Source organism: Diabrotica virgifera, chromosome 5 (assembly GCF_917563875.1).
Source record: "Diabrotica virgifera virgifera chromosome 5, PGI_DIABVI_V3a".
NCBI classification, from domain to species: domain Eukaryota; kingdom Metazoa; phylum Arthropoda; class Insecta; order Coleoptera; family Chrysomelidae; genus Diabrotica; species Diabrotica virgifera.
This window is the reverse complement of record NC_065447.1, coordinates 19247263-19366043: the sequence shown is the minus strand read 5'-3', so window position 1 is coordinate 19366043 and position 118781 is coordinate 19247263. Positions and strand designations below refer to the sequence as shown.

Genomic DNA, 118781 nt, shown 5'->3' with positions numbered 1-118781 from the left:
AATATGTACTTATAAATTAATCTTGGCGCCATCTACATGATAATTGTGAAAGTCCGAAGTAAGAAATTAATATTTCATTAATAGAACGTCAAAATGATTAGCAAAATCTTAAAAAAATCTATTACAATTTAATTACTTTTTAGCGTTGTAAATATTAAACGATAACAATTAAATAATAAATTTAAAAATTACCGGTGAAAGTTGAATTAGTAACCGCTAGGAGAGACACCAGCGAAGCTCAGAGCGTATAGGGCTTTTCATCGATTGTCATTTGTTTCGAGCTTCTGTCAAATGTCGTATAATCCTTGTATAATATTAATATACACGGATTATACAACATATGACAGAAGCTCGAAACAAATGACTGTGAATGAAAAGCCCTATTCTTTCATTTTTCCGACTGTTTGTAAAATGGATAGGTATTACCTATCATTGATAGGATAGGATAGGCTATCAAATTAAATTTGGATCACAATTCAATCCCGAAAAAGTTTTTTGTTTATATTAAAGTGGAAATACACTCCATCTAATTTACAGTTGAGTCCGCGAGTCTTTACCCGTGCGTCATTAATACCTAGCGAGATAAAACACATACTTTTTATTTAGCATCATTCTCTTCCACGCATGAAATTAATGACAAACCAGCTGCCGCCTGTTATTAAGTAAAGACACATGTTATTTTTATGAACGATTTAGACTCAGTGCATTGAAAAGAGATAGGTACAAAGAAAGACGATTGGAGATGTCTTCACATATTTTAAGTACAATTTCTGACGTTTTGGTTTGTTTACTTTTGTGGCTGTCAGTTTGTTGAATTTTTTGCTGTTATTTGCTGTTGAATTTTTGCATTTTGAAGTTTTTTTATAGTATACAAACTAATTTTATATTGGAGTTAAAAATTTTGTAATAAGTTTATGTTATTTTACGATAAATTTTGACAACGTACAAAACTAACCTTATTGTTGACACAGTTGCATGCTTGTGTTTAAGGTTCCGCCAAAGTGAATAAAATAACAAAAAGAAAATATGCTATCGAATTTTTTTATAGATTGTTTATTTATTTATTAATCAATGATAATAAAATAATTTATTAAGCTACTTCAAATGTAGCTGTAATTATGCACCAAAATTTTAAATCAAAACTTACAATTTGACATTCTATTTATTTGATAACGTCAAATTTTATACTATAACCCGTGATCGGAATAATATCCACTTGCCGTTGCGTTTAGTAAATTTCCGACTTATTTCGTATGCTTTAAATGATGACGCACGGGTAGACTCGCGGACTCAACTGTACTTACCGTTGCACGTCATCCGCGTCATAGCCTGTGACGTCACATGATACCAACACGAAATATTTAAGCGGTAGGTCTGTTCTTTTTTAAAATCACTTTGCCGAGTACATTGGCATTACAGCCACTAGATATACATATTTTATTATAAACGCGTAGAAATAATATTTAAAGATTTCTAATAATGTTAACTGAAAGAAATACACAATAATATGTTTCATTTAATTTGTATAAATGGATTATACAGCGTTTTTATGAAGCACCGTTGTTCGGAATACACTGTAACTATAATCGAATGAAGGTGATATTTTACTTTAAGCCTTTGCTTAAGCTTAGTTGCCTGTATTTCCACTTCAATTTGAGGCTTAAGCCTAGGCTTAAACCAAATAATTTTAAGCTCGCGCGGGAGTTGGTTTAAGCCTTTGCTTAAAATTTGTTTTCTGTTTTTTGAGGTTATTTCTATAGATTATTAATTAGAAAATTATTTTGAAAACCAACTTTTGAGTAATGTAACAACGTTATTATGAGATTATTAAATAATAATCTATTAATCTATTAATTTATTAATCGTAATAACGATTAGGTATTAAAATTCTTACTACTTTTGGAAGGTGTAGGCACATGAAAATTATTTATTTCTACAATAGGTATATTTATTTTACAAAAATAAACTTACATTCGAATTTGACATTTTAAGGAATATATCCAATAAACAAAATTACAAAGACGGATCTATTGCTTATGCAAAATAACAATAAAAATATAACCAGAGAAACTATAGACAATAAACTAACAACACATGTACCACGTACACAAAATTAGGTGAAGTAATTGACATTGATAGATGACAATATAAAATTAAACGTCAACAGTAGTGGTTTTCACCTCAGAACAATTAGTTCTGGCATTTTGACGTATTCAGAGGTACCAAACCAATTAATTTTACAGTTGAGCATCAGTTTAGTTATGGAAATGATGGAAATACGGCACCCGGCTTAAGCTTCTCCTTAACTTTTGACACGGGCTTAGCTAAGCAAAAGCTTAAGTAGCTATTGAAATACCGGCCCTAAGTATTTGTTTCATTATATTGACTGTTTTTATTATGTACTTTAACGTAAGATTATAACTTAATTCTTGTTTTCTATTTCTAAAGTTTTTATTTATTTACATTTAATATTAATTTGTTTTGCTGTATAAATTGCACTTCCGTAAAAATTGTGTGATGTATTTGATTAAAATGAATTCAAGAATTTTTTGTAATTGGGCAACAATTGTCAACTTGGATCTCTAACGTAGATAATGACGTGCAACGGTAAGTAAATTAGACGGACGTACATACATATATAATCTGAATTTTTGATGATATCCATCTCCGCCTGTGTAGGTATATTTTTGAAGTACATATTAATTTGTAAAAATTTTCTAAGCCAGTTTTTTTTCATGTGATGTATCGTGTTCTGCCATCTATCGGCTAACAGGCGAAGTAAAATCAGACATAGAGTTTCCTTCTTTTATTTATTGAACTCTGAATTTTTCTAATTTTCAATTTAAAAGTAAATAATTAAATTACTTAATTTGTAAATTTGAAATAAGTTAACAAAAAACTACTGTTTTTATACATTTGACAATAAATACATGGTCTTCTTAATCAAATACTATTTTCTCTTATCTTTTTTTAAATTTCAGTACGTCAGTGTTACATCCTGTACTAACTAGTATCAACGCTAGCATGTTTTGTTAGATTGTATCTACGTTTCTTTTTACAAACGAAAACGTTTTTTGAACAGATTTTGATAAAAAACCGAGGAAAAGGAAAAAATATACATATAAATCTTCTTTATTGTCTTCTATCGTTTTTAGCGTATTTCTTATTTCGTCATCAGGTATATATCCGCAACTTGTGTTTGTCTGTCCTTTATTTCGTAAGTTGGGGGAGTATATAGATATCTATTTTCTTGTAATAACACTGAGTAATATTATACCCTTTCGTCTATTTGCATTGGTTCTATCTTAACCTACCCTTTCATGGGTATTCTGTCAGAAGTGCCTCAAAGTTTTCTATGTCTCCATTGGTTTTCAGCTTCCCAAGCTATCTATATATTTACATTTTTCCCAAAATTAATTTTTTTTGCTCATTAGGTATTTCTTTTTTGTTTCATAAGTCTGCCTAATTTACTTTTTTCTGTCTTCTTGATCTCCTGTGGTCAGCCAAGTCAAGAAAGTATTTAATATGGTTATTTTTGTCTCTACTGTATATCAGTTTTCTATTTTGCGTCTTTTATACGTTTGTTTATATTGGCGTTTCTGTACCTACTCTGTATCTTTCCGTGCTTGCCGATTCTAAATATTAGAGTTTTCGAGTTTCCTCAGTAATGTAATGTTTTTTTCTGTTTGGATTTGTTTAGGATATGAGGGTAAATTAAATAAACTGAATACTACAAAAGAATATATTCAAAAGTAAAAATTTAACGTAATAAAGATATCAAAACAAAAACCTTAAAATTAACTTCTCATTGCCTTATCGGCTTTTGGCAACGACTCGAAATATCCCAGCCTTCTAAGACGCAGTCTGCTCCAGACAATATAGTTAGTCATGGCGATGTTAGTGGCTGCACAAAGAGCTGCAGTTTCTGGGTAGATGACTGTACTACATCCCAAACCTGAAGGTACATTAACACTAGACCAAATATCCCTCGACAAATCATCTCTTGATCCAGGTGGGCAGTTAATAACGGGATAATCTGTGTTTCCAGAGATCACTGGACCCAAACCGTTTGATCGTCCAGCTACAGCGATGAAAATAAGAGGAATGTTCATACCTTCATAATAACTCACTAGTTCAAGAGCAAAATCAGTAGTTTTGTGAGCTGAAGCTACTCTTATTTCTACATTAAGACCTAGATCTTCGCACTGCTGCTTGATTTTGTTGCAATGATCTTTATCTGCAGGGCTGCCCATGATAATGACCACCAGATGGTTGTTGGGAGGGATTAGATGGTCCAACTGATCAGCGATCCATTCGAAGTTCCTTTTTACTGTGTCGAGATCCTTGTCTGTTACTGTTGTTAGATTTCTGTAGACCTGTTTGTCTACCATCAGACGTTTGTCTCCAGAAGGCCAAAGACGCCAGGAATCAGAGTCTATAACGTCAGCTACTAGTAAGTTTCCTATAAAAGAAATATTCCATTTGAAACTAACCAAAATAAAGAATTTGGCATGTGATGGGCTTGAGGAATGGTTCAGGAAATTTGGATGTGTACAGACCTCCGGAAAGCTGATCAATATGGTTGTTGGAATGAAATTTAAATGGTTTGATTGTTGTTTCTTTTTATAATGTGTATGCTCTATTTGATGTTAGATAAGACCCAACTTTCTATGCAATATTAGCGATGTTAAGTCACAATGACGACCTCTCGCGGATTTCGGTGGAACTAAAATTGAGGGCGTTTTTCTTTTTATTGGCCTGCTATAATGGGGGTTATAATGTCAAATTGTTGTTAAAATCGTTGTCAGCATTTTCTAAAATCAATAGAATTAATAAATTTTAATACAAAAGATTTAATTAAAAGCTTAGAAACCTTTTATCAAAAGTGTTCTTATGTGTGTGCGTTGTGTTGCAGGATATTTGGCGTAAATTTAGGACGCACACGTTCTTTTGATTCTACTGATGCTGATAGATTAATCGATGGGACTACTAAATTTTTCACTTTATTGATTTTCGAAAATACTGACAACGATTTTAACAACAATTTGACATTAAAAATCCCCATTATAGCAGGCCAATAAAAAGAAAAACGCCCTCAATTTTAGTTCCGCCGAAATCCACGAGAGGTCGTCATTGTGACTTAACATCGCCAATCAGAGTTTTTGTAGGTTAATTTCTTACAATAGTTATTAACATTTATTGAAAATTACGAATTCTTAGGTTTTTTAGTACCCTACTATACAGGGTGAGGCAGATAAAGCGCCTATTAGAAATATCTCGAGAAATAAAGGCAACAGACCCATGAAAATTGCAGAAGGGGTTTTGAAGAGTGATCTATTTAATGAAAATATTTTCATCTATTTGCTACTTCCGGTTATACCGGAAGTTGCTTATAACTTCGTTTTTTTAAATGGGACACCCTGTATATTTTTACATTTTTGGATTCTACTCGAAGTCTTATTTCTTAAAATATGAGGTTTTGTATTGTTATACAGGGTAGTTTAAAAGATAATTACGTTTTTTTATTAATTTCCTAGCAACTTTCACACCCTATAGAATTGGAGTAGTTTGACATCAAAAACTTTATTTATGTTCAAATGATTTTTAATATAGTCTACTATTGTCAGAAATTATTAGTATAGCTAATTGTTAAATTTTAGTATACACGGTTGGTCGAAACTCAGAATGAGTATTTTCTGAGTTTTCTTAAATGGAACACCCTGTATTTTAGTATTGTAATGAAATGATATTTATGTTACTTTTTTTATTTCTTAGGCATTCCCTATACCTAACTGCTTTAATTTGTGCTTAATTGTTAATCGCACCAACAACCTTAACTACGCAAGTATTTTGATAGCTCAACCAATATTGGGAATTTTAACGATCAGTCTAGATTTTAATATGTATTTATTTCCGAAAAATTATTTGTGACTGAATATTTTCAAGGCCAACCTAATAAAATTTCACGTATTTTTTGTTGCAATTAATGTTTAGCTTGAATTACCAATAACTCACAAATTAAAGCAGTTAGGTATAGGGAATACTTATAAAATAAAAAAAGTACCATAAAATATCATTTCATTACAATACTAAAATACAGGGTGTTCCATTTAAGAAAACTCAGAAAATATTCATTCCGTGTTTTGACCAATCCTGTATACTAAAATTCAATATATGGCTATACTAATAATGTTTAACAATAGTAGACTATTATGAAAATCATCTGAACGTAAATAGAGTTTTTGATGTCAAAGTACTATAATTCTACAGGGTGTGAAAGTTGCTACGAAATTAATAAAAACACGTACTTATCTTTTAAACTACCCTGTATAATAATATAAAACCTCATATATTAAGAAAGGAGACATCGAGGAAAATCCAAAAACGTAAAAATATACAGGGTGTCCCATTTAAAAAAACGAAGTTATAAGCAACTTCCGGTATAACCGGAAGTAGAAAATTGATGAAAATATTTTCATTAAATAGATCACTCTTCAAAACCCCTTCATTCCAATTTTCATGATTCTGTTGCCTTTAGTTCTCGAGATATTTCTAATAGGCCCTTTATCTGCCTCACCCTATATATTATGTAGTAGTATTAGTATCCTAATATACTAAGGCGATGATGAGTAAAGTGAAAGTTTTCGAGATGTGGCTATACAGAAGAATCCTGAGAATATCTTACGCAGACAAAGTCACGAATATAGAAGTCTTGTGAAGATTTTCAAAAGAAACAAAACTGCAAAGCGCTAGCTTCTGCAGAATATCATGACGAATGAATTGCAAATCTCAAAGACTGGATTAATTGCTCGTCTAACCAGCTTTTTAAGGCAGTACTAACTAAACAAGCTTTCAGTATGCTCAATCCTGTTGGGAGGTCGGGAGAGTATACGACAAGGACAAAGATCCGAATATTCCAGTCAAATGTCATCTCTGTTCTCTGTTGCGGATGTGAAACCTGGAAAGTGACAAACACCCAGTGACACTGCAGGTCTTTGTTATCGTATGTTTACGAAGAATCATCAGAAATGAAGATCTACTACACCTGACCGAACAACAGAGTGTAGAAAATGAAATAAAGTCCAAAAAGAGGGGTTAGATCGGTCACACACTCCGAAAAATAGTTCCAGTATTGCAAAAGACTGCCCTAGATTAGAATCCCCAAAGAAAAAGAAAAAAGGTCGCTCAGCACAAACTTGGAGAAGATCCATCGTGGGCGAGATAAGAGGTCAAGTCAAGGAAAATCCTAAGTGCAAAATAGAACCCGATGGCGTGTTTTCACTGAAGCTCTATCATTTAGGAGTTCAAATACCTCATAATAAAAACCTTTAAATTCGTTCAAAATGCTTTACTTTTTACTGGTAGACGAAAGGTCTAAAAATAGTGCAGTCATTGAATCATAAAATAGGTTTTTACCTCCGAAATTTTTTACTATGAACCGATTTACATGAGATTTGGAATTAGGCTTATCTTACCCTTAACTTCAAAAGTGATATTGACCCGAACTCTGTTTTTTATTTTTAAGGGGTGAAAACAACCCCTTAATGGAAAAATTGACATTGAGCCATTTTATCGCAAGAAAACGCGTTTAATAATAAATAGTGACATTGTGAAATGTTTTCTAACACAATAACCTCATGTTAAACTCATTTTCATCCCCTTGAAAACTGTACAACCCTTGCAAACAACCCCTCAATCGAAAAAATTTACAAAAAATTAATTTAGTATGACATAAAAAGATTTAAATATAGAGTAAATGATATTTTACATTCTCTATCCTAATTATCATATTATTAACCCCCTTTCAACCCTTAAAAACAAGCCCTAATTAGAAAAAATTTACAAAAAATTAATTTGGTTTGTCAAGAAGACTTAAATAATATGAGTAAATAATATTTTACGTTCTCTATCTTAACTATATAATTGTTAACCCCTTTCAACCCTTAAAATCAACCCCTCGATTAAAAATTGTATAAAAAATTTCATTTGATGAAGTAAAAAGGATTTAAATATCGTTCCACGTTCTCGAAAAAGCTATGCTGGAAAATCATATGCTCAAGTTCTTTAACCCTTAAAACTACCCCTAAATTAAAACATTGAATATGTATGATTATACATTTAAAAATATTTAGTTTACTAAGTAGAAAAAAATACGATTAGTTTTTGGGCCATAACTACTTCAATTTTGAAGCTATCACAACTTGTAAACAACCATTTTGAAGGTAATTAAAAGAGCTCCAAATTTTTTTATTATAATATGTATGTAGTGAAAAACCTTTTATTTTGAAACGGTGAAGGGTCAAAGGGCTCGAGAGAGACTGTGCGCGCTCTTTAATCAAGCATATCTTCGTCAATTTTTATGTGATAGGAAAAACAAACAAACCAAAATTTTTCTCAAAAAAGCCTATTTCTTATTATTACACTTTTTTACGTATTGTTCTTGAGATATTATGAAAAGTGGGTGGTTTTTAAAAGTTCGAAATTTTTTTTTCTTAAAAGCGTGATTTTTTCAAAAAATATGTGTTCCACGTATTGTATTCCAAAGTATCAAAGTACCAAAAAATATGTATTCCAAAGCAGCGAAACTGCTAGAATCCATCAAACTCTTTATATTAAAGTTGTTTCTAGACGAAATACGATTAATTTTAATTGTGGTGGAAATGCACTTATGAAATCCATTGATTAAAAAAAACCATTAGATGTTCCTCGTTTTTTCATTACAGCTCACTCATTTTACGTACAAAAGATTTTTAACAGTGCTCATTTTAAAGCTTATTTTAAGTACTATAAAATTCTTTCTCATTAGCATGGCATTGAATACATCAATTAAATTTCACACAAAATAAAAAACGGCTTTGATCTTCAATATCTTGCTTAATATTGCACTTTAAAAAACCAATTTGTTCATTTTTTTACCTGCTACAATTGTGTTCATTATATTATCGTTAAAATGCATATTTTTGGAGATATTTGCAAAAAACTGTTGAAAATCGTGAGAAAATTCAAAATTTTCAATTGACAATAACTTGAAAAGTATTGGGTTTTTGAAAAAACTTTATACGACATTTTTTGCTTATAATTAGGCCTTCTATCGATATCTGAGGTTATCTTGAAAAAAAAAATTCCACCACTGAAAAGGGGTGGCAACCACCCCCAGGGTGAAAACTGAGTTCGGGTCAATATCACTTTTGAAGTTAAGGGTAGGATAAGCCTAATTCCAAAATTTCATGTAAATCGGTTCATAGTAAAAAATTTCTGAGCTAAAAAGCTTCAATGACTGTACTAAAATGGTGCATTTTGGTCTTAAATTTTTTAGGTTCTGGTTATTACCTAACACAGAATTCTTCTTTGGAATTTTACTATAGATAGATAGATAATAATATGCGGAAAGCAATAAACAAATACGAACATACGAGTAAGAAACAACGATATGTTATCAATGTTTAAGAAAAATCAATGTATCCCCTGCTAGCAACTGGATAAAAGCAATTGATAAAGGCTTAAAAATAATTTTATGAACACAAACATATCAGCTGATATTGTAAATAAATTTTGAAATTTTGTTATTGGTGGATAATCAATTTCAAAAATAGCACATCATCGGTGTAATTTTCTGACGTAACTACGGACACTTTTAAGTTAAGACTTTACTGCAATAGTTCAATAGGTCACTGGAAGATATGTTACAATATTGTTTTCTCCCCGGGCCTCATTAGATTTAGAAAATATTTATAGGATTACACCGAATTAGACGTTATCGTTAGAGGTTTCGTAATGAATTGTTTACTATCTTTTTTCTTTTATTTAATCACGGCGCTGCTATTTTTCATTTAAAATTAATTTGGTAATTGCAGTACAATCATTTGTACTAAGGTCACATTAAAGTAAAAATGTCATTTAATTGACCTAGTAAAGGATTTTACGTACTTTACGATTTTACGACCACAAGAAAAAGCTTATGAATACGACATAGGACTATACTATATATTTGTATATGTATATGTATAATATAGACTTAAAACAAGCTTTTGATAGTGTGGAAAAAGACAAAATGCTGAAAGACCTTCGTCATCTATGTGTTTAATGTCAAACATTCAATTTTCATATTCGATATTAAACAATCTTTTTATCACTCCGTATATCACCCCCTAACGAAATTTGTTATTATATTTACACATGTGCGGGCTACTAATTTAGTTAACTAATTGCAAATCATAAATAATATTTTTGGGCAATTGCATATTAATTTGATGACTAAATAAAAACCTTTGTTTGTTAGTCGCGTGGGTTATGACCCAATTCAAATTGCCGCTAAGAGAAAGTATACATAAGATTCATTCCTTCGAGTCATTTCAATCAGTTAAGATGTGCCTTTAAATGCATTCCTTCGATTCACTTCAAACAATCAACATATAGCATCATCCTTCATCTTTTCAAGGTTCTTTTTTCAATGATTATCAGTTTAACAGTCAAACCAGTCGTGCAGTAAGGCTCCGCCAATCAGTAGAATTTTAAGGCCTCCCGGGTATAGGGGGCCGTCCATTAATCAAGTGATGTTTTTTTTGGCATTTTTAACCCCCCCCCCCCATTGGTGATACATGGTGAGGTTTAAGATTTATCAAAAATTGATTATCATCAATTTTTTTTATCAAAAAATTAAAAACTACAATAATAACGTTTAGAGGTAGACAGAAAGGTTGCAGGTCGTTTTTGACTGACAAAAATAATGAAAAAAATGCGAAAAACATTTTTGTACTATATTAGTATTAAATACAATGTATTATACATAAACATTATTTAATGTACGGTATCTTCGGATCACTAATGAACAAGACTTTCTTCAACACCAATAACTGGATAAGCATCTAGCAAGTCAGTTGTTGGTACAGTGCTTTGTTGAAGATCAACATCAGTTTCATCAAGCCATTCGGCGTCATTATTTTCGCGCACTACGCAGATAATCTCTCTCGATCTACCGTTCGATCGTCGCGTGAGGATGCAGGAAGGACGAACATTGTGCATCTCTAAGAGTGTTATTGCTCAGATTCAGTTGCTTGTGACAAGTATTCACATGCGCTTTAGCTTTTTTCTTTGTACAGAAGTCCAGTGCACACCGCTGACATGTCCTTTCAAAAGTATCTGATGATCCTTCTGCACTATTCTGCAGGCTAGGGCAATACAGGTCATAAATCAATTTGCCGAAGCATTCATACGTTGGAGTAATTTCGAGAGAACGTCGCAGAAGAAATGGAGCATGATGGATCTTGTCATCATGCTCTTGAGGTTCTGGAATATATAGGCCACCGAACGGCTGCAAAATCGGGTAAGGAGGTATAACGAATCGTTCCGAAAGAATAAATCGTATAGAACTCCGCATATTATATATTATATACCTAAATATCATATTATATACCTAAAGCAAATATTGACTTTCTCACACATGCTCGCTATACCACTGCTGGGAAGATAGATCTGGAATAAAACTTTCGACAATGTTATCTGGCTTGACATACTCTGCTACGACGCCACGGCCGTCAATAACCGTATTACTCCATACTTCTGAGAGAACTTCACCAGCCTTCTGAAAGTTCTTTTTTTCAAGGTCATGATCTTTTGTTCTCCCTTGTTTATCCAAATGGGTTCCATAAGAATCGTGCGGAAGTGTAAATAAAGCAGGCCACGCACTGAATCGGCATAGAGCGATCCGCTCGGCTAAGAGCAATCGGCAGTCGAACGTTCTTAGGCGGTGCGCGGTGGCTCATTTATTTCCATGTATAGCAAAATCTGCCGATTGCTCTTAGCCGAGCCGATCGCTCTATGCCGATTCAGTGCGCGGCCTGCTTAAGTCCACATAATTCCGGGCTGAAAGGCGCCATTCTTCTCTCAACGCGATTGAACGCGCTTATACCAAGTGCATTTGTAAAGATAAATATTGCTCTAGATCAGGGGTGGGCAAATACTTTTAAGCGCGGGCAAAAATGGAATTTTCAAAATGTCTCCCGGGCCAGAGACCTATACCGTACCCAGTATGTACACTGCGCACACGCTAGTTTTTGGTGGATGTTTTTCTCTGCCCAAGAAATTTTTTTGACAACAATATTATACGTATCATTTTAAAGAATTTGGACAAAGACATTTGACTGTTAATAATAGATAATACTAATAATAAATTGTCATAGTTGGGTGTGGGTGTACATGCGAACCACTTGTTCCCAGTAAAATTACGAAATTTTTAACGTGGTCATAGCAAGTATCCAGATAAAAAATGAAATTCAAAAATTCAAGAGCAGCCTTTATGAAGATAAGGAAATTTCTGAGTAACCAAAGATTCAATCTGCAAATCTGATATCGAATGGTAAAACGTTATGTCAAGTCAACCATCACTGACGAAATTCAAAGGAGACAACTGATCTGGTATGGTCATGCAGAAAGAATGGACGACGACAGACTGCCAAAACAAATTTTAAAATTGACGCCAAGGGAAGGAAAGGAGGGCCGAAACAATCCTAGCTCTGTGGCATTCAGAAGGTAATGTCAAAAAGAAACCTTCACCCTGGCGAATGCACCGACGGACGAACGAAGCTGTAAACTGGGAACCGGAAGGTAGAGAACCCTATAAAACACCGGGATAATAATAAAAATGGTATGTTCACTCTATTCTCGTTTATTGGATTGTTAATGCTGACTTAATGAGAAAGCTGGAAGCTTTTGAGATGTGGCTTTTTAGGAAAATTTTGAAAATACCATGGACCGATCATATTACGAACGAAATGGTGAGAAATCATTAAAAGGAGAAAGACAGCAAGGAGAAAGGTCACATACTTGGAAATGATAAGTACGTTGTAGTAAGTTGTTGCAGCAGCTGATTATGAAGGGCAAAATCGAAAGAAAAGGGTCCTGGTAGACGACAAATACCCTGGCCGAAAAATATTCGCGCCTGGACCGGGTTAAACATAGATGCTGTTAAGAAAAGCAGAAGATAGAGATTCATTTCATTGAACACTACGAACACTAATACTGTTTATTTCAACAAAATCGCATAAAAGAGATGAAGGGCGCAAAATTTCGGACAAATGCTTTTAAATGCATTCCTTTTTTTCAAATCCTGAGAAAACTAAAAAACTTTTTAAAAAATTTAAATGCAGAATGAAAGATTACATTATTACGGAGGGCCGAAAATCCCTTGGAATAAACAAACAGTTTGTTTTGAATGAGATATTTGAAATTAACCAACACATACAATTTCCTCTTTTTTTTCACCCCTGTGACTTATTAAAATAAACATAGAAGTTTTCAGGGACTTTCGGCCCTAGGCAATAATGTAATATTTCATTCAGCGTTTAAATTTTTCAAAAATACTTATTAGTTTTCTCGGATTCGAAAAAAATGAATGCATTCAAAAAGCATTGCGCCTATCCTTTTAAAAAAATTGCTTGCGGGATTTTTCAACGGACCGGATAAAGTAAGCAAAAGGGCCGGATCCGGCCCGCCGGCCGGCTTTTGCCCACCCCTGCTCTAGATCATGCTTGACTAAGTTGTGTAGGGCATGGGCAATACTTTTGAAGTATTGATATATGAGCTAAAATATTGAGTTTGTCAATAGAATAGTATAATATTTTGATCACCCTGTACAAAATTGTGTAACAATAAACATATTATGTTTGAATATATCAAATACTCTATTGTTAAGATCCAAGAAGAAATGTGCCTCCGATTCTTACATAGATTCGTAGATATTCAGTGCCAAAACAACAGAATAACTCCCACCCTTTTACCAATTTATCAGATAGTAGGTATAATACATATGTTAAAACTAAAAGCCCATGCCCATATCGAAGACAGCAGAGTCCTGACCAGTATTCCTAAGTGGAAACATCTGGTGGTACATTCAAAACAAAAGAATTCGTAAGAGTCCTTTCTTATCTAGGCACTTAAAATAATTACAATGTAAAGTATCACGTGTCGCTACAGAAATTTGGGTGGAACCAAAGAAAGTTAATGTGTTGTTGGTTTATATAATATTAAAATGAGAAATGATTTTTTTTATCAGTCACACCAATGCCACTTTCGATTTTTGTGTGCATTTGACGAAAAAATAAATACATGTAACGCCACTTTTCAGTTGAGTTTCGGGCATTTTTCTTAAAAAATAAATACACGTGATATTATTACTAGACCCCCTCCCTCCTTGTGATGTTTCGTGATTTTTTATGGAACCTTCCCCCCCTTTTGAGCCTCACATGATTAACGGACAGCCCCTAGTGTGTAGTTAGAGAAATAAAGTTTCATCTTTAATTTGGTGTTTCACTATCGGCGATCGAAGGTACAGCTGAGCCGAACTTATACATGGTCCTTCGAGCCGGATAATAGCCAAGAAATAAACAACACAGTTCTGTTAATGTAAATAATACTCAGATACCATATGCCGATACCGCAAAGTATTTGGGTATTACATTAGACGCTAGGCTACGCTGGAGGGTCCATGTTAAACAGAAAAGAGAACAGTTCAACATCACGTATAAAAAATGGCTATTGGGAAGACAATCCACCCCGTCAATCTATGACAAAATACTGTTGTACAAACAGATTCTAAAACCTATATAGACATTATGTCATCCAGCTGTGGGGTTGTGGTAGTAAGAGTAATTTCATCATACAGTGATTCCAAAACAAAGTGCAATGAAGAATTGTTAACGCTATAGGAACTGTTATCTCCATAGGCACCTAGAAATGGATACTGTTAACAAGGCCATCAAACAATTTGTCAAGAGTCACGAACAACGGCATCTTCAACACGTCAATGTTGAGTGTTGAGGCCATCCAGCTCCCCGACAACACAGATCTGGCTAAAAGAGTCAAGAGGAAGAAACCCTTCGAGTTAGTTAAGTGAAAAGCAAGTATAGTGCAAATAATGGTATAGGTTAATATTTGTGCAATAAATTAACAGAACCTAAGGGATATTACTAGACACGCAGAATATCGTGGCTGTGCAACCTGGGAGAATGGTACGGATGTACATCAAATAAACTTTTCAGAGCAGCCGTCTCTAAAGACCGAATAGCTAGGATGATTGCCGACCTTCGTCGCGGAGATGGCACTTGAAGAAGAAGAAGGGATACTAGTGAGTTTGCCCTTAGTCTCAAGTTTTTAGTAATAATTTGGGCCAGAAGAAAGTTACTCATTGATCGTATTGTTTGATCATCAGATTGTAATGCTCTTAAGCATCTTATTGGTGTTTATAAAAACAAAATATGTAAGATAAGAGACTTTTCAGTGTGGGAGAAGTCTCAAAGTAAACAAATGATTTATGGCTGTTTTTTTCTACTTATAAAATTAAGAACTCACATAAATAAGTTTAGTATGTAAAGTTAGATTTTTAACATTCTGTCTTTCGAATTATAAAAAAGTACAACTTCACACCTTTCAAAATCCAACTCTTATTTGTATTCAATTACTATGAAAAATGAAAAAGATGTTTGTGAATAAAATCGAATGATGAGGCACAATGATAATTTTTTTATAAAACTTGAATTTCTTACCTTGATCATCAACTCCAAATTCGATCTTCATGTCTATAAGTGCACAATTTCTTGTTGCCCAAACTTTTTCGAGGATTTCGAAAACTATGATTGATGTTTTAGTCATTAAATCTACTTCGTGTTTTCCTTAAAGTTAAAATAAAGATAAAATAATTACACTTTTATAAAAAAAAAGGAATTTTTATAATAGAGTCCATTTCATGAGCATTTTTCAGTGCGTCACAGTTTTTCGATTTATTTCTAACGCATTAAATTGTATGTGACAGAAAAAAGGCACGTCTGTGATTACAGACATTTATAACATTTATTCTAGTTACTCTAGTTGTCGATAGATGGCGCTATAATCGAAAAAAAAATTATTTACGAATTATATATAATATATCTACGAATATAATCTGTACAATTTATAAGACTATACAAATAAAAGAAAATACCATTTTATAAATGCAATAAACACAATGGATTTGTTTTTATGCCAAATTACAAATAAAATGTGACAACTGTCAGATTTAACTAAAATGTCATGTTAGAATAAATGTCATAAATGTGTATTATCACGGACTTACCTTTTTTTTATCATTTGTGACGCATTGAAAAATGCTCATGAAAAGGACTCTTCCACGTTTTTATTATTTATAAGACACAATATAAAAAAAATTATAAAACAATTGTTTTTCAAATCAAAATCTAAATTTTAAAAACAAAAAGAATTTCCGATGCAGGAAGTCGAATCCGAGCCTCCTGGGTGAAAGCCAGGTATCCTAGCCACTAGACCATATTGGATGTGAGGTATGAAGATAAATATTTGACATATAAGGTTAATGCAATAATACTAAATAAATTACACTTTTATAAAAAAAGTAATTTTTGTATGGATGTTGTAAGAACTTTGTAAGAATGCGGGAGTAGGCTTCTTTTCTTCTTTTAATAGGACTATGTCCTGTTTCTTCTGTAGCAGTCTCTGCTGCGATCCGGAGCTCCAGCTCTTATACCATGGTTTTTTGGGGGGTTTTCCTATGAGCCGCTTGGTGTTGGGCTTCTGTGTCTTCGCCCATTTCGTCAAACGTTCATGGTCCATCCGATCTACGTGGTCTCTCCACATGCGCGTCGTCGTGCTCTTGTCCATCCCACTGCTTCTTGAATACCTATATCTCTCTCTCTCAATGTGTCTTCGTTTTGTATCCTATCTCTGAGCTGAGTGTAATACCTCTTATGGATCTCAGGGTTTTCATCTCTGTTCTCATTATTTGTTTCGTTTTTGTTGTCTCGGCTCTTGTCACAGCTGCGTATGTCAGTACGGGTCTAACACATGTCTTATAAATGCGGACTTTGAATTCCGTGCTCATACATTTATTCCGCCAGATGATATCTCTCAGGAAGCAAGATATTCTCGCTACTTTCGTTGCCTGCTGTTTTGTTTCTTGCCACAGATTCCTGTCACTAGATTATATTTCCACACCCAGGTATCTACAATACATTACCTGTTCGATTATATGATCATCCACTACTAATTTACATCTGATTGGGTTCTTGGATATTACCATCGATTGGGTTTTCTCTGTTGATAGTTTCAGGTTATAATTTTCGGCGGTTATTTTAAATGTTTGTAGTAGTCATTGTAAGTCATCTTCGTTTTTGGCTATTAAGATAGCATCATCTACCTAGCAAAGTATTTTCATGGTTCGGTTAGCCATTCTGTATCCCTGAGGAGTAGGCTTATGGGTGGATAATTTTCGATGTTCTGTTTATCGCACTTTTTGTGCCATAAAATTGGGCATTTTGCCGGCTATCTGGCACTCTCTCACCTGTTAAACATTTATTAAGAAGAACTCTCATTGACCCTAAAGTTCAAATGTCTGTATGTCGACAATATGTATATTTATGACTTATTGACATCTAATATCGACACGAAAACTGAAATAATGGATTTTTTATGAGCAATCCATCGCAATAATTGTCATTTGGAAATACCCAACATAACAACTATCTAAACAAAAAATAGTCTCCTCCTAGCTCATTATTCCCGATAGGCCTTTGTTTACAAAAACTAAAAAATAACACATTAACAATGATCGATTTAAAAAAATAAAAGGTTCAATAAAACGAAGAAAAACGTCGAAAAATTCCACCGATAAAAGCTGACCGATGTGTTAACAATGTGTTGGTGATCTTGAACTTTGCGGAGATAAAGATTCTTTGGTACATCGAACGGTTGTTGCGTAAGACATATCTAGTGTAATTGAGAAGTGATGAAATAGTTTCGTTATTTTTGCTGTCCAAAAATAATTTCTCAAACAAGTCAACCAAACATTTTTTTTTTCAAATAAAATCCAGTGACTTGTTTTTTATTATTTTGAGTTATTTTAATTATTATAATATTTTTCAGCTACGTAATAGACGTATGTGCAGATGCTGGTCATCTGTAGGGCCGCTATTTAGTGCTAACGAAACTAAGAGCTAGAATATCCAATGCAAAATAGTCAGAGAAGTTAAAAGAGAAAAGAATTAACGTAGAAGCGTTAAAAAACTCTGTACATATGCGGATCAGCCAGGCACCTCACCACAGTGTAGGGCTCAATGGTAACCAAGTGTTGAAAAACCTTTATTTTAAAAGCTTTATAATTTGTTTCCCGTTGAATGTCAGATGACAGACTGTTGTAAAATTTAGCACACACATACAAAGGACTTCTCTCTGTTAGAGACAATCGGTGAAGTGGTAAATTCAAATTAAGGCTTCTTGTATGATATTACATATATAAGGCTTCTTATATGATGACAACTGCCGAACATTTTAAACACCTATCTCCATCTAATTTACTTACCGTTGCACGTCATCCGCGACATAGCCCGTGACGTCACGTGATACCAACACGAAATATTTAGGCGGTAGGTGTGTTCTTTTTTAGAATCACTTTGCCGAGTATACTGGCGTTACAGCCACTAGGCATATTTTATTATATACGCGTAGAAATAATATTTAAAGATTTCTTTTAATGCTAACTTAAAAAAATACACAATAATATGTTTGATTTAATTTGTATAAATGGATTATAAAGCGTTTTTATGAAGCAGATTTGTTCGGAATACACTGTAACTATAATCGAACGGTGATAATTTTGGCATAAATTGGTAACCATTGAGGTATATATTAACATAGAGTGAGCCTTCACTCCGAGCGTCCTGACGACAAGATCTCTTCGACTGGTTTGCGCTATCTCTTTCTAGCACATTGTACCGAGAAACTAAGATGACATTAAGGTGTGAGTGTAGGCACGGAAGAGGAGGACAACTGTCGCAGCTTAATATGCGTAAGAGTGAAACAGCATTAATCCAAAGAAAAAAGATGGTGTCGTCACTTCGCTTTGAATGACACTCTCTCTATGTCAATATATACCTCTATGTTGGTAACATTTATTTGACAGTTGCGGTGATGACACTTCATATTTGTTTATATTCTTTACTATAAGTATTTTATTTGTTTCATTATATTTACTGTTTTTATTATGTACTTTAACGTAAGATTATAACTTAATTCTTGTTTTCTATTTCTAAAGTTTTTATTTATTTACATTGAATATTAATTTGTTTTGCTGTATAATCCACTTCCGCAAAAATTGTGTGATGTATTTGAGTTAAAATGAATTCAAGAATTTTTTGTAATTGGGCAACAATGTCAACTTAGGTCTCTAACTTAGATAATGACGTGCAACGGTAAGTAAATTAGACGGACTGTAAGTGATAATGCTGACAGGAAATTAAGCTACCTCTTTAACATTATATGAACATGGCACCAGTGGCGGCTCGTGATTTTTACAATAGGGGAGGCTATACCTAACTGTAAAATATCTAGACAAAGGACATCGCACACATCTTATGGAAAATATAATGTCACTCAAATTCAATAAAATTTATATGAATATATTCGTTTCAATTTAACGATCAATTCTTATCATTGCGGCAACTCTTAATTTTCAATAATAAGAGCAGAAATTGATATAAATCAATCTGAAATCAAATGGGTAAGTACATAAGTTAGAGAGAGAAAAAATATTTTAAAATACCCAAATTATAGTTAGTTCATAAATCTTCTCGAGCTCTTAAGCATCTTATTATAATAGTTTCACTAATCCGCTTAGGCCCAGCGGGGTTTAAGCTGTTTTGAATAGCACCCAGAGCAATAGTGATTATAACTGACACGTTTATAGACTCCAAAAATGTGATTTCGATAAACTTTAATTGCAATTTGCGCCGTAATTAATCATAATTAAGAGTTGGCGCAATGATAAGAATTGAGAGTTAATTTAAAACGAATCTATTCGTATAAATTTTATTGAATTTGAGTGACATTATATTTTCCCATAAGATGTGTGCGATGTCCTTTGCACTAGCAAAAAAATGCGCCAAAAAATGTAATTTAAGGCCCCATCTTTTGACCATTTTTTATTTACATTTCATAATATCATCCTAATTCATAATTTCTTGATATTATCATTTTGAAAATAGTTAGTCTAATAGTAAAAGTTTAATACCAAAGTTTGTGTCGTTTATTTGTTAACAATTCCATCTATTTGTAAATAGATACCTATGCATATCAAAATAAATACAGATTTGAAGTTTTGCAGTCCATACATAATGAAGCTTCAAATTTTTTAAGATACTCAACTGAATTTTTTTAATTCTAAACGCGGCCTACTGCGAATTCAAAAACACGATAAATTACCGATATTTTGCTTTGAGTTAGAGATATCGGAAAAAGTTATTTGAGCAAGTTGTTCCAAATATTATTATAACCCCACATACCAAATTTCATAACAAAATTCGAACTTTTAGATTTTTCATTATTTTTAGTCAGGACCCTAAAATTCGTTGTCCCGAGACGCACCCAACCACCCAACGGAGCTGAGAAGCTATTCTGCCTCCCTTGGTATATCTCCGGGCAGCGTGTGATGGCGCCGTAGATGCCACTGTTAGGAGACCGGGTCTCCGTAAACGCCTGCTGCGCTGCACGGAGCATTAGCAGCGGAGAATGCTGGGCTTCTCGGCTCCGTTCGTGCATCTCGGGATAACCCAGGGTCCTGCCTACAATAATATGTAATAAAACTGAGACGCGATCATGCGTTCTAATGCTAATGCTCCGTACGTATGGATAATTAGTGATAATATGGAATTTACACGTTGTATAATAGTGAGAGTAATTGTTGTTTTCGCGATTCATGATAAACAAAACAGTATAGAGTGTGTAAAAAATTTATGGGGAGGCTGAGCCTACCTTGCCTCCTCTGACGAGCCGCCACTGCATGGCACTCTACCACATGACTGACTAACATCCACATATTAGCTCTTCCTAAAAAACAAAAAGCAAGGAAATGTGAAGACCATCGAACTGTATCCCTAATGAGTCATGCCGCTAACATTTTTATGTGAAGATAGTGTGAAGAATACCTGAGTCGTTCTCAATATGGTTTTAGAAAAGGTACAGGCACCAGAGAAGCAATTATGGGATTGACACTAATGGCAGAAAGGTATCTCGAGGTTCAAAAACAGCTGTATGTGTACTTTGTCGATTATAGAAAGGCACTCGACCGCATTAGACACGAAAAATTGTTTGAGGTGCTAAAAGAAGTAGGGCTGGACGGACACGACATAAATAAGCAATACATACTGGAACCACACAGGATGTGTTCGAACAGACAACGGAAATACCAATTATGTAAACATAGAACGAGGAGTGCGTCAAGGGTGCATTTTGTCCCCTCTACTATTTAACGCCTATGCCGAATATATCATCAGAGCTTCTCTTGAAGATCGCCCTGAAGGTGCCAGAGTCAATGGCATTATCATTAACAATGTAAGATATACCGATGACACCGTAGTATTAGCGGAAACAGAAGACCAACTAAAAATATTGATGAACATACTATCAGAAGAAAGTCACAGACTGGGCTTGGATATTAATCTTTCCAAAACCAAAATATTGGTATTCCACAAGAACCCCCATGAACAAATTACACCCAACATACAAATCAATGGTATCTATCTAATGGTATCTACAAATCAATAGATCACTAAAAAAAAAATTAGAAGACGCATTAAAATAGCAAGATCTGGCTTCATGAACATGCATAAAATGCTCTGTAACCCCAAGCTATCAGTCACAATAAGATTGAGAACACTAAAGTATTATGGGTGTCTCTATTACTATATGGCTGTGAGACCTGGACATTAAAACAGTATGACGTCAACAAACTGAATTCATTCGAAATGTGGATGTACCGCCAAATGCTAAGAATAAGCTGGACCAGCAGGATTACAAATGAAGAAGTACTGGAAATAATGAACACACGTCCTCATCTGGTCAATACAATCAAAATTAGAAAGACGTCATACCCAGGACACATAATGCGCCATAGGGAATTTGAGCAGCTCCAGGTAATATTAGAAGGCAAAATCGAAGGTAAAAGGGGTATAGGAAGAACGAAAAAAACCTGGCTCCGAAACATCAGAGATTGGACCCACGACAGGGAATGACTTAATCCATCAAGCCCAGAACAGAGAGAAGTTTGTCATATTGATCGCCAACCTCAATAGAGAAGGCACTTAGGAGGAGGTATGATATTCATGATTTGGAAGCAGGTGATAAAACAAAGTAAAGTTTTTAAAGAGGAACATAATATCATTCAAATATATAGATGGCTGAGAAAGTGAATATATTGAGTAGTTTGAATCAGCCTCTACAATATTCTCCCGTCTCTAATCCTAAGATCACCAGGACTGCCTTTTTTTGACTATAAAGACACATGAGCTATCCACCTCAGCACTCCAGAAGATTACTCCATATTATATAACAGAATAAAAGTTCGCATAATATACTGACACTAAGGTCCAGGTAGCTTTTGAGTAGCAGGCTCTATTCAGTTTTTTTGTCACTGTGAACTGTTCTCATGACTGACTGGTTCTATAGTAAACAAAAACTGTCTTATTAGTATTAAGCAACAGTCTGTTTCCACTGAACCACTGTTCAGCCTTGCTTAGAGTTTGCTCTGTTACTGTGAGGATTTCTGAGTTTCTAATGTTTTTTCCAGAACAGAGCATTTGAGTCATCAGCAAAATCTACATTTACATATTTGAACACATACTGGAATTTCCTAATAGCTAAAGCTCAAACTTATTAGGTACTTACCAATCACAACACCATTGACCTTGAATTCAGCAGAAATGATTTGTTCTTCAGACCATTGGGGATCGTGGTTGGCATCATCCTTGAAGAAAGTTTCATGTTTGACTGGAGTAAAGCGGAATCCTTCCTTAACACCTGGATGTCTGCGTAAGAATGATCCTGTAGCCAGACGTCTAGTAACCCATTCGATGGGGATCATTTCACATTTTTTGGAAAGGAAGGCATTGTCAGATACTGATTTTACATAGGCAGTTTTCATACCTTAAATAAAATTTAAGAAGTGAGTATGGTAGATAGAAAAATTCTGAGTTTTCTCTTTTTTTCTCCAATAATAATAATTTATATTAGGTATAGAGTTTTATGTATGGAAAGCCTCAATTATTTCAGAAACGACTTGCAAGATATTTATAGGTTTTAGTGAGCAAGGGTCTTGTAATGCGGCTGATAATATGATGGTGTTTACATTGTTGTCAGATCTTTCGTTTTTCTGGAAATCTAATGAACCTTCTTATTTAAAATGCAACAACCTGTATATTTTTGCGTTTTGAACTCTTAAGAAATACTGATTATTTTTCATGTATGTTCCCTATATCTAAATACCATAATTTCGGAGTTATTGCTATATTTATTTAAACAATTTTTTTAAACAAATTATAAAAATCAATTTTTTCGGCAAGGGCAAATATTATTTGAAGTTTTTTTGGATCATTAGGAACAAAAAAGGTCTCATATTTTTTCTCTAAAGTGGATCATTTTCGAGTTTTAAACAAATTACGAAAACGAAATTACAAAAACGAAAAATGATGATTTTCAATGTTCAAAAACACAAGAAAAATTGGTATTTTTGAAATTGCGATGTGCCTCAATTCAAGTTCAAACTTCCTTCTATCAGCTATCAGATCCCGATAAGAATTTTTGCCATGTTTTATTTTAAAATAGTGTTTTTTATTTGTTAATGAATCGCTTATGAGTTTATGAGAGGACGAAGCTACATTAACAACTAAGAAATAATATTTTAAAATGAAACAAGCCCAAAATACTTTTCGGGAACTGATAGAATAAAATTTGAGCTTGAATTTAGACACTTTGTAATTAAAATAACACAGCGGGTCCGGATGGTATACCAATGTATTTTATTAAAAAATGTTTATTCACTCTTGCAAAACCTATTCAGTTATTATTCAATATGTCATTAACTTCTTCTACATTTCTTGATTTTTGGAAAGTGAGTTTTTTAAAGCCCATTTTTAAATCTGGTAAAAATAATAATGTTGAAAATTACAGGGCGGTTTTATGCAGTCTGAACTACCGAAGTTGCTTGATTTTTTTGTTAACCAGATGTTAACCTACGACCGTAAAAATTTAATTGTCGGTCAACAACATGGTTTCTCTCAGAAGAAGTTTACTTATACAAATCTCATTTTAAAAACTTCATTGTTGATTCTTTGGAATCGGGTAACCAAGTTGACTCCATATATGCTGATTTTACCAAAGCATTTGACAGGGTGAATCATGAAATATTAATTGCTAAACTTCGTGGATATGGAATTGGAGATGATTTATTGGGTTGGATCAGGAGTCATTTAACAGATCGTTCACAAATAGTGAAATATGGTGATTTTGTTTCTGAAGCCATTAGTGTTACCTCGGGTGTTCCTCAAGGTTCTCACTTAGGCCCACTTCTATTTAATCTTTTTGTGAATGATATATCATCAGTAATTAATAATAGTGAATTTCTGCTGTTTGCTGATGACATAAAAATTTTTAAAGCAATTAAAAATACCTCTGATATGGATGCTCTCCAGTCTGACTTAATTTATCTCGTTGGTGTGACATCAATGCCTTGTATTTAAATCTTAAAAAGTGCTACAAAATTACGTTTTCTAGAAATACTAAACATCAGTTAGATAGAACATACATACTTAAGGACGTATCAGTTACGGAAGTTAATCAAATTAGAGACCTCGGAATTACATTTGATCAGAGACTAATGTTTGATAGGCATATTAATGATATTACGTCGCGGGCTTATAGGATGCTCGGCTTTGTTCAGAGGAACTCCCAGGAATTTTCAGTATTTACTTTCAAAATTTTGTATTGTTCTCTAGTTCGGTCCATTTTGGAATATTGTAATATTATTTGGTATCCTTATTATAATACGTACATTGATCAGTTAGAACGAGTTCAGAATAAATTCCTAAGAATTTGCAGGTATAAAATGGGTTTCAATAGAACTAACTGTGATTATAACTATATTCTTTGTCAACTTAATATGAAAACTTTGGAAAATAGAGAATCTGAGTGTGACTTGCGTTTTTTGTATAAAATTCTTAATGGTTTTGTTGATTGTCCGGAACTGCTAGAATTAATTGTTTTTAATGTAAATTCTAGAAGAACACATTCTTCTGATCTATTTAGACTGAAGTCTCACCACACTAATTATGGTAAAAATGAGACAATCACAAGGATGATGAAAACTGCCAATCATTTGCAAGATAGTGTTGAATTGTTTAATCCATCAGTGTCTGCATTCAATAATTCTTTGAAGAAATTGAGACATTAATGTTATTAATACCTACTTTTAAAATATGTAATATATGACTACAGTTTATATGTTAATTATAAGTATATATTGTAATTTCTTGTAAGGAAAAAGGGTTCGTCCCGTTAAATAAATAAATAAATAAATAAATAAATAAATAAATAAATAAAATAATATTTTTATGTGTGCTTTTGCTCCTCGAAAATCGCAATTTTTAGTTTTTTTTTTCAGTTTTAGATTGTTTATAACTCGAAAACGATAAACTTTCGTGAAAAATTATAAAGGACCTTTTTTGTTCCGAATGATTCAATCTGCCCGGAGGCCCGGAGCGAAAAAAATCATTTTTATAATTCGTTAAAAAAATGTTTAAATAAATGTAGCAATAACTCCGAAATTATGGCATTTAGGTATAGGGAACATTACATGAAGAATAATCAATATTTCTTGAGGACTTCAAAACGTAAAAAATATACAGGGTGTTCCATTTGAAATAAGAAAGTTCATTAGATTTCCAGACAAACGGAAGATCTGACAACAATGTAAATATCATCATAAAATCCGCATCACAAGACCCTTACTCACAAAACCCTATAAAAATCATGCAAGCTGTTTCCGAAATAATTGAGGCGTTCATTATACATATAAAACTCACTCTGTATATGAATTAATCTGTACTTACCAACTTTCCTCAAGATTTCGAAAACTTTTCCATTGGTTTTATTTGAGATAACAGATTTTCCAGCCAAATCATGAGCCTTGACACCATCTCCAGCGGTGATTCTGTCTTTGCTTAACAAGATACAATGTCCAGGCACAGAGGGTACATCGTAAACCTGTTTTGTTTTTCCTTCAATGATTAGGTTACCTAATTTGTATCCTCCAACTAAAAATATAAATCAAATAATATAATAAGAAATAATGAAAGACAAAAAATTTTTACCCGAAAATAATAGAAGATAAATAATAAACTAACAAAAAAAAAGTGAGAGAAGGAGTAAGGAGGTCTGTTGTCTCTGTAGAGGCTAATATTGACAGATTAGGTCACATATATCAGAAAAACATCAATGTTTGGCATGTAGTAATTCTGTCCAGAAGCAAGAAAGAATTAAAAAAGCTAGTGGAATAACTAGAAAAGGTAGGTCAAGAGAAAGGACTCTATGTAAACAAAAACTAAGTACATGGAATGGACATACAAGGAATTTGAATATGGATAATATTTAATAACAACGGATAAAGGAAAAATGTATAAATTTGAACAGGTCAAGTGATTTGAATATTTAGGGATTATATTTTCGAGTAAACCAAGTAATCCCTATTCCACGAACATACGCCTGTTTTGGATTACTTCGACAACGAATATTTTACTATGCAAAATAAGAAGAACGAAAGTAAATTGCAAATTACATTGTTGTTTATTGGAATAATTATTAGCGCCATTTACTTTCTTATGTTGCACAGTAAAATATTCTTTGTCGAAGTAATCCAAAACAGGCGTATGTTCGTGGAATGGCCCATATCTGGAACGAAATACACAAAAGACTAATGACAGGAAATAGTTGCATGTATGCACTCAATAGAATACTCAGAAGCAAAAATATATCCAAGACAGCTAAATTAAGAACATATAAAACTGTAATAAGACCAATAGTTACGTTTGCCTCAGAAACCTGGACTATGACAAAAACTGAGCAGTCAATGATACAAGTATTTTTTTTATTTTTTATGTTTGTGTTTTATACCTAGTTGTAGTTTTACATGTATCTAAATTTTATATTTTCATTATTAAGACGAAAGCTCTGCTTTATTGTCTTTTATATGTATTGGGTTTATCCCGTTAATAAATAAATAAATAAATAAGTATGGCAAAGAAAAATACTTCGAATTATATTTGGGGGGTAAATGATACACAATCAGTAGATATGAAGAACAAAAAAAAAAGAGTTAGAAGAATTATATAAGGAGCCTAATGTAATTGCAGTAGTAAGAGAACAAAGACTTATGATGATTGGGACATGTCCAAAGAATGACCCAAGTTAAAATCTTTTAAAGCGCTACACGTGGGAAAAACTAAAAAAGGAAGCCCAAGGACCAGATGAAGTCATGAAGTTAATGACAACCTGAGGTATCTCAATGTAAACAATTGGAAAGAAAAAGAGAAGAACAAACAAAAATGGAGGATGATTATAAACCAAGGTATGAGCCTGCTTGGCTCGAAGTGCTAATATATTATTATTAAAAAGTTTTTAACAGTATGAGTTTTTTAAACAAGGAATATAGGAAAAATGAAGTGGTCTGTTAATAAGTGTATATTTTAAAATGAGTAAAAAGTAAATCATAAATCATTGTTGTTTAAAACAACCTCAGCTAATACGGTTTTTCTCCTAATTTTTTCTAATAAATTTTATAGGCTTCCTCTTTGGTTGGTCTTCCATTTTTATAATTTCTTTTTGATTTTACATTATGCTTCGTTCCAGTCTCTTATTATTATTATCTTCATCTTAGCTACTGAGATGACTTATTTCACAGATTTTAGGGACCTATTTTATTAAAACGCTTTACTTTTATGTTTAACCATCTTTTTATTTCAAAATTTATCAATCTTTGTATCAGCGTATTCATCTTTTTATATACGTACTTTGAACCATTTATACAGGGTGTAAGAAAAAGATAGGTCATACATTAAATCATAATTTCTGGGACCTAAAATAGTTCCATTGAACCTAACTTACCTTAGTACAAATGTGCACATAAAAAAGTTACATCCCTTTGAAGTTATAAAATGGAAATCGATTTTTTCCCATATATAGAAAACTGTTCGAGATTTTATATTGAAATTGAACATGTGGCTTTCTTAAAAAAACAGTGAAATTTGTGCACTCCTTAAAAATTTTATGGGGATTTTGTTCTGTTAAATACCCTTAATGTTTGTGTATGTTCCAATTAAATTATTATTGTAGTACCATTAGTTAAAGTTAAACACAATGTTTTTAAAACCTTTTTGCTTCTTAATACTTTTAGATAATCCAGTTTTTATCAAGCAATTTGTAAAATCCACCACATATTTGTAAATGGTAAGAAGATTATAGAGACCTGGTAATAATATGAAAATATATTTATAATTTACATTTTGTTAGGTACTCAGAAATTTTGAAACATTAAAAAAGAAGCTGCATCTCGATAAAACTGGCTTATTGAAAAAGTATTAAGAGGCAATAAAGATTTAAAAATATTGTGTTTAACTAATGATACTACAATAATAATTTATTTTAACATACACAAACATTTGGAGGGATTTAAGGGAACAGACCCCATAAAATTTTTGTGGGGTGCACAAATTTCACTGTTATTTTTTTAAAGATGTTCCTGCCATAACAAAGCCACATGTCCATTTTCAATATAAAATCTCATTTTTCAATATATTGGAAAACATCCATTTTCATTTTGTAACTTCAAAGGGCTGTAACTTTTTTTATGTGCACACTTGTACTAAGGTAAGTTAGATTCAATCGAACTATTTTTGGTCCCAGAATATGTGATTAAATTTATAACCTACCTTTTTGTTACACCCTGTATACTTGAAAATCTTATTCTTTAACGGACCGGCATCCGGTTTCATAACCACTACCAATTTCCCTAAATTTTAGGTTAGGTTTAAAAACCGAATTTATTTGAAATATTAAAATTCCTTATACATATTGAAGATAGTCTAAAATGTTTTGCTTAATATTAAATAATTAAAAAAACAAAAACCTGGGCTATCAAGCCATAACTTTGTTATGTTAACAAGACATAACTTTTCAAAGTTCAAATAAAGAAAACTAAAGTTACTTACTTTCTTTCACTGAAGCCATTTCTACTGGATGATGAATTATTTAATAAACTAAAGAAACAACCAATACCAAATTCTACAATACTAAAAGGTATCTTAAAAGGTATTTTATTGAACGTGAACTCCAAAGAGCGGGACCTCGTTTAGCTTTTTATTAGTTGAACAATTTATCAACGCATGCGTCACAATTGTTGATTAGAAATAATTATTAATGTCGTAAGATGTTATTTGTTCTTAATTTAACCCAATATTACACAAAAAATGTTGTTACTAAGTTGTTTATTGATATTGATCAAGAATCTTGGAGCAAGAAACCGAAAACAATTTTTACAATTTATTTTCAATTTGAAATCAACAAGTGGCTGTTACTGGTCGTGGCTAGTGTGACGTAAGGAGGAGATATTAAGGTTTTTGCTTGGAAGGGGTAATGAGATAAAGCGCAAGACATGTGCTAATATAAAACTGAAAGAAAGTTGTGCTTTTCAAAAGTTGTTATAATTCCAATTGATATAGTTAGTTTTTAAATTTAAAAAAGTAAGTAAAACCATAACACTATAAATCTAACTTTTTTATTTTTCTATTTTTCTTCTCTTATCTTATATAGGTACTTTCTTGCCTATGTAGGAAGACTTATCAAGTATTTTCCCTATTTTTTTCTTCTCATATCCTTTTGCCCTTTCAGGCGTCGGACTGGGATTCTGGTTCTTCCTTTACCCATTTTTCCATGCGTTTCTATTTTTGACCACCGTCTTAATTATTCAATACTTATTTTTCGATTATTCCTTTCTATTTCTTCGATTTGATCTATTTATTTCCTTCTGGGTCTAACCCTTCTCCTTCTACTTAGCTGGTTCTACTTTGCTACTCTAATATTTGCCCTGTACCTTAGGGTGGAGCGAAAAAAATCGATTTTCAAATAATAATTTGCCTATATGCGGAAAAGTGGTCTGGTATAACCTTAACTTTTTTTAAATCTTTGCTCAATCGGATGTTATTTAGTGGTGCCCCCACCCACATTTGTGAATAGACGCTTTCTTTTGCTTAGTAAAAAAATTCTTCTATAATTTATTTAATCTGAGTCATTTATATCGGCAATTCAGACATATATTATACATTTTAAAGTAGAACACTTTAAAATGATATTGCCAATATTTATGAGTTGCGTTTCTGGGACGACTTTACTGAAAGATAGTTCATTCGATTACATGAAATCAACCCCAACTTAAGACTATCCGTCACAAAAAAAACATAGCATGTGATCTGTCTTTAAAAAGACCACCAAATGCAACGGTGACAGTAAAATTCTCGTGAATTAAAATTAAAATAATTTTTTTAGTTAAATTGTGGCTTATTTCTTATTTGGAATAGTTGATTACCGAAGAACCATAGTTACCAAGAACCAAGAATATTGTGTTAGTTTCAGAACCAACCTCTGAGTATTTTGTATATCTTACTTTACAATCTGGTTCAGCAAAAAATATTGCAGACAATTTATTCAATTTCTTAAAATCGAAATGTGACTTTTCTACTTTGGTTGTAATTGGATGCGACGGAACAGCGGTAAATACTGGAGTTCACAATGGTGCAATTCGCTAATTAGAACTCCAAATTAAGAGGAAACAGTAGCGATCAACAGGTAGCGTAAACGCGTTCCAAGATTGCGGCTGTAATTTTAAATATTTTTTCGAGATATTTGGCACACGTATTTGTAATATAATAAAAAATGGCGGTACAGAGCCCAATTTGAAAAATATATTAATACGTGGAAATTACTCTGTAATTAAATACAATATTAAAAAAACGAGCCTGTACCGCCATTAAGAAGAACAAAAAAATACTCTTTCTTCAAATAAACTTTTTTATCCGATCCCTAGATTTTGTGTCATTTTGGAACTACTAAAATTTTTTATTTCATTAGTAGTTCCAAAATGACACAAAATCTAGGCATCGGAGAAAAAAGTTTATTTGAAGAAAGTGTATTTTTTTGTTCTTCTTAATGGCGGTACAGGCTCGTTTTTTTAATATTGTATTTAATTACAGAGCAATTTCCACATATTAATATATTTTTCAAATTGGGCTCTGTACCGCCATTGTTTATTATATTACGAATACGTGTGCCAAATATCTCGAAAAAATATTCAAAATTACAGCCGCAATCTTGGAACGCGTTTTGGCTACCTGTTGATCGCTACTGTATCACCTTAAGAAACCACTACAGTGGTTCATTTGTCTTTTACATGGAAACGAGCTGTCATTACGACATTTTATGAATTATTTAGATGGAGAAACCGCAGGACCTACCGGATTTTCGGGTGAAATAAGAAAGCTTTTAGAAACTTGTGAAACCCTACCTGTTTTTGAATTTCGAAAAATTCAAAGTGAACTTCCTGAAGTAGATATTGATATATTAAGTACAGACCAAAAATATTTGTACCGTATCAGAGAGCTTAAAATATCGACAACCGGGAAAGATGGCACATTCGAGGTGGATTACAACAGCAAACAGAATACTACGACTTTATGTAGGAACTTTAAATCCGACTACCAATTTGAATATTTTGGCAACTTCTCTGCAAAATGTGTATGTTCCCACTTGGTTTTAAATCCAAGTAAAGCCGGAAGTTAAATATGGGTCAATTCATTTATTTAATATGATTCAATGCTCGCAATATTTATCACTAAAACTAAAGAAAATAGTGAACAAAATCATTCAAGGCAATGGATATTTTGCACATCCAGAGAATAATTTTTTTGTAGCCATGTTGGGTGATAAACGACCCCACATCCGAGAGCTAGGTTTGAAGCGCATATTAAAGTCTAGGAATGGCCAAGAAACCAAAGAAATTCGCCAGTTTAAAATTTCAACTATAAATTTTGGAGCCAAAGAGTATTTTGACTTAATTAATTGGCAAACTAGTGTAATATCAGAAGCACCAATAGTAATACAATTGTCAACAAATGAACTTAGAAAAATAATTGATGACACTACTTCAAATAAATTTGAAATTCCTAAATTTCCTTGTCATTCGCAAGCAGTGAAAAGATGTGTCAAACTAGAGACAGAAGCATCATTATTGGTTTGTGGAGCTGAAGCAAGAGATGGATTCATAAGAAATCGAGTTTTGTCAAGACAAGTATTACCTAAGTTTGAAACAAAATCCGATTTTTTTCAAACTTTACAGTAAATAATTAAATAAACTATATTGTAGTAAGTTCTGAGTTGTAAACAAGCAAAAACAACATTAATATTAAATAAAAAAAATTATGTTTTTTTTCAATATTTTTTTTAATTTGTAAATTTTTAAAGTCCGGGGGGACCGGAAGATATTTTTCTATAAATCCCAAATTTTTGGTAACGTTTTGCAATAATATCTAACCACTTTCCCGCATATAGGACATATCAATTTGTAAAAAAATGTCTTCTTTATTTTCGCCCCACCCTATTGTACCTACCTAATTATTTCTGGTTTCATTCTATTAATATGTCCGAACCACAACATTTGCTTATTCTTAATGTACTCAGTAATAGGTTTCTCTTTGTCATTTGTCTGATATCTTCATTTATTATCCTGTCCTATTCTGTTTTCCCGCACATTTTTCTAAAATGTTTGATTGCGTTAATTTTTTATTCATGTTTTTTATGAATTGTCTATTTTTCGCTTGTGTACGTTATTATTGGCATTATTATTCAATTTTGACTTCTCTCTTGACTTCAATTTTTACATCTTTGTGCCCTAGTAGATAGATATTGTTATTTAATTGTGTACTAAGTGTATAATCGTGTAGATTTATTTCCTCTATTTGTTATTTCCGCATCTATTTTGATATCATCGGTCACAATGCCAGATATCCGTACGTTGTTATTTCGTCTAATAGTATTCCATTGCATTTAAGATCCTTATTGGTTTGGTCTTCCTTTTGATGTAATTATCATCGTTTTTGTTTTATTTATATTCACCTCCATTTTCATTATTAGTATTTCTTCAGTCCACGAATTCACTAGCCTTTGCATTTTATTTTTATTGTTCGCTAACAATACAATATCATCTTCATAGAGTAAACTCTGTAATTTTACTGGTTGTAAATTCCTTTATCCAATTATTGTATTTAGCCTTTCTCCTTTACCTTATTCTTCTTCTTTTTGAATCATAATCGCATAGATGAGTCTTTGCCTATCTGGCTATGTTCTTTCATTCAGACCCCTCTTATGGTGCCTTCTTCTCCATTGTCTTCCATTCATAGTTTACAGATCATCTTCCACGTCATCCAACCATCTCGTTCTCGACCTTCCTTTTTTTTGTCTTCTTATCGGCTTCCAGTGTAATATTTTCTTTGTTCTTTTTTTCTTCTTTGCCTTTTCCTCTTTGATATTAAACAACCATTGCTTAATTACATACATTTTTAGTGTCAGAGGATAAAAAACCCTGCGGATTTGAACACAAGGACGAAGAAGATGATTTGGCGTGCGCATTGGAAAGTGTAGGAATGAGTAAAAGAAAGGGAAGAGGACGTGTAACTTCTGGATTAACTCACGAATGCGGAGTTTTTGGTGCCATAGGATGTGGGGAGTGGCCTACGAATCTAGAGATTTCGCAAATCATTTGCTGGGGATTGGTTGCATTACAACACAGGTAAGTGTACAAGACTCTTCTTCAAGTTCCGCCCCTATCGGAGATTGAAAATCATTCTGGCGATTATAATTTTATTGGTTCTTCTTCTTCACGTGCCATATCAGAATTATCCGACGTTTGCGATCACCATTATTGTGAAGTCTTCTCGATTTTATTGGTTACGCACCTGAATAGTTCAATTGAACTGCATCCAAAGCATTCACTCAGATTGACTAGCCACGAGATTTTTCCTCCTTCTACGTTTCTTCTGCCTTTAATTTTGCCCTGCATTAGTTATATTCTTTAATAGTTCTTATTTTTTACCTATCATAACTCTTCACGTACCCCTAGTGTTCCAACTGCCTGATTTAAAACTTCGCATTATTTTCCTAGTTTTGTTCGAGAACTTGTGAGTTTGTTTTGCGATCCATTTATGATATTTTCAGAATACGTTGGTAACAACACAGTTCGAATGTATCTAGGTTTTTAATGTTGGATTGTTTCATTGTCCAAGCCTCAACCATAGTCTAATGCAAAAAGGTGGATACAATATAACACCGAAGCATTCTTATCCGGTGCGTTATATTGATATTGCGATTAGAGAAAAGTTTTCTCATTCTTTCTGTTAAAAATTGGCAGTGAAATTTCAATGCGGCATCTTATTTCTTTGGTCTGATCCGTAAAATTGGTTATAACCTTGTGAATACCCTGTATAATAGACCATTCCAGGGTGACGTCATTTGACAGCCACTGATGGGCAAAATATTGTAAACAAACTAGTGTAGAAAACCATTGTTTAATTTAAGAATATGATTAAAATACCAGCGTTTTGTTCAGTTTGAAAGTATTCCAGTAAAGGTAAAAGAGATAAAGTAAGTTTTTTTGTAATACCAGCTGCATTTAAAGACCGAAATGTTTTAAATCACAATACACTGTAAACAGAACGACGATATGGGCCAAGAAAACTGATTTACTGATTATACCGGGTTTTTGCATCCCCTACGAGGGTGTCCTATATCCAATATTTGAAATTTTTGTAGTTAAAACCACAGATTTTTTATAATAAAACGAGAAAATAGCAAAAATAACACCAAAAACACAATTTTTGCCCCTCAGCAACGGTGTCGAAAGTCACGTGACCTGGAATGCTCATATTGACCATATTTTATATTGTTGTGCTGGGGAAGTAAAGAAGATTTATAATACATGTAAAATAAAATACAGTGTGTTCTATTAAAAAAACATACCCAAGTTTGGTTTGCCACTATGATATCGAACACCCTGTAACGTTCTAACTAATTTTGTACTATTAACCTCAAAGTTGCCTACAATTTGTATTACAAATTGTTATAGCGCATCCACTGAGCTTTATCACAATAATCAATCATCCTGTATGTGTAAATAATAAAAAAATAAACGAAATCTAAACTATTATGCAATAAAATTAACACGCCAGTGATGATTTTGACAAACACCAAAATTTTCCACGGAAAATGAAAAGAGATACAGAATATCATTATCGTACTAACACTAAAAATGACCTGAACCGTTGATTGATATATTGGGGGCCCATATTAATATTTCCATCAACGGCTGAACGGATGGCATCAATGTGGAAGATTGTCAATAATAAATTAACACATACTGATAAACTCTAGTGGGGAAGTGTTTACTTCTTACTCCAATGATGCAATTTAAAAAGTTGTAAGTCATTGCAAAAATGTTTATGTCACCAATTCGTATCTCTTTTGCGTCACGGGGGTGAGCTGATGACACTGGTTGCGTTTATTGTTAGTTCAAAACAAAACAGCTCCAATTACAATTTCAAAAATTCGTATTTCGACATATATTTAACCTTATTAAAATACATATCTATCAGTGTTGTAATGCTTATCGTTGAGTACTATTGTAGTTGCAAATATGTACGTCGAAAATATAAAATTTTAAATCACTGGACCATCTAATTATCTAATATACATAACGAACATTTTGTTGCTATATGCTATATCATATGGGGAAAAAAAGGAATCAGGCATGAACTACAGAGGAATCTCACTGACCAACACTACGTATAAACGGTATTATTAAAAAGATTACTACCATATGCCGAAGAAATATTTGGTGACTACGCAGTGTGGTTTCAGGCCTGGAAGATCGACCATTCATCAAATATTTACAATAAAACAAATGCTTGAAAAGTATTGGGAGTATAATCAGGACGTGCATCAGATCTTTATAGATTTCAAACAGGCTTATGATTAAATTAATCGTGCAACATTATGGAAGGCAATGATCGAGCTCGGCGTACCCAAGAAACTAACTGCGGTAACACAAAATTGTGTAAGTAACTCCTTTGCATAAGTTAGAATAGAGAGAAAAATATCAAATGCTTTCTGCGTAAATTCTGGACTGAGACAGGGGAGATCCGTTGACCCCTTTATTGTTTAACCTGGCCTTAGAATATGTCATGCGAAAAATTTATCCAAAATCAAACCAGACATAACTGCTCGGGGAGCAAAAATCATACTCGCGTATATTTTCTCGAGCTTTGAAGAAGCTGTATTAAACATCGGTCTAAAAATAAATGAAGACAAAACAAAATACGTGGTCGTCTCAAAACAAGAACGACGGCGAATAAGGCAAAACATTACTTTAAACGATCATAACTTCAAAGTGGTTAAAGAATTTAAATATCTAGGAGCTACAATCACAAATGAGAACAAAATAGAGCGAGAAGTTGAAACGCGAATAATGGCAGGAAACAGATTTTTCTTTGCAATGCAACATCTAATGAAGTCAAAACTTCTTTCACGAAGTGCAAAAATTCAAATATATAAGACCATAATAGGTACGACCAGCAGTCGCGTATAGAAGCGAAACATGGTCGCTAACAAAAAGAGAAATAAATAAATTGCTGGTGTGGGAACGTAAAATCCTTCGAATGATATATGGCCCTTGCAGAGACAGCGTGACAAACGAATGGAGGCGCAGATTGAAACATAAAAAGGGAATAGAACTTTGACAAGATGTTGATATGTCATATAAGGGGATGTTACACAATGAAGAACATGGCCACGGTCGCTCAAGTCTCAGAGATCTAATTGCTGTGGATTCTTAAGGGATGTTATAGTATACTCTTATTAGCTTAGAAATAAAATAAATAGAAAAATCAAAATAAGAATGTCAAAAAAAATAAAATAAAATATTGGGCGCCACTGGTTACCTAAAAGGAACCAAAAATTATACAAAAATAGAAATAAAGCAAAGAAAGATAAATCAAAATAAAACAAAAAAACATAGTCAAATAAAAAATATATAAAATACTTTAAATTTACAGTAAATATGGTGTGATGACTTACCTTGTCTACTCTATACCTACTATACTCAGCAAATTCTTTATTGTTCTTACGATTCAAGAGAGAAGGAAAAGAGAAAAAAAAATAAGATGGTAATTAGCAAATAAAACATTATTTATTAAAACAAAAAATGAATTTACGAATCTGTGATCTCATGGTGTTACAAATTGAGATCGAGATTACCAAACAAAAAAAAATGAAAGAAAAGTTCTACATAAAAAATACCTTGTAATCATTGTCCTTGAATCTTCCTGTGGTTATTGTTAAGTCCAAGACGCGATTTCACTCCACAAAAGTCACTCCATAATATTAATAGATACAGCAACAGTACATATTTGATGAAACCAATAGTTCATAAAAAAAATTTACATATATAGAAAAATTCAGCATTGTCTAAATAAATTAGCACTTAGGTACTCGAACAAAAATATTTAAAAAAGATTCTTGTTATCTAGTTCACTAAACTGGATCAAAAATAATAAAATGAAAACAACTCCGTGCTTTAAAAGAAAACTTCTACTTGCTTGTAAAGAACGATATACCAACAGTGGTACAAAATTTCGCGTTCGCTTAAAACGGCGAAAACGCGGTGGTCTGTAGATTGTTTAAGCCATGATGGGGTAAACACTAACTAAACACAGTTATTTCTGCAATACAATTGCAAAAAACTTAACTGGAACTTCACTACTAACTTTGCCGGTAACCGCATATTGGCGGCCCGAGGCACCGGCAACTTTCTCTCTGCCAGACAAAACTTAACTTGATGGCTGCCCTAATGGAACTGACTTGACAGATCTCCTCAAACTTGGGTTCCCTCTTTCAAAAAATAGAAGTTACCTCCCATTCTACCAACATCAGATCCAAAACACTCAATCAATCAAATCTCAACCAATAAGAAGTTGCTAATTACGCACCAGGGTAATCCCTTTGGCGTATACCAAAACAGCTCATCCAATCAATGAAAATACACAAAGAGACCTCAATATTTCACTTCACCCATTTTTCTCTCAAAAAAATGCTTACTTGGACGTAGTCACAGCGAAAGGCCCGTTCTCATGGAAAATGCTTAAGTCAGCAATAAGAACACTTGTTAGATTATATAAACACACTCAAAGGCTCTTATCGATATTCCAACTCTAAAATAAATAGAACCCCGACTGTCTGTCGGTAAAAACAATTTACTGAAAGATCTATGACTTTGATGCCTTTGGCGGTGAGCCTCTCGGCAAACACCGCTGATACACTCAAAAACAATTATGTCACATTCTTAGTAGAAACAGATTATACATTCGACTATTCGTGAGAATCAAAAATAAATCACGTAATACGAAAGATTTGTGAGAACTTACGATTCTTCGATAAACAAATATGAATTTAACGAATCTATTAGACAAAACGCTTATACCGGGGTCGTAATATAGTTAATTGTCTTAACACAAAAAAGTTAAAGGGTGGTCGTTAACCTTCGGACCGTTATAAGATACAATAACGAGTTAGAGTCTCTATTCGGAAAGGAACATCTAATCAGATATATAAAGGCCAATAGACTCAGATGGGCAGGGCATGTGATACGCAGTAACGACAATCGCCCTATAAACAAAGTGTTCTGGGAAACTGTGTGTACTGACCTGTTGAGAGTTCGATCTTACACTGAGATTAATGTTTACTAAATGCTACGTGTGGTCGGTGCTGCTATATGGCATAGAGGGCTGGACACTCAAAACGAGGGATATAAACAGATTAGAAGCCTTCGAAATGTGGCTTTATCGCCGTATCCTAAAGATACCATGGACGGCGAAAGTCACAAATGTAGATGTCCTTAAAAGAATCAACCAAGAACGCCAGCTTTTCGAAAACATCAAGAAACAAAAAACGGCGTATTTGGGTCACATCATGCGAAACGAAAAACAGCAGTTAATCCAGGGTAAAATTGAAGGCAAGAGAGGAATAGGACGCAAGAAAATGTCCTGGTTCTGAAACATAAGGCAATGGACAGGGATTAACGACATACAATCTCTGATACACATTGCAAGAAAGCAAGAAACAAAGAGTTAATGAAAAATGTGATCGCTAACATCCATTAGTGGATTTGCATGTGAAGAAGAAGAAGTTCTGGGAAAGGCCAGATGGAAGAAGGTCTGTAGGACGGTCTAGAAAAATATGAAAAGATGCAGTCAAAGAAGATCTGGAGAAAATGAGAGTGAGAGATCATTGATGATGATGATGATTGTAATGCCAAAACTTATCGTTTTGTACAACAATCATAATGATAATGATGATCATACGGGGTGACACAGATATCTTTCTGTTTCCATACTTAACGCGCGCACTGTATATTACTTATGGCAAGATTTACCTTGTTTCATGTAAAGCACTGATGTATTCTCCATCTTGTAGATTACATCAGATAATATATCCGTAAAACTACAACCCGGGATGGGTTTTGGCTGACTGCACAACTCGCTTCCATCTGTCGGTTGTCCATGATGAGTTAGTTTGGGTTGGTGGAGAGCCCCATTATTCCTAACTCTATCCATACGTTATTTCTCCATCGCATTCGTAGACATCCTAAGGACCTTCTTTCTGTCGGGGCTTCCTCCCAGATTAGCTTGGTAAAGCGGTCATTAGGAAGTCTATGAACATGACCTAGCCACAGACTCCCATCTTGACGTTGGGATTTTATCGCTTGGACTACGTCGCTAGCTCTATACCTACATGCTCTACTGTTTGACCTCGGCATTTGTCCTCATTCGGTATTGGTTAGTTTTCGGGTCATGGTAAGGTCCAAAGATTCTTCTGAGGATTTTTCCTTCCAAACGCCGGAGTTTTCTTTCCATTGCTTTTGTCAGCGTCCACATCTCACACCCATACACGAGCACCGGTCTAATCACTGTTTTATATACCCTGATTTTTGATGTTCGTGTTAGGCCCTTAGATTTAATAGTCTTGTGGAGGCTACACACACCTGCTTGCTACCTGAATTCTCCTTTTTATCTCTTGCGTGATATTGTTTTCTGCGGTGATTTTCACTCCGAGATATTAAAAACTTTCTACTCTTTCAAAGGTATATGTCTTCATCTGATAATGTATATGGTAATTGTATGGGTCTCTCATACATTGCTTGTCATTAACCCTATATTCTTGCTTTTAGAGGCCAAGAGTCCGCCGGTATAGTCACAAGCGAAGGGCGCTGCTCAAAATACTTCAACGTCGTCAAAGGTATGGGCATGATCAGTAACATTTTCAACGACGAAGCCATAAGAAAATTGAAGGGAAGCGTAGGCATCGGCCACACCAGATATTCGACCTCTGCAGCTTCAGAGGAAGTCAACTGCCAACCTTTTGTAGTCCATACTGCGCACGGAGCACTTGCCGTAGCACACAATGGAGAATTAGTCAACTGTGATAGTTTAAGAAGACAAGTAAGTGATTATTATTATCTAGTATAGAGTATAGTATAAGCAAGAAATATAGTAGAAACTCTTTAAGAGCGGAACCTTTAATCCCTTTCTTGTTGACACCGACCGATTGTCGGTGTAAACAACGAGATGTAAGAACGAGAAGGTGTAAAAACGATCTTTCAAGACCCTTCCATTGCAAAAATTGACTAAGACAGGATGATGGACTATCGTGTCTCTTATTTAACCTTGCTCTAGAAAAAGTAATTCGAGAGTCTCAGATTAGTACGAATGTCATTACCTTCTACAAATCTCTATAAGTGGTCAGATATACAGATGACGTCGACATCATAGTTAGGTCCATAGAGTCCTTGGCCGGAGCATTTCGGTGGTTAAAGGCTTCTAAATTTGTACCAGGTCAAGCAATCAGACACCTAGAAGAACAATAATTGACGATTTAGAACTGGAAGGTGTAGGCAACTTCATATACCTAGCCTCGCTAATGATTAAATATAACAACGTCAGCGAAGATAAGTGTTATGGTCTGAGAAGACAGATAGTCTCAAAACTACACAGAAAACTTAAAGTGAACGTCTGTAAAACATTAAGAACACAAGGGCTAACATATGGAGGAGAAACGTGGTCACATACACAGAAAGAAAGCAGGATTATTCTGAAGAACGCTTTGGCTCATAACGAGCTGTGACGCCACTGATTTTGATGACTAAAAGGACAAGGGAATGGTCTGAGTTAATGTAAACCTTCTTCTCTTTTCAAATAATTTGAACTTTCCTAATAACTACAAAGAAGTGATGAAGTGAATCAGGTCAGGATAGTACCTGGCTCATATCAGGTTTTTCAGGTTCTGATGCTTGAAGTGAAAAAATATGTACGAAACAAATATTTTGCAATTAAATTTATCTTTTTTCATAAAAAATCTCTTTTTCAGGTATTGGAACATGGTGTTGGTTTATCCACCCACTCAGACAGCGAACTGATTACGCAAGCTCTATGCTTGAACCCACCAGAGGGTGAGCCCAATGGTGAACCAGACTGGCCAGCTAGGATAAAGCATTTGATGGATTTAGCACCTTTAAGTTATTCTCTAGTAATTATGTTGAAAAATAAGATTTATGCTATCAGAGATCCGTATGGAAACAGGCCTCTGTGCTTGGGAAAGATTTTACCTTTTAATGAACGTAAGTTACCTTTGAATCTTGCTTTTTGAATGATGTTAGCTGAGAATTGTATTCTATGAATTCTTCTTTTAAAGTGCCCTCTCCTCGATGGAGGTTGGCTACTACAATTGCAAACTCTTCTCTGTCTTCAATTTGAGGTATGCGATGTCCATGAAATTTTGAGGATTCCCCGGTATATCCACATTTCATAGACCTCCAATTTATTTACAGTTGATGTTCTAAGAGTTTTTTCAAGAATCACATAGCAGTCTTTTGATTTTTTTCGAAAGATTTTATGGTCTGTTCTGTTCTGTACCGAAATGTATTTATTTAGCATTTACTGGTTTCAGCTCTTGATGGAGAATGTGATGACAGCCGAGAGGCAGAGGGATGGGTGGTATCCTCAGAATCTTGTGGATTCTTGTCCATTGGAGCACAATACGTACGTGAAGTATTCCCTGGAGAAATAATAGAAATGACCAGACACGGTATCCGCACCATCGATGTGGTTGCAAGGCCTGAAGACAAAACCCAAGCTTTCTGTATTTTCGAATATGTATATTTTGCCAGGTAATGTATAACCTTTCTTCATATACAGTATGTCCCTGTAAGTTGTATCCATATGGAAAATTTTTTTATTATTAACTTTACGAAAAAAAGTTATTCTTAATAAAAAGTTCTGCATGGTCCAAAACCCAAGACTCAACCATCAGATATCTAATTTTATGAATGTTATACGAGGTATGTCAAATAGTTTGAATTTCACTCAAGAGTAAAGTAGCTTTATTTTTCACAATATTGAAAATTGCTAGGTATTATGGAAAGTTGTTTGGAATTAAAAACTATATTCTAGTATGCAATTACATCCTTCTAATTGAAAATTTTTTTTTTGAAAAATTATGGATAACAACCTTATTTTCAGTTATTTCAATTCTGATAACTCTTTTATTAGTAATTTTACGAAAAAAAGTTATTCTTAATAAAAAGTTCTGGATGGTCTAAAACCTAAAATACAACCATCTTATATCAAATTTTATCAATTTTATACGAGGTATGTCAAAAAAGATAAATTTACATTAAAATTAAAGTACCTTTATAGTTCAGAATATTTCAATTAGAAGGATGTAATTACATACTGAGACATAGTATTTAATTCTGAATAACTTTTATTGATATTGTGAAAAATAAACGTATTTTAGTCTTGAGCGAAATTCATATTTTTTGACATACCTCGTATAAAATTGATAAAATTTGACATAATATGGTTGTATTTTGGGTTTTAGATCATGCAGAACTTTTTACTAAGAATCACTTTTTTTCGTAAAATTATTAATAAAAGAGTTATCTGAATTGAAATAACTGAACATAAACGTCATTTATCCATAATTTTTCAAAAAAAAAAAAATTTCAATTAGAAGGATGTAATTGCATACTAGAATATAGTTTTTTAATTCCAAACAACTTTTCATAATAGCAATTTTCAATATTGTGAAAAATAAAGCCACTTTACTCTTAAGTGAAATTATAATAATATCGTATGGCATTTTTGCCGGGGAGATCCTTTCGGATAGTTCCAGCGCCAATTACATCTTTAACCCTGTTTCAAGTAACTAGTGTCGATGTACACTAGCCCAGGGGGACCGACGGCTTAACGTACTCTCCGAGGCACGGTGAGACGGCTCGTGTCATTATTGGAAATGAAAATGGTTTGTCTTTGGCAGGGATCGAACCCACGTCTACTGGCGTATGAGGCCAGCGTTTATGCCGTTACCCACGGCCGCTCACTTAAGTGAAATTAAAACTTTTTGACATACCTCGTATAAAATTCAAAAAAATTGATATTTGATGGTTAAATCTCTGGTTTTAGACCATGTAGAGCTTTTTATGAAGAATAACTTTTTTTCGTAAAATTAATAATAAAAAAGTTTTCCATATGGATACAACTTACAGGAACATACTGTAATCTTTATCTGTGATCTGTGATCTTTATATAAATGAACGAGGCTCGGATAGCTCAGGCGGTAGATGTCTGACTTCCACGCAGGTAGGCCAGGAATCGAAACCCAGCGCCGCATAGACTACAGGTCGACTCAGTCTGAATAAAATGAGTACCTTGGGTAAAACCAGGGGTAACGCTGGCACTGTTACCTTCCTTATATACCGTAGGCCCTAAAGATAGCAGACTACCCTGCAATAATCCCAAAGCCGCATTAGCGATATAAAACGGGAGACTTTATAAATGAACAGCTCAAATAACTATATAAAGGTTTGAGCATTTTTTTTGAACAAACCGAACCGAATAAGATGCTAAATAATAGCCAAAGAACCAATAAGATGCAAATTGTAGTTAGACAATCAAATTATACAACAAGTAATGACTTTCAAATACCTGGGAATTAATCTATCAGCCGACAACAATATCGAAGAAGAGGTAAAAGACCAAAAAAATAAAGCCAGTAGAACGGCCGGATGCCTAAACGACACAATTTGAAAAACAAACGCATAAGAGTGGAAACAAAGGCCCGAATATATAAGTCAGTTATTAATTAGGCCAGTTATGACTTACACGGCCGAAACAAGACCAGATACAAGCAAAACACAAAGACACCTGGAGACTAACGAAATGAAGATATTAAGAAGGATTGCTGGAAAAGGACTACAGGACAGGGTAAGAAGTGAGGAAATCAGACGCATATGCGGGGTAGACAATATAAAACCTGGGCAAAGAACAGAAAAGAAGAGTGGAATCAACACAAAAGCAGGAATCAAGGATAGTAAGAATAGCCAGGGACAAGTCACCGTTATGCAGAAGAAGTATAGGACGCCCAAGAAAAAGATGGAATGACAATTTAGGGACAGAATGAAAGGCACCGTTGAAGAAAAACAGGCAGTACTGCCTACCATGGGCGCCCATACTTATGGGCAGGGGGCCGTGGCCCCCCTAGCTTTTCGGGTGCTATAAACTATATATGGTTTTTCGAAGTATACAAAATGTAATGTGCAACATCTTCACGTCTGCCCCCCCTAAAAATTTTTATATGGGCGCCCTTGCTGCCTACATAAAAGAAAAAATAAGTAGAAGAAGAAAAATAATAAATAACAGTACCTTTATTAAAGGGATATTAAAGGGAACATGGTGGCTGATAAACTAGCTAATATAGGTAGAACCTTAAATGTAGCTGCTGGTATCACTCTTCACTATTCCAACTTTCTACCAGACATCAAGCATTCCATCTGGAATCGGTGGAAGCAAGAATGACAGGGAAAAAATCGAAATAATTCATTTTACTCTAAAATTGTAGGTCAGATAGATAAACTCCCCTGGTACCACAATTTTGCATACCAAGACAGAAGACATATAACCACCATTATTAGAATGAGGACAGGTCATTGTGCTACTCCAGTTCACCTATTCAGGATAGGAGTAAAAGACAACCCATATTGTGACTGTGGCCGGGTTGGGTCCTTGAATCATCTGATTTTTGAGTGCCCTATAAATATGTCACCCAATTTTGACCTATATAAAGAATTAGCTAAAACAAATATCCCTACCCCCATTGAAATTTGCCTACTTATGTCCAACCTTAATCCACGTAGGATTAACTTGATCCTTAAATTCCTTAACTTAGCTAAACTTAACTTATAAATTAATCAATTCCCAACTTTGAATTAAAAAAATTAAGAAGATAAAGATATAAAAAGATATTAGACCTCCAAACGATAATAGTTGTAACCCTTATGTTATAATATTGCCTTTCCTGTAGGGACTGTCTGGCCCTATAAGAAGATGTTTCTACTTATATTTAAAAAAATTGAGGCTTTAGCATATATATTTGGAAATATTCGATTGCCCAGAGCAAGACAAGAGTATTTCCCTGATGTAAGCTGGGCGAATTATCCCGAGGGATATAACCCAATAAAGGAAGAAGAAGAAGAAGAACAGTACCTTTATTATTAAATCTATAACATACTGTTCTGTTTTAGAGCCGACAGTATTTTTGAAGGTCAGATGGTGTATGCCGTCAGAATGCAATGCGGTAGACAATTGGCTATAGAACACCCCGTAGAAGCAGACATTGTTAGTGCTGTTCCAGAATCTGGTAATGCAGCAGCTCATGGTTTTTCACGACAGGTAAAACCCTTTTTTAGGTTTTTATATTTTTAAATAATTTTTATTGTCTTGTATTTATTAAAGACCCACGTTTAGTTATTTCATTAGCCAAAAACAGCTATAGGTATAGGGGAGAGTCGGCTATTGGTGCGCACTTAAGGCAAATTCAGGATATTTCACAAACTTGAAACATTTCAGTTTAGAAATCTTTTGAAGATATGCCTCAAAGGCTTAGGTATATTGGTAGGGACTGCATTTAATGAATGATTGAACAGTAAAGACCGCGTCCCACCATCAAATAATTTGATCAAACTGGTTTGAGCAAACTGAAAGTGACAGTTAGTGACGTCACATCCTGAGTGTTCATTGTGGATAATAATGAAAAATTTTAATTTTAAATAAAGTACAAACAAGTTAGATAACTCAATACAAAAAATTTGATCAAACTAGACTGATAGTGAAGCACAGATTTTTAGAATTTCAAAAAAACTGCAATTGTGACGTCACTTTGACGTACTTCCTCAAGTACGTCAAGTTTGCTCAAACTGTTTGATCAAATTATTTGATGGTGAGACGCGGCCTTAAAAGAGTGAGAGGCGAAATTTCCAATTAGTGTAATGCGCACAATTGCCCGACCTATTCGGCTAATGGTGCGCATATGTCGGATAACTGTGCGTAATAATATAACTTATAAATGACCTTCGAAAATGTAGCTTATTGAACATAAATATTAATGGAACAAACAAATATACGGAAAAAGATAAGAAACCAAGTTATAGATATTTTTAAAAAAATCTAATTATTGCAGGAGTCACAAATATATCTTTCTGGACTATCCTGTCGTATACACATGGCATGAGACCATTGACAATATATCGAACACTTGCACCATATACCTCGTCTTTTTTGCTACCGTCACCACAATACACATAAGTCATTTTGATCTGACACGAGATCGTCCAGCTCATCATCATGGCACAGTTTACTTTCTGAAATAACTTCGGAGCTGTTGTGTTCAACAATTTTCCTTTTTGTACCTTTTTTCAATTTCGTGGTTTTCTCTTTGCCCCTTTCTTTACTTTGACGGTTGTTTAACGCTTGTTTGCGTTTTATGACGCAGTCACAGAATGTAAAAAATTCCGTTATATACCTTGCCGGCTAATGGTGCGCAATGCGCACCATTAGACGACGTTACACTTCACCATATAGCACAAAATTTGATAAAAACAAAAAACAATCGAGCAAAACTAACTATATCAGTGTTTAAAATGATACATAAATAAAGGATATAAGTACTATTTAAACTATATTTCTGTCAAGAAAAAAAGTTATCGCTTATTTTCTCAGATACACAAACAATATCAAACCATGCGAAAACATGTAAACGATAACTACCAACCGGTAAATTATCTCCCCACGTTCGTTTGTGTCAGATAGATATGGCAGTTGCTACTAGATGGCCTGACAATATAGTTTTTGCAATTTTATTAAATAGGAGATTAGAATCATTGATGCGCACAATTATCCGACGCGCACCATTAGCCGAATCTCCCCTAAGCTTTGTAACACCTTCTTCTTTTAAAATAAGCTCTAAAAAGATCTTCGTGACTGTATTTTAAATTCATTGTGGCTTTAAAATTGTCTTTCAACATTCAAATTTTAATTTTCGTGGTATTTTTTATCCATGTCTAATAAAATAGTAAAGACGAAGAAACGAAAATAATACAAATAATTAATGCACCACTTTACTGCAACATGACAACAAAATTTTTGATTCTTAATCACGGTTTTCCGCTTATATAAAGTCAAATTTACAATTCCAGAAAAATCTAGGCACTAATGTAGCATCTTATCTTGGCGCCATGCATAATACTCTCATTATTTTTCCTATACTACTTATATTGCCATTCTGGAAAAATCAAGTTGTTATATTTATCTCATTTTTTTTTCAGAGTGGTATAAGGTTCGCAGAAGTTTTATGCAAGAATAGATATGTAGGAAGATCTTTCATCCAGCCAAGTAATCGTCTCAGACAACTCAGTATTGCAAAGAAATTCGGTAAGTCCCTTAATTATTTAGATGTTTTTATTGTTAGGTGAAAGTGTTAAATTATTACCAAAAATGTCCAATGTGGCATAAGCTGTGACACGAAACGTTGTCCTGTTAAAAACACTTGTCGTTCTTGTCTGTATCATCGAATTTAGACCAAAAGAATTTGGTAATCATTGATCTATAGGGCTCGCGATTGACGATGATGGCTCAAATTAATATGGACCAATGATGCCGCCAGTCCAAAATCTGCACCAAGCAATGACTTTTCGGGAGTCATTGGAAGGTCTGCGAGCTTATTTGGAATCTTTCAAAAAAAAAGTCTGGAAATAGCTATTTGTATAACAAGGGAGAAAAAGGCACTTTACTCCCGTGTTATACATATGATTTTTCCACCTTCCTCAAATATCAAGTAATTTTTTCATTTTTAACTAATTTATTTATGTAACCAACTGACAAAATTTATTAGAGCACTAAAACTAACAAGTAGGTACAGTATAACTGTCAACTGTCAAATATAAGTAATAATGTAAACATTGTTAAATCAAAATAACAATTTAGTGTTTTTATAGGGCGAAGGTTTATTTTAATAGAATATTGTACAGGGCGTCAATAAGTTATTTCATCAATGACATACCATGACGTCTCTTCTACTTTTCCTTCCTAGGGTACTATCTTTGTACCCTTTGTAGTACGACTTTGCTCCCTACAATCAGGCCAGGAAACGTATACTTTCGGTAGAGGTAGGTGGAAAAAATTTTTCTAGGACTGCATTGTCTTTCTTTTTTCGATGCAGAGTCTCTGATTGAACTGCTGTTTTAGATGTTGTTCTGAAGCTATTTCCTTGTGGCATTTTTATAATCAACTATTTTTAATGGGAAATAAGCCACAATTTTACCAAAAAAATGATTTTATTAACGTTTCGAAGCCCAAATCGGATTTCGTTGTCAAAATACAAAATACTACTAAAATAAACAAAAATGTTGTTGCCAAGTAAAAAAATTCTTCTAATAATTTATTTAATCTGACTCATTTATATTAGCAATTCAGACGTATATTATACATTTTAAAGTAAAAGACTTATTAAAATGATATCGCCAATATTTATGAGTTGCGTTCCTTGGACGACTTTACTAAAAGATAGTTCATTCGAAAAATATCCGTCACAAAAAAATTGTAGCATGTGATCTGTCTTTAAAAAGACAACCAAATGCAACGATGACAGTAAAATTCTTTTAAAAATCTTTTAATAAAGTCGTCCCAGGAACGCAACTCATAAATATTGGCGATATCATTTTAAAGTCTTCTACTTTAAAATGTATAATATACGTCTGAATTGCCAATGTAAATGAGTCAGATTAAATAAATTATTAGAAGAATTTTTTTACTTAGCAAGAACATTTTTGTTTATTTCAGTAGTATTTTGTATTTTGACAACGAAACCCGATTTGGGCTTCGAAACGTTAATAAAATCATTTTTTTGGTAAAATTGTGGCTTATTTTCCATTAAAAATAGTTGCTGTTTTAGATCTTGTGTAAAGTGAATGAGCTTTGCTCTAAAAAAAATCGGGGTAGAAAATCTGGATGAGTTTCATTATTCTGGATGAGTTCCATCAATTTTTATTGATTATGTACCAAATATTCACACAAATTTTACATTTTATTTATAGGTGCCTTGGCAGGAAACGTAAAAGGAAAGAAAGTTCTCTTAATCGACGATTCCATCGTAAGAGGAAATACAATCGGTCCCATCATCAAACTATTGAAAAACGCAGGAGCCAAAGAAGTCCATATTAGAGTTGCTAGTCCACCCTTAAAATATCCCTGCTACATGGGAATCAATATTCCTACCAGAGAAGAATTGATAGCAAACAAATTAAGCGCATCAGAACTAGCAAAGAAAGTCGGTAAGTCAATGTGTTTGTTATAAATGGCATAGTTAAAGCCGTACATTTCCTGAAGATCATAATAATACTTACTTACCTACTTACTCCTCTTCACTCCATGCGGAGCATAGGGTATCAACTGTCTGCCTTCATTCTGTCATATCCTTTGCACTAATCTTTATTTATGCCCAGATTTTCCCAATACCATTAATTTCTTTCTCAATACTTTTTTCCACGTTTCTCTGGGTCTACCTGGTCTTCTCTTTCCATGTGGTGTGTATTCTAGGACTTGCCTCGCTATGTCTGTGTCAGGTCTCCTTAGTGTGTGCCCCATCCAACTCCATTTCCTTTTGCATATTGTCTTAGATATAGGTTCCTGGTTTGTTCTTGTCCATAAGTCTTCGTTTGATATGTGGTTTGGCCAGTAAATGTCAAGAATCATACTTAGGAATTTATTTATGAAAACCTGCATCTGTCCGATACATTTTCTTGACACTTTCCAAGTTTCTGCTCCATATAGTAGCACAGTCTTCACGTTGCTGTTATAATCTTATTTTGGTTTTTACTTGTCATCTGACGTGAAGACCACATTTTCCTTAGCATATTGAATGCGTTTTGAGCTATTCCTACTCTCTGTTTTACCTCCTCTTCCGTCCCTCCTTTGTTGTTCAAAATACTGCCCAAGTATTGGAGTAAGTGTAGGAGTCCCCTTCTCTCGGATTTGAGCCCCATAGTTTTGAATATGATCAAACCTAGTGCAATCCCCTAGTTGCTTAAAGTTTGATACCATTAAGATGTCACTATTCACTGAGTAATCTGTTAAACTTTTAGTTTTTGATATTTACTTGTTATAAACTGGACTCACGAAATTTTTGTTCCAGGCGCTGACAGCTTAGAGTACTTGTCTTTGGAAGGTTTGATCAAAGCTGTGAGATCAGACATAAAAACTAAAAACGCCCACTCTAAAGTAGGACACTGCACTGCATGTTTATCCGGAATTTATCCAGGAGGTGTCCCGAATACGAACTCTGACTATGACTGGTAGTGAATAAAGTGAAAACAAAAGCTCTGTAGGTTTTATGTTGAGTAATTTATGATTAGGGATGTAAATAATTAACATGAAGATACCGAATTTGGAAAGATCGAGTAATGATTTGACTTAAACAATTTTTGATTATGCGCAAGCGCTTCTGCGTAAACAATGTTGCCAAATTTCTATATAGGTATATCATATAAAATGTCATAAATTTATTAATGATTGTTATAGTTCAATACCGGTTTTTAATTATTAGATACTTTTTTGTAAAAATATACAATTTTTGGTTTCGCACGTTCTATATTATGTAGAATCTCTTTAGATATATAATGGATTAGAAAATCGGCTTTATTCGATTTGAATATATAATTAATAGACATATCTTCATTGAACTAGCACAAACGTCCTTAAAATTTATATGTATATAATAAGTTATTTTAATTTTTACAATTAGTTTAGATAAGATGTAAACAATTTATATAATGCACTTTGTCTGTTTCCTTGTAAATCTTTTGATAAAAGAACATAATTTATTTCCTGTATATTTATACGTTTTTGTATATTTATTTTTTAAATAAATATTTATATTTTTAACACTTTATTTTTCTTTATGAGAAAACTTTATTTTCTTTTGCTAAGAAGCTAAGAATTGCTCAACGTAAGATCAATGATTGGTGTGTCATTGCGGGACCATATATAACAAACGAAGGACTATGGGCCATTCCACGAACATACGCCTGTTTTGGATTACTTCGATAACAAAAATATTTTACTGTGCAACATAAGAAGTACGAAAGTAAATGGCGCTAATAATTATTCCAACAAACAACAATGGTATTTGCAATTTACTTTCGTTCTTCTTATTTTGCACAGTAAAATATTCGTTGTCAAAATAATCCAAAACAGGCGTATGTTCGTGGAATAGGGTATACGATTGAGAACAGAAGTCACAGATGTTGTATATCAGGTGGCCAAACTTAAATGGAGATGGACAAAGAGGTTGCTCGAGTGGGGACCAAGAGCCGATAAAAGAAGTAGAGGAAGACCGCTCACGTGATGGACGGATGATATAAAAATAATGACTACTAATTGGATTCTAAGCGCCTAGGACAGAAGACAGTGGACGGAAATAGGGGAGGCTTATATACAGCAGTGGATGCAAAGGGCTCATTTATGATTTTTCTTTATCCTTATGCGAAGTTGGTTTCAATAATGTAGGATAGCGGGAGGCAAAAGTCCGCATGCGTTTTTTAAAAAAACACAATACATATCACCTTAAATCACGCATGCATGTCACCAGGCACGGATCTAGAAATTCATAATAGGGAGGGCCAGACTTACCTCAAATACAGTGATGCTACAGCTACCGAATACCTGTCAACTCTACCGATCTACCGAATTCTCCTTTTTTTTTCTACCGACAAATCAAAATTCTTAATTTTCAAATTAATCTGCCGATCTAATTTTTTTTCTACCGAAAAATCAAAATTATTAGAACATTTTTTTCGGCGGAATAGCGGATAGATTTGGCAACAGAGTTTAGTCAATTTTCAAGAATTCTTGAATTGCTTTTACTAGCTTGTGACACAATGTGCGAACCAGCAGATACGGATTTACCGATATCAATTTTATGACCAGTCCTTTGTCCTTTAGTTTAGTTAGATTATGATTTTGGGAGTAAAATGTATCTACCTGAATCTGAATAGTGAATACTGAAGGATTGTGGCTTATTTTGATATAGAAGATAATTCCAAACTAAAAATAGTATTTATATTAAAATCTTAAAACAGGAGAAATTTATTTTGCACCTTTTTAACTTACAGTGTTTCGAACATTAAAAAAGAACATTAAAAATTTTTCTCGTTCTCAATTGCTTCAATATCCGACATTATTTTGTTTTTAAACGATTATAAAATGTAAAAAATCATGTTTTTGCCTATAAACACTCCTGCAGAATCGCATACATTAGTAGTATTACTAGTATAAGAATAATTGCGGAACACCCTTCTTCCCAAGCCCGTTCAATTTCTTCAAATTCACTTTCGCTCATATTTTAATTTATAATAATCAAAATTGTACTTAAAATTATTGACAACTAAATAAAAACTCAATTCTCCATTGTTGTTATGCACCCTAGTTACTACCTAACAACCAAAGTATCTATCTTGATAAAATGAATGAAACTAGTCAATATGACGAAAATGTTTAATTTTATAATTTATAATGGTATCAATCGTGCAAAAAACGTTATAAGCATGTCGAACGTTAAGGGTAACCGATCTCGGACAATAATTGGAGTCGTCGCGCCACTCCTCCTCCAAACAATTGTCTTCGATCGGTATAAAACCCTTACCGTTCTCCATACTTAATATACTGTTATTAAACAAACCCCAATTATTTTTTCGTTTTTTACCTACTCCAGTGACGGTGTTACCTTTTTTGAAAAAATGTATAAAATTGTATCAAAAAACGAAAAAAAAAAAAGAATGTGTGTGTACTTTGTACGCACGTAAGAAGTTATACTTCTATTATATGATTATATGATTATATGATTATAAAAGAAATTAATATACTTTTTATTTATATTTTATTTAAATATTAAATTAATTTATACTTAATACTTCTCAAACATTTTTATTAAAACAGTGCCAAAAATTAAAATAATAATAAAATAAAACACACACAAACACATTAAAAATGCCACAAATGATTTCTGAACATTAATTGTCGGAAAAATTTTTAACTAAATACGTATTTTCTGAAAATAAAATTATATAATAAATATACTTACAATCATAAAATGTATAAAAAAAATAAAAAAATAAAAGTTTCTATTGGGATTCGAACCAACTTACCACGCGGCTGGTATTTGCGTTGTATTGGGATTCACCCGCATTAAAACTGCACCACAGAGGCAGCTTGTCATTATGTGCGAAGATCGTCTAACTAAACAGATTAACCTTTTGACATTTTTAACTTATGTAAATCAAATTATTTTGATTTTGAATTGAAATGATTTAGAATTGAAAAAATACAACAAAACATAGGGTAAGAAGACAATATATTAGGTGAATATTGATATAAATTTTGATGGTAATCAAATTATGTAAAAAAAAGTATTACATACTACTTATGTATTTTGGTAGGTTCAAGGTAGGTATCGGAGCCCGTATAACGACTAATACATTTCGCAATCACTTGCGTCGTGCAAAGTGGCTATGTTCAAATATCATAACAAAATTTGATCAACTATTTATAAAACACTTACCAGTGAAAGATTCTTTAGCTTTGAATAAGCGAGATCTGCGGCACTCATACTAGGCACAGTTTGATGAGCTTTCACATTGGCATGCAACAATCATCTCTTCTATGTAAATAAGTCCAAAAATATAATATGAAAACTATTTAAAAAGGCAGTATAACCATTAACTAACTTTTTGTTTGTTGTTTCTCTTCCTACAAATTTTAAAACGCAACAAGCATACATTATAACCAAACACAGTCCCACAGCTGCGCCACAGCTGCCATATTGGATAATTTTTGTCATGTCATTTGAACATCCAATCAGAACAAAGTTATAATGCGCATGCACCCGGTCGCTAGGTTTTCCCATATAAAATTTCACCGTCATTACGCCCGTAAAGAAGTATAACTTCAAAAAAGAAAAAATGCGGTTTTTTATTTTTAAAGGTGCGTTTCACCAATTTTAAAAAATTCAGGGTGAAACATTATGCAAAAATACACGTTATATATTTTTTCGTGAAAACGAACGTCTTAGTTATTTTTTTATATTCATTTAAAATTTTGAAATCGTTCTAAAATTTAAATTTCCCGCCAAAAATTAAAAACAAATTTTTTTCGGACAGAACTTTTTAAAGCTTACAACTTTTTTATTTAAAGTTTTTCGCTAGTTGTCGATGCGGCTGAGATAAAAAATAAAAACATAAAAACCCTAATTAGGCTCTAGGTGGGTCACATGACCACCTAGGGGGCTAAAAATTTCAGAAAGTTAGTTTCACTATATATGCTAAACGGTGACCTATATGGAATTCGAATCGAGTTGGGGGCACTTTTCATCATCTTACCCGGCTAGGGCCTTTACAATAGACCTTATAAATAAAGCAAAAACAGGAAAATAAACAAAGCCATAATAGGTCTGCTAACTGGGCACTGTTAACTGAGGTAGTAATATTTAGCTTGAATTCAACCGGGACGTGATTTTATTGTAATAAGTATCTCTTCTTCTTTTGCCCTTTAATTCGTCCAATTTTGAACATAGGCTTCCCCCAGTTTCCTCCATTCGTTTCTGTTTAGTGCTTTCTGTTTCCAGTGCGTTCCTCCTATCTTTTTAATGTCGTCTCCCCATCTCATCTGGGGTCGTCCTCTTGCTCTCTTTCCTGTCCATGGTCTTCATTGCTGTATCGTGCTATTCCACCTATTGTCCGTTTGTCTGGCGTTATAACCTGCGAAGCTCCATTTTAGCCTGGCTATATGTTGGCCTGCGTCTTTGACAAAAGTCAAAGTCAAAGAAGTCAAATATAAGTATACTCGTAAATAAAAACACATAATAAAAATCAACAAAATATATTTCCACAAAGTACAAATATATACAATTACAAAAATCATAAAACATTTCAAAAAATTCATTGGTTTTCGCTTGCTATGCTTTCTATTTCGTCTATATGCTTCGGACATTTTCGGCTTAATACAACAGGACCATTCTCCGTGATTAAAATGTCATCCTCTATCCTTATACCAATGCCCCTGTACTGTTTTGGCAGCAATTTGTTATTTTCATTTACATAAATTCCTAAAAATAAGCCCATTATTAATAAAGACCTTGTCAATTAATAGAATCACTCTTTGTTTGGTATCCACATCTTTCTAAACTTGGATAGCCTATCCTAAAAACTTGTGTTTTGTAGTGTAGGTCGAAGAATACTCAAAAAAATAGAAAGCTACTCCACTCCGTAGTGAGAAAACTAGGTGAGAATGTATGCCGAAGGCAGATTTTCCCAGGTTTCCTCTCCATATAGGAGCACCGGCTTTTTGGAATTGCGTAGATTATCTAAGTATCTCTGGCTTGTGCCCCCTGTCTCGTCCCATTAACGAGAATAAATATACAAGAATAAAAACCGCCAAACGCCGTAAAAATGAGTGGCGCATACAATATTCCAGCTACAAAAGATCTGATAAGAATATTACGTGGCGCGAAAATGTATTTTCATTTTGATGCAAAATAAAATTTTAGTTTTATTTTGAAAGATTTTTTCCATAATATTTGCTAAATTTGAAATAAAATGAGCCACAAAAGAGTAACTTTGATGCAGTTTGCAAATTTAGCAAATATTATGAAAAAAATCTTTCAAAATAAAACTAAAATTTTATTTTCCATTAAAATGAAAATACATTTTCGCGCCACGTAATATTCATATCGCCACTCATTTTTACGGCGTTTAGCGGTTTTTTATTCTTGTATCAGGAGTATTTCAAAGTTTATTATAGATTAAATGTATGAAGTTGAATGTAATGTTTCTCGATTACACGTTAAGCGTTATAAATGGTCCCCTTTGTCGCATTCTCTCCAAAATGATCTAGTAGTTACGACACCAGACTTGTGATAAGACAATCCGAGTTCATGTCCCATGTCCCAGCCATCCTAATAATTATGGCAAATGGACTCGGATCGGATTGCCCTATCAAACTTAGCGTCGTAACCACTACAACTACATAAACCATTTCGGCGATAATGGTTAAATGGATTATACTTTTGGAGCTCGATTACTTCTGAACGTCTTAACTTATTTTGATCATTAAACATGAGTTTGAAACGTATTGACAAGTAGTATTTGATGCATCTAAGGCCAAGTATGATAACTGAAGGTATTACAGGAATTATTGAGCTTGAAAAACCGTTGTTTCCATTAGAAATATATTTGATCATACTTATGAAGCCTATAACTTAAAAATTCGAATTTTTCCAGATATGAGGTATACACCGTTAGACGCGTCTAGAGTCCTCCTACAAACGCTCAATTATTGGCGCAATTCGTAGGTTGAAATTTTGAGTAAATGTCAAAAAACCAAATTTTTCAAAGTTTATTTTTTCAGTTTTTCGGCTGTACTGAGCCATGTGTAGTTATTACCTTGACCGCTTAGGCATCATTTGAAAGCTTAATTCAACGCTATTGATTTGGTGTCTTTGCGATTTTCCTCTCTCCCCTTGAACCAAAGATATATACTCCCAAAAAATATGCCATTTTGTATCTACCTAGCCATATAACTGGCTTATGGGTGGTCAAAAGTCACAAACTACACCGGTTCTGAATCGGTCCTGATCCCCTCTTAAAACACAGGAAAAAAAATTCAGATCGGTGTAACTTTTCCACATACATACATATCCACAAACATTTCCCCTTTTTAAATAAAAAGTGAGTCATACTTCTGAGCTCGGTAACTTTTGAATGGTATAACCGATTTTCAAAACTAGACATGCGTTGGAAAGGTAATGATCAATACTATCAGAAACCGCAAAGGTCGGACTTACATTTTTGAAATTTTTGGGAGTTTTGGGGGCGAGAACGAAAAATAGACCCTACATGGGAAAGGCCGTAAAATCCATACCCTTGGACCAAAATGGAGAGTTGACATATGGATGGGCGAGTCTTTTCCTAAACTTTAAGATTGGATTTGGCCCAATTTTCAATTTAGTTAGATTTAGAAAATCGAAAATTTCGTGTATAATATAGTGTCGCTGTAGGGGTATTGTGCGCCACTGGCGAGGACTGCCGTTCTCTGGTAATACTTCCAATTTATATCACTTCCAGTTAAAAATGTAACCGGAAATGACATATTATAGTCGTTAAAATAGTACATGTGATATATCAATCGATGCGTATTAAAAAGTCAAGCTCGAATATTTAGTTCCGGTTTTGATGTCATTTCCGGTTAAACAGTTATGACCGGAAGTATGACAAAAATTATTCAAAATTAGTGAAATAAATCGTATATCAATCGACGCAAAGTTACATGAAGAGTTCAAATATCGAGTTCCGGTTCTACTCCCGGTCGCGTTGGGTTAAAACCTAGGACTTTTGTTTTACGTGTTCAAGCTAAAATAATCGTGTGTCAATGTTGTTAATCTTGTGGTTTGTAAACGTAATCGGTTCGTTGTTTCATTTTATTTGTGGTTTGTGTGGGATGAAGTTTAGTCGTTGTTGTTTTCTAGGTAGTGTGTAAGTCTTATTCCGGTGGTGATGTTGACGGAATTTATTGAAATGAATGTAACAAAACGAACGGTAAATAATTTATTTATTTTGGTAACAAAAAGGTATTGCGCTTAGGTTTCGGAAAGGGGCCGAACGATTGGTTTGTAAATCGTTCACCAGCTGTGTCTTGACTAAAAAGAAAACCACAACGATAATCTGTTTCTGTTTCTTCCCTCTGACCAGATGACAATAAATCATTTAGGTCTGGCGTATACTTTTGCAGTTTTAAGAAAACGCCCTTGAATGCATTAGTGAGTTGTTGACATATTGTCTGATATAGTACTTAATTTATGAGGGTGCAGTTTGTTACACCGCACAAACGAAAAACAGATGGTGAAGGATACATTCCGTTTTTATTTACATGTGAATTTTGAATGACTAACACGTCGTTTCGATTTTGAGAAATAATAATTAAAAATTAAGAAAAAAATAAAATTAGCAGAAATAGTAATTATAGCGTAATGCTATAGTCTTATGTAGGTATGACATTTTGTCGAGTATTTTTCCCAGCCTTGGAAGTAGGAAGATTGGCCTTTTGCTCCATCACTTTTGGGAAGCCTCTGGGAATCAGCACTCCCGTTATCGGCGGATATCCTGTTAATAAAGTCATGTATTATTTCTATAAATTCTTTCCCGAGTCACACCATTCACTATTCGCTTGTCCACTGCTGGACATAGATCTCCTTCATAATTTTCTATCCGTTTCGATCTTGTGCCTCTTGTATCCAATTCCTATGGTAACATTTTAGATAATCAAACTAACGTGTTGGTGGACGATCTCTGCTTCGATAAGCATCATCTCTTGGTCTTCATTCCAGTATCCGCTTTGCCCATCTGTTATCTGCTGAGTTACAGCACACAGGTAATGCAGGAGTGTCCCTATACTAGATCTCAAAATTATTAGGTTGAGTTACTTACCTGGCTCTATCGTAATGATCATACCAGGCTCGATTTGAACATTTCTCGTTACTGTAGGAGTATCATGGATATCCATTCCTAAATAATGGGAGACGTGATGAGGACACAACTGGTACGCGGCCTACAAAAATTTATTTATTATTTTATTAAACAGAAAAACCCTAAAATTACTAACCTATGTCACGAAGTGACAAAAATAAAATACCAATTTACTCACATTTTCCAAAGAATTTTTTATATGAAATCTGAAAAAAAATCAGAAACAAAATTCTATTGACCACCAATTCATCTCCAATTAATTTTTTGGAGTCTCCAGGACGTAAAAAAGAGTATAACGGAGTATAAGAGATAGTGAAAAACTCCTGGCCTTGGTTGATATTGAAGTTTACAGATTTAAATTAAAATTAAACTGAAAAAAATTCACACATAATCTTTGGATACTTTACAAGCTATGATTTCAAAAAGTTTAATTTAAAAAGCTTAGAACATATTGTCTGGCGTCTTCCGTTTAGAATTAAGGGAGGTCCCTTTTATGGTCCAGTCCGGCCCTGGTATTATCTTGGTTATTAAATTAGTAAAACCCATTAAATATGAGGTTTAATGCAATTAACGTACGTACATTTACCGATGCAACATCTTGTATATGAAAATTAAAATCATTGATAGATATGATTAAAATCTCACCTTCATCAAAAAGTTATTTGATGGCTGAGCTCCTAATAATCCTACTTCTTGTAATCGTTTTCCCAATAAATAACACATACTTTCAAACAATGTATCGAGGGATGGAAACTTATTGCACATTGCTATCAGTTCATTATTTACATCATAGACCACTTCGTATATCTGTCGCTGTTCTTTTGAAAATTTTCCACTGACTGGCCAAGTTCTCGTAACGTCGCTAGAGTATCCATGATATTCACAACCTAAAAAAATATTATCTATTGTATTTAATAGTAATAAACTACAATTTTAATTGAAAATGACTCAGTTCTCAAACTCAAAAAACAGTTTTCAAAAGACAATTTAAATTGGTCTCAATCAATATATTTTATTAAATTTTGAAAACTAACCATAGTGGAAAATTAATGTTTATTGATAGCGATATCCGAAGTGAGAATCAAAATGTCAAATATACTTGACGTTAATATGATGTGTTACAATGTGTTTATTTTTGAATATGCTTTAGTTTTCTTAAGATATGAAGATGAATAATATGAAATAAATGAAAATAAATTAAGTATTTTTATTTAAATAAATATGTGTCTAAAAATATAAATCAGTAATTTCGGAGTAATAAAAATATTACAATATATGTACCTATTGTAATCATTATTACATATTGTAAATAAATGGGATGTTAAAAAATTATTTAATTTTATCACAGAAGAGTGTGGCTCTAAGTGCATTATTTAAGAGGCTACAGTAGCGCGTCATCAAAAAGGAAAACGCGTTCCAAGATGGCGGCTTTAATTTTGAATATTTTGTCGAAATATTTGGCACACATATTCGTAATATAGTAAAGAATGGCGGCACAGAGCCCAATTAGAGAAATATGTTAGTATGTGGAAATTACTCTATAACTACATACAATATTAAAAAAACGAGCCTGGAGAGCCATTAAGAAGAACAAAAAAATATACTTTCTTCAAATAAACTTTTTTATCCCATGCCTAGATTTTGTGTCATATTGGAACTACTAAAATTTTTTATCTCTAACAAGAAATCGAATATAGTATAACTAAATAACTGATTAACCAACATAGAGAAATAGTCACTGTCATTTTGACAAACCTGCATCAGATTTCTAAGTGTAATACAGTATTTCTCATGATCATCTTTCAGTGCGTCACAGTTTTTAGATTTCTTTCTAACGCATTAAATTGTATGTGACAGAAAAAAAGGCACGTCGGTGATTACATTTCGTCGGTGACATTTTTATAACATTTCTTCTAGTTATTCTAGTTGTGGATAGATGGCGCCATAATAAAAAAATAATTTTTTTTTAATTAGATCATAATATTACAAATATAATCTGTATAATTTATAAGACTATACAAATCAAAGAAAATACCATTTTATAAATGCAAGAAACACATTTGATTTGTTTTTATTCCAAATTGAAAATAAAATGTCACAACTGTCAGATTTAACTAAAATGTCATGTTAGAATAAATGTCATAAATGTGTATTATCACGGACTTACCCTTTTTCCTATCATTTGTTACGCACTGAAAAATTATCATGAAAAGGACAATAGCACGATTTTCTTAACTGTTCTATTATCTGTATCGATATCTGTTCAGTGCAGTAGTGTATTATTTTAATAATTCGTTAGTGTTGATCCATAGAGAAGTAGTGTTTATTTTATAATTAACTTATTATATTTTTGTGTAATAGAACTAAGTTGTTGGACTGTTTGAAAAAATAAATTATTGTTAATTGTGAGTTTTACTTTTATAGGTAAGTGCATTTACGTAAAAATATTTCGAATTCTAATGCGAGTATATAAAGCTTTAGTTAGGAGGATTTTTTATTCTAAAAATATTATCAATTCGGAAAAGCTAATTTAAAGTTCTATTTTAAAAAAAGAGTTGAAACTAGTTAGAGTGTTTTTGGCGCTCTATAAACTAAATAAAATAAGACAGCTCTTGTTTCGCTTCATAAAGAAATGATTATTTATTATTGTTTTATTATTATTTCGTGCAACAATCTATGTTAACATAAAATTTTCATCTATTTTGGTTTATTTTTATAAATATTTATTTACTAATAAAATTGTTTTCTATTACTTCTATTTAGCGCGCCTATGAGTATATTGTCAAAATATTGATCTTAGATAATGTCAAATATTGCCACTGTTGCCAAAGTTTCGCAGAACTTTCGAAAATGGATATGATACTATCTCCCGAAGTTATATTGATGATACGCTACTGTAGGCTCTTAAGTACATAAACATAAGACTCATGTTAAGTCTGTCTGTATGTCTGTAAAGTACAATAACTAATTCTTACCTCCGTCCATAAGTACCATCTCACCCGCATCTACTATTTGATTGTTATTGATATAGTGAATAGTTGTAGCTCTATTACCCCCCGCTATAACAGGGGGGTAAGCTAGATAATCGGCTCCTCTGGCACGACATTCATAGTCAAATTTGGCAAACAGATGGTTTTCACCGATACCTAGACACATATGATAAAAACATTAAAAAATGAATAACAGTTTGTGACAATCAGTAGGTATTAGTGTATTATTTAGAGAAAGGACACCACACACATCTTATGGAAAATGTAATGTCAGTCAAATACAATAAAATTTACATTTTTTGTAAGCATTTATTAACAATCAGAATTACATATTCTATGAGTTAATTTGATAACAAGTACAATAACTTATATCAACTATAATATTGTACACTAATATAGCGTTATGAGGTACATCACCCAGCGGTTTCACATCAGTTTCAGCGAAGATCTATGGGCCATTTTGATTGAGTTCTTTGGATAATTTTTGTGTTTGATTTGCTGGCACAACTCCATAGTTCGATTCCGTACGTCCATATAGGTTTGATGACTGTTTTATAAATGAGCAGTTTGTTCTCAATTGAGAGTCGAGATTTTCAACCTATAATCCAATTAATTTCTTTCACTTTTAACTCAATTTGTTTCTTCTTCTTTAATATATGTTGTTTCCAGTTTAATTTAGAATCAAGATGAAGCCCCAGGTATTTGACAATATTCTGTTAGGGTATGTTGACTTGATTAAGGCTAATATTTGGGCATTGATCTTTCCTTAGTGTGAAAGTTATATGTGCTGACTTAGTTTCATTAGCTTTTATCTTCCATTTCTTTAATCACTGTCCAATTTGGTCTAGGTGTTCTTGAAGTTTTAATACTGCAGCTGTTGGATCCTTTTCAGTTGCAAATATTGCTGTGTCATCAGCGAAAGTTCCAATGGTGGTTTGTAGAGAGGTTGGTAAATCGGATGTGTACAGTATATAAAGAAGTGGACCCAATATACTGCCTTGTGGGACTCCTGACTGAATTTTGTTACGGTTTGATAGTTCATTTTCCAATTTAGTTTCAAATTCTCTTTGATTTAGATATGATTTTAATAAGTCAAAGTATTTGTTGGGTAGAAATTTTTTGATTTTATAAAGTAATCCTGGGTGCCATACCTTATCAAATGCTTGGCTGATGTCCAGAAAGGCTGCTGTGCCACATTGTTTATTGTCCAAAGCTCTATTAATTACATTTGATACGCGATGGTATTGTTGCACTGTAGAATGAGCTTGCCGGAATCCAAATTGGTGTTCTGGGATCCAGTTTTGGAATTCTAGGTCGCTCATAATTCTTTTAAGTAACAACTTTTCAAGAAGTTTTGAAATTATCGGCAGTGGACTTATTGGGCGGTATGATGAAACATCCGTTAAAGCTTTACCAGGTTTCGGTATCATAATTACTTGGGCAATTTTTAGTGATTTAGGCCAATCATTAAGTCTTAAGATTGCGAAAGACTAAGTTTTCAATTTAATAGCACATAAAACAACACTAAAAATATTACTCTACATCCCACCAGATTGAAAACAGCTTCTAAATTTTGCAAGCCATAACGGATGTTTATGTTTGCCATAAGATTGCATTTAATATGTACAATAGCTTCATTATACATTTTTTAGAAAGTTGTTTTAGCATTGTTGCTGTTATGAGATCAGTGCCTGGTGCCTTCTTTTCATTCAGATGATTAATTTCATCTTTGATCTCCTTTGGTGTAATTAAAGTTAGTTGCTCTCGTTGATTGATTGGTAAGGCTAGTTCCTGCTCTACTTCTTGTACTTGGTCATTGTCGTGTGGCTTGATGTTCAGCAAATAAATCAGCTTTTTCTTTGTTGTTTTTTGCCCATGGTCCAGGTGGTATTGAATTTTTCCGAATTGAAGGTGAAGTATTTATTGGTTTATTTTTGTTTTTGATTGGTTTCCAGATAGAGTTATCTTGACGAGAAAAGTTTGATACATAGTTTTCAAATGATTCGTTTCTCATCTGTTCTAGAGCTGTTTTTAAGTTTCTAGTTTTGTTATTATAAATTGTCCTGTCGTCTGGTCTGTGCGTTCTTTGCAAAATTGATCTGGCCTTTCGTTTTTCTGCTACTAGTCTTTTTATTTCAAGAGGAATGTTGCTTGAATTTTTTTTTGTCCAGGTTGAGGGGTAGACTGTTTGGCAGCATTTTGAAGTAAGTTGATTAGATTACTAGTTTATGTTTCTATTTGTTCGGGAGTTTGCAATCTCACTAATAGATTTACTTCCTGTTCTATGATTAGCCGGTATGTGTCCCAGTTTGTTTTGAAGCTATGCAGTCGAGGTGTTGGTTTTTTTATTATCACCGTTGTGCTAATTGTGGCAATTATGGGACTACGATCTGATGATAAATCAAAACTTAATACTACATCTGTATATGATTGAGATATTCCCTTTGTAATAAAGAAATCCAATAGGTCTGGTGTTTTATTTGGATCGGTTGGCCAATATGTCGGCGATCCCGTCGGTAGAAATGAGTAGCTTTTATACATTTTTCTCAAAATTACAATCATTTCATATCGTCGCGCCAATTCTGAATTTTGATTAATAACTGCGTAAATTGATATAAATAAATCTAAAATCAATTGGGTATGTACAGAGTTATTCACTATATTTTGACACCCTGTAAACTACTTTATTTACAAACATTTATTTCTCTTTTCTGACAGCAGTAGAATGTATTTGAATTAAATAAATTACATACATTCTTCTTTTTGTGTCAATTAATTTAATAAAAAACATTTTTTTTGGACACCCTGCATAAATAATTTTCTTAATGTTTATATTACTGAATAAAGAATTGAATAACCTTTCAAATGAGCTAGCACACGACCCCTATTCTTATTTAAAAAATAGTTGATTACGTCATCCCCCAGATGGATGACGTCACTAGTATGATATATATATATATATATATATATATATATATATATATATATATATATATATATATATATATATATATATATATATATATATTTGTACAAATATTTTCAAAAGATTTTCAAAAAATCACTATATATATATATATATATATATATATATATGTCAAAAAATCATTTTGTATTTTATATTTTTTTCTAATTCTGTAAATAAAGCAGTTTACAGAGGGGTCAAAATATAGTGAATAACCCTGTACATAAGATGAAGTGAGAAAAAGATTTTGAGAAAAGGCGGTTCATAAATCTTTCTGCAGGTTATTAAGGTCTCTTATCTTATAGATAATAAATGACAATGCACTTCCAGTGGCACACCGCAAAATAAGGGTCAGCCTCAAGTTGGGTTAAGAGTTTCTCAATAGCGATAATATATTTTAGACTAATAGTATTTATGAATAGGACAGTTTTATGGACATTTTCCATAAACTTTAGTTACAATTTACGCCGTTATTAATCAAAATTCAAAGTTGGCGCAATGATATGAAATTATTACAATTTCGAGACGATCTATTCATGTAAATTTTATTGTATTTGAGTGACATTACATTTTCCATAAGATGTGTGAGGTGTCATTTGCATCTAAATAAAAATTTGTAAGCAATTATTATTTTACCTGGCTTTGAAAGTGATATCGTGTCCATAAAAGCATCTGCGGTGATGTCACATGCCTTCTGCATCAGAGCTATTTCTGCAGGACTCTTATACAACCTCAATTTTTGTAGAAGTGGTTTAGGATTTTCCCATTGTTTATTACTTGTATCTTGCATGAAATTTTTTATATAAGAATGAATATTTTTCTGTACTGGTGTTAGAAAATCATACCTAAAAACAACCAATATATTAAAAAGTGCCTTCAAAAAGAAATGATCGGCCTAGGATGCCGGCCGATCTGGAAAGTGGAAAAGCTGAAAAAAAAATTTTTTTGGGGGTACCAAAGTACCTACTATTTTTTGTTTTTATATATTTTTTTGTATATTTAGGTTTAATTCTTGCAAAGAAAATTCCTTACCAAAACATAGTTACTTCAACGGATTTTATTTCAAATAAATTAAACTAATGCGCCTGTCTTTGGTAGAAGCAAATTTATTTATGATTGATTCGTAAAATTGTTCGTTTTAGACAAAATGGAAAGAAAATCCTTCTCAACTGAAAGTAAAGACAAAAATGTCAGTCGATCATATGACTCCAGAACGTTTGTGATTAAACTATACAGGGTGTTTCATTGGGAAACGGAAATACTTTAATTGTGAATAAAGGTCACCGAGGCGGTTCTAGGTATACTACATTTTTTGCCCTACCGACTTTTATAACCGAGTTACAGGGTGTTTTATCGATTTTGCCAATTTCTTTCCTAAGCCATAACTTTAGAACCCTGTATATTTTTCTGATATTTAGTACACATGTGTCTCATCCAAAACCCAAACGACCGACATACTAATCACAAGAAAAATCCAGGTACGGATTAACAAAAAATTATAAAGTAATTGTGACCTTAAAACAACACCCTGTATATTAAAACTCTGAAAATCTGTTTGCATATTTGAAAAGAGCACAAAAAACTAAGTCTAATCGTTCGCTTCAATTTTTCGGCCAGACAATTTTATGACTTTAATTTTGAAATTATATTGAATTTTAAGAACTCTTGACATTAAAAAGCAGGTATTATCAACTTTTAATTATAAATTATTAAAGCTATTGAATAAATACTCATTTTAAAATTAATCAATACTTATTTACCACATTGGAACGACCCAATTATTAATCACAAGAAAAATCCAGGTCCGGATTAACAAAAAAACATAAAGTAATTGTGATCTTGAAACAACACCCTCTATATTGAAATTTTTAAAATTTGTTTGAACACTTGACCATAAAATCTGAGTTTATCGGTTTGCTTTAATTTTTTGTGAAGGAAATTAAATATAAGTATTTATAAGTAAAAAGCAGATTTTTAAAGCACTTTTAACAATAAATTATTAGTTATTAAATAAATACCCATTTTAAAAATAATCAATACTTATTTACGACATTCTAACGACCCACTTACAGATCACAACAAAAATCCAGGTCCGGATTAACAAAACAATATAAAGTAATTGTAACCTTGAAACAACAACCCTGTATATTGAAATTTTTAAAAATCCGTTTGCACATAGGTATGAAAAGAGTACAAAAAACTAAGTTTAATAGTTCGCTTCAATTTTTTGGCCAGACAATTTAATGAATTTAATTTTGAAATTATGTCGAAATTTTTAAAAACTCTGGGAACTCATAATAAAAATTTCGGTATAATTTCAAAAGTAATGTCATTAAATTGTCTGCACAAAAAATTAAAGCGGGACATTAAACTTAGTTTTTCGTGCTCTCTTCAGGTGTGCAAACGTATTTTAAAAATTTCAATATACAGGGTATTTTTTCAAGGTCACAATTACTTTGTATTTTGTTGTTAATACGGACCTGGATTTTTCTTGTGATTAGTAAGTGAGGCCTTCTAACGCAGTAAATAATAACTGATTATTTTTAAAATTAGTATTTATTCATTAACTTAAATGATTTATTATTAAAAGTGCTTTAAAAACCTGCTTATTAATTTCAGGGTTCTTAAAAATTTTAATATATTTAATTTCAAAATTGAAGTAAATGTTTGCACAAAAAATCAAAGTGAACAGATAAACTTGGATTTTTGTGGTCTTTTAGAATGTGCAAAGAAATTTTGAAAATGTTAATATACAGGGTGTTGTTTCAAGGTCACAATTACTTTATGTTTTTTGTTAAACCGGACCTAGATTTCTCTTGTGATTAATAATTGGGTCTTTCCAATGTGGTAAATAAGTATTGACTCGTTTTAAAATGAGTATTTATTCAATAACATTAATAATTTATAATTAAAAGTTAATAATACCCGCTTTTTAATGTTGAGTTCTTAAAAAATTCAATATAATTTCAAAATTAAAGTCAAAAAATTGTCTGGCCGAAAAATCGAAGCGAACCATTAGACTTAGTTTTTGTGCTCTTTTCAAATATGCAAACAGATTTTCAAAATTTCAATATACAGGGTGTTGTTTTGAGGTCACAATTACTTTATAATTTTTTGTTAATCCGGACCTGGATTTTTCTTGTGATTAGTATGTCGTTCGTTTGGGTTTTGAATGAGACATATGTAAGCCAAATATTAAAAAAATATACAGGGTGGTTCTAAAGTTATGGCTTAGGAAAGAAATGAGCAAAATCGATAAAACACCCTGTAACTTGGATATACAAGTCGGTAGGGCAAAAAATTTAGTATACCTAGAACGGCCTCGGTGACCTCTATTCACCATTAAAATATTTCCGTTTCCCAATAAAACACCCTGTATAAAGCTTCTGTAGATCTATTCTCTCTTTCCTATGGCGCTGTAGCCCAAGTCGGGCCCTGGCCTCCCCCAGCATCCGCCTCCAAGTATCTCTGTCTGTCTGCTCTCCTCTAGCAGTCCACCCTCAATATCTCTTTAGCATCTGTTCTCATTTCTTCTATCCACCTCTGTCTTGGTCTTCCTGGTGGCCTACGTCCCACCATAGTTCTGCTAAAAGTTCTACTAGGTGTTCTAGGAGATCTATTCTCACTAGTATCAAAAAAGTCCAAAAACATTTCTGTTACCTAACCAATTTTGTTAATAAAACGGATTGTTAAAGTACACTGATTATTCAGTTATATCAGTAGTATCGTCCGCTAGTATAGAAAAAAATTGAGCTTCATTAATTATTTCTCTTGAAATTTCATTTTTTATGTAATCGGCAAGACAATCTATGAAATTGTTTGTATTGTTTTTGACAAACCCGTGAACACCCCTTCTATTTTTTTAATATGATCCTGGATTTCTTGATCACGTTAACTGCAAAATTAAAAATTTCTTTAAAATTACCCATATTTGAAGAAGGAAATATACAGGGTGTTTGGTAAAGAATGGGCCATAGCTTAACCTTAGATTCCTGAGGTTAAAATAGGTCGATTTAAGCTAACTTACCTTAGTACAAAAGTTGATAATAACCGAAATACAGAGCGTCAAAGTTAAACTTTTATTTTATTTATTCTTGAATATTTCCTGACAGGCACGGGATAACAACACAAAATTTGGTAAGCAGGGGTTTTTTGAGACGAGAAATCCAAATTTGCCACCAAAAATGATGTATTACCCAGAGGGCGCCACATACGTCTTTCAGTGCTCATTTAATACGTTCAGTTTTTTTATCCCCCACTCTACAGGGTGGGGCACTAGTGTGACAAAGTCCAATTACTCGTTTGTCGTAAGAGATACGAAAAAAAGTTATTTAGGTAAAAGTTGGGGCACACATAGTACCATAATTTAAAAATATTTTCAAATATACAGGGTCGTCCGTATTGACAGGGTGACACAAACTTATGTTTTCTTTAATGGAACACCCTGTATATTTTTACATTTTTGGATTCTCCTCGATGTTTCCTTTCTTAAAATATATGGTTTTGTAATATTATACGAGGTAGTTTAAGAGTTAATTACGTTTTTTTTGTTAATTTCGTAGCAAAATCTACACCCTGTAGAATTTTAGTGATTTGACATCAAATTTTTATTTTATTTTCAAACGATTTTTAATATAGTCTACTATTGTTAAACATTAACAGTATAGCGAAATGTTTAATTTTAGTATACAGGGTGGGTCGAAACTCGGAATGAGTATTTTCTGAGTTTTCTTAAATAGAACACCCTGTATTTAAGTATTGTAATGAAATGATATTTTATGGTACTTTTTTATTTCTTAAGCATTCTCTATACCTAAGTGTTTAATTTGTAAGTTATTCGTGATTCTTTAAGCCAAACATTAATCGTAAGAAAAATTAGGAAAATTTTATTAGGTGGCTGTGAAAATATTTAATCAGAAATAATTTTTGGAAAAGAAAATACATCATAATCTAGTCTGATCCTTAATTTATTACTATTGGATGAAATATCCAAATAAATTCGTGGTTAAGTTTGTTGGTGCGCAAAATATTAATAAAAACATACAATATTCTACCTCGTCGGCTATGACACTAACTTTCCTTAAAAATTTGACATTATACTATTTTTACAGAACCAGTTGCTTTGTTACCATTACTAATATGTATTCTTCTTATGAGAAACTGACTAATAAGATTTTGGTGCTAGTGGAATATAACAAAAATGTGCTACTAGCAATAAGAATTTTTCATTAGAAATTCCCTGATAGACGACAACTAAGAAGAGAAACGTTTAAAAATATACTAGAACGGTTTCAACGGACTGATCACTTAGACTATGATAAATCTGCTCGAATAAAAACTATTGTAAGTAAAGAAAACAGCAAGTATATGTAATCCTTAGTGTCACTGAGGATCTGCATATCAGTACAATCATACTTACAATCTAAGTATCTAGTCTGTTGAAACCGTTTTAGTATACTTTCAAAAGTTTCTCTTTTTGGTTGCCGTTTATCAGGGAACTGCTGATGATAAATTTTTATTGCTAGTAGCTCATTTTTGTTATACTCTCCTAGCACAAAGCCATTTTAATCCGTTCCTCATTAGAAAAATTGATATTAGTAATGGTATCAAATCAACTGAAACCATATAAATAGTATAATGTCAAATGTTTAAGCAAATTTTGTGTCATAGCCATCTAGGCAGAATTTTGTATGTTTGATTCATATTTTAAGCACCAACAACCTTAACTACTAATGTATTTGGATATCTCATCCAATATTAATAAATTAAGGATCAGGCTAGATTATTATGTATTTTTTTCGAAAAATTACTTTTGTTTGGATATTTTCACGGCTACCTAATGAAATTTTACTTAATTTTTGTTGCAATCAATGTTTGCTTAAAGAATGACGAATAACTTACAAATTAAAGCACTTAGGTATAGGGAATGCTTAAGAAATAAAAAAGTACCATAAAATATAATTTCATTACAATACTAAAATACAGGGTGTTCCATTTAAGAAAACTCAGAAAATACTCATACTGAGTTTCGACCCACCCTGTATACTAAAATTAAACATTTCGCTATACTATTAATGATTAACAGTAGTAGACTATATTAAAAATCGTTTGAACATAAAATAAAAATTTGATGTCAAATCACTAAAATTCTACAGGGTGTAGATTTTGCTACGAAATTAACAAAAAAACGTAATTAACTCCTAAACTACCTCGTATAATATTACAAAACTATATATTTTAAGAAAGGAAACATCGAGGAGAATCCAAAAATGTAAAAATATACAGGGTATTCCATTAAAAAAAACATAAGTTTGTGTCACCCTGTCAATACGGACGACCCTGTATATTTGAAAATATTTTTAAATTATGGTACTATGTGTGCCCCAACTTTTACCTAAATAACTTTTTTTCGTATCTCTTACGACAAACGAGTAATTGGACTTTGTCACACTAATGCCCCACCCTGTATATTGTATATACTTTTTGAAGCAAAATTTATATTCTCTTAATATTTCTACTTAAAAAAGGTATACTACATTTATCTCGCTAAACTCAACGGTTTTCGAGATAAACGCATTTTAAATCTGCGAGGCAGCATAATTTTTTGCATATTATCATTGTAGTTATACCCGAAAAATAATTTAAAACCATAAAAATTTACAAAAATGCATCGCAAATTTCTTCAAATGGAATTTGCGATGCATGACATAAATATGAGAACTGGCACAATTATTATGGTTTCAAGTTTATTTTTCGGGTCTAACTACAATGATATTATGCACAAATATATGTTGTATCGCAGATTTAAAATGCATTTATCTCTAAAACAGTTGAGTTTAGCGAGATGAATGTAGTATACCTTTTTTAAGTAGAAATATTAAGAGAATAAAAATTTTGATTCAAAAAGTATGTAGAGTGGGGGATAAAAAACTGAATGTATTAAATGAGCTATGAAAGACGTATGTGGCGCCCTCTGGCTACATCATTTTTGGTGGCGAATTTAGATTTCTCATCCCAAAAAACCCCAGCTTACCAAATTTTGTGTTGTTATCCCATGCCTGTCAGGAAATTTTCAAGAATAAATAAAATAAAAGTTTAACTTTGACACCCTGTATTTCGGTTATTATTAACTTTAGTACTAAGGTAAGTTAGCTTAAATCGACCTATTTTAACCTCAGGAATCTACAGTTAAGCTATCGCCCATTCTTTACCAAACAACCTGTATAGAATCTATTTTACAACAAACTTAATACTTACCATAAATTTAGCTGTTTCTGAGATTTTTGGTAGGAATATATATACTTTTCAAATTCACTAATGGGTAGACTTTCGCTCACACCAAAAAAATTCGTAGCATCTTCTGGATGTGTCCTAGGCCCATCCCAGAGTTCTGCGTGATCATCTTTGTCCCTGGTAAACAGTACTGTGGAAAATTTCCCTCTTTCATCAATAGTGATTACTAAACAACAGTCGGGTTCCAAGCAGCCAGTCAAATAGAGGAATTCTGTGTTTTGACGGAAAACATATGGGATTTTATCAGACATGTACTGTTTTGAAGCAGCTGGTATAATCACCTACAATGAAATTTTACAGTTGTTAAGACAAACTAAATTAACCAATAATTTACCATATGATTCTTTGTTTTTAAATTATTGTTTAACGAAAACTTTGTAAGAGAATCTATCAACTTCGATCTTCTAGTTTGGTACTCATATTTGGTGATCATTGGAGTTACTTCTCCTTCATTCATAATATGTGGATGGGTATCAAATGTTGGTTGTCCCAGTACTTTTTTGGCACATTTATTAACATCTTTACCTAATCTTGAAGCTTGGTTGCAGAAGCTTCTAAGACCTGAAATATAAACTAATAATAATAATGCACGAAAATTAAGATCAAATATAGACTTACCGTTTTTTATGGACAGAGATGATAATGAAAGCAATACACACATACTTTAATTTAATATCACAGTAGTTTTAGAAAAGAAAATTTATGTTTAGGATTTATACATTTTAGGTTAGGTATTTTGTGACAGTTTCCATCCATAGAGGTATATATTAACATAGAGAGAGCCTACCCTCCGCGCTTCCTGACGACAAGATCTCATGGACTGGTTTGCTGCATCTCTTTCTAACACATTGTATCGAAAATCTATGATGACATACCGATACCATTGAGGTAGACAACACAAAATACGCAACAGTCATAAAAGATAATATTATTTATAAATAGCAAGTAGCAAGGAATTAATTTGTTTTTCATGTTTAAAATCTTATTAAAACGTTTCGATCTTATATGACTTGGTAAACATAAAAATAAAATGTATCAATCAGTCTCTCCAACACCTGTCCTAACACTAGTTGTTACTTCCTCGTACGTATCTCCCAAAATTTTTACATATTCACCTTTACATCCCATATGTCTTCATTTCTTTTTGATGCCAACCACGGATTCTTTGGAGAAACTCTATCATATCAATCATATGCTTTCTCAAGATCAATGAATACCATATGAGCGTTTGTTTCTTTATTCCTGTATTTTTTCATCAACTGCCTTATAATGAAAATTGCATCTGTTGTTGACCTGCCCTGCATAAAGCCAAACTGATTATCGGATATTTCGGTTTCTTCACGTATCCGCCTATCAATCCATATGTTCATGATATGCCTAAGTAGTTTTATGGCCCAGAACTTTCCTTTATACTAGGCCTTGTACCTACATTAAGAATTTTGTAAATAGGAGCCCTAATTATTGCTCGTAGGATCAGAATAGATCATTTCAACAAAAATAAAAAAAACCGTGACTCTAAGTATAGAACCTACCACATAGCAAAGCTACTTCCAAAAAGGCAGAGGCACACTAATGCAGAGTTATCAGTACCCACCATGTCGGACCTGAAACCAACATTACAGGACACTCTGCATAGGTACTCTTATAGAAAACTCAGAGACATTTGAACTGCACTCAGCAAGGATTATTCTGAAATAAGGGAGCAGGGTGGTGACACTAGTAAGGTAATCATGCCATCAAAAACCTCCAACCATTTTTCTAGGCTGCTAAATGAACTGCGTAGGCAGAAGTACTCTATACGAAATATAAAAAAACAGAATAGCAATAACGTACTCCATAAATTGTGATAATGGAAGTTATCGAACTGTTCTAATACAGAAAAAAAGAAGAATATAAATATTCATAATATACCTACATCTCCTTTGAAGTGTTTTTATCCGATCATTTGAAAAGCCAGGTGTTTAATGATAACAGAAATTAGTATTACCTGTAGACAATGGCCACTCAAAAATACTTCCTAAATCATTAGTAAAAACATATTAGGTACATACCTACTTAATGATTTACTAATCGGATTGAATTAATTCTCCCATATTATTCATTTCTCATTAAAATACCTCATAATCTTAATTGGGTCTTTTCAATACCTGGAAAAATATATTAAGTTGCCATTGACAACAATTTCTCATAACGTAAAAATAAAAATATTAGTAAAACTTAGTTGTAAAACATTTCCAACAGTATACATTCCTTTATGAATGAATACTAATATTTATTTGTAATTACGTGTCTAAAGGTTCCAAACCAAGGGCAAAAATAATTAAATAAAATCAAAAATGTATAATTATTAAAAATAACAGAATTATCTTAGTTTCGATTATTTATGTAAAAAAGGATATAATAATTCCTGCCAATGTCAGGAATTATTGCTGCCAGATGGAGTAACAAAAATTGTTTACTAAGCAAACTAATTATTTTTCAGTGTTTTACCTATCCTGGAGACGGTGTTACCTGTTTTTGAAACACTGTATAATGGTTTTTTTATATTTAAAAATTGTCTTTTTTCCAATTTAGAAAATAAAATACCCTTGACAATAAATTTCCTTCACATGCAACCTGCAAAATTAGATTACAAGGTTCATATAAAATAAAATGCTTAATGTTTTCATTGATTATGTGTAGGTATAAGTATAAATACACAAAGATAAATATGTTTGTATATATTTATTTTGTGTATATTTATAAATAATTTATTCAATTTTTAAACATAAAATACACTTTTGTTTGCTATATTAAATTTTGCCAAGGTTCATAGTATACAAACACAACACACTGACATCAATAAAACGTTTATTGCATTTATTAAAAAAATGTATCATAATTGTATGGAGATATAATGATTATATCTCCTGGCATTGTTCATAATGTAGCCCCCGAATAATGGTTTTAAACTGTTTGTCCTTTGTCTACACTGATGAGCGCGCTAATAACCGGCAAAATAACGCAAAAGATGGAAAACATATTAAGTAGTGAGATAAAAAGAAATGAGACTAGTAGATTTGGGAAATTTAGCGATAAAAACGTATACATTTACATTCTACTTATTGTTTCCCACCTTTAGAGGTATCAGAGGAGTACGTCAACTAAAACTTGTCAACGGTCACAGTGGCAGTTGCCAAACTCGTCCGATACGTCCAAAGGTGGAAAACAATCAATATAATGTAAATTTATAGGTTTTTATCGCTAAACTTCCCTCCTCTACTAGTTTCGTTTCTTTTTATCTCACAACTTAATGTTTTCTATCTTTTGCGTTATTTTGCTGGTTATTAGCGCGCTCATCACTGTATAGTGCATGTTATTTATACATTTTTTAAAGAGCGTAGGCGCAAAATTTCGCGCCAATGTGTTTTAAATACATTCATATTTTTCGAATCCTAAGAAAACTAATAGGGATTTTTGAAAAATTTAAACGCAGAATGAAAGATTACATTATTACCGAGGGCCGAAAGTCCCTTAGAATAAACAAAAAGTTTCTTTTGAATGAGATATTTGAAATTAAAAATCACTCTAAATTTTCTCTTTTTTTCATCCTGTAACTTATTAAAATAAACATTATAGAAGTTTTCAGGGACTTTCGGCCCTCGGTAATAATGTAATCTTTTATTCTGCGTTTAAATTTTTCAAAAATATTTATTTAGTTTTCTGAGGATTCGAAAAAAATGAATGCATTCAATACACATTGGCGCGAGATTCTGCGCCTACGCCCTTAAATGTCTACGATATTCCGGGATGCGTTGGCTAGCCTTCGTTGTTTGACGAAATGCCCCTGAAGATGCCCCCGAGAGCGAATGTACTTGAGCAAGATTTAATAAATAACTGTGCTTGAGATCTGCCTTTTATTAATAAAATTCATACAGGGTGTCCCAAAAGTAGTGGAACGGTCGAATATATCGCGAACTAAACATCGGATCGAAAAACTGAAAAATACGTGTTCAATAATTTTCAAAAATCTATCCAATGACACCAAACACCAACCCCCACTATACCCCCTGGAGGTGGGGTGGGGGGTAACTTTAAAATCTCAAATAGAAACCCCCAGTTTTTCTTGCAGATTTTAATTTGTTACATAAAAGTAAGCAACTTTTATTCAAGACATTTTTTCGAACTGTGGATAGATGGCGCTATAATTGGGAAAAACGATTTATCCTGATACCATAGGTAAATTATAGAAACGGTCTAATATCTCACGAAATACACTTTCAAATGAGAAACTAAAAAACAGGTTTTTAATCTTTTTCGAAAACCTATCGAATAACACCAAACATGACCCTCCAACCCACCCCCTGAATGTGGGGTGGGGGGTAACTTTAAAATCTTAAATAGTTTTTATTACAGATTCGGATCCGTCATGAAAAATCAAGTAACATTTATTCGAAACATTTTTTACAATTGTTAATAGATGGCGCCTTAATTGGAAAAGTTCGATTTATTAGCGCCATCTATCAGAAATTTTAAAAAATGTTTCGAATAAATGTTGCTTAATTTTTTATGACGAATCCGAATCTGCAATAAAAAGTGGGGGTTGCTATTAAAGATTTTAAAGTTACCCCCACCCCACATCCAGGGGGTGGGTTGGAGGGTCATGTTTGGTGTTATTCGATAGATTTTCAAAAAAGATAAAAATCTGTTTTTTGGTTTCTCATTTGGAAGTGTATTTCGTGAGATATTAGACCGTTTCTATAATTTACCTGTGGTATCAGGATAAATCGTTTTTCCCAATTATAGCACCATCTATCCACAGTTCGAAAAAACGTCTTGAATAAAAGTTGCCTACTTTTACATAACGAATCCAAATTTGCAAGAAAAACTGGGGGTTTCCATTTAAGATTTTAAAGTTACCCCCCACCCCACCTCCAGGGGGTGTAGTGGGGATTGGTGTTTGGTGTCATTGGATAGATTTTTGAAAATGATTGAACACGTATTTTTCAGTTTTTCGATCCGATGTTTAGTTCGCGAAATATTCTACCGTTCCACTACTTTTGGGACACTCTATATATTCGGAGCATTCAACCGTATCGTATTATGTTGATTTATTAATGGGTATAAAATTTAAATTTTGTATCATGATTGGAATGCGAATATCTATTGAATTTTCTTCACAATCTAATTGTCAAAGTCTTGGTTAATGCTTTATTAATCGTTTTATTAATATTTTACACACCAACAATCTTAATTATTTAGCTGTTTTGACATCTGATCTAATATTAAAAACCGTTTGAATTTGAATAGATTTTTTGATGTCAAATCTATACAATTCTACAGGGTGTTAATATTGCTACGAAATTAATAAAAAAAAAACGTATGTACTTATCTTTTAAATTACGTCGTATAACATGACAAAACCTTATATTAAAAAAAATCAAGAACATCGAGGAAAGTTCAAAAATGCAAAATATATAGGGTGTTACATTAAAAAAAGATAAGTTTGTTCTGCCCCGTCAATGTACCGGGTGTCCCAATAAGAATGGCTCTCAGCCATATCTCAGGAACCGTTTATAGTACAGCTTTGAGAAAAAATATTTATAACAAAAGTTGTCTCGGGAAAAGCCTGGAAATTATTTTCATGATTGTAGGTTCACCGATAGAGGGCGTAATTGAATATCAAAAATTAAAAAATCAAAATTTTACAAAATTTGACCAATGAAAGTGCATTGGAAATCCGATCATCGTATTCTTCATAAAATTCTGCACATATTTGATTTCACCAGTTTAAGTCTACCTTTGCAAATAAGAGGTAGGGGTGAGTGGGAACCCTGTTATGAAAACATGGCTGTAAGTCCGGTTCTGCTAAATCGAATTTTGCACACTTGGTCTTGATAAAAACAAATCTTTTTCTTCAATGTAAGAGTTATAATTTCGAAACAGCCTAATAAGTAATATGCCAGCTAGGAGGCGTTATTTAATTTTTTTTCAGAAATCTAGTTTTCTTTGAAAAATATTAAATACAAGTATGCATTTTTAATCCTATATTATAAAATTAGATTAAATTAGCAATAGAATAGCGAAAACCGCATGTCGATACCTTTTTTCTATTTCGAGATATCTTAAGAAACGTGTAAATTTTAAACATAAGGCTAAGGCCACACGGGCGATAATTTACGGCGCCGTAAGAGCAGTAAAGCTGACGAGGCATTGGTTGACTAACTCCTATTTCATCTAAAATTGGTAAAGGAGTTAGTCAACCAATGGGTTTACTGCTCTTACGGCGCTGTAAATTATCGCCGGTGTGGCCTTTCGCTATAAGGCTAAGGCCACACACGCGATAATTTACGGCGCCGTAAGAGCAGTAAACCTGACGAGGCATTGTTGTGGATGAAATAGGAGTTAATCAACTAATGCCTCGTCAGGTTTACTGCTCTTACGGCGCCGTAAATTATCGCCCGTCTGGCCTTTCGTTTACTGTTACTGTCACCGGTAAACTAAGTTAAGGAAAAGTAGTGTACTATGGAAAATACAAAGAAACATTTTCCAGATGTTAACGTATATAAATATAATTAATTAAAACAACAATAAGACAAACGACACAAAATATAACAAAGAAATAAACACAGCTACTTAGTGACGATCTAAATGTTCAAATTGTTGCCCATCATTTTCGATGCAAGCATTTACTACATTACTCGAGAAAACATTTCGAGAGCAGAAATTGAGACTGCAGTTCAATCTACTCTAGAAAGAGAAACATTTAGGTCATCACTAAATAGTTGTTTTTATTTCTTTGTTATATTTTATAGTGTTGTTTGTCTTATTGTTGCTTTAAAATTAATAGGTCTTTTCAACGCTTCTCATTTGTTTTGAGCCTCTGTCATAATATCGTATAATTCGTGTATAATATTAATGTACCACATATAACAGAGGTTCGAAAGAAATGCGAAGCGTTGGAAAGTCCTATTATATACGTTGATATCTGAAAAATGTTCCTTTGTTTTTTCATAGCACACTACTTTTCCTTAACTTCATGTACCGGTGACAGTAACAGTTACGTTTTTAAATTTACACGTTTCGTAAGATATCTCGAGATAGAAAAAAGGTATCAACATGCGGTTTTCGTTATTCTGTTGCTAATTTGGTCTAATTTTGTAATATAGGATTAAAAATACATACTTGTATTTAATATTTTCCAAAGAAAACTAAATTTCTGAAAAAAATTAAATAACGCCTCCTAGCTGACATATCACTTAGCAAGCTGGTTCGAAATTATAACTTTTACATTGAAGAAAAAGAGCTGTTTTCAACAAGACCAAGTTTGCAAAATTCGATCTAGCAGAAGCGGACTTATAGCCATTTTTTCATAATAAGGTTCCCACTCACCCCCACCTCTTATTTGCAAAGGTAGACTTAAACTTGTGAAATCAAATATGCGCAGAATTTTATGAAGAATACGGTGATTGGATTTCCAGTGCACGTTCATTAGGCAAATTTTGTAAAATTTAGATTTTTTAATTTTTGATATTCAATTACGCCCTCTAGCGGTGAACCTACAATTATGAAAATAATTTACAGGCTTTTCCCGAGACAACTTTTGTTATAAAAATGTTTTTCTCAAATCTGCACTAAAACCGGTTCCTGAGATATGGCCGAGAGCCATTCTTATTGGGACACCCGGTACATGACCCTGTATGCTTAAAAATATTTTTAAAATACGGTTTTATCTATGCTTCAACTTTTACGTTAACAATTTTTATTGTATCTTTTACGACAAATTAGTAATTGGACTTCCTCGCACTATGCCGCACTTATACGTTGAATCATACAGTGCTTCCCACTAATCTTTAACCTCACTTATTACAGTTTGATTACTTTCCACATTTATTGTGGGGATCAGTTAAATACTTTATTAACTGATTTTCAGTTTGCCTCCACACAGTAGAACTTACATACAACCTGTTAAAAAACACCTCTATTTTGTATTGGTTTATCATGTTCCTACCATAAGAGCGGATCCAGAGAGGGTGCCATAAGACCCCCATCCGAGAATTTAAAAAAATTTGCTGATTTTTCGTTGCTAGACAAATAAAAAAAAGAATGTGTGTGTACTTTGTACGCACGTAAGAAGTTATACTTCTATTATATGATTTCTTAAAAATAAATATACTTTAATTTTTTTTTAAACACCAAACTAATTTTGTGCTTACTGCTTTCAAAAAAATAAAAAAAAGTATAGGATTACACTGGATTCGAACTCAAGACCTCTCGATCTCTGATCGAATTAGTCGAGGCATTGAAGCGCAAAAAAAGGCCTTACTGTCGATTTTTGGCGCAGTAAGACGGATTTTATGCAGTTTGGTGCGTTGGATTCGTGAGAATGTCAGGAAATTTTGTGAATTAATGTAATGAATAAGAAATCTGAAATTGCATTTGTACATAAGAAAAATGCATTCCAAAGTCCATTTTGAAATAGGCAATTATTATAAATTTGCAGCTCGGTAAATGAAATGGTAGGGGAGCCCAAGCGGGGATCTTTGCAGTTACTCGAGCGCGTCAGATTAGCATATGGGGAGAAACCTGGTACTCTGCAGATGTACCTCTACCATATATTGGCTCTTAACACAGGGGAGTTCGTTAAAGGGGGCCCGAAAAAAAAATCTATCCTTAAAAAAACTCGAAATTGCCAGATTAAGATACGGTCAATTAAGTACATGCAAAAGAGTGTATATTTCAAAAATCTGAAGATTTGAGCAGGGAGTAAGGAAATGGGCGAGTCCCAAAATTTCACAAGAAAAAAGCGAATAATTAGCGAAATGATCGACAGATCGAAAAACTAAAAAATATGTGCTCAATATTTTTTAAAAATCTATTGAATGATACCAAACACGACTTCCCACGGAGAGGGGTGGGGGGTAAATTTAATATTTTAAATACGAATCCCGCGATATTGCGCGAAATGAACATCAGATCGAAAAACTGTAAAATACACTTATTCAATATTTTTGAAAAATCTATCGAATGGCACCAAACACGACCCCCATGGACGTGGGGTGGGGGGGGGGGGGTTACTTTAAAATCTTAAATAGTAGCCCTCATTTTTTATTGCAGATTTGGATTCCTTACGTAAAAATAAGTAACTTTTATTCGAAACATTTTTTCGAATTATGGATAGATGGCGTTATAATCGAAAAAAAAAACGATTGTTGGAAATGGAAAATTAAATTAAAAAATGGCAAGCGCCCACTAAAATGGAAAACTTTACTTAACTTTTTTTGGTTTTAGGACCTACTCTTCACAACCCAATAGGTCCCCAAAGCGCTAGAGTGACTGCACATTTAGCATACTTTGCTCCCCTGCCAAAACAGTTGGGCAACATACCGATTAATTATTTTAATTATTTTTAATCATTTTTAAGTCCATATAATAGTCTAAGATGTCAATAACCAATAATAATAAACAAAAAATTTTTCCTTATGGGGAATCGAACCAAGTACTAACACGTCAGTAACTAGATACACATACCGCTAGCCTACGCAGACACTTGCTAGACACGGGCGATATTAGGTATAAACAAAAACAAATAGGAAGTAAAAATTGTAAAGAAAATTACTACATACTTAAATGTATTATAAAATTAATATATTCCTAAATTTTAGAAGAAACATTCGTAAATAGGTACATTTATACAAAACATTCGTAAACACAAAAGCATGTAGGTACCTGCACATAATAATTGCCTATTTCAAAATGCACTTTTAAAATGCATTTTTCTTATGCACAAATGCAATTTGAGATTTCTTATTCATTACATTAGTTCACAAAATTGCCTGACATTCTCACGAATCCAACGCACCAATCCGCATTAAAATCCGTCTTACTGCAACAAAATCGACACTTCAATCCTTCAATGCCTCGACTAAATGCTATACCAAATACGCTACGAGGACTGTGTCTGTATCGGTTCGGACGTACCTAATGAACTAATGACAATTCACGGTAACAAACAGACAAGGTGAATAAATATACAATAAAATGTTTTAATAATAATACAAAGACACAAAAATTATAATAAATATATTTACTAAAAACACTAATATATTCTTTTCACACCTTTTCTTGCACTGATATATTTATACATAACTAGAAAGATTTAGCAACGTCATACTGTCTGTGTGCGCATGCGCGCAGTATTATGAAATTTTACTCTCAATCGCGCCTAAAGAAGTATAACTTCAAAAAAAATATGAAAAAAATATTTTTAAGAAACGCTTTTCTTTAGTTACGAGTGACTAAAATTAAACATATAAAAAAATCAACCAAAAAGCAAAAAATAAAAAAAATTTAAAAAATCTAACACATTCGTCAAAGAAAAGCGTGGCGCGTCTTCATCGAATAAACGGTTTTCGCCCCACGCTTTTCTTTAACGAATGTGTTCGATTTTTTAAATTTTTTTTATTTTTTGCTTTTTAGTTGATTTGTTTATAATATGTTTAATTTTAGTCACTCGTAACTAAAGAATAGCGTTTCTTAAAAATATTTTTTTCATATTTTTTTATTTTTTACTTTTTAGTCTTACACTTTTCAAACATTAAAATATGTCGTCATCTTTATTAAAATATGTATAAAACATATGACGTACAAACATGAAAAGTAGTCGGAATCGGCAAAAATTTTTAAACCTTATTGTTTATTTATAAAGCATAACGTAAACAATTAACGTAAAAAGTGAAATTATGTATAGTTCATATAATTAGCTACAGTCTGTAAAAGTTTCAAGTTTCTTCATTATAAAAAACAAGAGAATTTAAGCATTTTCCGTTAAAATCATTTTTTTATTTAAACAATTAATAAACAAAGAAAATCTTTATTGACTATTCGTGTATTGTTCCCGTGTATTCTATAAATTATTAGTCATTTGCATTGAAGAAAAGGCAGTCAAATTAATGTCCAAAAATTTGACCCAAACGATTGAACTAGAGAAAAGCGTTTAATTAATAATACGACAAAACGAGTTCTAATGTTAATTGTAGCACAAAACGTCTCTACCGGTGGATTTTCTAAGACTACGATAAAAACACGAATTTTTTGAATTAGAGTTTTTGTTGAAGTTTTGTTTCGTATCGTATTGAAATTTGACATGAACAAGCGCCGATGTTTATATAAACAAAGATATGAGCATTCAAAATGCCGCCTAGGATGTTTATAAACATGCAGGGCCATAACTACCATTGGGGCAACCGGCCCTGGCCAATGGGGGCCCCGCATTTTGACCGTGCATAGAGTTTAACGAGGAAAATAAAAATATGTATTTTAAAAGCCGATCCCAACGAAATATTTTCAAGTGACACAATTTTAAAAAGACCTTACAGGGGCACCCTAGAACTGATAAAGTTTCAATTTTTCACTGGAGAAATTAGTATTTTCGACTAAAATGAAATTGGAACAGAACCCTTCGAAGGGGCCCCTGAGGCCCGAGCTGAGCTGTGGCTCCCAAGACCTTAACATAAAAATTTAAATTAATACTCAGGGAATGCTCCCGGTCCCAGCTACTTTGTCTTAAGAAATTTACCCAGACCACATCTTGGTACGTGAACGGAACCACATCGTACCACATATTGAAAAGAACGGTAAGGGTAAGGTGTGATGAGCACATTGGAATCAGCCCTACCAGTACCACAGCATAATAAATCTAACAGCAGTGACGGTATTCGCCTTCGAGAGTGTCACTGCTGAAGGCACCGGATATCGTTTTCTAATATCCTCGTCAAATAGGATTCTGCTCTCATTAGATCTATATACAATTACTTCCCGACGGTCTCCTCTTTGTGACATTTTCCTATCTCCGTCAATTTTTCTTCCTGTTTTTCCATATCGAATTTTACCGCATTCTTGAATTTTTCTTCCACCTTTTCAATTTTCTGTATCTCCTCAGCAATCTGATTTACCTCTTCCTGCATTTTCTCTAAATAAACCTTCATATCTTCATATTTTTCGATTCGGTTTTGAAGTTTCAAGAAATTTTCTTTTTATTGTTTCATTATATTATCTCATTTTGTTTGACTATCTGTTCATTTTGTTGTTTTTCTTTTAAATTTTTTAAAGCGAATAAAAAATAAGGTGATTTCAAAATTTTTGTGTTGCTCAACTAAAATAGCAATATGTAGGTTCAAGAAACTTCAGTCATAGAATCCATTAAAATGCGTTTTCAAGGGGTTAAATATCAGACATTTTTCCGGACCCCGCCTTCTGCTGGGGGGTAAACCTCCAGACCCCCCGGCAGGGGGCTTCCAGATCACCGTTGCCCCGGGGCCCCTAAAATCGTAGTTACGGCCCTGTAAACATGATGTACAAACATGAAAAGTAGTCGGAATCGGCAAAAAATTTGAAACTTTATTGTTTATTTATGAAGCATAGCGTAAACAATTAACGTAAAAAGTAAAATTATGTATAGTTCATATCATTAGCTACAATCCGTAAAAGTTTCAAGTTTCTACATTGGAAAAAACAAGAGAATTTAAGCATTTTCCATTAAAATGCGAATTCATATATCTGCAAATTTTCATTCATTTGCATTGAAGAAAAGTCAGTCAAATTAACGTCCAAAGATTCGATGCAAACTATTGAAGTAAAGAAAAGCGTCTAAAAACAAAAATACTTTAATAATGATAAGTTTTGAATGTATGGCACTCAAAAGTGTGTAAAAGTGCCCTAAAACTCACCATTTTAAAAATTTTCCCACAGACCCCCGGTACCACCCCCCAAAAAAGTTCATAGCCCCCCGCCTTTGGTTCCTAATTTTTCAAAAGTTTTGCTATTATTTTTTTATATTTTCCATAAGACTCATAAATTACATGTACCTACATATTATCTTTGTATCCCATATATGAGCTAGGTACTTTTAAATTATCTTTGTGATTATTGCAAAATTGGTCATCAGGAGAAAGTTGATTTTTAAATTGCATTATAATGAATATTTTATTAGACATTATAGTGCAGTATACTAAGATTTTTATCTCCGAATTCCATCAACATGGATAGATTTTATTGAAATTGTAACAGTAAGTAGGAAATACCTCAAACACAAAATACAAGCAAAATCTACCCTATGATGAAGTGTGTTTTTAGCTTGGGGTAGAATCGGTTGAAACCTTTATATAGAAAATAACCTTAAGAAACAATAGAAACATAAAGCAAAACATGTGCTAGAGACTTTCTTTCTAAAAACCAATACTTGTAGACTTATTTGTGATTGAAAATTACAATTTTTCCTGTTTTCAATCAATTTTTCATCAATAACTCAAATTCTTTACATTTCATCGAAAAAACTATTAATGGATAAAATATGGCTGATAAAAAACCAAAGATATTGCTTTTTTATTATTGTTGTAAACCTAATCCAAATCCGAGTTATATCTCATTGAAGGTGACAATTTCAAATTTAATGAAAATATTTAAAAATTAAACAGAATAAAGGAGAATGATCAATGGTCAAATGGAAAATTGCCATATTTTCTGGAAAAAATGTGTGATATGTTTTTAAAGTACTTAAAAATACTTTAAACTGAGACTTTGTAGAACTCTGCACCTCTAGCGTAATATGAACTGAGATAGTTATGATGAAAATAAGGTTGATTCCTATTTTTTTCGCGAGAAAAAACAATCGTACTAACCTTGCCATTTCTACTTCAAATTCACTTTATTTAAGCATTAGTAGTGGGATCCAAATGTTTGAACAATTTGCAATAATTAAAAAAAATTTGATTGCAGTGAAAAAATATCTTTTGACATTTTCAAAAATAGGTACCACCTGTCGATTCCAACCCCCGTTGGGATAGATTCCACCCCCAAGGTAAAAGCACACTTATGAGATTCAGTGTATGGAGGATAGGGCCAATACAAACTAAATCAGAATTTTCTTGACAATGTTGTCGCTCTCAACAGCAGCGGCTGTGAAAGGTAGTATTACGCAGGTACTTAAAGAGGATTATCGTTGTTAACTGCTGTGAAACACTAAAGGAGGATTTATTTATGATAATTCACACAATGGCAATCCAGCTTGCAATATACAACCATACTGATTCTAACGTTTGAAATGGAATATAGACCAGATGGATATATAGATTATTAAACAAAAAAACAAAGGCCAATGGGCTTTACTATGCAATCATAACAATTTTAATAATTTCAATAATAACTATTGACATCTAAACCATTTACAAAGTAAACATATAAAAATATATCTATATAAAATATCTTTAGAACTGGCTGAACGTTTTAGCTTCTCGCATCATTAACAGTATTTGGAACTCTTACTTCTAAACCATCTAGACTTTCCGTTAATATAATTTGACAACCTAATCGGGAAGTATCTGTTAGGTCATAAGCTAAGTCCAGCATGTCTAGCTCCTCATCGGTTGCTTTTTTTGGAAGGGCATCAAAGTCTTCTTGCTTAAGAATAAGGTGGCAAGTCGAACATGTCAAGGTGCCTTCGCATGCTCCAAAACCGTCTATATCTATGTTATTATTTAATACGACATCTAATAGGTTATCGCCAACCTTTCCCTTGGCTTTTATCTTATCTCCATTAGCTTTTATGAACGTAACTTCTATTCTGAAATTAAAAAAAAAACATCAATTAAAATTATCTACCTACAGTATTTAAATTAAACGCATTCTTACATTATATTATGTAAATTTGATAAAGTTTGGTTGATATCATCAACTTAATTTACTTTGTAATAATTTTAGTATTAATGTATTAAAAATCATAATCTTTTGCATTTGAACAAATTTCATACAATAAATAAATTAAATTTAAATAAAGTTAAATTTTCTATTAGTGGCATGTCCACTTCTAAATAGAAATTTTTGAAAATACAAGTTTAAAAAAAGAATTTTGTTAAAATCTTAATAAACTTACGTGCATAGAAATCGGCCCACTTAAAAATTTGGTCATTTTTGATGTCTCATATTTCCTAAACCTAATTCTTTAACAACAGCACTGTAATAATATTGTTGCTAAACAGGTAAATTTTTATTGTATACCGGGTTTTTTTTTTTTTGTAAGCATTTATTAACAATCAGAATTACATATTCTATAAGCTAATTTGATAACAAGTACAATAACATATATCAATGTATTATTGTACACTAAAATGGCGTTATGAGGTACATCACCCAGCGGTTTCACCTCAGTTTCAGCGAAGATCTATGGGCCATAATCTTCGCAATCTTCTGTTGTTTAGTGGCTGTAGTAATGGTAATATTAATTGGTTGGGGTGGTCTTCCAATTTCTCGTGATGTCTGTTGGCTCTTTCTTGAATTACTGTGCTGACTAATTGTATACCGGGTGTACCAATTTTTTTCTCAAAGTTCACATCACCCTGTGGAATATTCTAGTATTTATAAAATATTGAAATTAAAACCCAACTATAGCCTCAGGTTTTCTTAACATTCTGTGTACTTTAACAACTAGACATGTTCTTCATCAATACACGGTGTTTCTAAATAAGTGCGGCAAACTTTAAGTGGCAATTCTGCATGAAAAAATAATGACAGTTGGCTTTATAAACGTATGTCCGCAAATGTTTCGTTTCCGAGATACGGGATGTTAAATTTTTTCTTACAAACTGACGATTTATTTTACTGCTTTAAAACCGGTTGAGATATGCCAATGAAATTTGGTGGGTTTTAAGACGTAGTTATTGTGGATTTTTTGACATCAAATTAAGAATTTTATACATATTCACCATTAGAGTGCATACGGGTAATATGATCGGTCATATTACACGTATGCGCGCTAATGGTGAATATTAAATTCTTAATTGTATGTCAAAAAATGTGCAATATCCACGTCTTAAAACCCACCAAATTTCATTGACATAACACAGTTTGATTGGTACACCCGGTATATAATAAACGTTTACAACAATATTATTACAGTGGTATTGCTAAAGAACCAGGCTATAACATGTTCAAAAAATCACTTAAATCGGTCAACAGGTTTAGGAAATATGAGACATCAAAAATGACCAAATTTTTAAGTGGGCCGATTTCTATGCACGTATGTTTAGTCTTAATTGTCTATTAATTATGTACCGACAGTAGAAAGGAAATACTATGTTAAAGAGGTTTTATTGTTTTATATGATCAATGGGCTCCAAACATGAAAAAAATTTTAAGAAACACGGTGTCAGAGGATGGCAAGAAACTCGAATTGAATAAAAACGAAACTGAATATTTTCATTTTTGTTATATACCATACTCTGTATTTATTAGAGTACAAAATGACAGCGTTTCATATTGGTCTGCGATGCATTGTTCAATATTTTCCTTGCGTCGCCCGTTGGTACGGAGTACCTGGGCTAAGACATTACTTGATTCATTGACTCATTGTCGACATTCATTTCACTCATTTCATCGTTTCCCGTTAGATGTCAGTCTAACCATACTCCGGTGTAAATATTTTAATATTTTTACTAAAAGGGAAGTTCCCTAGGTTGGCTGTATACCATATAGTTAAAAAACTCTAACATGAAGTAAAACCAAATTCTATGTAATTGGTATATTTATTAAAATTTAAAAAAATCCCAATGGATTGAGTAAAATATGTAGTTTCAGAACGTTTTCAGACCTATCGGTCCATCATCAGTGAATCTACAATAAAATAAGTAATCCCACTATTAAAATTGAAAGATGGTTGAAATTTTGAAAGTTAAAAAATGTGGTTATGATTACTTACTTGAATACTTGCTAAATAGCCCCAGAACCAAACAATGGTTGAATATATAATTCGATTTACATTATGTCAAAGTAATATTGAACAGGATAAACGCCGATGTTAAAAGATATAATCTCCGGGAACATGGTGAAACCCTACCAGGAAACTTAAACAACCATCTTAGGCCAACGTTTACTACCAAGTGTCAAAAGTTTGTAAGGAACTGTTTGGAGTGACATTGACAGTAGAGAAAAAGGTAGTCGATTTTTAAAGGTTTTTAACAAAAGGTCATGATCCAAAACATTGATAATATGATAAGATTTTAATATCTGAAAATGTCTGACATTTAAATCTATTGTTTTTTGAAAAGAAAATAATTGTGTTTTACAAATTTTTTTTTGAATATAAAATTATTTTAATTTGACTGTATGTATACTATAAAATTAAATTGATCAAATTGATTAAAAAGGAAGTATGAGCTGCTATTAATAATGATAAACAAAAAGATAAAAACAGATGATGGTGAGAGAGGAGAAAGAATAAATTTTAAATTGGAATATTATTATACAAAGGAATTGACAGGTTGGCAAAGTTATTTATATCTATATTGTATTGGTGGTTGTATATAACGCCGATGTTAAAAGATATAACCTCCGGGAACATGTGAAACCCTACCAGGAAACTTAAACAACCATCTTAGGCCAACGTTGACTACCAAGTGTCAAAAGTTTGTAGGGAACTGTTTGGAGTGACATTGACAGTAGAGAAAAAGGTAGTCGATTTTCAAAGGTTTTTAACAAAAGGTCATGATCCAAAACATTGATAATATGATAAGATTTTAATATCTGAAAATGTCTGACATTTAAATCTATTATTTTTTGAAAAGAAAATTGTGTTTTACAAAATTTTTTTTTAATATAAAATTATTTTAATTTGACTGTATACTATAAAATTAAATTGATCAAATTGATTAAAAAGGAAGTATGAACTGCTATTGATAATGATAAACAAAAAGATAAAAACAGATGATGGTGAGAGAGGAGAAAGAATAAATTTTAAATTGGAATATTATTATACAAAGGAATTAACAGGTTGGCAAAGTTATTTATATCTATATTGTATTGGTGGTTGTATATAACGCCGATGTTAAAAGATATAACCTCCGGGAACATGTGAAACCCTACCAGGAAACTTAAACAACCATCTTAGGCCAACGTTGACTACCAAGTGTCAAAAGTTTGTAGGGAACTGTTTGGAGTGACATTGACAGTAGAGAAAAAGGTGGTCGATTTTCAAAGGTTTTTAACAAAAGGTCATGATCCAAAACATTGATAATATGATAAGATTTTAATATCTGAAAATGTCTGACATTTAAATCTATTGTTTTTTGAAAAGAAAATAATTGTGTTTTACAAATTTTTTTTTGAATATAAAATTATTTTAATTTGACTGTATGTATACTATAAAATTAAATTGATCAAATTGATTAAAAAGGAAGTATGAGCTGCTATTAATAATGATATACAAAAAGATAAAAACAGATGATGGTGAGAGAGGAGAAAGAATAAATTTTAAATTGGAATATTATTATACAAAGGAATTAACAGGTTGGCAAAGTTATTTATATCTATATTGTATTGGTGGTTGTATATGTAAAAGGAAAATTATTTTTATTTAAATGTAAATGGAAATTGTTAAAATAATGGATTGGAGTTAGGGTACAGTCAATATAATAGCTTTGATTGAAATATTGATATCCAATACCTCAATCAACGATAATAGTATGAAATATGTAAATGAAGAGGATTGTAATTATCATGTGATATTTTTAAAAATTTGAGAGGATTCTTGTGACAAAGTGGGGGTATGTGAAATTGAAGATAAAGAAATGTATGATTATAGCTGAGTCCAGTTGATACAAAAATGAAATTAAAATGAAATTAATATTGAAAATGTACTGAAAAAATAAAATTAGTAAAACCAAAGTATTAAGAAAACGAATATTGATATAATTTAATTGTAATAGTAATTGGTCTGAATGTGAGAACTGAAATTAAGTAATGAAATGTTAATTGGAGAGGTAAAATATAATTAAAAACAGTCAAAGACAAAAAAGTAGAGGACTGTGGTGTAAGGTAGAAGGACAAGTATAATAAGGGAAAGAGAGGGATTGGGGAGAGGGATATAATAGAGGAGAGGGGAGAGGGATATAATAAGGGAAAGAGAGAAAATCACGAGTTGTTCTTTTTACAAAACCCAACATTTTCATTGATGTTTGAATAACATTGATGATGTGAGTATTGAAACAAAGAGAATTTTCCAGTGTAATCCCCAAGTCCTTGATTTCATTTACAGTGTTGAGCAATTGGCCGCCATCAATGTAATACATAGTTTGATAATATTGGGTGGTGAGTATGGTTAAAGTTAATTACATGACATTTGCTGGAATTAAGGTTCATACCGTTAAGTGAGGTTCTTCTTCTTCTTTAAGTGCCATCTCCGCGGCGGAGGTCGGCAATCATCATAGCTATTCGTATTTTACAGATGGCTGCTCTGAAAAGTTCATTTGATGTACATCCGTACCACTCTATCAGGTTGCGCAGCCACGATATTCTGCGTCTCCCTATGCTTCTCTTTCCTTGAATCTTTCCCTGCATAATCAATTGGAGCAAGCTGTATCTCTCTCCACGTGTAATATGTCCGAGATATTCCAATTTTCTTGTTTTGATGGTATTTAGGATTTCCATTTCTTTATTCATCCTTCTCAGAACCTCTTTGTTTGTAACGTGTTCTGTCCACGATATTTTCAGAATTCTTCTGTACACCCACAGCTCGAATGATTCTAGTTTTTTCATTGATGCAGCATTCAAGGTCCAAGCTTCCATTGCATAAAACAGAGTCGAGAAAACGTAGCACCTAGCCAACCTAACTCTTAGCTCCAACTTCAAATCTCTTGTGCAGAGCACTTTCCTCATTTTGTTAAAATTTGCTCTAGCCTTTTCTATCCTGATTTTGATTTCCTGTAAGTAATCTCCTGTGGAGTTGATCATTGTTCCAAGGTATGCATATTGATCGACTCGTTCGATATTGGATCCGTTTATGACGAGATTTTCGTTATTTCTTTGAGTTTTCGATATTCTCATAAACTTTGTCTTCTTGACATTCATTGTTAGCCCGTATTCTTCTCCAAACTCTGCTATTCTGGTCAACAGCCTCTGAAGATCCTCAATATTTTCAGCTAAGATGACAGTGTCATCCGCATATCTAATGTTGTTAATGGGAACTCCATTTACCTTTATTCCAGCTGTTTCACCCTCAAGAGCTTTTTTCAAGATCTCTTCCGAGTAGGCATTAAAAAGAACCGGCGACAACACGCATCCCTGTCTCACTCTAAGTGAGACCGTGTCCGCACTAAGTGAGGTTAGTCAGTTCCAATTGCAATATGGCAGCATCATAATGATTTTTTATAACTCTAAAGCACTTCAAGTCATCAGCAAATAGCAAGGCGTTACAATCGTGAAAACAGTTGATAATAGAGAGTTATTGCCAACGTCTTTTAAGTCGACCTGTAATAAAAGATCCTTTATTTTGACATATAAGCATGCGCAGTATTGCGTCTTTTATTTTTGTCTTTTAATAAAATACAGGCCGCCTGTATTTAAGGAAAATTAGAGGACACCTTTATTTTAATAAAAGTTCCTTTATTTTGACATAACGTGTCAAAAATGTGAAGAAAGGTGTAACTTCACTTGTATTTTGAATTTATCTTGTCGCTTCTTTGGATTGATAATTTATGTAGGTATTGTGGGATTGATATTTGATTAAACTTTCATCATTAAAGTTGTATGTTGGGTTTTATTTATTAAAAACAACTCTAAGTAATATTCTGAGATATAGATTATTGATGTTTTGACCCAGACGAATATAGAAAAGAACATTTTATTGAAGCTTGAGTTATTACAAGAAGTTGTAAAAAGGAATATTACGTAAATAATTTTAAATTGTTACTAATTACAATGATCAGACTTAAAATATCAGTAACTCATTTATTAAACTCAATATATTTTACATTTTTCTATAGAAATAAATATTTATTGAAGATATAAGAGATTGAAGATATAAGATCAATAAATTTTAATGAAAGTTAGGATTTGTTAAAATTCTAGATTCAAAATAGAGTTCTATTCAACAGATATATAACAACAGGTTAACAAAATAAAACAAAGGTTCAAGTATTTATTTTTGAAAATTTAATCTTTTATAGATTAAAATCTATAAAGTTTTTAATCAAAAGTATTAATACACTTTCATTTTCATGCCATCTTCTTCTTTTGGTTCTTATCCGTTTCGAATGTTGGAAATCATATAGCAATCGTAACCTTGCTAGCTGCGATTCGAAACAGTTCCATTGATATATTCTCCCTCTACCGCAGGTCTTCGCTTACCTTTGACTGTACCTTGCAATATGTACTGCAGCAGGGAGTAACGGTGCTGATTTATCATATGTGTCCCAGATACTGCAGTTTTATGCGTTTAATGGTAAACACAATCTCCAATTCCTTCTTCATTCCTCCTTGTTCGTGATCCATTTCATGCCATCAGTATTTGTTTATTTAAACATTGCCAAAAAAATTAATAAAAACCAGCATAAAGCTTAATTCTTCTATTATCTATTTGTATATTGGGAAGTTTATCTGACAGATTAGAGGTCTTTTCATTTTCAGATAACTAATTATTGGGAAGTTTATATAACAGTATCCTTAGTATCTGTCTTTTCAGCTCCGGATAACTAGTTAACGGGAAGTTTTTCTCTGTCAGATATCTATTAGTATCTAATCTGTCAGATAAACTTCCTGATAACTAGTTATCCAGAGGTGAAAAGAAAGAAAGAGAGGGCCATAATGGATAACAGATCAAACGCCAATAGCATGTATGTACATATTTATAAATTTATTATTTAAAACCTGCTAATGATCATAAAATACTTAAAATCAGTCACCAATATAATATTTATATTTATTTATAAATTTATTAACAAACTGCAGTCCAATAAAAATAAAATTAGTTTAAGCGCTAGCTTTAAATGTCGAACAATAATTTTAAACACACACACAATTTAGTCGCATTAGATTAGCTCCTGGTTGAAAATGTACTGCCACAGCTTCTATATCAATATCAACAGCACACTCATTTGCCAGTATTTCAACGTTTTCTCTATTATGTACTACTGCAATATGTAAAACTGAACAAGCTGATATTATTCTTTGAATAAAAGGTAACTTGCATCTCATTACATATGGTAAAATGGGAAATCTCTTCACAATACCAAATGTTCTTTCAATAACAATTCTTGAAGGAATTTGTGATGGATTATAAAAACACAACTTCTGTCTGAAAATTCTGGAATGGTGTCATTCGGTAGTTGTAGTTGAGGAATGGATATTCACTATTCCCTAATAATATATTCTCCAGAAATTCCCCATTACATATACCCATAATGCAAAAGTATTTAAAAACTCCTAAAATAGTATTTCCAATTTATTGCACTTCCATATTATTGAACGATGAGTATTATGGGATATATTATGTTGTTCTCTAAACATCTTTAAATGACAAAATAATTAAATTTAACGTTTTACTCTTCAATTATCTTATTTTAATTTATATCGACAAATGGAATTTTATAGGTTATTTTTATATTTACAAAAATATTTCATGTCATTTGTCAAAATAAAAGATTCTTTAACTGCGTTTGCAATACCACTCTTTTAGACCCGTCCTGTATTTGTCCTTTATTAAAGTATCCTGTAATAAAGGATCCTTTATTTGCCGGTGGCAATAACTCTCTCTATCATTAATAAATAGTTTAAAAGTTTAAAATTAGAAATCAACCTCGATGGATGTAATTAGCTAGCAATTGCTCCTAAAAAACTGTTGTTTTACAAGTAAATATCAACAATTTATTATTAAAGTTATATCAAATAAGCTGAACTAGTACAAGGCATTTGAAGATCATCTTTCTTTTTTGGAAAAACAATTTGTTTGTAAATTGCAATAACTGCAATGCAAAGTTTGTACCTTTAGTTTTTCTTTTTTAAACAAAAACTTGAAGCAATTAGGACAAATTGATAGTGACAGATAAGTAATTACCATATACCAGTGAAGTGACTTACTATCTTTATTAAAGGGTTTATGGTTGACATTCTGTTGAATATTCAAATATGGGCAAATGCTTGTTATGCAAGAAAGATGCTGCAGAGGATAAGACTTCTTTCAAGTGTGATGGATGTAAGAGGGCTCTACATATTAATTGTGCCAGTATAACAGCTACAGAAGTAAGATGTCTTCAATTGGCAGCAGATACTAGGAAATTAAAATATTTCTGTGAGGATTGTGAGCAAGGTTTACTGTTAGTACCAATTTTGAAGTCTATGGTTGAAGATCTAAAGATTGAGGTAGAGAAACTTAAGTGTGCCAATGAAAAATCCTTACACGAAAGGGATAATCAGATTTGTGATCTAAGGAAGACTAAATCATCTTGGAGGAGATTACTAACTCAGTGAGCTTTATTAGTGGACTGTTTAGCATAGGGTGAATTTAAAATAGAATAAAAAAAATAACAGTAAAAAAACCAGACCTTAAAGTAAATTGTAATAAAAATATTTCCTACCTTGTCATTTCTCGTTGCACAAGCTGGAGCAGGCCTGCTATTTTTCGTACTGCTATTGCTGAGTAGTATAAAGTATAAATCACTCGCGAGGACTATATTGAGTTTCTATACACTTTTCGGAATGATTGTAAGTGACTGTTAACCAAGAGAGTTGGTTGGCGAATTGTCTTTTTAAAATGAGGCGAGTAGGCAGGTAATTACATACAAAAAACTTTAAGGTTTTTACTTGAAAATAATGATAAAAATTAATACATACTCACTGAATTAGGTATTGGCCTACTCGTATATACGGGGTGTCCCATAATATTGAAAAGAAAATGAATTAAAATATTCTTTACAAAAACAAGAAAATTAAAAATTGTTATTCCTACTTATGTGGACGAACCACAACCGCCCACCACAATACGCAGTATTGTTACGGCTCAAAAGGCAAAGGACATAATTTTACTATAGAGCGTTTATATATACCACTATTAGTTTTCACTGTGGCCACTCTAACTATACCATCAGATCCAGGATGAACCTCAATTATACGGCCCAAAGGCCATTGTAGCGGGGGAATATTATTTTGGCGGATTACCACTAAGGTACCTAGTTGGACGTTTGGAGACGGAGAATTCCATTTAGCCCTTTGATGAAGAGTTTGGAGGTACTCCTTAGACCACCGTTCCCAAATCTGTTGGTGCAACTTATTTAATAATTGCCAACGATTCAACCGATTGTGCGGAACATCGAGCAACGTTTCTTCGGGCGAAGCACTCAAAGGCTCCATGGTCAAAAAATGTCCTGGAGTTAACGCACTAAGATCGTTTGGGTCTGAACTTAACGGGCATATTGGCCTCGAATTCATGATGGCCTCAATTTGAGAAAAAATAGTATATAACTCTTCAAAAGTTAGTACTTGTTCTCCAATTGTGCGAATTAAATGACCCTTTACCGTCTTAATATTAGATTCCCATAAACCTCCAAAGTGTGGAGAAGAAGGGGGAATGAGATGCCATTGAATAGATTCATGAGAAGCAGCTTGTGATGCCAATCTGTTAAGTTCTGCTCTGGCTCCAACAAAGTTAGTGCCATTGTCACTATAAACATGTTGACATCGGCCTCTACGACTGACAAATCGCTTAAACGCAGCTAAAAACGCGTCAGTGGATAAATCAGATACGAGCTCTAAATGAAGAGCTTTTGTTGAGAAACAAATAAAAAGCGACAAATACGCTTTAAGAGTTTGAGACTTTCGAAGTTTGGAAGCTCTTATAGGAAAAGGGCCCGCAAAATCAACTCCAACATTACTGAAAGGTTTTAGTTGAGATATTCGAGCTAGCGGTAGATTTCCCATTAACGGAACTGGGGACAAAGGATTCACCTTAAAACATTTAACACATTTAGACAGTACTCTACGAATGGCTCGTTTGGAAGATATAATCCAAAAACGCTGAGAAATTAGGTATTGAACAGTTTGAAGCCCGGCGTGTAGATATTGCAGATGAGTAGATTCAATAATCATATCAGTTAATTTACAACTGTTAGGAAGTAATGCCGGAAATTTGCGATCATACGAAATGGGCGCATTAGCTAGGCGACTACCTACACGTAGAATTCCCTTTGCATCGATAAAAGGTGAAAGCTTTCTTAAATTTTTTGGAAGCAGCTGTTTATCTTGGATAAAATTTATTAAAGTATTAAAAAAGATCTGCTGTGTTCGTTTAACAAAAACCAGTAAGGAGTTATGTTGCTCCAATAAACTTAAACAACCTATTTCCAGATTACCATATCGGTTTTTGGTTACATAATGGAAAAAACGAATAATGTAACACAAACATCGAACACACCTATTTAAAGACGAATGACGATCCAATAAAATATCTAAAAAATTATTGGGAATTTCAGCAATCAATGCGACAGTCCGCACTTCCAAATTTACATTAGTAGACTCCTTTGAATTAAGTTCAAAGAACGTTAGCGGATCAGATTGTAAGAAGGTTGGCCCCGCCCACCATTTGGAACAGTTAATTAACTCAGAGGGTAAGCAACCCCTTGAACCAATGTCAGCAGGATTTTCTTCAGAAGGAACATAGTGCCAACATGAAGAAGTTACTCGTTCCTGCACATAAGCTACTCTATTGCTCACAAAAGTTTTCCACTGATGAGGGGAAGATTGTAACCAACGTAATGTAACAGCAGAATCAGAATAACAGTATATTTCCTTGATTTCTACTTTATCTTTAATAACAGAAGAAACAAAGGAGACTAGTCGAGCCACTAAAACCGCAGCAGACAATTCTAATCTTGGAATAGTAAGTCCCTTATTAATGGGTGCGACCTTAGATTTAGCTATAACAAAAGAAACAAAAGGTTGGCCTGAAGGTGATAAGCATCGAAAGTACAAGACAGCGCAGTAACCTTTCTCGCTAGCGTCACCAAAACAGTGAACTTCTAAGCGTAAAATATCGTCAATTAATAAACGACGAGGTAAATTTAATTTACTCAAATATGCTACATCATCAATGTATTTTTTCCACAAACGGATAATTTCTTTTGATGGAGCATCATCCCAACCAATCTTTTGAGTCCATATTCTTTGAATAAGGTGTTTAATTAGAAATGTTATTGGAGATAAAAATCCAAGAGGATCAAATATTTTTGCTAAATTGGACAAAAGATGACGTTTTGTACAAGAAGAGTCTAAAACTTGAACTTTAAAAGCAAATGTATCCGAAGAAGCGTCCCATTCCAACCCTAATACTTTAAGTGTTTTGGACGAAATATCATCATTAAATGTAAGAGGTTTTATTGCTAAATCTGATACAGCTAATCCTTTCAATAAATCGGGTACATTACTGGACCATTTTTTCAACTCAAAACCTCCTTTGGCAAGTAAGGCAATAAGTTCGTCTCTTAGTGCTAAGGCATTTTCGAAACTAGGACAGGAAGAAACGATATCATCAACGTAGGTTCCAGTTTTAAGTGCCTCGGCTGCTAGAGGAAACGAATCCCCGTCATCATTAGCCAACTGATGTAGACATCTAATAGCAAGATAAGGAGAACAAGAGAGACCATAAACAACTCTGTTGATACGAAGATCTCGAACAGGTTCAGAATTATTAGAACGCCAAAGTACTCTTTGATAATCTGTTTGAGTAGGATTAATTAAAATTTGCCTATACATTTTAGAAATATCGGCCGTAATTACATAACCATGCAATCGAAAATTAATCAAAATTGTACAGATGTCAGTCTGAAGCTTAGGACCAGTGAATAATTTGTCATTGAGTGAGGGTTGATTTGGAAGATGCCCGGAACCATTAAAAACGACCCTTAATTTACTTGTTAGACTTTCAGGTCTTAAAACACAATGATGCGATAAATAGTAAACATAAGGTGAATCGAAGTTATTCAATGGGACAGGTTCCATGTGACCGAGCTCAACAAATTCCTTCATAAAGGTGCGGTATTGGTCATAAAGTTCAGGAGATTTTTGAAGCCTTCTTTCTAATGAATAAAACCTACTAAGAGCAAGTGATCTAATATTAGGAAAGACAGGATTTTCTTCCTTAAAAGGTAGATCTACTACAAAGCGTCCTGATTGTTCACGCTTATAAGTATTCATAAACATATTTTCCACTTTAGCGTCATCAGGAGCTAAGCAAAAAACTTCAGGGACTGCTTCTAATTCCCAGAATTTCTTTATTTGCTGATCCAAAGAAACCGTATCTTCAACTTGGCAAAATAAAGAAGTAAGAGTAGGTGCCTTTGAAATATTTACTTTTCCCATAAGCACATAGCCAAATATAGTATTAATTGCATCAGGTTGATCTTGATTGCCGTAAATACGTCCATCCAAAAGAATTGTAGAGAATACATCAGCTCCTAAAAGAATGTCGATGGATCCTCTACGAAAGAAGTTATCATCTGCTAACTTTAAATTAGCAATATGGGGCCAAGTATTAACTTCTAAATTACATAAAGGCTGATCCTCACATATTTTTGTCAAGACTAACGCATCGGTTGTCAAAATAGGAGAAGATTTACGTACTGGTTTAAAAGAAATGGTAACCCCACCTAAATTAGTGGTCGACTGCATAGAACCTAATCCTTGGATGTTAGCTGAAGTTTTCATGGGACGTAAACCTAAACGCCTAAGGGTCTTTTGACAGATGAAGGACGTCATGCTTCCCGAATCTAACAGACACCTAACAGGTTGGTAGTTACCGTGACCATCAAGCACCTCAATACATGCAGTGGAAAGCAAAGTACTTTTATCAGCGGAAGAAAAACACACAGAAACGGATGATCCAGTCGTTGAATTTAAAGTGGATGCCGCCGAATCTTGAACATTCTCTTCTTTCTTAGAAGAGGAGAAGCAAAGGAGTGTATGATGTTTTTTATGGCACGAGTGACAAGTCCATGTAGATTTGCATAGGCTAGAACGATGTGATCCAAGACAGTTAATACACATCTTGTTCTTTTTTATTAATTGAAATCGATCTACAGGAGATTTTGCCAAAAAAACGGAGCATTTATAAATGGCATGGGTATCATTAGTTTTACAGATAGAACATTTTGGTTCAGGTTCTGTTTGAGCAAGCAATGATGTAGATTTGGAAGAATTAGGTTTTTTAGAAAAGTTAGATTTTGGTTTAGTGTGAAAATCAATATTATCTAAAGCGAGACAACTTTGATTTAAAAAATCAATCAGTTTTTTATAGCTTGGGATGGTTGAATTATTATGAAAAAGCTCAAAACGTGTTACTAATGAAACAGTTAATCGTTTTAAAATCATTTGAACAAGTATAAAATCCCAATGTACTGTGGGTAGTCCTAGCTTATTTAGAGATGCCACATTTTTCGAAAATGTATCTAACAACTTGCGTAGTTCTTTTGGATCTTCTGAAGTCAGTTGTGGTGAACTTTCAAGGTTATTCCATAAATTGGCAGCGATTACCCTAACATTATTAAACCTTTCACAAAGCAGATCATAGGCAATTGGATAATTGTTTGCTGTGATGTCAATATGATCCACAGCATCGCGCGCTGCACCCTTTAAACACGATAGTAACAAATTAAATTTGTCAATTGGTTGTAAGTAAGTAAGAGTATGAACGCGAGCATCAAACTGATCTATAAAACTTCTAAATTCAGTTATTTTTCCACTGAAAGATGGCAATTCCGGTTTCGGTAAATTAAAATAATTTATAGGTAAAGGATTTTGAGACTGTGAAGTTGATGTAGTTTGCTGACTTGATGTTGAAGATTTTCTAAAGGCTTGCACGTATGTTAATTTAATTTTATAATATAATTTGTCAAAATTACTACGGCAATCATCTTCGACTTTAAATAGCGCGTCCTCATTATCTTGCTCAGAAACTAACATAATTATTTTATTATGAAGATCATAAAAATTGTCACGAATTTGTTCCAATCCTTCATACATAACTTCCAAAACCGGGTAAAAATTCTTATCGTCAGCAGCTACCTTTAAAGCAACAGCATGAATTTCAGTCATTTGTTGCACTTCAACTTGTCTTAAAGATTGATATTTTTTAATTTTATCTGCCATTTTGTAAATTTAAATGTAGAATTAATAAATTTAGAAAAATATGAAATTAGCGTTAGGAAATAAAATAGGTTCACCACACGAAAATTAATAAAATACAACCGAACTTTGTGCTAATAAAATAGAAAACTATGTCCTCTGCTATTTGAATATTTATAGACAAAAAATAATTATAAAACATAAACCCTTTAAATAAAAATTACTGTGTAAAATAAACACACAGTTTCATCTATAATAGAGTCAACCTGTATAATAATTATTATAACAAAATTTGTCTATTGGCCGACGTTGACAATTTAATAATAATTACTTTTACATTAATGTGTTCCTTTTTTACTTAAAAAACAACATTAACTGAGGTATAGGTACCACTAACGATCGGCACAAACAAAAAACCAATGTACTAATTGATACGTGATTTTAATTTTGTAAAGAATATTTTATCGCCTTATGTTAAAGAATAACAAAAAATAAAGTCAAAGGAAATGCGGTTAAATAACCTGAATTTGATTCTGATCTTTGTAAATTAGCAAAGTATGACAATAAAATCAAACAATTCAGGTTTAAAAGAAACTTTCCCCGACTATATTACCCTCTTAGAAAAATGAAAAATGCAAGAAAAAAATATAGAAAATGGATCTATCAGGCTCGTAACGGATCAATAAATCATCTTGGAGGAGATTACTAACTCAGTGAGCTTTATTAGTGGACTGTTTAGCATAGGGTGAATTTAAAATAGAATAAAAAAAATAACAGTAAAAAAACCAGACCTTAAAGTAAATTGTAATAAAAATATTTCCTACCTTGTCATTTCTCGTTGCACAAGCTGGAGCAGGCCTGCTATTTTTCGTACTGCTATTGCTGAGTAGTATAAAGTATAAATCACTCGCGAGGACTATATTGAGTTTCTATACACTTTTCGGAATGATTGTAAGTGACTGTTAACCAAGAGAGTTGGTTGGCGAATTGTCTTTTTAAAATGAGGCGAGTAGGCAGGTAATTACATACAAAAAACTTTAAGGTTTTTACTTGAAAATAATGATAAAAATTAATACATACTCACTGAATTAGGTATTGGCCTACTCGTATATACGGGGTGTCCCATAATATTGAAAAGAAAATGAATTAAAATATTCTTTACAAAAACAAGAAAATTAAAAATTGTTATTCCTACTTATGTGGACGAACCAAAGACTATTGATGAACTGAAATGCAACTCCAATGTGCCAGGTTTGCCATTTGAGGAAATGTTCATAGAAATAAATGATAGAATTGTAAAATCTAACAATATTATGTTATTCAATGTTCCCGAATTGAATTCTGAGAATATTGAAGATAGGATAAAACAAGACAGAGCCAAAGTCGAGAAAATTATGAAACAAATGGGAAAAGATAAAGCGTTGGAGGATTTAGTGAAAGTTGTTCGGGTAGGAAAGAACACGGGTAGTAAGTCTCGTCCACCTAGAGCTATTTTTTCCAATAATGGTGTTGTTAAGGACATTTTAAGGAACAATAAAAGACTACAGAACACAACAATCAAAATAAATAGTGATCAAACAAATATGCAAAGGGATATGTTCAGTAAAGCTTGGAAAGAATTAAAAGACAGACAAAATAAAGGAGAAAAAGACATTGCCATAAAATACAGAAATGGTGTACCAAAAATTGAATCATTCAAGAACGAAGGAAAAAACTAATTTCATCCCCATTACAAATTTATTTTCAGAACGTCGGAGGACTTCGTACAAAAATTCAAGATCTGATTAGTTCTATTTTATGTTCTGATTATGACATTTTTATATTTGTTGAAAGTTGGTTACACGAGGATATTTTAGATAGTGAAATTAAAATACCTTCATATAGAACTTTTAATGTGATCATGATAATAGTTATAAGTCAAGAGGAGGATTATATAATTGTTGTTAAAGGCTACATTAAGGTAACTGTGCTGAAACCCTTGTACAAATCTATTGAACAACTTTTTCTTTTATGCTCATTTGGTAAAGAAAATTTTATAATTGGAGGGGTATATATTCCACCAAAGTCCGTAGAACAAATATATGAACAACACTGTTTATCAGTCGAAGATATATCCCAAAGGTATAATCATCATAAGACATATATATTCGGAGACAACCTTCCGGAAGCTTCATGGGATAACAATGAATCAGGTGTCTTGGTGAATTGTCCTCAAGGTTCACATGCATTGTACTTAGCTGAGTTTTATGGGTTCTTGAATTTTTTCCAGATGATTAATACAGTAGAACCCCGATTATCCGTGCTCCTCGGGACCGGACGTTGGCACGGATAATTGAAAAGCACGAATAATCCGAACATTTATGTCTTATTGTAATACATATATGTACGTATATCCATACATATATACCTACCATAAAAAGACAACAGAACAAATAAATCTTTCATTATGAGTCTCCCTCTCGGCTTATAGAGTTTCCGTCGAGTGATTTACAGTGACGCTATTTTGATAAAACCTCAAAAATGCAATTTAAGTAATACAAAATCATAGCACGGATAATCCGCAGCACGGATAATCCGCACACTGATAATCGGGGCTCTACTGTATTCCAAATGAAAGAAATGTGTCTTTAGACTTAATATTTACAAATGTTTGTGATTTACAAGTAGCAAAAGCTTCAAATCCGATTTTTAAAAATAGTTATCATCACATAAGTTACACTTACAATATTAGTTTGTGTGAATGTCAAGGCAAGTCATTAGAATATACCGAATTTTATCATGATTTTGTAAACGCAGACTATGAAGGTCTCAATAACTATCTTTCAATGATACCTTGGGAAGACCATTTGAATTTGTCAAATGTTGATGATGCTTTAACAGAATTTTACAACATACTTAATATGTCACTATCATTGTTTGTACCGGTGAAAAGATTTAGAACTTCTAGTTATCCAAAATGGTTTGATGCCAATTTGCGTTATTTAGTCGTACAGAAAAAAATTGCTCATAAAAATTATTTAGCTTCCTGTAATCAAGAGGATTATGTGATTTTCTCAGAACTTAGGAGATTGTGTAAGGATCTATCAAATCAATGTTATAACAGTTATCTGAATCAAGTAAATCATAATTTATGCAGTAATCCTAAGTACTTTTGGCAGTTTGTAAACAGTAAGAGAGCATCAAATGATTTACCAAACAGTATGTACTATGGTAATGCTATAGCAACAAACAGACAACAGATTGCAAACTGTTTCCGTCAATTTTTTTCAACAGTTTATTCGCCACAATCAAATATTAATAACTTGGAAGTAAAGGGAAACAACAATCTTTTTATACCTAATTTTTCAATATCAGTGAAAGATATTTTCAACAACATTTTATCCCTACCCAATAAGTTAAGCGGTGGTCCAGATGGTATTCCCGATTACTTTCTAAAGAACTGTATATATTCACTAACTAATCCTTTATATCTTCTTTTTGAGTCATCATTAAAGACATCAGTTTTCCCAACTTTATGGAAGCACTCTTATATCTGCCCAATTTTTAAATCAGGTAATAAACAAGACATAACAAATTATCGAAGCGTTTGTAAACAATCCTCTATACCAAAACTTTTTGGTAGACTAATGCACGATCAATTAAAATTTTATTGTAAAGAGCGTCTAATACACAATCAACATGGATTTTCTCAGAATAAATCAACGGTAACAAATTTAGTACTCTTTGAACAAAAAATATTAAATGCGTTGGAGAATAAAAGTCAGATGGATACTATTTATACTGACTTCTCCAAGGCATTTGACAGAGTCGATCATAACATCTTATTGGGAAAATTAAATGCTTTTGGCTTCAGTCATCAATCCTTACAATGGTTCAATAGCTTTTTAAGAGATCGCACACAGCAGGTGAGAATAGGTTGTTTTAATTCAAATATAATTCATGTGACATCAGGAGTACCCCAAGGAGCTCACTGTTCACCTTTGTTATTTAATATATTTGTGAACGATATATCAGAATGTTTTAGAAATTGCGATTTCCTGATGTTTGCAGATGATTTGAAATTATTTAAATCCGTAGATTCAAATGTTGATGTAACATTAATTCAAGAAGATTTAGACCGGTTGAGTATTTGGTGTGAGAATAATATTTTGCATTTAAATGCTAAATGCTGTTATAATATGATACTTCTTACACAATTAATGAAAATGAATTGTCTTATGTTAAAACAATAAAAGGGAGTCACATTTGATGAGCAGTTGCGTTTTGTGCAACATATAAATAATGTAACAGTAAATGCATTAAAATCTTTGGGCTTTATCATTCGCAACTGTCTGAGACTATCTGTATGGGCTTTAAGAACGGTATATTATGCTTTGGTTGTATCTAAAGTGGAATATGCATCTATTGTATGGTCTCCACAATACCAAGCTCATTCTACTACGCTGGAGAGATTGCAGAATAAATTTTTGAGATATTGTGCATACAAATTAAACATACGCATTACTAATCATGATTATACCTATATTTTAAAAACACTCAACATGAATTTATTAAAAACTCGACGAGATAACTCTGATTTGGTATTTGTGTTTAAATTAATAAATGGTTTAATTTGTTGCTCTGAACTTCTCCAATCTATTAATTTATATGTTCCCTCCAGAAGTCTCAGACATGTTGATTTGTTTTATATACCTTTTCATCGAACAAACTATGGTATGCATTCGCCCATTGAGCGAACACTAAAAATTATAAACGAGAATAACTTGGAAATGTTTGGTGTCTCCTTGGCTGCTTTTAAGAATCGGATTAAAAGAGCTTGACAGGTACTTTTTTGTTTATTTTAACTGATTTGTGTAATAGATGTAATATGTGTAATGGATAACTATTAATATTTAGTTTTTGTTTAATGTGTAATTAAGATTTATTTTACTCTACTCAGAGATTGATTTTATACTGTATGTTTTGTAATGGGGGTAATACTGTATTTATATACTCCCGTATATAAATAAATAAATAAATAAATATTGTTTTCACCCAATTTTGAAAAAATGTGAAAACTTTGAATTATCCACGTCCGTCTGTCTGTAATCACAACTCCTCCGTCAATATACCAGCTAGAATGACAAATGAGGTGTCAAATGAAAGCTTATAATCCAAGGATGGTACTAAAGGTCAGATATTTGACCTAGGATGTCTGTCCGTCGGTCTGTCCGATCGCGAATATAACTCATCCGTCATTATACCAGGTAGAATGACAAATGAGGTGTCAAATGCAAGCTTATAATCCAAGGATGGTACTAAAGGTGAGATATTTGAACTAGGCTGTCTGTACATCGGTCCGTCCGACCGTGAATATAACTCCTCCGTCATTATACCAGGTAGAATGACAAATGAGGTGTCAAATGAAAGCATATAATCCAAGGATGGTACTAAATGTGAGATATTTGACCTAGGCTGTCTGTCCGTCGGTCCGTCTGACCGCAAATATAACTCCTCTGTCATTATACCAGGTAGAATGACAAATGAGGTGTCAAATGAAAGCTTGTAATGCAAGGATGGTACTAAATTTGACCTAGGCTGTCTGTCCGTCCGACTGCGAATATAACTCCTCCGTCACTATACCAGGTAGAATAACAATTGAGGTGTCGAATGAAAGTTTATAATCCAAGGATGGTACTAAATGTGCGAAATTTGACCTAGGCCTTCCGGTTTTAGAAATGCGACCAGAAGTACTGTTTTAAAGTCACCGGAATAGTACACGTGATATATTATTCGACGCTACTTCGCAAGAAGAGAACAAATATATACTTCCGGTTTCATGACTGTCTGTTCATTTGTCTTTCCGTCCGCGAATACAACTCCTTCATTATTAATACAGATAAAATGACAAATGAGGTGTCGAATGAAAGCTTATAACCCAAGGATGGTATTAAAGATAAGAAATTTGACATGAACAGTATGAACAAACTGTTCTTAAGTCACCAAAATAGTATAAGCGATATATCATTCGACGTGCCTTAGCAAGATGAGAAAAAATTTTGGTTTTGGTTTTTATATCATTTTCAGTTAAAAAGTTCCAACCAGAAGCGCTATTATAACACATCAATCGAAGCGTATTGAAAAGTTGAATTTTAATCGTTAGTTCCTGTTTTGAAGTTATTTCTGTTTAAACAATGATGATCCAAAGTTTAGTCAAAATGACTCAAAATTAGTCAAATCGTATATAGATCGACAAAAAGTTACACGAATCGTTCAAATATCAACTTCCAGTTCTACTTTCGATTACTTTGGGTGAAAACCTAGGACTTACGAAGTCCAATTACTTGTATTAAAGAGTAATGGATCCAAATGGGACCCCTGTGGTACATCTGACTTAACTGAAAAAGTTTGTGAATAAACATGGTTCACACGGACCTGTTGAAATCTTTCAGTTAAATAGAGATAGTGCAAACACTCCTGACCATGGAGCTGCGTGAAGGCGGACATTTTCATGTTGCATACCACAGTGGATTTCGCATGGCAGTGGGGACTAAACCAAATTTTGTCTACCGCGCTGTGGTCACTAGTGTTTGCACTATCTCTAACTCTGTAACCACTGCAACAAAGGTCCACTTATGCCATAGGAGCTAAGCTTTCGAATCAGGAGTTCATAATTTACTCTGTCAAAGGCTTTGGAAAAGTCAGTATAAATTGAATCAACTTGAAATCCCTCTTCCAAGGCTTCAGACAGAAAATCAACTTCAGATCAAGTTTCTAAGAAAAAAAGACCCAAATATAATAGGGGTTAACAAAAACACTTTATAAATTTATCTAGTTATCACAGTTTGTATTTTAATATATTTCTAACAAAAATGTATAGGTAATCTCTTTAAAGTAACAACTTATGCGGAGTTATGCTCATAATCATATCCATAAAATTTTAAAATGCCTCTCCTCTAAAATCGTCTTTTTTGACTGAAGCCAACCTTCTTGCGAAGTGGTGATATGTAAAATACATATATAGAATTCACCCTAATAGACCCTAGTGCATTTACCTCTTTAAATTGTAGCAGTTTTTTCAAATTTGCGGTCCATTGACCATATGAAAGAATAAAACATAGTAAGTAGTTAGATGGGACAGTGGGGCTATGAACAAAATAATTAAGGCTAAAGAAATATCATATATATAATATAGCTCAACAGACCTTAAAGGCCCATGGCTTGGAATTTCTCCACGGTTTTTCTCCATTTTCTCCTGTCCATGGCCGCAGTTCTTCAATTTGATATCCCGATTGTTTGCAGGTCTTCCTTACATGCTTCTAGCCACTTTTTCCTGGGTCGTCCTCTTCTCCTCTTTCCTTCCCCTCTCAGCAGCGAGTCCTTTGCCCACCTTCCGTCAGCCATTCTCGCAAGATGACTTAACCAACTTAGTCTCTTTGTTCTGACCATCTGGCTTATTTCTGGTTTCCGGTACAGCTCTCTGATCTCTGCATTTGTTCGTCTCCTCCAAATGTCTTCATCGTTTTTTACTCCCCCGAATATCTTCCTTAGAACACTCCGCTCCCAGATGTTCAGCATATTTTCTTGGTTTTTGTTCATGACCCATGTTTCGCTCCCGTAAAGAACTGTGGGCTGGATCACTGTTCGATAAAGTCTTAATTTTGCCTCTCTGGAGATGTTTTTGGCTCTTAGTAGTTTGTCTAGGGCTCCGACTGTCTTTCTTCCTCTCGAGATTCTTTTTTCGATTTCCTGGCTTTCTTCCCTTTTACTTGTTAGCGTTACTCCTAGATACTCAAACTCCGTCACCTTTTTGAAGCAATACTCTTTATTCTCATTGTTTGTGGTAGTTTTCAGTTGTGTGTCTTCATTTGAGGTCTGTCCCATTTCCATATACTTTGTTTTTTGCTCATTAATTCTCAGTCCATACTGCTTAGCCTTTACTTCAAAGAGTTTGAAAATCCTCAGCAGTTCCCTTTCCGTTCTTGCCATTAGCACTATATCGTCCGCAAAGGCCAGAACCTGGTTTCTGTTGTCAAAGATCATAACTTTCGTTCGTATTCCACTCTCTCTCTCAATATTGCCTCCAACAAGAAATTGAAAAGTACTGTGGACAGCGGATCTCCCTGCTTTAATCCCCTTTTAACTTCAAATTTTCCTGATAGGCTTCCTTCTATCCTTACTCTGTTGTCGGTCTTCACTAAGGTCATTTTTACGAGTCTGATCATCTTTTCCGGAATTCCAAGTACTCTTAGGGCCTGGTACAAACGCCTTCTTATCACAGAATCGTAAGCTTGTTTGAAATCTATAAAGAGGAGGTTTAACTTTAACTGTTGCTCGTATGAATGTACTGCTTTGAATCATTTTCAATACGAATATTTGATCAATGGTGCATCTGCCCTTTTTGAATCCTCCCTGGTATTCACCCACCTGCTCGTTTAAGTGCCTTTCCAGCCTGCTTCTTACGACTCTGGCGAGTACCTTATATGTTACGTCTAGGAGAGTGATACCCCTATAGTTTTCACACACTGCTCTATCTCCCTTCTTATGAATGGGACATACTATGGCCTCTCTCCATACTTCCGGCATTTCCTCTCGCTCCCAGATTTTCGTCAACAGGCTACATATTCGCGTTATAAGTGCTTCTCCCCCATGCTTGATTAATTCTGCAGTAATACCATTGCTGCCTGCACTTTTGTTGTTTTTCATACTATGTATGATTTCTCTTATTTATTCCATGGTTGGAGTCTCTACTGTTTCCGCCGGGCCTCTGACTTCCTCTACCATTTCCTCTCGCTCCTCATCACTCCCATCAGGTTCTTCATTAAGTAGCTCTCTAAAATGCTCCTCCCATCTACTTAGCTTCCCCTGCTTATCTCCTATTAGGTGCCCTTCCTTGCTCTTGTAGTAGTTCTGTTTTCTTACACATTGGTCACTGCTCCTTTTCGCCTCCTGGTAGAAGTTTCTTACATTTTTATTAATATAATGCTCTTCAATCTCTTGAAGCTTTTTATCCATATGCTCCCTTTTCTTACTCCTACACACTTTCTTCGCGTTTCTTCTCGCCGCTTCATATTCATTCCTGTTTTCTTCAAAAGAAATATCATATAAGACAGAAATAGGAGCATGTATACAAAATGATAATTAGACCTACAATCTGTAGGTACTGGGCTGAGACGTGGATTATGAATAAAACCATACAGAATAAAATACGAAGCCTGGGAAAGAAAGATAGTTTGCAGAATATTTGGTGGAAAAGTAGTTGAGGGAGAATGGAGAAGACAAACGAATCAAGAAGTTTACCAACTGTATCTGCTGATATCAAAAACAGTCTAGAGAGAATGCAGAAGGCAGACAAGTCAACAATATATTGGTTGGAGAGCCACCGAAGGGCAAAAAAAGAGAGGAAGACCAAGAAGGAAAAAGGAAATGGAGAGATGCAGTAATTAGGCTATTGATTATGTACTATAGAAAGGAACTACAACGTTAACGGGGTTACAAACATGTCTAGATAAAAGTTCTTCCTGGTTAAATTTCCTATCTAAATATAACTTTTTAAAGTCAAAGATACGTTTTTTTACAAAAATATATTCAAAAGAAAAAGCACAAAGAAACCCAAAAGAAAGAAATTTTGTTTTTTGTCTCATAACTTTTGTCCACGGGGATATAGGTATAGACATTGCTTCACAGAAAAAAAACTTACATATTTTCTCTTTAAAATGATGTTTAGTAGAGGTCATTAGGATTTACAGTTTTCGAAATATGATTTTTCAAAATTCGCCACTCACAGCAATTTTGGGCAATTTTCCTTGTTATTTCGCAAATATTGTTCTGTAACTTTTTTCTACGCAACTTTAGGCATATGCAATGGTACATGTAAGAGAAATAGAAATCAATTACCTTTAAAATGTTCTACTGTATAATGTTGTACGACTTCTTTTAAAGAGGTTATCTTTTTCAAGATTTTATACTTTTAACGAGTTTTTATATTCTTTACAATTATTTTTTAAATTTCCCATTCTAACTTTTTTTTCTACATTTAGGTATATATTATATAATAAAAAAGAAAGCTTATTCTGTTTACTTTAAAATGGTCTATTATAAAAAATTCTAGGATTTTTTTTAATAAGATATGCTTTTTCAAAATGTAATAAGTACTTTCAACGATTTTTGATTTATGATTGAATCTTATTTTTTATAGGTAATACTTTAGATCCACTTGACTCGGCCGGGCAAACTTCAAAATATGGATTAATTCCAATATTTACTGTCAAAGCTCCTGCACCACAAGCTTTGCTTGAAAAAATAGCATGTAAATGTACCAAAGGATGTACAAAAATCTGCGGTTGTAGGAAGATAGGAATTAGTTGTTCAATATTCTGCAAAGGGTGCATGTACATGGGTACTAATTGTGGGAACTCTAAGATAACTGAGGTGTTAGAGGAAGATATTGAAGCTAATGCTAACGAGCAGATGGACTTTGGTTTTGAAAATTTTTTAAATTTCAACGTTTAAATAATTTTAACTAAAGTGATGTTTTCTAAGACTAATGTTTATGTAATTTTTTTAAAAGAAATAATTTTAAATAATACAGGTAAAAAAATATCAAAGAATCACTCTGTTTCCATTATTTAAATATAGATGGTACACCATTTTAAAGAACAGAATGTAAGCCCTCTTTATTGAGCAATATATAGTATATTCATGTACAAGAAAAAAAAGTTATAATGAGAAATTTAAAATATAATCCTAGAATTTTTTGTAATACACCATTTTAAAGTAAACAAAATAAGCTTTTTTTATTATATAATATAATATATAATATAATATTATATTATATATAATATATTATATAATAATATTATTTTATTTTTATATTATATTATAAAAAATCGTTTAAATGTATAAAACTTTGAAAAATCATAATCTCTTTAAAAAAAGTCGTACAACGTCATACAGCAGACCATTTTATAGGTAATTGATTTCTATTCCTATTACGTTTACCATTGCATATACCTAAAGTTACGTAGAAAAAAGTTACAGAACAATATTTGCGAAATAACAAGGAAAATTGCCCAAAATTGCTGTGAGTGGCGAATTTTGAAAAATCATATTTCGAAAACTATAAATCCTAATTACCTCTACTAAACAGAATTTTAAAGAAGAAATATGTAGGTTTTTTTTCTGTAAAGCAATGTCTATACCCATATCCTCGTGGACAAAAGTTATGGGACAAAAAAGAAAATTTCGTTCTTTTGGGTTTCTTTGTGCTTCTTCTTTTGAATATATTTTTGTAAAAAAAAGTATCATTGACTTTAAAAAGTGATATTTAGATAAGAAATTTAACCAGGAACAATTTTTATGTAGGTATGTTTGTACCAAAAGTGCATAGAACTCACCCCAATGTAACCTGTGCCCAGGGACTAATTCACCCATTTCTCAAAAACGCACCCCTTCAAATGGTAGCACTCCGCGGTTTTTTCATATATAGATGTCCATTGACCATATGAAATAATAAAACTCCGTTAACGTTGTAGTTCCCTTTAGCTATCTTATTTTGAATATAATCAATAGCCTAAATGGAAGACGTCAGTGAGTTGGGAATCAGAGATTCAGCTAAACATACATACAACATGGTACAGTCGAACCCGCTTATTGAAATAGCCTTTGTGCCAAGCAAAAGTATTCCTATAACTGGGATATTCTAATAACAGATCATTGGTTGCTACTATAAATCTTTGGTGACCTCAAATTTCTATTCCTTAAACCAGGATATTCCTTTAAGAGGTATTCTAATAAGCAGGTTCGACTGTATTTCCGTTTAGCCCTCCTTTTTTGGACATTGTAAATGTAATTGACAAATTGTAAATGAAATTTCTTTGGACAATTTTGAGATACACTAGTCAATCTAAAGGAGACATTATAATAATTAGATATAACACATCCCTGCAAAATATACTAGAATTGTTGAGTAATTTATGCAGAAACATAATAGAAATGTGTACTTACTGTTTTTTACTTAATTCTGGTTGTCCTACAGATAACAGCCTTATATTGTTTACCATTACATGCCTATTTAAATACCTTGGCAAGATCGCACTTTTCCTTAAAAACGCATTAAGAGCCATTTGGGGAATTGTAGTTTATTTTACCCAATTATACCAAATCTCAAACAATCAGGTAAAACATAATAACACTATTGTTATGTAACTATATTTGTAAATTATGTCGCTGTATGTTGTAACCACAAAATAAAAGTAAAATTACTTAATGACTCTCACAAAATTAACTTTCTCTTACTTTGACTTTGAAGATTCGCGGAGATAAACTAAAATGACGAACGTTGCATGCTTTTCTATTTATAATTTATTTTGATTTAATTTTAATGACATCAGACATCACATCACGTATATGTTTGAGTTCCGTGTCAGAGTGATAGTTATAATTTTTTAGTGTTCTACGTCAAAAGTCAAAGGTACAGTCACCTAAAAAATGTTTCTGAATGTCAAAAGCTTTCGTAACCTTTTTTGATGACGTATAACGTCATTGGTTTTGTCAGAAATAATTTTAATTTGTCATGGGACATACTTATGACAGTTTATGATTGAAAATAATTATATCATAAAATTACATCCACTTTGTTTTAAAGTTTCGATTGCCAATCCAATTATATGAGAAAAGCAATATTTAAATTTAAACGCTGTGTCTAGGTACACGCTAACGTGTACGCAAATAAAAAAGTTAGGTACACGCTAAACGTCATCAAGTCAGTGACGTCACTATTTAGCGTGCACTGTTACTGGTTTTTTGCGTACACGCTAACTTGAGCCGCGTGTATGCTGTGGTAAGTACCGTGAGTGCCAGCGTTAGATAAGAATTTGTCTAATTGCGTTGTGTTTACACTTTAATATTAATTAGTAAAGAGATTTCTTATTTTTTATTTGTTTAGTGTTTATTTTTAAATTAACTATGGAGTGTGGACAATTATTTAGTTCTTTTAATAAGTTTAACAACATTTTAAAACAATATCAAAAAGATAAGAGACTACAAATTAATATATATTTTTTTAGTCACAAGTGATAAGACCTAAAGCTTTCACAATAATAATTAACTTACGTATAAAAATTATTTTAACAATATTTTGTACACTTCGCGTCATATAAAACTGGTACACTTTTTTTTCCCAATGTAAACCTGTGTTCAGACTGACAATTATTGTTCGTGAATCACTTCGTTGTTGCCATCACAGATAACGGAATTGCACTAAATCTAAATACAAAAAAATAACATTTAAAATGTATATTTCGAATTGTAATACATATTTAAATTACACACTTGTTCACTATAAAAGTTATTCATTTTGTATTAATTTTAAATTAAATTTTTAATTTTTCCAGTGTGTTTTACTTATTCTACACAACTTAATGCAGTTTTGTCCTACAATTAACGAGAAACCAATCACACCTCTCGATTTGACATTAAACATAATAATTTAAAGTCATGTCAAGATTTATTATCTATCATTATTTTTGAATTGAAATATTTTCATAAATTATAATAAAACACGAATCAATGTATGGATACTTAATTGAGATGACGGAAAATTACAATTGTTTTAGTTTTACGTATATTAAAAAATGCGGTCTGTCGCACAGCCCCGTTTTTACCTAGTTTGATATAATATTTTCGTTGAACTGGCAACGTTGCCCTAGAAATTGGAATGACACTTGTGACAAGATCAACTTACACAACTTAAAAAACACGATTTTCGGTTATAAGAGTTGTACCAGTTTTTTTTGACGCGAAGTGTACATGTCATGTCTACTAAATACATACATATTTATTTTGCTAGCCTGAATATGTACTTTTATATTATACACATTGATTTATTACACTTAAGTTTGAAACATCTGAACAGTTCTGCTTCCCTTCCCCTTCCCTTAATAACAAATATTTTTCTATCAAACAAACACTTAACATATCAAAATAGCCTGTACCTAATATACAAATACTGCGCACGCTAAATAATGACGTCACTGGCTTTATGAAGTTTAACTCGCGTGTACCTAACTTTTTTATTTGCGTACACGCTAGCGTGTACCTAGACACAGCGAAATTTAAATTCAAATTTACTGGAGGGAACACATCCGGATGTTGATACCTGTCATTGGTATCACTGGAAAAATGTCAATTCAGTTGGCAAAATTACCAAGTGTCAACTGTCACTCTTTTTCTCAAGACAGCGAGTGCTGTGCACGTGTTTGTTAAATCTAGGTATGTTTTTTTTTATTAAATTTTACTCTAAACTAGAAAATTAAGGCATAACATTTTTGTAAATTTGTGCATTATTTGTTAAAGGTTCCAATAAGTAACCCACGAAAATGGCCAAGCGTACAAAGAAGGTCGGAATCACTGGTAAATACGGTACCCGTTATGGTGCTTCCTTGCGTAAAATGGTGAAAAAAATGGAAATCACCCAACACTCCAAATACTCCTGCAGTTTTTGCGGCAAAGAAGCCATGAAGAGGAGTTGTGTTGGAATCTGGTCCTGCAAGAGGTGTAAGAGGGTTGTAGCTGGAGGTGCATGGGTATACTCAACCACAGCGGCTGCATCAGTTAGATCTGCTGTAAGGCGTCTTAGGGAAGTTAAAGAACAGTAATTTTGTAAGTTAAATACGTTAATAAAAAAATAAAAGTTTTTTTTTTAGTTTTGTATTTGGAAATCTCCTATTTTGCATACCCTTATAACATTAACATAATCAGATATTTTTGACTTGTCATTGGTACCAAGTATGCCCTATTTATTGAAGTTTGTTAATCTATAATTCATTTTTTCCTGTTCATATATAGTCTTTATTTTAAAAAATTCAGGCAATTCGTAAAATAGATATAGTCTGTTCGCTAAACTCAGAGGCAACTTTCTAGATGTTTTAGTCGGTAATTTTGCCAATTTTAGTAAAATTGGCAAAAAATAATTCCTAAATAGTTAATAATCACTAAATAGTTAGTAATTTTGCCAATTTTTGCAAAATTGGCAAAAAACAAAAAAATTATCGACTAAAATATCTAGCCAGTTGCGCCTGAGTTTAGCGAACCGACTATACATGTTTTAACCCATTAACAGTCGCATAAGATTTGTTAACATTTTCACAAACGCTTTCTGGTTAAATAATAGATAATTTAGGAAGCACAATACATTTGACCATTCAGGTACTTTTCAGGTGGCTACTTATGTAGCCAAATAAGTATGTATTGTAGTTAAGTTTTTGGAGAACAATACATTACAAACAAATAACAAAAATTGTGACCAGGTCAATATCGTTTTCTTTCTGTACCGAAATTTGCAGTGTGCTCTGCTATGCATTCTATATTAAGTTGTCAAACTCATACACTGGTCCTGAGTTTATTTGTCATTGGCACTTAGAATGGTCCATTTGTTAGCAGTGTCATCTTTAATAACTTTGAAAACTATGATTTCTTTCTACTAGGAGATCTTGTGAAAGATTGTCTGGTGCCTCTTGTGCTAGTTCATTTAAGATTACCCAAGATGCATGTGCAGTATTCTCCTGTAGATGAGAACTAGCCCTTTTAACCTTTCCAGAACTGTGCTACAAAAACTTATGCTTCAAGCTGTGGGTAACTATGCTGCCGTCCTCAAATAAAACGTGGTATGTGCAGCCAACTTAAAACCGAGAAATCGGCTCTTAAAGTTTTTTTCTCAGGACTCTGTGTTGACTGCACATTCCAATTTGTTTATTTTGGTAGTAAATAAAATGATACGGCTTTCAGACTTTGCAGAAGCACAAATGTCACAAGGAAACCACATATAGCAAAAACTCGATTTTAAATTTTTTTGCAGATACAGTAATACCCCGCACTTAACGCGATAGGTGGGACCGAGCAATAATCATGTAAGTCAGGGTATAATTTCATATGTGTGTGTACCTATTACTTATCAACGGGCAATCACCCAACATACAATACAGTATAAACATTAATCACAGGAGGTTATAACCTAACACCTAACCTAAAGTAAATTGAAAAATTTTAATCATACAAACTAGGAAATTAAATAAATAACAAATATTAGCAAAAAATGTACAAAACACAAAGATATCAAGTTATCACACAGTTTTTAAGCTGAGCTTTAAATTCATTTGGAAAACTATAAGAATCTAAACCTTCCGAATATTGAGTATTCAAGTATTCTTAGATATAAAAAAAAATCCCTTTATAAAAGTAACAAACACCCACTCTATTAGACAAAACTGTAGATAAGAAATACAAAATAAAATCGCTGATTCCGTGTGAAAAGTCCAAACATGTATAATACATTGGATGAGCAATAGTGTGTGGTTGGTATTTCTATCTCGTCAATACCTAAACGATTGTGTGGCGCTTAAATAATGAATCGACAAGATTTTAAAATCACATATCAAGTCGGGGTAGTGTAAGTCGAGGTATTACTGTACTGCGTTTTAATTGAGGATGGCAGTATGGTACCCCACTAAAATAATTTAATAATTTATTTAAATTATATATTATTGTTTGGAAAGTTATACAATACAGCACTAGTAACTGAGATATGTAATTTGTTTTTATTATTAAACAAATATACTTTTATTTTGACATGGCATACAAATTTTTTTACTTTCTTCTTGATGTAATGTATGCTACGAATGGCTTTTTTGAATGTACTACAGTACAATCAGTTTCACTTTGTGTTTGAGATTTGGATGTGAACTGGTGTTGACGCTCAGTTTTTCCAAATTTTTTAATTTTATTCAGTCAGTAAAGTTATTTGGCTTTTAGGTCAAGTTGCATTCTTTTCTTTGTTATATGGTGTTTCCAGTTGAGTTTATTGTCAAAGTGTAGCCCTAGATATTTGACTTGATTACTTTGTGGTATTTTTATTTGATTGATGGTTACTGGTGGGCAGGTTCCAGTCCGGAGAGTGAATGTTATATGGGATGATTTTGTTTCGTTTACCTTAAACTTCCACTTCTTCAGCCATATTTCAAGTGAGTTTAGATGCTCTTGGAGATTTTGTGTTGCTGCAATAGGATCGTCATGCTTGGCAAAAATAGCAGTGTCGTCTGCAAATGTTTCGATGGTTGTTTTATCATTTGTAGGCAAGTCATATGTATATAGTATGTACAATAATGGCCCTAGTATGCTCCCTTGTGGTACACCAGAGTGAATAGGCTTGTATTCCGAGACTTCTTCATTAACTTTTACTTTAAACTGCCGTTCGTGTAGGTAGGCTTTCAGTAGGTTGTAGTAACTTGCTGGGAGAATTCTTTTTATTTTGCATGACAAGCCTGGATGCCAGACTTTGTCAAAAGCCTGACTGATGTCTATAAAGGCTGCTGTGCAGTACTGCTGGTTTTCAAGTGACTGGTTGATGGCGTTGACTATGCGATGGCATTGTTGTATCGTTGAATGGCTTTGTCGAAATCCGAACTGATGATCTGGGATCCAATTTTGTGGATTTATTTCTGCATTTATTCTGTTTAGGATAAGTCTTTCAAGCAACTTGGAGATTGTTGGTAATAAGCTGATAGGCCTATATGATGAGACATCTAGAGGGTTTTTGCCAGGCTTTGGTATCATAATTATTTGTCCAATTTTGAGTGCTTTAGGCCAGTAGTCACATCTAAGTATTGCATTGAATATGTGCAGTAGTTTAACTATGCCCTTTTTGGGT

General features: G+C 32.9%; 5 protein-coding genes across 5 annotated transcripts; 2 read left to right on the top strand and 3 right to left on the bottom strand.

The window, feature by feature from the left end:
* Positions 1 to 3728: 3728 nt before the first annotated feature.
* LOC114335014 (bifunctional phosphoribosylaminoimidazole carboxylase/phosphoribosylaminoimidazole succinocarboxamide synthetase) lies at positions 3729 to 29403 on the bottom strand. The gene is made up of 5 exons (XM_028285168.2): positions 29091 to 29403; positions 25938 to 26141; positions 22720 to 22977; positions 15540 to 15665; positions 3729 to 4462 (listed from the first exon to the last, which is right to left on the bottom strand). The coding sequence occupies exons 1-5, from the start codon at positions 29107 to 29109 to the stop codon at positions 3798 to 3800; spliced, it is 1272 nt and encodes a 423-aa protein (XP_028140969.1). The 5' UTR covers positions 29110 to 29403; the 3' UTR covers positions 3729 to 3797.
* A 36-nt stretch (positions 29404 to 29439) lies between these two features.
* LOC114335012 (amidophosphoribosyltransferase) lies at positions 29440 to 51305 on the top strand. The gene is made up of 9 exons (XM_028285167.2): positions 29440 to 29621; positions 33493 to 33718; positions 40205 to 40475; positions 41401 to 41650; positions 41980 to 42199; positions 45614 to 45761; positions 47693 to 47798; positions 49460 to 49696; positions 50557 to 51305. Coding segments are annotated over exons 1-9 (1623 nt in total). The 5' UTR covers positions 29440 to 29620; the 3' UTR covers positions 50721 to 51305.
* A 3974-nt stretch (positions 51306 to 55279) lies between these two features.
* LOC114335015 (xaa-Pro aminopeptidase 3) lies at positions 55280 to 73013 on the bottom strand. The gene is made up of 8 exons (XM_028285169.2): positions 72803 to 73013; positions 72519 to 72745; positions 72149 to 72465; positions 65528 to 65736; positions 61912 to 62082; positions 59582 to 59823; positions 58898 to 59018; positions 55280 to 55521 (listed from the first exon to the last, which is right to left on the bottom strand). The coding sequence occupies exons 1-8, from the start codon at positions 72843 to 72845 to the stop codon at positions 55355 to 55357; spliced, it is 1497 nt and encodes a 498-aa protein (XP_028140970.1). The 5' UTR covers positions 72846 to 73013; the 3' UTR covers positions 55280 to 55354.
* A 13296-nt stretch (positions 73014 to 86309) lies between these two features.
* On the bottom strand, positions 86310 to 113489 carry LOC114335016 (adrenodoxin-like protein 2, mitochondrial). The gene is made up of 2 exons (XM_028285170.2): positions 113084 to 113489; positions 86310 to 86783 (listed from the first exon to the last, which is right to left on the bottom strand). The coding sequence occupies exons 1-2, from the start codon at positions 113200 to 113202 to the stop codon at positions 86447 to 86449; spliced, it is 456 nt and encodes a 151-aa protein (XP_028140971.1). The 5' UTR covers positions 113203 to 113489; the 3' UTR covers positions 86310 to 86446.
* Positions 113490 to 115209: 1720 nt separating this feature from the next.
* LOC114335017 (60S ribosomal protein L37a) lies at positions 115210 to 115773 on the top strand. The gene is made up of 2 exons (XM_028285172.2): positions 115210 to 115348; positions 115433 to 115773. Exon 2 carries the CDS (start codon positions 115456 to 115458, stop codon positions 115732 to 115734), a length of 279 nt encoding a protein of 92 aa, XP_028140973.1. The 5' UTR covers positions 115210 to 115348; positions 115433 to 115455; the 3' UTR covers positions 115735 to 115773.
* Positions 115774 to 118781: the final 3008 nt, after the last annotated feature.

Coding starts and splice junctions, on each gene's coding strand:
- LOC114335014 (XM_028285168.2), bottom strand. Junction 22,978..25,937: donor CGAAATCTTGAGGAAAGTTG/GTAAGTACAGAT, acceptor ATTTTATTTAAG/GTATGAAAACTGCCTATGTA. Junction 15,666..22,719: donor GGTCAATGGTGTTGTGATTG/GTAAGTACCTAA, acceptor TTTAACTTTAAG/GAAAACACGAAGTAGATTTA.
- LOC114335012 (XM_028285167.2), top strand. Junction 33,719..40,204: donor TTGGTTGCATTACAACACAG/GTAAGTGTACAA, acceptor TCTTGCTTTTAG/AGGCCAAGAGTCCGCCGGTA. Junction 45,762..47,692: donor CTCATGGTTTTTCACGACAG/GTAAAACCCTTT, acceptor TTTTTTTTTCAG/AGTGGTATAAGGTTCGCAGA.
- LOC114335015 (XM_028285169.2), bottom strand. CDS start 72,845: ATGTGTGTATTGCTTTCATTATCATCTCTGTCCATAAAAAACG. Junction 62,083..65,527: donor GATATCACTTTCAAAGCCAG/GTAAAATAATAA, acceptor ATATGTGTCTAG/GTATCGGTGAAAACCATCTG. Junction 59,019..59,581: donor CAAATAACTTTTTGATGAAG/GTGAGATTTTAA, acceptor AAATTTTTGTAG/GCCGCGTACCAGTTGTGTCC.
- LOC114335016 (XM_028285170.2), bottom strand. CDS start 113,202: ATGGCTCTTAATGCGTTTTTAAGGAAAAGTGCGATCTTGCCAAGGTAT. Junction 86,784..113,083: donor CCAGAATTAAGTAAAAAACA/GTAAGTACACAT, acceptor TTTTAATTTCAG/AATAGAAGTTACGTTCATAA.
- LOC114335017 (XM_028285172.2), top strand. CDS start 115,456: ATGGCCAAGCGTACAAAGAAGGTCGGAATCACTGGTAAATACGGTACC.